This window comes from Melanerpes formicivorus, unplaced genomic scaffold (assembly GCF_026170545.1).
Source record: "Melanerpes formicivorus ecotype bairdi unplaced genomic scaffold, bMelFor1.0.p_v2 SCAF_211, whole genome shotgun sequence".
In the NCBI taxonomy this organism is placed as follows: Eukaryota; Metazoa; Chordata; class Aves; order Piciformes; family Picidae; genus Melanerpes; species Melanerpes formicivorus.
Window position 1 is genome coordinate 314910 of NW_027142563.1, and position 137941 is coordinate 452850.

The 137941-nt window shown below is 59.3% G+C and overlaps 5 protein-coding genes across 7 annotated transcripts in view; 1 reads left to right on the forward strand and 4 right to left on the reverse strand.

The window, feature by feature from the left end:
• Positions 1–16614, reverse strand: part of LOC137457932 (F-box/WD repeat-containing protein 10-like) — a 22893-nt gene extending 6279 nt beyond the window's left edge. Inside the window, 11 exon segments of the mRNA XM_068169683.1 lie at positions 619–731; positions 2226–2384; positions 4842–4984; positions 6877–7025; positions 8475–8596; positions 11205–11408; positions 12087–12199; positions 12928–13059; positions 14864–14991; positions 15076–15285; positions 16548–16614. Coding sequence (XP_068025784.1) covers positions 619–731; positions 2226–2384; positions 4842–4984; positions 6877–7025; positions 8475–8596; positions 11205–11408; positions 12087–12199; positions 12928–13059; positions 14864–14991; positions 15076–15285; positions 16548–16602 — 1528 coding nt within the window. The 5' untranslated portion in view covers positions 16603–16614.
• Positions 16615–24315: 7701 nt separating this feature from the next.
• Positions 24316–37495, reverse strand: LOC137457928 (cytochrome P450 2C5-like). The gene is given in 13 exon segments (XM_068169677.1): positions 24316–24479; positions 24481–24560; positions 24753–24894; positions 26406–26593; positions 29097–29238; positions 30043–30219; positions 32154–32158; positions 33826–33869; positions 33871–33981; positions 35234–35381; positions 35869–36031; positions 37312–37338; positions 37340–37495. Coding segments are annotated over 13 exon segments (1494 nt in total). The 5' UTR covers positions 37493–37495; the 3' UTR covers positions 24316–24365.
• A 13991-nt stretch (positions 37496–51486) lies between these two features.
• ARHGAP44 (Rho GTPase activating protein 44) lies at positions 51487–97411 on the forward strand. 2 transcript variants are annotated; one of them, XM_068169681.1, is made up of 21 exons: positions 51487–51667; positions 68330–68369; positions 71836–71940; positions 72034–72110; positions 74204–74315; positions 76388–76464; positions 78398–78515; positions 80019–80087; positions 80171–80252; positions 81936–82063; positions 82145–82256; positions 83022–83103; positions 84932–85012; positions 85329–85442; positions 86600–86691; positions 88741–88921; positions 90299–90316; positions 91658–91879; positions 94374–94447; positions 94545–94838; positions 96499–97411. In XM_068169681.1, the coding sequence occupies exons 1-21, from the start codon at positions 51615–51617 to the stop codon at positions 96645–96647; spliced, it is 2280 nt and encodes a 759-aa protein (XP_068025782.1). In that variant the 5' UTR covers positions 51487–51614; the 3' UTR covers positions 96648–97411. The 2 variants fall into 2 exon arrangements, with proteins under 2 accessions (XP_068025782.1, XP_068025783.1); XM_068169682.1 differs by lacking the exon at positions 90299–90316.
• Positions 97412–99522: 2111 nt separating this feature from the next.
• Positions 99523–121033, reverse strand: USP43 (ubiquitin specific peptidase 43). 2 transcript variants are annotated; one of them, XM_068169678.1, is made up of 15 exons: positions 120355–121033; positions 116442–116582; positions 111950–112050; positions 111074–111166; positions 109665–109800; positions 109452–109587; positions 108824–108986; positions 108594–108705; positions 107379–107485; positions 106735–106812; positions 106069–106198; positions 105551–105899; positions 104588–104719; positions 102117–102254; positions 99523–102034 (listed from the first exon to the last, which is right to left on the reverse strand). In XM_068169678.1, the coding sequence occupies exons 1-15, from the start codon at positions 120853–120855 to the stop codon at positions 101370–101372; spliced, it is 2982 nt and encodes a 993-aa protein (XP_068025779.1). In that variant the 5' UTR covers positions 120856–121033; the 3' UTR covers positions 99523–101369. The 2 variants fall into 2 exon arrangements, with proteins under 2 accessions (XP_068025779.1, XP_068025780.1); XM_068169679.1 differs by having other exon boundaries at positions 101802–102034; positions 104643–104719.
• Positions 121034–133171: 12138 nt separating this feature from the next.
• The window catches only part of CFAP52 (cilia and flagella associated protein 52), a gene marked incomplete at its 5' end in the record, with an annotated part of 5415 nt that continues 645 nt past the window's right edge, over positions 133172–137941 (reverse strand). Inside the window, 3 exons of the mRNA XM_068169684.1 lie at positions 133172–133731; positions 135704–135815; positions 136542–136644. Coding sequence (XP_068025785.1) covers positions 133556–133731; positions 135704–135815; positions 136542–136644 — 391 coding nt within the window. The remainder of the gene's footprint in view (positions 133732–135703; positions 135816–136541; positions 136645–137941) is intronic.

Sequence of the window (137941 nt, forward strand, 5' to 3'; positions counted from 1 at the left end):
AGCCCTGGGGCTGAGAGCCTGCAGAAGAGCAGCCCCAGAGGGGAGCTGAGCACTGCTCAGCAAGAGCTAAAGGAGCTGTGGGGGGCAAGAGGCTGGGGCCAGACTCTGCTGAGTGGTGCCCAGGGACAGCACAAGGGGCAGTGGGCACAGACTGGAAGCCAGGAGGTTCCCTCTGAGCAGGAGGAGAAAGTTGTTGTGAGGGTGCTGGAGGCCTGGAGCAGGCTGCCCAGAGAGGTTGTGGAGTCTCCTGGTGTGGAGAGCTTGCAAGCCCAGCTGGGCACTGTGCTGCTGGGCAAGCTGCTGTGGGTGCCCTGCTGGAGCAGGGGGTTGGGCTGGATGATTCCTCACACAAACTGACTTCCCTTGCACCTTTGTCCCTGTGGGTGCCCCTGCTTCAGCAGGATCTCCAGAGGTCCCTCCCAAACCCTATCAGTCAGTGGTTTTAGAACCTGCCAGTGTGTTGCAGAGGCTGTAGGTAACACTTTGGGATGTTCCACAGGTTTTTGGTGACTGGTAGCATGAGCTGGTCAGTACCTTGTGCCTCCCCACCGAGGTGGGGGAGCTGGCTGAGGTCCTCCTGGGTTTGGTGGAGCTGGAGCCATTGGGCTCTGTAGTTACCAAGGCACCTGGTGGTCTTGCCCGCCGCCTCTCGGTCCGTGTCCAAGGTGTAGTCCCACAGCACATCCTCAAACTCGTACAGCAACAGACTGCTGGGAGTATTGATCACCATCCTGGGGAAGGGAAAGTCCTTACCAGCACAGAGATCATCAGCACAGCAGCTCCTACCCGAGGGACTCTCTGTGTCAGTGCAGCACAAACCCCAGGATGCTCAGCATGGAAGCATCAGAGCCAGCCAGGTTGGAAAAGAGCTCAGAGATCAGCAAGTCCAACCTATTACCCAATACCCAACACCTCCTGACAACTAAACCATGGCTCCAAGGGCCACATCCAATCCCCTCTTGAACACCTCCAGGGATGGGGACTCCACCACCTCCCTGGGCAGCACATCCCAATGGCCAATCTCTCTTGCTGGGAAGAACTTTCTCCTCACCTCCAGCCTAAACCTCCCCTGGCACAGCTTGAGACTGTGTCCTCTTGTTCTGGTGCTGGGTGCCTGGGAGAAGAGACCAACCCCCACCTGGCTACAACCTCCCTTCAGGGAGCTGGAGAGAGCAAGAAGGTCTCCCCTGAGCCTCCTCTTCTCCAGGCTAAGCAACCCCAGCTCCCTCAGCCTCTCCTCACAGGACTGTGCTCCAGACCCCTCCCCAGCCTTGTTGCCCTTCTCTGGACACCTTCCAGCAAGTCAACATCTTTCCTAAACTGAGGGGCCCAGAACTGGACACAGGACTCAAGGTGTGGCCTAACCAGTGCTGAGCACAGGGCACAATGACTTCCCTGCTCCTGCTGGCCACACTGTTCCTGATGCAGGCCAGGATGCCATTGGCCTTCTTGGCCACCTGGGCACACTGCTGGCTCATGTTTAGGCAGCTGTCAATCAGCACCCCCAGGTCCCTCTCGATTTGGTAGCTCTCAGCCACTCTGTCCCCAGCCTGTAGCTCTCCATGGGGTTGCTGTGGCCAAAGTGCAGCCCCTGGCACTTGGACTTGTTGGCCTCTGCCCATCTGCCCAGCCTGGCAAGGTCCCTCTGCAGAGCCCTTCTGTCCTCTAACTGACCAACATCTGCTCCCAGCTTGCTGTCATCTGCAAACTTGCTGATGACTGACTCAATCCCCTCATCCAGATCATCAATGAATATGTTAAAGAGGATGGGGCCCAGCACTGATCCCTGGGGGATGCCACCCGGGCAGTGCTGCTTGGGAAGGGCATTGATGCAGGCCAGGATGCCCTTGGCCTTCTTGGCCACCTGGACACACTGCTGGCTCATGTTCAGCTGCTGTCAACCACTACCCCCAGGTCCCTCTCTGCCTGGCTGCTCTCCATCCACTCTGACCCCAGCCTGTAGCACTGCCTGGGGTTGTTGTGGCCAAAGTGCAGCACTTGGCACTTGCATTTGTTGAATGCCATCCTGTTGGCCTCTGCCCATCTCTCCAGCCTGTCGAGGTCCCTCTGCAGAGCTTTCCTACTCTCCACCAGCTCAACTCCTGCCCCCAGCTTGGTGTCATCTGCAAACTTATTGATGATGGACTCAATGCCCTCATCCAGATCATCAATAAAGATGTTAAAGAGGATGGGGCCCAGCACTGGTGGCAGCTGTCATCACCAACCTGTCTTCTGCTACACAGAAAGAAGACACAGGCTCCCCTCTGCTGCTGGCTGTCAGCACCTTGAGGCAGCTTCCAGTCAGGTAGTTGAATATTCGAATCTTTCCATCTGCACAGCCAGTGATCACTCTCAGATAGAGGAACTCCAGGGACAGGACTTGCCTGGGAACACAGCAGGTGAGGGTTGGGATGTTCACTGTGCTTTCCTGATCAGAGGCAATCATCTGCCCCTAGTCTTGCAGGATGCAGTGGTCTGCCACCATGGACAGGCTAGACATGGCTGCTGACCAAGATACAGAACAGTTCAGGTTGGAAAAGACCTTCAAGATCATCAGTTCCAACCATGAGCCCAGCACTGCCAGGCTACCACTAAGCCATGGCCCTCAGCACCACATCTCCACAGCTTTGAAACCTCTGCAGGGATGGAGACTCTACTACTGCCCTGGGCAGCCTGGGCCAGGCCTTGACCACCTTCAAAGATGAAGACATTGTTCTTCGTGTCCAACCTAAACCTTTCCTGGCACAGCTTGAGGCCATTTCCTCTTGTTTCATAGTTTCATAGTTTCATAGTTTCATTTAGGGTTGGAAGGGACCACAAGGATCATCTAGTTCCAACCCCCCTGCCATGGGCAGGGACACCCCACACTAGATCAGCCTGGCCAGAGCCTCATCCAGCCTGCTCTTAAACACCCCCAGGGACGGGGCCTCGACCACCTCCCTGGACAACCCATTCCAGGGTTTCACCACTCTCATGGTGAAGAACCTCCTCCTCAGCTCCAGCCTGAATCTCCCCACCTCCAGCTTCATTCCATTCCCCCTTGTCCTATCACTACCTGAGATCCTGAGCAGTCCCTCCCCAGCCTTCCTGTAGCCCCTTTCAGATCCTGGAAGGCCACAATGAGGTCACCTCGGAGCCTTCTCTTCTGCAGACTGAACAGCCCCAACTCCTTCAGTCTGTCCTCATAGGAGAGGTGCCCCAGCCCTCTGATCATCCTTGTGTTCTGTTGCTTGCTCCTTGGGAGAAGAGACCAAGCCCCACCTGGCTTCAACCTCCTTTCAGGGAGTTGGAGAGAGCAAGAAGGTTTCCCCTGAGCCTTCTTTTCTCCAGGCTGAACAAGCCCAGGTCCCTCAGCAGCTCCTCACAAGGCTTGTGTTCTAGACCCTTCCCCAGCTTTGTTGCTCTTCTCTGGACCTGCTCCAGCACCTCAATGTCCTGCTTGGATGGAGGGGCCCAAAACTGAACCCAGGATTCGAGGTGTGGCCTCACCAGTGCTGAGAGCAGGGGTACAATCATATTTCAAAGGCCTGGTAGTCAGTTCCTTCACAGTCACTCCATGTCCCAACCATCCAACCCATCCAGCACAGCATCACAGAATCAATAAGGCTGGAAAAGACCTCAGAGATCATCAAGTCCAACCTCTCACCCAGCACCTCCTGACTAAATAAACCATGGCTCCAAGTGCCACATCCAATCCCCTCTTGAACACCTCCAGGGACAGGGACTCCACCACCTCCCTGGGCAGCACATCCCAATGGCCAACAACTCCTTCTGGGAAGAACTTTCTCCTCACCTCCAGCCTCACTTCAATCCTCATTAGCAGCCACTATGGTTCTGGCCATCTGCTGCATTTTGCATTTCATTTCTGTGTCTGGGGCAGTAGATGAACACAACCTAATGCTGCAGCTGTCACACTTGTGATGTACAACTGAAGGCTCAGAAGATGCCATAGCACAGCTGGAAGAGGTAACTCAGCCACCTCCAACACACCCACGGTCTGCTCTTACAGAATCATGGAATGCTTTGGGTTGGAAGGGACCTTAAAGATCATCCAGTTCCAATCCCCCTAGCCGTGAGCAAGGACACCTCCCACCAGCCCAGGGTGCTCAAGGCTTCATCCAACCTGGCCTTGAGCACCTGCAGGGAGGGGACAGCCACACCAGTTGCAATCACAGTGTCTGAAGCTGGTTTAAAGGTGAAGAATGTTGAGAGTGAGGACATACCACACCTTGAGTCCTGTGTCCAGTTCTGGGCCCCTCAGGTTAAGAAGGACATTGAGAGACTTGAAGGTGTCCAGAGAAGGGCAACAAGGCTGGGGAGGGGTCTGGAGCACAGCCCTGTGAGGAGAGGCTGAGGGAGCTGGGGTTGCTTAGCCTGGAGAGGAGAAGGCTCAGGGGTGACCTCATTGCCCTCTACCACTACCTGAAAGGTGGTTGTAGCCAGGAAGGGGTTGGTCTCTTCTCCCAGACAAGCAGCACCAGAACAATGGGACACAGTCTCAAGCTGTGCCAGGGGAGGTTTAGGCTGGAGGTGAGGAGAAAGTTCTTCACTGAGAGAGTAATTGGCCATTGGGATGTGTTGCCCAGGGAGGTGGTGGAGTCCCCATCCCTGGAGGTGTTGAAGAGGGGATTGGATGTGGCACTTGGTGCCATGGTCTAGTCATGAGGTCTGCGGTGACAGGTTGGACTCGAGGTCTCTTCCAACCTTGGTGATACTGTGATATTGTGATATTTCAAACCTAGCACTGATAACTAAGGGCTTTCCTGAACCCATAAGGCAGACATCTCCTGGGCAGATCTGGCAGACCATTGAGGACAGCCTGGAACACAACCAATCCTTACTTGGGGTGGCGGAAGGCTGTGAGGCATCTCTTAAGCTTTCCCAACATGCTCCAGCCCAGGACATATCCATCGCTGCTTCCAGTGACCAGGTGCCACTGGTCCAAGCTCATGCACTTCACTGGCCCTTGGTGCCCCTCCAGTGTCTGCAGGGGACAACAAAGAGGTGCAGCACTCTCAGCAGTCTGGCTGACAAAGATATCTAATGGGGAAGGAGCTCTGGCAAGGGCTGGGAGTGCCAGGATGAGGAGCAATGGCCTTGAGCTGGAAGAGGGCAGCCTGAGACTGGAGAGTAGGAAGAAATCCTTTCCAGTGAGGGTGGGGAGACACTGGAACAGGCTGCCCAGGGAGGTTGTAGGTGTCCCCCTCCCTGGAGGTGTTGAGGGCCAGGCTGGATGAGGCCTTGAGCCACCTGGGCTGGTGGGAGGTGTCCCTGCCCATGGCAGGAGGGTTTGAAATAGGTCCCTTCTAGGATCTTTAAGATCTCTTCCAACCTAAACCGTTCTATAATAAACCACTCAAGCTGCACCAGGGGAGGTTCAGGCTGGATGTTAGGAAGAAGTTCTTCACAGAAAGAGAGGTTGGTCATTGGGATGTGCTGCCCAGGGAGGTGGTAGACTCACCATCCCTGGAGGTGTTTAAGAGGAGACTGGATGAGGCACTTGGTGCCATGGTTTAGTTGATCAGATGGTGTTGGGTGATAGGTTGGATTTGATGATCTCAAAGGTCTCTTCCAACCTGGTTAATTCTATTCTATTCTATTCTATTCTATTCTATTCTATTCTATTCTATTCTATTCTATTCTATTCTATTCTATTCTATTCTATTCTATTCTATTCCATTCCATTCCATTCCATTCCATTCCATTCCATTCCATCCCATTCCATTCCATTCTCTATTCTATTCTACCCAATACCAGCCTCAGAGTTTATGTTTTATCTCTCTTGGGTGTTACTCTCACCCACCAACACACCCTGAGGATAACTTGCTGCTTTTGTAGCCACTCATAAGAAATACTCTGAGCCTGTTGCTGACAATGAGCTCCTGGCATGGAATTAACATCCATTTGCCACCTTTATGTCATCCTAAATAGCAGTCACTGCAACAAGACCTCTTCTTTAGCTTTATGAAGTGATTCTGAGAGCATGTGTCATGCTTTGGGCTATCCCATGAGACCTTCAACCCCCAGAGCTGTCAGTCAAGGCCTTCCACCCTCTTTCCAGGTTCTGAAGGTTTCCAGAGAAGCACAACTCAATGTCTCTGCAGACAGCAAGTAGTGAGGAGGGTTAACACTGACAATCAGTTGCAAATCATAGAATCAATAAGGTTGGAAAAGACCTCAGAGATCATCAAGTCCAACCTGTCACCCAGCACCTCCTGACTACTAAACCATGGCTCCAAGTGCCACATCCAATCCCCTCTTGAACACCTCCAGGGATGGGGACTCCACCACCTCCCTGGGCAGCACATCCCAATGGCCAATCTCTCTCGCTGGGAAGAACTTTCTCCTCAGCTCCAGCCTAAACTTAAATCAGCTCTTGTATTGTTTGCTGACAAAGGGTTTCTTACTTCAGTTTATCACAGGATCATAGAATTGTTTTGGTTGGCAAGGGCCTCCGAGATCACTGAGACCTAAGACCCCTGTGGCCATCAAGCCATGGCCCCAGGTGCCATGGCCATGCGTTCCTTGAACACCTCCCCAGGGATGGGGACTCCACCAGCCCTCTGGGCAGCCTCTTCCAATCCCTGACCACTCTTGCAGCAAAGAAATGTTCCTAATCACCAGCCTACCTCTCTCCTGGCACAATTGCAGGCCATTTCCTCCTGTTCATTCACCTGACATGAGGGAGGAGAGACCAACCCCCACCTCACTGCAAACCTCCTTGTGGGGAGTCGTGGAGAGCAATGAGGTCTCCCCTCAGCCTCCTCTTTCTGGTTGTGTTTGGGGGATTATTGGTCTTGTAAAGCCTGTGATAAACCAGCACCAAGAGCCTGGTGAGCACTTAGCACAGAATGAGCCACCTAAGAAGGAACTTACTTTGATAAGGGCACCGGTGTCAGCGCTCCAGACCTTCACCCTGCCTCTCTCGCAGCCGCTGATGAGGCGGTGCCTGTCCATCTTGACTGCCCAGACAGGGCTGCCGTGCTTCAGGGTCCTCAGGCACCTCCCAAGCTGCAGGTGCCACACTGTCAGGGAACAGCAAACATACACATCCCAAGGGTGGGGGTTGCTGAGCACAACAGAAATGAAAAGCCTTGCTGGAATTGGTCAAGATCCTCAGCAGTGACCAGGAGGGAGGGACGGAGGGGACCCTCGGGCCCTTTGCTGATGGTACCCGGCTGGGAGGAGTGGAGACACCCCCCAGGCTGTGCTGCCAATCAGTGAGACCTGGACAGGCTGAGAGCTGGGCAGAGGAGACCTCATGAGGTTCACCAAGGGCAAGGGTAGGGTCTTGCACCTGGGCAGGAACAACCTCCTGCAGCAGCACAGCTGAGGGGGAACCTGCTGGGGAGCAGCTCTGCAGAGCAGCTGGGAGCGTTGGGGGACAGCAAGTTCCCCATGAGCCAGCAGTGTGCCCTTGTGGCCACGAAGGTGTCCTGGCATGCATTAAGGAGAGTGTGGCCAGCAGGTCAAGGGAGGTTCTCCTCCCTCTCTACTCTGCCCTAGGGAGGCCACATCATGTGGTTCCTGGGACCAGTTCTGGACTTCCCAGTTCAAGTGAGACAGAGAAATACTGGGGAAAGTCCAGCAGAGGCTACAGAGCTGCTGAGGGACCTGGAACAGCTCTGTGAGGAGCAAAGGCTGAGAGCCCTGGGGCTGAGAGCCTGCAGAAGAGCAGCCCCAGAGGGCAGCTGAGCAATGCTGAGCAAGAGCTAAAGGAGCTGTGGGGGGCAAGAGGCTGGGGTCAGACTCTGCTGAGTGGTGCCCAGGGACAGCACAAGGGGCAGTGGGCACAGACTGGAGCCCGGGAGGTTCCCTTTGAGCAGGAGGAGAAAGTTGTTTGTTGTGAGGGTGCTGGAGGCCTGGAGCAGGCTGCCCAGAGAGGTTGTGGAGTCTCCTGGTGTGGAGAGCTTCCAAGCCCAGCTGGGCACTGTGCTGCTGGGCAAGCTGCTGTGGGTGCCCTCCTCGAGCAGGGGCTTGGTCTGGATGATCTGCAGAGGTCCCTTCCAAGCCCATCACGCTGGGGTTCTGGTTACACCTGGTACCTGCAGCTCTGCACAGGTCCAAGGCTTGCTTTAAGAAGTTTAATTGCATGGCAAAAAGTTTAAATTCAAGGCCAGCTCATTTTCTTTGTCCTTATCCTCTTAGCTAATGGCAAGGAAAGCTGTGGCAAGGCTGGCAGATGACACCACTGTCTCAAGAGTTGGTCTGGCCCTCAAGCCACAAAGCCATTCAAGCTGAATCAGAGCAGGAGTGGTGATAATTGATCCAGTGATACAGAGACCTTGCATGTGGATGTGTCCACAGCTTGGGTTGGTCTGGAAGCAGCAACATGAGACACTAAGATTCCCTCTCTGATGACACTAAGACTCCCCCTCAGATGACACTGCCTGTGTCACCCTCCTCCCAGCCCCCACCTGCCCTGCCTGTTGCTCACTGCCTGTGGCTGGGCAGCTCCTAGCCTTGGCTCTTACCTTTCAATGTCCCATCTCTGGCTCCTGACACGAAGTGCTCTCCATGATAATCCAAGCAGGTGACTGTCCCAGAGTGGCCATGAAAGATCTTCAGGCAGGCACCATTGTGTATATTCCAATATCTACACAGGACCAACCAAACATGGAGTCCAGTGATTAACTTAGCTGTTGGCTTCCTCATCTTCATCATTACTTCCTACTTAACAGGCCCAGCTCCTCTCCCATGCACACCAGGTTCAAGTCAAGAGTCATTCCACTGGGGTGTTGAAGGATCTGGAGTGCTCAAGCCAGGCTTAGCATGGAGTTTGAAGGATCTGGAGTGCTCAAGCCAGGCTTAGCATGGAGTTTGAAGGATCTGGAGTGCTCAAGCCAGGCTTAGCATGGAGTTTGAAGGATCTGGAGTGCTCAAGCCAGGCTTAGCATGGAGTTTTTACCCATAGGCTTTCACTCTTTTGCTTCCAGACTGCCTGCAAATGCAACCAGAAAGCATCTTTGGCCTGGTTACCTTCAGTCAACCTCAAACTGTAGAGTGAGATGTTTTCTCTACTGGCTGGTGCCAAGGTAAGAACATAGAATCAGAGAGTTGCATTGGTTGGAAAAGACCTAGAGTCCAACCATCAGCTCAGCCCCACCATGGCCACTAAACCATCTCCCCAGGTGCCATGGCCACACCTTGCTTGAACACCTCCAGGGATGGGGACTCCACCGCCTCCCTGGGCAGCCTCTGCCAATCCCTGACCACTCTGGCAGCCTAAACATGGCTTAGTGGTGGACCTGACACTGTTGGGGCTGTTCAGCCTGGAGAAGAGAAGGCACCAGGGAGATCTTAGAGCAGCCTTCCCGTGCCTGAAGGTACAGGAGGGCTGGGGAGGGACTCTTTACAAGGGCTGGTAGCACTGGGGCAAGGGGCAATGGTTTGAAACTAGAGTAGGGTAGATTTAGAGTAGGCATTAGAAAGAAGTTCTTCAACTGTGAGGGTAGATGAGCACTGAAACACATTGGCCAGGGAGGTGATCAAGGTGGAGAGCCTATCCCTGAAGGCTTTCAAGGTGAGGCTTGATGTGGCTCTGAGCAGCCTGGCCTCATTGGGGATGTCCCTGCACTGCAGGAGGGGTTGCACTAGATGACCTCTAGAGATCCCTTCCAACCCAGTGCATTGATTCTATGGGGATTCTCTGCTGCAGCAGGCACCAGGGTGTGCAGCCTGCTCAGCACTCCAGGCCTTCTAAAAGGTTCTGGAGGCACCCAGCACCCTTGAGCTTGAAGCTGATGCAGTGAGGTTCTGCCCTTGCTGACAAAGGCTTGATTGAAACACATCTGGTGGTTTGAGGTGCTTCAGGAAAACCTCTGTATCAGTGAGAGAATCGAGTAGAATTAACCAGGTTGGAAAAGACCTCTGAGATCATTGAGTCCAACCTATCACCCAACACCATCTAATCAACTAAACCATGGCACCAAGCACCCCAGTCAGTCTCTTCCTAAACACCTCCAGGGATGGTGACTCCACCACCTCCCTGGGCAGCACATCCCAAGGGCCAATCACTCTTGCTGGGAAGAATTCTCTCTAACATCCAGCCTAAACCTCCCCTGGTGCAGCTTGAGACTGTGTCCTCTTGTTCTGGTGATGCTTGCCTGGGAGAAGAGACCAACCCCCACCTGGCTACAACCTCCCTTCAGGGAGTTGGAGAGAGCAAGAAGGTCTCCCCTGAGCCTCCTCTTCTCCAGGCTAAGCAACCCCAGCTCCCTCAGCCTCTCCTCACAAGGCTGTGCTCCAGACCCCTCCCCAGCTTTGTTGCCCTTCTCTGGACACCTTCCAGCAGCTCAACATCTTTCCTAAACTGAGGGGCCCAGAACTGGCCACAGGACTCAAGATGTGGCCTAACCTGATCTTCCTAGAGAAGAGAAGGCTCTGGGGGGAGCTTAGAGCTGCCTTCCAATACCTGAAGGGATCCTGCAGGAAGGCTGCAGGGACTTTTGAGTATCTAGCAATAGGACAAAGAGGAAGGGTTTGAAGCTGAGGGAGAGCAGGATTGGACTGGAGCCTAGGAAGAAGTTCTTCAGCATGAAGGTGGTGAGACACTGGCACAGGCTGCCCAGGGAGACTGGGGATGCCTCCTCCCTGAAGGTGCTCCAAGCCAGGCTGTATGAGGCCTTGAGCAGCTGAGTCTAACTGAGAGGTGTCCCTGCCCATGGCAGGGAGGTTGGAGCAGATGCTCTCTGAGGTCCTTTCCAACCTTTCCTAGTCTATGATTCCTATTTTGCCATCCAGTACTGGTTGCAGCTGGGAATCAATTTGTCCTTCTTGAGCAGGAGATGCATTCCCTTCTGGGCTGGCTGTGGCTCTGCCCAGGCTGGATGTGGCTGTGAGCAACCTGCTGTAGTGTGAGGTGTCCCTGCCCATGGCAGGGGGGTTGGGACTGGCTGAGCCTTGAGGTCCCTTCCAACCCTGACAATTATGACTTGGGCTTTGCTGAGTCATTTTTACTGGAGCAGGGGAACCCCCACCATTTCCAGGCAAAAATTCCCCCTCCCCCAAAGCTGCTCTGTCTCTCCAGGTTGCTACAAAGGATCCTTGAGGTCCCTTCCATCCCTAACTGTCCTTTCTTCATTACTCTAACAGAAGGGATGGGAGGAGGAGTGCTAAAGGTTGGAGTGGGGGGCATCTAAGTTCCTCTCCTCCCAGGTTAGCCAAGGGGCTGATATCTGGGGGACAGCCCCAGCTCTGCTCACCTGATGCTGAGATCAAAGCCTGTGCTGAGGACAAAGCCATTCTTCTCGTTGAGGAGGAGTGCCTTGATGCTGCCAGCATGGCCAGAGAAGGCAGGAAGCTCTCCTCTCACTTCTGAGACGTCTAGAAGCCTCACCTGCCGGTCTGCAGAGCCGATGGCCACCAGGTCCCCACCATCATAATGGATCACTCTGCTTTGGTCTGTTCTGGAGGAGGAACAGTGTCTGAGATGAGCTGCAGCCAGCTGCCAAGGTAGAGTGGGCCTGAGACTGTGACAGGAGCTTCTCTGAGGCTTGGGGGGACAGGAGGGGATGGCCTCAGCTTGTGCCATATGAGGTTTAGATTGGAAGGGGCTCCCAACCACTGGAGCAGGCTGCCCTGGGGAGGAGGTTGAGTTCTCATCACTGGAGGCATTTAAAAGATGTGGTGCTGAGGGCCATGGTTTAGCAGCAGCCTTGGGAGAGTTAGGGAATGGTTGGGCTCCATGGCCTGAAAGGGCTTTTCCAACCAAAACCTTTCTGTGGTTCTCCTTACTGGGCAGCCTGATGGTCAATACACTTAAGCAGATGAATCCTTTGCAGGGCACCACAGCCAAGGTCCCTAGTTTTGCATCCTCAAGCATCTGAAGGGTGACTCAGAAGAGGGGAGAAGGTTCCTCCCAGCCCTGTGCCCCTTTGTCACTGTGGATTTATCACTCTTATGTCTTTAGACCCAGCTTCTCTTGGTGTAACCATGAGAAAAACCTGGCTGTGACACTCAGGGTTTCCTAACACTGCCTCTGGGAGAGCCTTCTGGAGAAGGGTGCTTCCCATGGAAGGATCTCAGGGAATGGGCTGAGCTTTCAGAAGCTGCCCTTGGGCCCTGCAGCTGGGCAGCCTACTCACTGCTCCAGGAGGACACGAATGTTGTAGCAGCCACAGAAGATATTTCTCTCTTCCAGCCGGACTGTGTCAGTTTTGATATCGTGATAGGCTGCCTGCAAGTTGTCTTCCTCCTCCTGAGGGGAAGGGAAGTAGGGGGGAAAGTAGCTCAGGGAGGGAAGAATGCCACATTATTCCATGGTGTCAAGCATCCCAGCCTGGCCCTCGCTCTTGTGCTGAGACCAGAGACACAAAGTGTTGGCGAGGAACGCTCAGGAAGAAATTCTCTGCAGTGAGGGTGGGGAGAGACTGGCACAGGATGCCCAGGGGGCTGTGGATGTCCCCTCCCTGGAGGTGTTGAAGGCCAGGCTGGATGAGGCCTTGAGCAAGCTGGGCTGGTGGGAGGTGTCCCTGGGTTGGAACTGGATGATCTTGAAGGTCCCTTCCAACCCAACCCCTTCTGTGAGTTTATGAACACCCAGAGCGCAGCAGCCCCTGGGGAGTGTGGGAACAAAGGTTGCTCCTGTGGCACCAATGAAGACCTGGCAGTCTCAGCCTTGATTCTTTGAAGGAAAGGCTATGTCCTTGGGATGCTTCCCAGCCTTGCCAACACCCCAGCCTCCAGGCTCTGCATGTGGCCAGGGGACACGTTAGGACAAGGCAGCAGCTCAGGGGTGCAGGTTCCCTCCCCTGCATGCAAGAAGGTGCTCAGCAAGCACTGATCCTTATGAATTGCTCACGATGCTGCCAGCCAGGGTGGGGAGTGGGAGAAGAGCAAAGCAAAGCTCACTGTCCTGTCTCCCAAGACCACCACATCCCCTCCCTCCCCAACTCCTGAAGTGCAGGATCCATGGAGGGCAAACACCTTCCCACCTACCTTCACTTGACTTTCTGAATCATCTTTCACTCTGGTGACCTCACCTTCTTTGTTTAGGTGGGGAATTGTCACATCAACTATCTTAGCATAGTTTATAACTGCTCCTCTAGGGCACAGCCCCTGGAATGAAACAGCAGAGGCACCATGGTCAGTGCAGAGCCCACAGGAAGGGTGCTGAGGTGCTTCAGCATCTCCATGGGGTGCTGAAGGTACCTCCAGAGCTGAGCTGCACACCCTGGCTTCTTGTCATTAAGAGGCCTGGCTCACCCTCCCTGCTTTGGCAGCAGAAAGCTTCAACTTCTTGGGGTTTAAAAAGGGAATCACTTTGTATTCTCTTCCAACCTCTGCAGGTCTCAGATTCTGACAAGCTGCAAAAATTTCAAGGTCCTCCTCTTTTTTGGTGAGCACTCAGCTGGTTCAGAATCCAAACCCCCTGAGATGAGAAGCTCTCAGAACATCTCCATCAATATTTAAGATTCATTTTAAATGTGTGAACACTTCCAGTTATGTCTTCTTTGCATGCTAGCACAGAGCTCAGCTATCTGGGCTCTCTTCACAGAGCCAAGCATGCAGAGGCCTCTAACTTTGTGTCTCTTGGCCAGGCTGGAGAGTTGGGCAGAGGCAACCTCATGAAGTTCACCAAGGGCAAGGGTAGGGTCCTGCACCTGGGGAGGAACAACCTCCTGCACCTGTAGAGGTGATGGGAAGCAGCCCTGCAGAGAAAGAACAACCTCCTGCACCTGTAGAGGTGATGGGAAGCAGCCCTGCAGAGAAGGAACAACCTCCTGCACCTGTAGAGGTGATGGGAAGCAGCCCTGCAGAGAAGGAACAACCTCCTGCACCTGTAGAGCTGATGGGAAGCAGCCCTGCAGAGAAGGAACAACCTCCTGCACCTGTAGAGCTGATGGGAAGCAGCCCTGCAGAGAAGGAACAACCTCCTGCACCTGTAGAGGTGAAAGGTGACCTGATGGGAAGCAGCCCTGCAGAGAAGGATCTGGGAGTGCTGGCTCCTCGTGATCCAGCAATGTGCCAAGAAGACCAATTGTGTCCTGAGGTGCATGAAGAGTGTGGCTGGCAGGGCCTCTCTGCTCTGCCCTAGTGAGGCCACATCATGGGGGTCCTGGGTCCAGTTCTGGGTTCCCCAGTTCAGGAGAGACAGGGAACTGCTGGAGAGAGTCCAGGGGAGGCTGCAAAGCTGCTGAGGGCCCTGGAGCAGCTCTGGGAGGAGCAAAGGCTGAGAGCCCTGGGGCTGAGAGCCTGCAGAAGAGCAGCCCCAGAGGGGAGCTGAGCAATGCTGGCAAGAGCTAAAGGAGCTGTGGGGGGCAAGAGGCTGGGGCCAGACTCTGCTCAGTGGAGCCTTAGAGGTAGGACAAGTGGCTTCTGAAGAGATTCTGACTGGACCCAAGGGGACAATTCTTCACAAGGACAATCAGCCATTGGAATCATCTCCCCAGGAAGTGCTGGAGCCCCAGCAAGGGACATCTTCAAGATTCAGCTGGAGAGGAGCTGGGCCAGCTTCTCTAGGCCAGGGTTTTGCCAAGAAGGGTTGGGCCAGCTGATCCTGGTAATGGTAGGACTGGGGGGAATGGAGCAAAACCAGAAGTGGGTAGATTGAGATTGGATATGAGGAAGAAGTTGTTCCCCAGGAGGGTGGTGAGAGACTGGCACAGGCTGCCCAGGGAGGTGGTGGAAGCCTCCTGCCTGGAGGTGTTTGCAGCCAGGCTGGATGTGGCTGTGAGCAACCTGCTGTAGTGTGAGGTGTCCCTGCCCATGGCAGGGGGTTGGAGCTGGCTGAGCCTTGAGGTCCCTTCCAACCCTGACAATTCTGTGATCCTTGAGGTCCCTTTCAAGCTGGTGTTCTATGGCTGTGATCTAACAGTTTAGGCAGCAGCAGAAAATAATGGTAGGAGCCCAGGCAACACACCTGCAGATACAGGATCTTCTCCTGCACCATGCTTTGACAAGCACGCTCCTTCTCCACTGCATTGGCCAGGTAAGCCCAGAACCTGTTCACAGCAGTGCAGGCCTCGAGGGACTTCTGGTCCAAAAGACCTGAGGAATGAAAGGGACAGGTTGTCTAACCCCTGCCCACACCACAGACCATGCAATACCCTTGGAAAAGCAGAGCAGCTTTACCCAGGATGGACATGGAGAGGTGGGGTGGCAGGCAGCGAATGAAGTCCTTGGGCTGGTTGGTATTCGAGGGTGACTGGAGAGGCGCAGGAGCCAGGCTGGCATCTCGGCTCTTTAGGGACACAAGAGCTGAGCTCTCCTCTGCACCAGGGGGCTCCAGGGCATGGCACTTGGTGTTTGGGGACCGGTAGCACATTCCTTGTGGTTGACATCCTGGAAGACAGGGACACTGACAGCCCTGGAAGTGCTTTGGTGGCTGCCAGCAGCACTGTCTCCAACCCACGCTCCACCTGTGTCCTACCTGCAGCTGCCTGTCCTGCCACCCCAATACAGCATCCTGCCCGCTCCAGTGTCCCAGTCCAGCACTCTGCCTGCATCCTGCCACCCCAATACAGCATCCTGCCCACTGCAGTGTCCCAGTCCAGTGCTCTGCCTGCATCCTGCCCGCTCCAGTGTCCCAGTCCAGTGCTCTGCCTGCATCCTGCCCGCTCCAGTGTCCCAGTCCAGCACTCTGCCTGCATCCTGCCCGCTCCAGTGTCCCAGTCCAGCACTCTGCCTGCATCCTGCCCGCTCCAGTGTCCCAGTCCAGCACTCTGCCTGCATCCTTCCTGCTCCAGTGTCCCAGTCCAGCACTCTGCCTGCATCCTGCCCGCTCCAGTGTCCCAGTCCAGCACTCTGCCTGCATCCTGCCCGCTCCAGTGTCCCAGTCCAGCACTCTGCCTGCATCCTGCCCGCTCCAGTGTCCCAGTCCAGTGTTCTGCCTGCATCCTGCCTGCTCCAGTGTCCCAGTCCAGCATTCTGCCTGCATCCTGCCCACTGCAGTGTCCCAGTCCAGTGTTCTGCCTGCATCCTGCCTGCTCCAGTGTCCCAGTCCAGCACTCTGCCTGCATCCTGCCCGCTCCAGTGTCCCAGTCCAGCGCTCTGCCTGCATCCTGCCTGCTGCAGTGTCCCAGTCCAGCACTCTGCCTGCATCCTGCCTGCTCCAGTGTCCCAGTCCAGCACTCTGCCTGCCTCCTGCTCGCTCCAGTGTCCCAGTCCAGCGCTCTGCCTGCATCCTGCCTGCTCCAGTGTCCCAGTCCAGCGCTCTGCCTACATCCTGCCTGCTCCAGTGTCCCAGTCCAGCGCTCTGCCTGCATCCTGCCTGCTCCAGTGTCCCAGTCCAGCGCTCTGCCTGCATTAACCAGGTTGGAAATACACCCCAGGAGACCCTTGGCCTGCTCGTCCATGAGGGCACACTGCTGGCTCATGGGGAACTTGCTGTCCCCCAGCACTGCCAGGTCCCTCTCTGTGGAGCTGTTTCCCAGCAGGTTCCCCCTCACCTGTCCTGGTGCAGGAGGTCATTCCAGCATCCTGCTTGCTCCGTGCCTGTCCCACTGCCCCCAGCCCATCCCCACCCCACCCGCATGTGCAGGGGCTGCAGAAGCAGCTCACAGCCGGGCTGGCTGCTGCCCGACATGCAGGAACCGAGGCATCACCTGCGCGTCTTTGCCGGGTCCCCGCAGCGCCAGGCTTGGTCGCAGACGGCACCATTTGTCCCTGGGTGCCAGGCACAGCCGCCGGTACCTTCCCCGGCCCGGGGGATGCTGCCACGGACGGCGGAGCGCCGGCCCCACCCGCCGGCCGGTGCCGCTCCGGGCTCCTCCGGCCCCTGCGCCGCGTCCCGGCTGCTAGGAGACAGCAGCGGCCGTAACCCTGCCCCGGCCCCGCTGCTGCACAGACACCTCCCCTCACCCGCTGCTCTGGGGGGGAAGGGAGCTTCCAAGCTCATCCAGCCCAACCCCTGCAGCCAGCAGGGACATCCCCAACCACAGCAGGCTGCTCACAGCCCCAACCAACCTGACCTGCAATGCTTCCAGCCATGGGGCAGCTCACACCTCTCTGGGCAGCCTGGGACAGGCTCTCACCACCCTCAGGGGCAAACATTTCTCCCTCCTGCAGTCTGAATCTCTCTCTTTGAGTTCCAAACCATCCCTCCTTGTGCTGTCGCCATAGGCCCTCCTCAAAACTCTGTCCCCAGCTTTCTGCTCAGCCCTTGAAGCACTGCAAGGCCACCAGAAGGTCTCCCTGGAGCCTTCTCCTCTCCAAGCTGACTAAGCCCAACTCTCTCAGCCTGGCCTCACAGCAGAGGTCTTCCAGCCCTGCCAGCATTGCTGTGGCCTCCTCTGGCCCTGTCTGTGCTGTGCTGAGGGCTCCAGAGCTGCCCCAGCACTGCAGGGGAGGTCTGAGCAGAGCACAGCAGAGGGGCAGAATACCCTCCCTGCCCCTGCTGCCACAAATCAGCCCAGGACAGGTTTGGGTTCTCGATGCCACCTCACATCCAGCTTTTCACCCCCAGCATCCCCAGCTCCTTCTCCACAATGCTGCACTCCAGCCCTTCATTCCCAGCCTGGACTGATACCAGGGTTTGCCACCACCCAGGTGTTGAACCTCAGGATGTTCATTTCTCCAGTCTATCCAGGTCCCCCTGGATGCATTCTGCCCCTCAGAGATGCCTCAGCTTGGTCCCACTGAACAGCAGCCGCTGGGTTTTGAGGTGACTGCTGCCTTTTCCTTGCCCCTCTCCAGGCAGCACAGGTGGAGAGCCCTCAGGCAGAGCTTGGACATGGCCATCACAGAACTCTTGGAGCACAAGGCAGCTGGAAAACAAAGCCAGCAGGTGTTTGCTCCCAGGGGAGTGGGAATTCAGCTGGCCTTTGGACAGCAGTGTTTGGTTTTCAGGCACAGCAGCCCAGAGGCCAGAAATGTCACAGTATCACAGGGTCACAGTGTCACAGTGTCACCAAGGTTGGAAGAGACCTCAAAGGTCATCGAGTCCAACCTGTCACCACAGACCTCATGGCTAAACCATGGCACCAAGTGCCACATCCAATCCCCTCTGGAACACCTCCAGGGATGGGGACTCCACCACCTCCCTGGGCAGCACATCCCAAGGGCCAATTACTCTCTCAGTGAAGAACTTCCTCCTCACCTCCAGACTAAACTTCCCCTGGCACAGCTTGAGACTGTGGCCTCTTGTTCTGGTGCTGGGTGCCTGGCAGAAGAGACCAACCCCCTCCTGGCTACACCCTCCCTTCAGGTAGTTGTAGAGAGCAATAAGGTCTCCCCTGAGCCTCCTCTTCTCCAGGCTAAGCAACCCCAGCTCCCTCAGCCTCTCCTCACAGGGCTGTGCTCCAGACCCCTCCCCAGCTTTGTTGCCCTTCTCTGGACACCTTCCAGCAACTCAACATCTTTCCTAAACTGAGGGGCCCAGAACTGGACACAGGACTCAAGGTGTGGCCTAACCAATGCTGAGCACAGGGCACAAGGACTTCCCTGCTCCTGCTGGCCACACTGTTCCTGATGCAGGCCAGGATGCCATTGGCCCTCTTGGCCACCTGGGCACACTGCTGGCTCGTGTTCAGGTAGCTGTCAATCAGCACCCCCAGGTCCCTCTCTGTTTGGCAGCTCTCAGCCACTCTGCCCCCAGCCTGTAGCTCTGCCTGGGGTTGTTGTGACCAAAGTGCAGCCCCTGGCACTTGGACTTGTTGAATGCCATCCTGTTGGCCTCTGCCCATCTGTCCAGCCTGGCAAGGTCCCTCTGCAGAGCCCTTCTGCCCTCTAACTGACCAACATCTGCTCTCAACTTGGTGTTGTCTGCAAATTTGCTGCTGACTGACTCAATGCCCTCATCCAGATCATCAATGAATATGTTAAAGAGGATGGGGCCCAGCACTGATCCCTGGGGGACGCCACCCGGGCAGTGCTGCTTGGGAAGGGGGTTTTGAGTGGAGATGCCTCACAGTCAGCTTGCTTTTGTCACACACCCATTTTGTGTTGGTCACCCTGAGTGCCAGGCTTCCCCAGGTTGGGAACAAAAAAAGAAAAGCCCCTCATTTAGTCATTTAATGAGTCAAAAATGCACACAGAGTACGAGGAAAGGCTGGTTCATCCATCAGCTGGGAGCAGGTAGGAGGACAACCAGGACACCAAACAAAACCCCCTCTTGACAAGAGGACAGAGCACTGAGGTGCAGCCCAGGTGGGAAAGCAGCAGAAGGGGCAAAGTAGCACTAAACTCATCTTCCCCTGCCATCCCCTGCAGAGAGTGCAGAGCACAGCCCTGTGAGGAGAGGCTGAGGGAGCTGGGGGTGTTCAGCCTGGAGAAGAGGAGGCTCAGGGGAGACCTTCTTGCTCTCTCCAACTCCCTGAAGGGAGGCTGTAGCCAGGAGGGGGTTGGTCTCTTCTCCCAGACAAGCAGCACCAGAACAAGAGGACACAGTCTCAAGCTGTGCCAAGAGAAGTTTAGGCTGGAGGTGAGGAGAAAGTTCTTCCCAGAAAGAGAGATTGGCCATTGGGATGTGCTGCCCAGGGAGGTGGTGGAGTCCCCATCCCTGGAGGTGCTCAAGAGGGGATTGGATGTGGCACTTGGAGCCATGGTTTAGTCGGGAGGTGTTGGGTGATAGGTTGGACTTGATGATCTCTGAGGTCTTTTCCAACGTTATTGATTCTGTGATTCTCTGATGGGCACAGACACCAGGCCAGCAAGGCCACCTACCTGGCTGTCACCTCCTGGCTGTCACCTACCCCTGTGCACAGCAGGTTTGGGGCTCTCACCTTGCCCATTGGACTCTCCTAGGCAGGAGTGGGCAGGACAATCACAGATCACAGGATGTTAGGGGTTGGAAGGGACCTTTGAACCTCATCAATTCCACCCCCCCCCCGCCAGAGCAGGGCCATAGAATCCAGCACAGGTCCCACAGGAGCACATCCAGACAAGGCTGGAAAGGCTCCAGAGAAGGAGACTCCACAACCTCTCTGGGCAGCCTGCTCCAGGGCTCTGGGACCCTCACAGGGAAGAAGTTTCTCCTCCTGTTGAGGTGGAGCCTCCTGTGCTGGAGTTTCTATCCATTGCCCCTTGTCCAACCACAGGGTGCAGTGCTGGTGGGGAACAAACTGTTCTGCCCTGCAGAGGCTCCAGTGCTGCTGCTGTGCTTTCAGGGCTGGTGTGTGCAGAGCAAACACCCTGTGGGAAGCTGGCACCTCTGAGGGCTTGGCCACCCTGGCCACCATGCCAGACACAGTCCCACTTGGCATCTTAACACAAGTCTGGCAGAGCAGGCAGAGGAAAGCAGGGCCCCAGCCACAGCCATCCTTCCCCAGTGCAGGGCTGTTTTCCTGCTACAAAGAGCTGCTTAGAGCAAATCCTTCCCCATGTCACCACTTCCCAGCCCAGTTTCAGGCTGTCTGCTTGGCTGCCTGGTAACAGCACGGCGTGGAGCTCCCCTCTGCAGGGATCTCAGCCTCTCCCAGGGGTGCAATTCACTCCCCTTGCACAGAAATGCTCCTCTCCTGGTGGTGTCTAAGGAACAATCTTGGCCTGCAAAAAGGTCCACGTGGGATGGCAGCACCAACCACCACCCCCCTGCTGTCCCAGGGAGAAAGAAGCCTGCAACATCCTCTGTCTCCCCCACCCCCAGGATGACATCCCCACCTCTCCCCTGGGCAGGCTCCTTGCCATCTGCCCCTCCAAGCCTGCAGGGAGGTGCAAGCACCTCAGCAAGGCAGCACCCACCAGAACCAGCCCTGGCAGGCCCTAGCACCCCAGCTGCCACCCTGACCTCCAGTCCCAGGCTTCATAAAGCCCTCAAGCCCCACTGCTGAGACACACTGCTGGATGTGGCTGTGAGCAACCTGCTGTAGTGTGAGGTGTCCCTGCCCATGGCAGGGGGGTTGGAACTGAAGGATCCTGGAGGTCCCTTCCAACCCTGACAATTCTGTGCTTCTAATATCCTCTGCATTAAGCCTGACCTGCTGGCCAGGAGTATCCTGGGAGCATGTCCCCCACTGCCAGCTCTTCTCTAACATCCCTCAGGGCTCCTTTCCCAGCTGCACACAGGTACCCAGAGCTGAACTGGCCCCCACCAAGAACCTGCTGTCCCAGGCTGAGAGAAGCTCCCACCAGCCTCCATCTCCCCCACCTCCAGGAGGACACAGCCCACTCTCCTCCAGGCAGGCTCCTTGCCACCCCCCTCTCCATGCTTGCAGGGAGGTGCAAGCACCCCAGCAAGGCAACACCCACCAAATCTAGCCCCACAGAACCCCAACTGCCTCCCTGGCTTCATAGAGCCCCCAGGCCCCACTGCTGAGACAAGGAACAAACCTGACCTGCTGGCCAGGGGGATCAGGAGGGCTGGGAGCATGTCCCACACTGCCACCTCCTCTCTGAGAGCCTCCAGAGCGCCTTTCCCAGCTGCACATAAGTAGCCAAGGCTGAAGCAGCACTTGGGGGCATTTGCTAGAGGTAAATGCTGATGTACAGGACCTGAGAGGAGCTCAGCCCAGCAGCAGAGAGAGCAAGCTGAGTGTTTTCTTTCTCTCTTCTGCCCTTCCCCGTGGTCCTCCTGAGCTTTAGCTCTCCTGTGCTTCAGCTCAGCCCTTTTACTGTGCTCCTTCCTAGCTGAAACCCTTTGGCTGCTGCTAGAGAGCTGAGGTGGCTCTGCCTGTCCCTGCCTGCCTGGGGAGCCCTTTCCATGGCCACAGCTCCTGGGAGTAGTGGTTTGAAGCCAGCAATAAATTCCTGAGATGAGTAAGATTCATTTGAAGATTAAATCCTGGGAGGCAAATCAGCCAAACCAAAGGGAATGTTTTCCTGGCTCAATCCATCCTGGGACACACAAAAACCTGGGGACCCCACCAGCAGCAGACATGGAGCTGAAATCCTGCATCTAGGAGGTTTGCACTGGGAAGAATTGGATCCAGTAGGAAACCTGCTGGTTTTCCAAGGCCTGGAGACACATTCAGCTGCCTGCTGGTGGAAGGAGGAGCCCAGGTCATCACTCAGGCTGGACAGGGTGGGCAAGGATCTGGGCCATTTTTCCCTTCAGGAATGAAAACACCTTGAGTCCTGTGTCCAGTTCTGGGTTCCTCAGGTTAAGAAGGACATTGAGAGACTTGAAGGTGTCCAGAGAAGGGCAACAAGGCTGGGGAGAGGCCTTGAGCACAGCCCTGTGAGGAGAGGCTGAGGGAGCTGGGGTTGCTTAGCCTGGAGAAGAGGACACAGTCTCAAGCTGTGCCAGGGGAAGTTTAGGCTGGAGGTGAGGAGAAGGTTCTTCACTGAGAGAGTCATTCATCATTGGAATGGGCTGCCTGGGGAGGTGGTGGAATCCCCATCCCTGGAGGTGTTCAAGAGAGGATTGGATGTGGCACTTGGTGCCATGGTCTGGTCATGAGGTCTGTGGTGCCAGGTTGGACTCGATGATCTTTGAGGTCTCTTCCAATCTCGGTGATTCTGTGATACTGTGTCCTCTTGTTCTGGTGCTGGGTGCCTGGGAGAAGAGACCAACCCCCACCTGGCTACAACCTCCCTGCAGGGAGTTGGAGAGGGCAATAAGGTCTCCCCTGAGCCTCCTCTTCTCCAGGCTAAGCAACCCCAGCTCCCTCAGCCTCTCCTCACAGGGCTGTGCTCCAGACCCCTCCCCAGCCTCATTGCCCTTCTCTGGACACCTTCCAGCATCTCAATGTCCTTCTTAAACTGAGGAGCCCAGAACTGGACACAGGACTCCAGGTGTGGCCTACCCAAAGCATAGCACAGGGCACAATGACCTCCCTGCTCCTGCTGGCCACAGTGTTCCTGATGCAGGCCAGGATGCCATTGGCCTTCTTGGCCACCTGGGCACACTGCTGGCTCCTGTTCAGCTGCTGTCCACCAGCACCCCCAGGTCCCTCTCTGCCTGGCTGCTCTCAGCCACTCCGACCCCAGCCTGTAGCTGTGCAGTCTAGAGAAGAGGAGACAGAGGGGAGGCCTCATTGCTCTCCACAGCTCCATGAAAGAAGGCTGGAGCCTAGTGGGGGTTGGTCTCCCCAGCTGAGGAACAAGCAATAGGACAAGAGGAATGGCCTCAAGCTGCATCAGGGGAGGTTTAGGTTGGGCATGAGGAACAATTCCTTCCCCTTGAGGGTTGTCAAGGCCTGGCCCAGGCTGCCCAGGGTGGAGTCCCCATCCCTGGAGGGGTTTCAAAGCTGTGTAGCTGTGGTGCTGAGGGCCATGGTTTGGTGGTGCCCTGGCAGTCCCACTTCTTTAAAGCCCCACCATTGGGAACACAGGCTGGAGCATGCTTGGGGGTTGGCCACTCTCACCCCTGGTTAAAGCAGCTCAAGCACAGAGTGGCTGTCAAGCACCCTATGAAGGACACAGTGACTGGTGACAAAACCCTTCTTGCTTGCCACACACAGCCCCCCTCTCCTGTAGCACATTGCCCACCAGGTATCATTTATGTGACCTCTTGGTGGCCACAAGGCTTTCAGTGAGGTGTGGGGGTAGTGTGTCTGGCAGTGTCACAGATGCTGTGTAGCACTGGAGGGTACAGAGAGAATCATGGAATCATAGAGTGGGTTGGGTGGGGTTTGCAAGGGACCTCCAAAGGTCATCCAGTCCACCCCCCCTGCAGTCAGCAGGACATCCACAACTAGATCAGGCTGCCCAGGGCCCTGTGGAGCCTCACCTTGAATGTCTCCAGGCATGGAGCCACAACCACCTCCCTGGGCAGCCTTTTCCAGTGTCCCACCAAACAGGTGGAAGGAAGGGGGACAAAGCAGGGAAGCAGAAGGGTGAGGTGCAGGTCACCCTGGTGTGGCTGGCCCAGGGCAGCTGAGCATCTCCATTCTTCATTCTCCTCAACATGAGGAGAAACTTCTTTACAGTGAAGGTGACAGAGCCCTGGAGCAGGCTGCCCAGGGAGGTTGTGCAGCCTCCTTCTCTGGACACATCCCAAACCCACCTGGATGCATTGCTGTGTGGGCTACCCTAGGTGATGCTGCTTTGGCAGGGCTGTTGGACCTGATGATCTCTGGAGGTGCCTTCTGACCTCTGATGCTCCGTGATTCTGCAACCCTTCCACCCCGAGGCCCCAGGAGTGTCCATGGAAACACCAGCACCCAGGCAGAGCGGCTGTTTTTATTGCAGAGGCAGCCTGGATGGCACCCAAATGCCCAGCTCAGCCCCGGGAGCTGCTGCGGGGAGCGAGGGGCTCACTCACGGCCCCTCAGTACGGGAGGAGCAAGCCCTGCGCTGCCTTCCTCCCGCCGCTGGCAGGCGGAGGGGAGGGCTGGGAGCAGGTCGCCCACGCCGCTGGTGGCAGAGGCGCTTGGCGCTTCCTGCAGGAGAAGCTCAAAGCTCAGAGCCCCCCTGGCTGCTCGGTGCCAGCTGCTGGAGCGTTGCTGGCCGTGTGGCTTGCTCCCATCAATCTCGGAAGCGAGGCGCTTCGGAAGGAGTGGAGGCGGCTGGAAGGTTTCACCCTTCCCCTCGCTGCTCATTGCTCAGGGGGCGGTGGGGCGCCGGAGAGCGAAGAACCTGCCCGGAGCCGCCCTGCACTCGAGCTGCAGCCGGAGGGAGAACAAATCTGTCTCCTGGTAGTCGTCAGCCAGCTGGAAGGGTGAAGCTCTGCAGCAGCGTGGTGAGGAAGAGGAAGAGCTCCATGCGGGCCAGCTCTTCTCCGGGGCACATCCGCTTCCCTGGGGCACAGCAAGGGGAGCCTGAGCACCCTAACGGCTTCACCCGCTGCGTGGACGGGGGAGAAAAGGGCACGGAAGGATGGAGGGGAAGCTCATGCTGTGGGTGGGACCCTGGTGACAAGCAGTATCTGCGGTGGGAGTGGACCCTGGGAGCAGAGCCGCGGAGGGCAAGGTGCAGGGCTGAGCACTGACCTGCTGAGAAAGCCATGAAGGCTTCACGCTTCCTGAACTCTCCCTTCTCGTCCAAGAAGTGGCCTGGGTCAACTGTTTTGGGGTTCTCCCACTGGGTCGGATCCGAATGCACGGAAGAGAAGACCGGGATCACAGCTGTGCCCTGCAGGAGAGGAGCGGGACAGGGCTGGGAGGAGGGACAGCAGCACCCAGACCTCACCACACACCTTGTAAACCTCACTGCTGAGATGGGGTAGCATCTGAGGGACGAGGCAGGCAGGCTGGGTGCCCCCCTTGGTGCCTACCCGGGTGGCTGTGGCTCTGTGCCAGGCAGGGACAGCTAACGTGGGGCTCCACTGTCCCCATGGTCCTGCAGTCTCTGTACAGCTCCTGAGACTGAAGTCCACAGGTTGCACAGGGTTGGAAGGGACCTTCAAAGGTCATCTTGCCCAACACCCCTGCAGTCAGCAGGGGCACCTCCAACTAGAGCAGGCTGCCCAGGGCTGCATCACTGGGACACTGAGACAGCAGGAAACAAGGGAAGAGAACAGAGGACACCCTGTAAGGACAGCACAGAGCTCTTCCCTTTGCTCACTTCTCTCATCTTCCTTCATCTTCCTTCTCACTTTCTCCTCCTCTCAGTCCTCTGCACTTCTCCACACAGCACAGTGTGAGTGGACAGCTGGGACAGGTCACATCTCTAACTTTAGCTATGCCACCTCTGGCTGCTTGAATCATTTATTCCTTGAGCACCCAGCTCAGGCCGGGGTTGCTGAGTTACTCCCACTGATTGATGCTCAAACCCCTCTGCTGCACAGAGTCCAAAGTTTGGAGGTGTCCTGGCAAGGTGCCTGCTGAACACAGCCAAACCCAGGGTGCTGAATGTCCCCAGATCTGCTGAAGAGGTTGGGGCTGGCTTGGACCCACACCAGGGCGAGCTCAGACTCCCTCCACATCTCCATGGTGAGGGGTCTGGAGCATTGAAGGACATTGAGAGACTTGAAGGTGTCCAGAAAAGGGCAACAAGGCTGGGGAGGGGTCTGGAGCACAGCCCTGTGAGGAGAGGCTGAGGGAGCTGGGGTTGCTTAGGCTGGAGAAGAGGAGGCTCAGGGGAGACCTTCTTGCTGCCTACAACTCCCTGAAGGGAGGTTGTAGCCAGGTGGGGGTTGGTCTCTTCTTCCAGGCAAGCAGCACCAGAACAAGAGGACACAGCTTCAATCTGTGCAGGGGGAAGTTTAGGCATGATCTCAGAGAGAAGTTCCCCACAGACAGAGAGATTGGCCATTGGGATGTGCCGCCCAGGGAGGTGGTGGGCTTGGAAGTGTTTAAGCAAAGCCTGGATGAGGCAATCAGTGCCATGGTCTGGTTGATTGGATAGGGTTGGGTGGTAGGTTGGACTTGGTGATCTTGTTGATCTCCTCTAACCTGGCTGATTGTGTGATTCTGTGAGAGAGGTGTCCCAGGACAGCCCAAAGGCCAGAGGTGTGTGGGCAGAGCTGGCAGCAGCGTTCGCCTCCCTCCACGCCTCCGCTCAGCTCTCCCCGACCGGGGTTGGGAAAGAGCTGAGACCTTCACACGTGAGCAAACAGTCTGAGGACAAAACCAAACCACACTGCAAACTGCCCTGGCCCTGGGGGAGGTCAGAGGGGAGCTCAAGGGGCACAAAACAGCTACCTTGGGGATGGTGTAGCCCTTGAAGAGCACGTCCTGCATGGTCATGCGGGGGAAGTTCTCGATGCGGCTCCGGTGGAAGCGCTGCAGCTCGTGGATCACTGCGTTGGTGTAGGGCATCCTCACCTTGTCCTCTGTGCTGGGAGCACGGCTGCTGCCCACCACTGCATCGACCTCCTCCTGCACCTTGGCTGGGGGGGGGAGGGGAGCACACAAGGCAGGCCCACATGGAGCTGTGGTGCTTGCTGTCCAAGCCACCCCCGAACCTCTTGCACCTATCCTAGAGCCAAAGGGTGAGCTGGCAGAGGGAGCAACCCAACACAGCCCCTTGTGGAGGCCAGAAGTGGGGATCTGCCCACATGCCTGCCCAGGCCAGGCAGCTTCAAAGCCCCTCTCGTGGTTTTAGGCTGCACCTAGGAAAGTTTGCCACACATCTTGAGCAAAATGGGGTGGAATGTAAATAGTCTGAGACACCTGAACGTGTCCAGAGAAGGACAACAATGCTGGAGAGGGGTCTCACAGCCCTGTGAGGAGAGGCTGAGGGAGCTGGGGTTGCTTAGCCTGGAGAAGAGGAGGCTCAGGGGAGACCTCATTGCTCTCTCCAACTCCCTGAAAGGAGGTTGTAGCCAGGTGGGGGTTGGTCTCTTCTCCCAGGCACCCAGCACCTGAACAAGAGGACACAGTCTCAAGCTGTGCCAGGGGAGGTTTAGGCTGGAGGTGAGGAGAAAGTTCTTCCCAGCAAGAGAGATTGGCCATTGGGATGTGCTACCCAGGGAGGTGGTGGAGATACCATCCCTGGGGGATGTTCACAAAAGGCTTGGCTGTGGCACTTGGAGCCATGGTTTAGTTGTCAGGAGATATTAGGTATTAGGTAATAGGTTGGCCTTGATCTGTGAGGTCTTTTCCAACCTGGTTGATTCTATGATTCTATTCTATGACTCTAAAATCTGCCTGGTCAGGAGGTGTTAGGCATTAGGTCACAGGTTGGGCTTGATGATCTCCGAGCTCTTTTCCAGCCTGGTTGGTTCTGTGACTCTCTATGATTCCAAATTAGCACTGGGTGTGAAAAAGGACAATGCTGCTGAGGTCTAAATAATCCCATTGGGCTGGTTGCTGACATAAAGGTAGCTGTGCCAGATAACTCTTTCTCTTTCCAGTTTCTTTCACTCCTAACAGATTCCAGCTGCTGGCTTCTGCTCAGCTGTTGCTGACCTTGGCTGCATTCTTGTTGGGGCTAAGTGCTACCAAACAACTCTCTGCTTCCCTCCTCTGTCTTTTCCCCTTGTATAGGCTGGGGGAAAGGAGCAGGCAGGAGGTAGCTGTTGCTAACCCCCTGCATTTCATACTGTAGGTTGTAAGTTTTGCTTGTAAGCACAGCTTCCTTTGCCTTCCAACTGAGCTGCTCTGGCAGTTTGAGGTGGGGGGAGGGAGGGGGAATAATATCAACCCAGCACACTCATAGATGAATCCATCCACACAGGCAGGGATCATAGAACCAACCAGGTTGGGAAAGACCTCAGAGATCATCAAGTCACCATCACTGGAGGTGTTTAGGAAGAGATTGGATGGGGTGCTCAGTGCCATGGTTTAGTTGATTAGATGGTGTTGGGTGAGAGGTTGGACTCAATGATCTCAAAGGTCTCTTCCAACCTGGTTAATTCTCCCCTCTCCTCTCCTCTCCTCTCCTCTCCTCTCCTCTCCTCTCCTCTCCTCTCCGAACCTCTCCTCTCCTCTCCTCTTCTCTCCTCTCCTCTCCTCTCCTCTCCTCTCCTCTCCTCTCCTCTCCTCTCCTCTCCTCTCCTCTCCTCTCCTCTCCTCTCCTCTCCTCTCCTCTCCTCTCCTCTCCTCTCCTCTCTCTCTCCTCTCCTCTCCTCTCCTCTCCTCTCCTCTCCTCTCCTCTCCTCTCCTCTCCTCTCCTCTCCTCTCTCTCCTCTCCTCTCCTCTCCTCTCCTCTCCTCTCCTCTCCTCTCCTCTCCTCTCCTCTCCTCTCCTCTCCTCTCCTCTCCTCTCCTCTCCTCTCCTCTCCTCTCCTCTCCTCTCCCCTCCCCTCCCCTCCCCTCCCCTCCCCTCCTCTCCCCCTTCCCCTCCCCTCCCCTCCCCTCCCCTCCTCTCCAAACCTCTCCTCTCCAAACCTCTCCTCTCCAAACCTCTCCTCTCCTCTCCAAACCTCTCCTCTCCTCCCTTCCCCTCCCCTTCCCTCCCTATTACCTAATGCCTAACACCTCCTGACAACAAAACCATGGCTCCAAGTGCCACATCCAGTCCCCTCTTCAACACCTCCAGTGATGGTGACTCCACCACCTCCCTGGCCAGCACATCCCAATGGCCAATCTCTCTTGCTGGGAAGAACTTTCTCCTTACCTCCAGCCTAAACCTCCCCTGGCACAGCTTGAGACTGTGTCCTCTTGTTCTGGTGCTGGGTGCCAACCCCCACCTGCCTACAACCTCCCTTCAGGGAGTTGGAGAGAGCAAGAAGGTCTCCCCTGAGCCTCCTCTTCTCCCTGATTTCCAGGATGGGCTCCCAGATCCCTTTGGGCTGTGTGAATCTGTTACTAATGGCTCTCACCCTTGGGTGACACAGCCAGGATGGGTTTGGTGTGCACACACAGAGGACCTTCCAGGGCTGGGTCTCCCTGTGCCTGTGCTGCAGCTGGACCTTGATCAGAGGGCTCAGTCCCCTTCTGCTGCCCTTACCTTGAATGTGTGGCTGTTTGGCCAGCATCATGAGGAAGAAGACCAGGGTGTTGCTTGTAGTCACAGTCCCAGCACCAAAGAGGCTGAACACTGACATGATCAAGTCCTCATTGCTGTACATGCTCTCTGGGCTGCTCTTCTCCTGCAAGGATGTAGGGGTATGGAATCATGGAACCATGGAATAGTTTGGGTTGGAAGGGCCCTTTCAAGCTCACCCAGCCCACCCCCCTGCAGCCAGCAGGGACATCCCCAACCACAGCAGGTCACTCACAGCCCCAAACAACCTGACCTGCAATGCTGCCAGCCATGGGGCAGCTCACACCTCTCTGGGCAGCCTGGGACAGGCTCTCACCACCCTCAGGGGCAAACATTTCTTCCTTCTCTCCGCTCTGAATCTCCCTCTTTGAGTTTCAAACCATGCCCCCTTGTCCTGTCACCACAGGCACTGCTCAAGAGTCTGTCCCCAGCTTTCTGCTCAGCCCTTGAAGTGCTGAAAGGCCACAGTAGGTTCTGCTCCAACCTCCCCAAGTGGGATTTGGTTCAGAAACCCTTCAGGGACAGGACTGGGATGGGAGCAGGGGGAGGACATCACCTCTGGGGGTGAGGAAGCCTGGGCCAGGCTCTCCCCACCCTCAGGGTCAAACATTTCTTCCTTCTCTCCAGTCTGAATCTCCCTCTTTTAGAATCATTTCAACAGGAAGAGACATTTAAGGTCAGCAAGTCCAGCTGCTGGCCCAGCACTGCCAGATCACCACTAAACCACATCCCCCAGCACCACAGCTCCAGGGCTCTGAAACCCCTCCAGGGATGGGGACCCTGCCCCTGCCCTGGGCAGCCTGGGCCAGGCCTTGGTAACCCTCAAGGAGAAGGTTATCTAAGTGATCTCCCAGGCTGCAGCCAGGCCAGGGGGGTGTCCAGCCCTCAGGCCCCTTCACACTGCTTCTACCTTCTCTGCTTTGATAAGGAAGCAGTCGATGTAGTCCCGGGGGCAGCTGGGATCCAAGGTCTCCCTGTGAGCCTCAACCCTTCCTCTGATGTACTCCTTCAGCTTCTCACACTCAGCCAGGACTCTCTGATGGGGCCCTGGCAGGTGCTGCATGGTGCTGGGGAAGGTGTTGTAGACCTGGGGGTGGAGGAGGCAGACACAGGGGGGGCTCAGGTGCCCGGGTGGAGCCTCTTGCTCCTTCCCCCAAAGCCACACTGTGTCCCCCAAAGCCACACTGTCCTCCCCAAAGCCACACTGTCCCCCCCTAAAGCCACACTGTCCCCCAAAGCCACACTGTCCATCCCCCCCCAAAGCTACACTGTCCTCCCCACAGCCACACTGTCCCCCCCCAAAGCCACACTGTGTCCCCCCAAAGCCACACTGTCCATACCCCCCCAAAGCCACACTGTCCATCCCCCCCCACAGCCACACTGCCCCCCCCACAGCCACACTGTCCCCCCCTCAGCCACACTGTCCCCCCCCAAGCCAAGGAGCATCCCTCAGCCAGGGGAGAGCGTTGGGTAGGAGGTTGCCTAAGCCCCGCAGGGACCCTGGGGGAGTTTCAGGCTCAAACGTTTCCCACAGCCCTTGAGCAGGGCAGTGGTGAAATGTGACTCAGCCCCTCCTGGGTGTGAGCAGGAGAGTGAAGGCCATCCTAAAGAACCCCACTGGAGAGACACAGACCACAAGGCCCTGTTCCCAAAACGATTTCCCTCTTCTCTCCTTGGCTCTGGGGAGAGATCCTGACTGGCTCCTGCTTGCCCTTGGCTGCATTGCTGTGCTCTTAACTCCTCTGCTTCTGTCTCTTCTCCCTTTGGAAGGGGGCCCAGGGAGGGAGAAGCCAGCAGCTTCCCCTGGGCTTTGACCAGGAGGGGATCCTGTGCTGTTTGTTAGCTGTAAAGGTTGTAAATCATAGCAGCTAGGCCAAAGCTCTCCTTCCTCAGCTGGCTTCAGCTCAAGCGGTGCTCAGCAGCTAGAAACTTAGTTGACCCCTTCTGCCTCTCCCCTGCTTTCCCCCTGCACTCCTGCAAGTGATCCTACACAGACACCACAGCTGGGGCTCCCTAGCTTTCATTTCTTCTATAGATTATGAAGTACAAACTTCAAGCCTGTGCCCATAGGGCAGGTCCTTCAGCCCTCTGATCAGCTTTGTGGCCCCCTCTGGACCCTCTCCAATAGTCAGTTCCATGCCTTGCTGAGTGCCAAGTGCTGCACTTTGGCCACAGCAACCCCATGCAGAGCTACAGGCTGGGGTCAGAGTGGCTGAGAGCTCCCAAACAGAGAGGGACCTGGGGGTGCTGATTGACAGCTGCCTGAATATGAGCCAGCAGTGTGCCCAGGTGGCCAGGAGGGCCAATGGCATCCTGGCCTGCATCAGGAACAGTGTGGCCAGCAGGAGCAGGGAGGTCATAGTGCCCCTGTACTCTGCTTTGGTTAGGCCACACCTTGAGTCCTGTGTCCAGTTCTGGGCCCCTCAGTTTAAGAAGGACATCGAAACACTTGAAGGTGTCCAAAGAAGGGCAACAAGGCTGGGGAGGGGTCTGGAGCACAGCCCTGTGAGGAGAGGCTGAGGGAGCTGGGGTTTGTTTAGCCTGGAGAAGAGGAGGCTCAGGGGTGACCTCATTGCCCTCTACAACTCCCTGAAGGGAGGTTGTAGCCACGTGGGGGTTGGCCTCTTCTCCCAGGCAACCAGCACCAGAACAAGAGGACACAGTCTCAAGCTGCACCAGGGGAGGTTTAGACTCGAGGTGAGGAGGAAGTTCTTCACTGAGCGAGTCATTCGTCATTGGAATGTGCTGCCCAGGGAGGTGGTTGAGTCCCCATCCCTGGAGGTGCTCAAGAGGGGATTGGATGTGGCACTTGGTGCCATGGTCTAGTCATGGGGTCTGTGTTGACAGGTTGGACTCGATGATCCTCGAGGTCCTTTCCAACCTAAGTGATACTGTGAGACTGTGATACTATTGGGGCCTCCAGGGCTGGACCACAGGTGGGGTCTGTCCCTTTCCTGCTATTTCAGGTTTGGAGGCAGAAAGGTCTCACCACCAGCTCCTGGAGGGATCCCAAAGTCTCACCTTAGCTGGCTTCTCTACAGCCCCCTGCTCTCCAAAAGCCCTGCTGAGAAAACCAGCAGAAAGGTGGACAAAACCCCAATGGGTTTGGGGTCTACCTGAAGTGATTTGGGCTCAGTTTGGATCCCAAACCTGCAAAGTGTCATAGCAGCTAGGCCAAAGCTCTCCCTTCCTCAGCTGGCCCCAGCTCAAGTGGTGCTCAGCAGCTAGAAACTTACTTGACCCCTTCTGCCTCTCCCCTGCTTTCCCCCTGCACTCTTGCAAGTGATCCTGCACAGACACCACAGCTGGGGCTCCCTGGGTTTCATTTATCCTATGGATTATGATGAACAGACTTCCAGCCAAGGTCCATTGAATCACAGAACTGGCAGGGCTGGAAGGGACCATTCAGGAGCAGTGGTTCCCACCCCATGATGTTCTGAGGCACTGCTGGAGGGTTTACCACTCTCCCCTGCAGCAGGAAGGATGAAACTCACAGACACAGGCCTGGGAGAAACGCCGCTGGAGGACACACTCATGGTGCCTGCCTTCTTCTGGCCCAAAGGCAGCCCCACACCACCATGCCAGGGGGCATTATTCTTGTCCTCACCAGCACAGTGGTGACAACAAGGTCAACCTGTCCACCTCACCTTGCTCCTGGCTTTAAGCCTCTTGTCCCAGAGGCATGGTGGCTGAGATCATAGAGAACTGTCAGGGTTGGAAGGGACCTCAAGGCTCAGCCAGTTCCAACCCCCCTGCCATGGGCAGGGACACCTCACACTGCAGCAGGTTGCTCACAGCCACATCCAGCCTGGCTGCAAACACCTCCAGGCAGGAGGCTTCCACCACCTCCCTGGGCAACCTGTGCCAGGCTCTCACCACCCTCCTGGGGAACAACTTCTTCCTCACATCCAATCTCAATCTCCCCATTTCTAGTTCTGCTCCATTTCCCCCAGTCCTATCCCTCCCTGACACCCTCAAAAGTCCCTCCCCAGGTTACTTGTAGCCCCCTTCAGATCCTGGAAGGCCACAATGAGGTCTCCTTGGAGCCTTCTCTTCTCCAGACTGAACAACCCCAACTCTCTCAGGCTGTCTCCATAGCAGAGGTGATGAAGGGACAAAGCACCTTGCACAGACACAGCTGCACCAAGCTCTGTTCTGCTCTGCTGCCCCAAGTGTAGGATGGAGTGGCAGACAGGCACATGACTGCCTTGGAACCCCCCCAGCTTTCTTGGAGTCCCCTGCAGATCCTGGAAGGCCACAAGAAGGTCTCCTGGGAGCCTTCTCCTCTCCAGACTGCACAGCCCCAACTCCCTCAGTCTGTCCTCACAGCAGAGCAGCTCCAGCCCTCTGCTCATCCTCATGGCCCTTCTCTGGACACCTTTCCAGCAGCTCCAGATCCTTCCTAGAACAGAGGCTCCAGAAACTGGGCAAAGTGCTCCAGCTGTGGTCTCAGCAGAGTGGAGCAGAGGGGGAGAATCCCCTCCCTTGACATCAACCCAAGCTCTTGCAGACCTGGGGTTAACTCTTTGCTGGGTTTCTGTGGCCTCTCCATTGCACCCCGTTGGGGGTTGTAGTCCTGCCTGTCAATACAGCTTCCACTGGCTCCCAGCTGAGCTGCTCTGGCAAAGCTGATGTTGGGGGGGGGGGGGGGGGTTTTATGAAATTTCAACCCCCCACAGACACCTACCTTGGCCACAGTGGGAGAGGAAGAAGCTGATGTAGTTGCTGATGGCGTTGCAGGGCCAGGAAGGCTTTGTCGGTGTAGCTGTACCGGCTCCCGAAGACCACGGAGCAGATCACGTTGGACACCGCGTGGCTGAACAGGACCATGGGCTCAAAGGGCTCCCCTGCAGCCCCACAGGAGGCAAGACAGGCAAATCAACCTGGCAATGGTTCCTTATCTCCTCCAGCACAAACCCCCACCCTGCCTCGCCCTCTGAGCCCCTTGCCTCGGCGCTCCAAGCTGTGGTGGGGGCTGATGGCTCCGACCAGCTGCTGGAGCTCCCTACAGCCTCCAGAAGGGAGGTTGTAGCCAGGTGGGGGCTGGTCTCTACTCCCAGGCACTCAGCACCAGAACAAGAGGACACAGTCTCAAGCTGTGCCAGGGGAGGTTGAGGCTGGAGGTGAGGAGAAAGTTCTTCCCAGCAAGAGAGATTGGCCATTGGGATGTGCTGGCCAGGGAGGTGGTGGAGTCCCCATCCCTGGAGGTGCTCAAGAGGGGATTGGATGTGGCACTTGGAGCATGGTTTAGTTGTCAGGTGGTGTTAGGTATTGGGTAATAGGTTGGACTTGATGATCTGTGAGGTCTTTTCCAGCCTGGTTGATTCTGTGAAGTCTGTCACAGCCAAGCCAAGAGCTGTGGGCTCCTGCATCACTTGGAGCCAGGGGTTAGTTAGTCAGGAGGTGCTGGGTGACAGGTTGGACTTGGTGACCCTTGAGGTCTTTTCCAACCTCAGTGATTCTATGATTCTAGGATTTCTATGCTCTACCTCCCTGCTCCTTAACTCCTCCCCAGTTGGGGAGTTGAGTCTGAGGAAAGCAGAGGCATCTCCAGGTGCTTTAAGCTCCTACTGTCATGCCCTGGGCATCTGAGGCACTGCAGAGCATCTCCCTACTTCAACCAAGCCCTCTCCACCACCACCACCCATCAGAGGCAGAGGAGCCAGCATCTCACTGAGCTTCCATCTCCTGCTGTGCTCAGGAAGCCCCAGGAGAGGTGGTGGTACTGGCAACAGCTCAGTTTTCCTGGAGAGGAGGACATCCCCCTGATACCTCCTGGCTGCCAGGGCAGGATCTTCTTGGTGTGTTCTCAGTGCCATGTTTCTGGGCATGAGATGCTCCTCAGTGATTGCCAGCCCCTGCCCCAGGTCAGGAGCAGACCTCTGCAGCTCTCTCTGGGTGGGATGGGGCTGGATCTAAGCCCTTTCTCTCCAGGGATCCTCCACAGAATCACCAAGGTTGGAAGAGACCTCAAAGATCATCAAGTCCAACCTGTACAGCAGCCACTGCAGACAGCTCTGAGGACCACACGTGTCCCAGGAGGCTGCTGTGTGTCCTCCAGCTGCTGCAGGGGCCAGGGTGGGCAGGGCCCACGTCACCTTTTGAGTTCTGACAGGAGTTCCACCAGGTGCTGTGCCTCCTCCTGCACCCTCTGGGTCATGGAGCTCTTCCCCATGCCAAAGTCCCGCAGGGTGCTGAGCGTGAACCTCCGCAGCTCCTTCCACTTCTTCTCATTGTAGGAGACAAAACCTGCAGGGAGGCAGTGGAGACCTCTCACCTGGCCACCCCCTACTCCTCCACAGGAACAGAGAGCCTTGCTCCCAGCCTGCCTGAGGAGAAGTGGGGCAGGAAGCCAGGGGATGTGCGCAGAGCATCCTCGAAAGGCTGAGGATCTCCACAGAGAAGAGCTGGCAGCTGGGGCTGGCTACTGCAGTGCACACTGTCCTTGGGCAAGAGGCTTGAGAGCTGCAGGGATTTGCAGGGTGGGAAATGGGGGGGTTGAGGCCTTGGGTCCCTCAGCAGGCTCTGGATTTCTTCACTGGATTTGGATGTGGTCCCTGAGCAGCCTGCTGGGGGTGCCCCTGCCTTATCAGGGCATGGACGGACCGGGTGGTCTCCAGGGGTCCCTTCCAACCCACACCACGCCAGGATGATTCTGTGAGCATGGCCAGCTGCAGCCGGGGGCTTTCTGCTCCCCTAGAGGGCCATAAGGTCTGGGAGGAATGCAGCCACCTACCATAGTCTTTGAAGAGCTTCAACAGAAGGGGTATCTGAGGTCTGCCTCCAAACTCCTCAGAGCGTCCCACCAGAGCATCCTTCACCGCCTCGTACCCGCACAGCACCACCGCCGGCCTCAGCCCCAGCCACACAGTGAAGATGGAGCCATAGGTGCTGCTGAGCTGGGGGAGGACACAGCTGTGGTGAGCCAGGGGCCCCCAGCCCAGCCTCTCATCTGGGTTTGAATTAGATCTTGCAGCCAGGGTGCTGCTGGACCCTTGGGAAGGGATGGGAAGCACCTCCCTCAAAGCTGATGTCCTCACCCTGCTCCCATCCCAGTTCTGTCCCTGAGGGGGTTCTGATCCAAATCCCACTTTGGGGGGGTTGAAGCAGAGACTACTGTGACCTTTCAGGACTTCCAAGAGGCTGAGTAGAAAGCTGGGGACTGACTTTGTGAGCTGGGCCTGTGGTGACAGGACAAGGAGGGATGGTTTGGAACTCAAAGAGGGAGATTCAGAGTGGAGAGAAGGAAGAAATGTTTGCCCCTGAGGGTGGTGAGAGCCTGTCCCAGGCTGCCCAGAGAGGTGTGAGCTGCCCCATGGCTGGAAGCATTGCAGGTCAGGTTGTTTGGGGCTGTGAGCAACCTGCTGTGGTTGGGGATGTCCCTGCTGGCTGCAGGGGGTTGGACTGGATGAGCTTTAGAGATCCCCTCCCACCCAAACCAGTCTGTGGTTTGGTGACCTCCAGAAAGAAGCTCTATCTGAAGAGGGGTTAGTGTCACCACCACATGTCCTTTAAAGGAGGAGGAGGACTTCAATGACTGCATTGATTGTGCTCCCAGTAGGGATTTAGGCAATTCTGGCACAGCAAGAGTAGAGAGAGGGGAAAAGAGGAAAGAAAGATTGGGCAAGAGTCACCTTCACAATTCCCCTTTCACTCTGGCACAGGACATTCTCCCTCTCCTCTCCTCTCCTCTCCTCTCCTCTCCTCTCCTCTCCTCTCCTCTCCTCTCCTCTCCTCTCCTCTCTCTCCTCTCCTCTCCTCTCCTCTCCTCTCCTCTCCTCTCCTCTCCTCTCCTCTCCTCTCCTCTCCTCTCCTCTCCTCTCCTCTCCCTCTCCTCTCCTCTCCTCTCCAAACCTCTCCTCTCCAAACCTCTCCTCTCCAAACCTCTCCTCTCCTCTCCTCTCCAAACCTCTCCTCTCCTCTCCTCTCCAAACCTCTCCTCTCCTCTCCAAACCTCTCCTCTCCAAACCTCTCCTCTCCTCTCCAAAACCTCTCCTCTCCAAACCTCTCCTCTCCAAACCTCTCCTCTCCTCTCCTCTCCTCTCCAAACCTCTCCTCTCCAAACCTCTCCTCTCCTCTCCAAACCTCTCCTCTCCAAACCTCTCCTCTCCTCTCCTCTCCTCTCCAAACCTCTCCTCTCCAAACCTCTCCTCTCCAAACCTCTCCTCTCCTCTCTTACCTTCTCATAGGTCTTGTAGAGGGGCAGGGACATCCTTTTGCTGTAGGTTGCCCAGGATGGGCCATGGGGCTGGTCCAGGGGGCAGCTGGCTCCTCATGGTGTTGCTTCTCCACAGCAGCAACCACAGGATGGGCAGGAGGAGGAGGAGGGAAAGCAGCAGCCCTGCTGCCCCAGCATCCATCCTCTCCTGTGCTGCAGAGCAGGGAGAAAGGGCAGAAATTCCCTCTGCAGGGAGTCAAAGCCAGGGGATCTGCGAGCAGAGGGGAGCCAGAGCCTGGTGCCTCTGCATACCCTGTGCTCTATATAGCCTCAGCCCTTCCCACAGCCCAGGGGCTCCTCCTGCCCCTGCCCTCTCGCTGCCCAGGCAGGCAGGGACACAGACACGTTTTTTTTTCCAGGTCAGGCAGGTGCCAGGGTCTGCAGTGTTGTAACACAGGCTTGGAGCTGACTCAGGCTGCTGGAAGGGTTGCAAAACCCCCCTGGATGTTGTGGGGGGAAATGACAGCTCTGCCTGAGAAGTTGTCATTGCCCTGGCAAAACAGCAAGCAGCAAAGTGAGGTCACTGTGTTGTTGACTTGTGTCCTGCTCTGAGCTGCAGCACCACTGAAAGAGCTTCTCCACAGGAGAGGCACAGAGGTGATAAAGTGGGTTCAGAGAAGGGCAACAGAGCTGGGGAAGGGGCTGGAGAACAGGGCTGGGGAGGAGCAGCTGAGGGAGCTGGGGGTCATTCTCCCCCTGTACACTGCACTGGTTAGGCCACACCTTGAGTCCTGTGTCCAGTTCTGGGCTCCTCAGGTAGGAAGGAGGGTGAGATGCTGGAAGGTGTCCAGAGAAGGGGCAACAAAGCTGGGGAGGGGTCTGGAGCACAGCCCTGTGAGGAGAGGCTGAGGGAGCTGGGGTTGCTTAGCCTGGAGAAGAGGAGGCTGAGGGAGACCTCATTGCTCTCTACAGCTCCCTGCAGTGAATGGGGCTTGGGCTCTGCTCCCTAGTCTCAGGTGATAGAAGGAGAGGAAGTGGCCTGAAATCGTGCCAGGGGAGGCTGAGGTTGGAGATCAGGAACAATTTCCTTGCTGCAGGAGTGGTCAGGGATTGGCAAAGGCTGCCCAGCGGAGGTGGTGGAGTCCCCAGCCCTGGAGGTGCTCAAAACACATGCAGACATGGCACCTGAGGACATGGGTTCAGACCCATGGGGGTGTTGAGTTGAACCTTGGCCTTCATGATCTTAAAAGTTTCACTTCCAGCCAAAGCAGCTCTACGATTCCACACTTCTGCTCAGGCTGTCCCTGCCCAGCTCAGGCTCTGCTCCCTGAGCACTTTGTGCAGCTCAGGGCAGCTCTGCACAGCCAGGGGGCTGCTGCTGGCAGGGAGCAGCTGCTGGGGACAGCTCCTGCCAAGGGCTCTGCCTGGGACTCGCTCCTGGGCACACCAAGGGCACTGCCACAGCTTGTGCCACACACCCTGGGGGGCAGGGAGGCAGAGGTGGCACTGTGGGGAGGAGTGGACAGGACAGGGGACCCTCAGCTGCCCCCCAAGGGATTGCAGCCCATGGATGGTGTCTTCAGGAGCAAGCTGAGGGATCCCCAGGGTCAAGCTGCTTCTTCACTGGCCAGTGTCCCAGGAGCACTCTGTCCCTTCTGCCTTCCATCCCCATCCCTGTGTTCCTCATTCCAGTTCCAGAATCCAGCTCCTGAATCTAGCTCCCATCTGGGCCTTGCCCAGTGCCTGCCCCAGCAGCAGTGGTGCCAGCATTGCCATCAGGGGTTGGGTTCCAGGTTGGTTTGTGTCTCTGTGTCTCTATTCCATGGCATTGTTCTTCTCTCCATCCCAGCTGGGTGAGTTCCTTTCCCACCCCATCAGTCTCTCTCCCTTCTTCACTTTCTCTTCCCTTTGGGGAGCAGAGAGGTTCATGGAGAGCCTCTGGCACTCTGCTGGTGCCCAGCCCTGACCTGAGTCCCCTTCCTTAGCAGTGCAGGTGTCCAGGAGTGAAATGCTTGTAAACAGAAGGAGAGGGAGCCCAGGAGTGAAGCATGCATGGCTGCTCAGGTAGGTGGCAATTTGCCATCAAACCTCTTTCTGATGGGTCAGAAAGTAGGGAAAACACAGGGTGTTGGGGGGTTCCTGCAGTATTTTAGGGTGCTTTGGGGTTTGGAGGAACAGAGAATGACAGAACTGTCAGGCTTGGAAGGGGACCTCAAGGCTCAGCCAGTCCCAACCCCCTGCCATGGGCCAGGGACAACCTCACACTGCAGCAGGTTGCTCACAGCCACATCCAGCCTGGCTGCAAACACCTCCAGGCAGGAGGCTTCCACCACCTCCCTGAGTAACCTGTGCCAGGCTCTCACCACCCTCCTGGGGAACAACTTCTTCCTCACATCCAATCTCAATCTCCCCATTTCTAGTCTTGCTCCATCCCCCCCAGTCCTATCCCTCCCTGACACCCTCAGAAGTCCCTCCCCAGCTTTCTTGGAGTCCCCTGCAGATCCTGGAAGGCCACAATTAGGTCTCCCTCAGAGCCTTCTCTTCTCCAGACTGAACAGCCCCAGCTCTCTCAGGCTTTCTCCATAGCAGAGCAGCTCCAGCCCTCTTGCTCATCCTCCTGGCCCTTCTCTGGACACTTTCCAGCACCTCCAGATCCTTCCTGGCACAGAGGCTCCAGAACTGGACCCAGAGCTCCAGCTGTGGCCTCAGCAGAGTGGAGCAGAGGGGCAGAATCCCCTCCCTTGACATCAACCCAAGCCCTTGCAGACCTGGGGTTAACTCTTCCTGGGTTTCTGTGGCCTCTTCAGGGCTCCACAGATGTTTTTCAGCATCTTGCCTCAAGCACCAGCACATCTGGCTGTGCACAACAGCCTCTGGCCACTGGCTCAGCCCCCACACCTCTGGTCCAGAGCACTCAACAGCCCAGTGCTCCAGGTGGGGGTCTCAGCAGAGCAGAGAGGACTAGAGGGGGAGAAGGTCCATCAAGAGAGGTCCATCAAGCAGGTCAGGAAGACAAATGCAAAGGTTCAGCATGCCTGGGAGCTATTTTGTGTTAAACCTCTGGCCTGGCAACCTGGACTCACTGATTCCAGGGTGATCTGATTGCTTTCTCTGTTTCAGTACAAATATGGGATAGAATCATGCTGCTTGTCGCTGCTGCTGCTGCCTTAGGGATGTTTGCCCCTTCACAGAACCTGCTGCAGCCAGGCTCCTTGCACTGCCCTGCTGCAGAGTCCAAGCAGTGGCCCCAGGCCACGGAATTTCCCATGGGATTTCACCTTTGCAGCTCAGATTAATCCCCAAGGCTCCTTCTGATCCTGTTGTGTGAGGGATTCCTTTGCATTGCCTGGCTGCCATGGAAGGAGTGGTGTTGGTCACCCAGAGCCTGTTTATCTCCACCCTCCCCACCCCCCTGCCAAAACCCCAGGCACTCCATCACCTCCCCAAGAGAGGTTGCCTGCTTGCAGGCAGCCAAGCCAAGAATGTTGGGAGACCCATGGGAAGAGAAGGGACAGGATGGGGTGGGATGGGGTAAACAAGAGAGTCGTGGTGACCTCCTGGCCTCAGCCCCAGTGGGTCTCAGGGGCTCCTGGCACTGCCATGGGACTGCTACAGCCAGCTCCTATGACCTTCTCCCCCCAACCCCCTTTTTGGTGAGTGTGCAGCAGAGGGCTTCCAGCCCCCAGATCCTCTCCATGGCCTCCTCTGGCCCTGCTCCAGCAGGTCCCTGGCTGTGCTGTGCTGAGGGCTCCAGAGCTGCCCCAGCACTGCAGGGGAGGTCTGAGCAGAGCACAGCAGAGGGGCAGAATCCCCTCCCTGCCCCTGCTGCCCACAACTGCTGGGGATCAGCCCAGCAACAGGCTGGGGCTGGGCTGGCAGCACTCAGTGCCAGCTCACCTCCAGCAGTTCGCCCTCCAGCACTCCCAAGTCCTTCTCCACAGGGCTGCTCTCCAGCCCTTCATCCCCAGCCTGGATTGATACCAGGGCTGCCCTGACCCATGTGCAGGACCTTGCCCGTGGCTTGCTGAACCTCATGAGGTTCACAGGAAGCCACAGTCCTGGCTCCCAGCCATTCCTCCTGTGGCTGGGCAGCAGGAGATGCCAGCTCTGGGTGTTACAATGCAGGCTCCTCTCAGCAATTGCCATTTCCTCTCCTCTGCTGAGGATCTCCTTCCACTGCAGGGACCATCATGAAACCAAACCTCCTCCCTGCTCTTCTCTAGCACTCTCCTCCAGGAGAAATCTCATCCTTGCTGGGAGGAGATTGCTGGGAAGTGGCTTGTGAGCAGCTTGCTCACACAGCACCTACAGGATGGCCAAGGGATCAGGCCATCAGGATCAGGAAGGGCAGGTCCTGCCTCACCAACCTGATCTCATTCTATGCCCAGGTGACTGCCTGGTGGATGTGGGGCAGGCTGTGGATGTGGTCTGCCTGGACTTCAGCAAGGCCTTTGACACCATCCCCCACAGCAAACTCCTGGCCAAGCTGTCAGCCCCTGGCTTGGACAGCAGCACTCTGAGCTGGGTTAGGAAACTGGCTGGAGGCTGAGCCCAGAGAGTGGTGGTGAATGGTGCCACAGCCAGCTGGCAGCCAGGCACCAGTGGTGTGCCCCAGGGATCAGTGCTGGGCCCTGTGCTCTTCAACATCTTCATTGATGATCTGGATGAGGGCATTGAGTCCATCAGCAGCAAATTGCAGATGACACCAAGCTGGGGGCAGGAGTGGATCTGCTGGAGGGTAGGAGAGCTCTGCAGAGCCATTCTGCAATTCTATTAACAGCCCACCTGGAAGGACCAACGTGACTGCACAAAAAGCCTGATGCCCAGATCCCACCAGGGCTACACATCAAAGTCCTCCTTTCAGCTTCTCCTGATCTCTGTGGCTCAGCCTCTGCTGTCCCTCTGGCCCTGAGACCATTAGCATTGCCCTCATGCAATTTCCCCCCCACCAGCAGCCAAAGAGGCTCTGGAGGTGCCCTGCTCACCCCAGTACCTCGGCTGTGCAGAGGGGAGAGTGTGTAAAAATACTTCCTGACCATTTGGGTCCTTTTTTTCCCTTCCCCCTTCTGCAGGGGGTGAGAGCCCTGGCCGCTGCCTGCTGCACACACAGCCCAGGCCAGCAGATGACTAAGCTGGGAGTATTTTTGGTTGCTCTCAATAATGCAGCAGCACTCTCTGCCTCCCAGTCTGGCCCTAATTATAGGGCAGTGTCGTTTGTCATGGCTGCCATCTCCTCTCCCTGCCATGTGGCTGCACAGCAGCATGATGCCAGAGGCCCTTTCATGCTCCCAGGCAGTGGTTTCTGGGGCTGGCTACAGGATCACAGCTTAAGAGAATTGTTTGGGCTGCAAAAGGCCTCCAAGAGCCTCCAGTCCAGCCATCAGCACCCCCATGGCCACTGCACCGTGGCCCCAAGTGCCATGGCCACACATTGCTGGAACCCCTCCAGGGCTGGGGACTCCACCACCTCCCTGGGCAGCCTCTGCCAGTCCCTGACCACTCCTGCAGCTAAGACATCTTTCCCAATATCCAACCTAAGCCTAAGCTGTGGCAGTGCCCCTGGTGTGCCCCTGATGGCAATGCTGGCACCACTGCTGCTGGGGCAGGCACTGGGCAAGGCCCAGATGGGAGCTAGATTCAGGAGCTGGATTCTGGAACTGGAATGAGGAACACAGGGATGGGGATGGAAGGCAGAAGGGACAGAGTGCTCCTGGGACACTGGCCAGTGAAGAAGCAGCTTGACCCTGGGGATCCCTCAGCTTGCTCCTGAAGACACCATCCATGGGCTGCAATCCCTTGGGGGGCAGCTGAGGGTCCCCTGTCCTGTCCACTCCTCCCCACAGTGCCACCTCTGCCTCCCTGCCCCCCAGGGTGTGGCACAAGCTGTGGCAGTGCCCTTGGTGTGCCCAGGAGCGAGTCCCAGGCAGAGCCCTTGGCAGGAGCTGTCCCCAGCAGCTGCTCCCTGCCAGCAGCAGCCCCTGGCTGTGCAGAGCTGCCCTGAGCTGCACAAAGTGCCTCAGGGAGCAGAGCCTGAGCTGGGCAGGGCCAGCCCTGAGCAGAAGTGTGGAATCCTAGAGCTGCTTTGGCTGGAAGTGAACTTTAAGATCATGGAGGCCAAGGTTCAACTCAACACCCCCATGGGTCTGAACCCATGTCCCCAGGTGCCATGTCTGCATGTGTTTTGAGCACCTCCAGGGCTGGGGACTCCACCACCTCCCTGGGCAGCCTCTGCCAATCCCTGACCACTCCTGCAGCAAGGAAATTGTTCCTGATCTCCAACCTCAGCCTCCCCTGGCACGATTTCAGGCCACTTCCTCTCCTTCTATCACCTGAGACTAGGGAGCAGAGCCCAAGCCCCATTCACTGCAGGGAGCTGCAGAGAGCAATGAGGTCTCCCTCAGCCTCCTCTTCTCCAGACTAAACACCCCCAGCTCCCTCTGCTGCTCCCCAGCCCTGTTCTCCAGCCCATTCCCCAGCTTTGCTGCCCTTCTCTGGGCTCACCCCAGCCTCTCAGTGTCCTTTCTGCAGTGGTGTCTGAAGTACAAGCCCTGAGCAAGGCATTGGGCTTTCAGATGCCCGTGGGGCAAACAGCCTCTGAGGGCTCAGCACTGGAGGAGCATCAAGTCCTTCCTTCAATCTACATGGCACAGGGGGCTTGGTCTGGTTTTCCAGGAGCCCAAGGCCCATCCAGGAATGTCTGGAGAGAAGGAACCTTGTGCCATGGCCCTGGGCAGTCAGCTGAGCCCCACCAGGCTCCCATTTTCCTCTCATGGAATCGTTTGGGCTGGAAGAGCCCTTTCAGCTCACCCAGTCCAGCCAGTCTCTAACTCTACCAAGTCTGCTGCTGAACCATGGCCCTCAGCACCACAGTGGGGTGCTGAGCTGTCAGCAAGGGGAGCTTCCCAGTGGGAATGTCAGTGAGCTGTTGTGAAACTCGTTTAAAGGACTTCTTGGGACAGCTGCTCTGCCCTGAAACCTCAACCTCCTCGTCCTGCTGTCCCCTGCTCTTGCGCTCATCATGGAGAGGGGGGAAAAGTCCACACCCCCCTTCCCTCTGCCACCTTGCAGACACAACCACATCCTTACCTGGGTGGTTGTGTGTTCACCACACCTATAAACTTCATTAAAATATGGTGAGCCCAGGAAAGGGGAAGGAATAGCTCTGAGTGTGATGCTCACCCCTTTCCCAGCACACCTGGGGGAGCTGCAGCCCAGGGGCAGGCTGCTGAGCTGGCACCGTGTCCCTGGGGATGGGCTGGCATCCTGCAGGGGATGGGCAGCACCTCCATGAGGGCTTTCTGCTTGGAAACACAATAAAAACCTCCCTCTGTGATCTGTTGTGGGTAACAGGTCACAGAATCCCAGAGTGCCAGGTTGGAAGGGACCCCAAGGATCATCTGCTCCAAGCTTTCTAGGTGATGGTGGAGTTGGACTGAGCTGGCCCAGCACCCTGGCAAGCTGAGCTAACCCTGCCCAGTGCAGGGGACTCCACCACTTCCCTTGGGAGATGATTCCAGTGTCCAACTGCTCTCCTGGAGAAACATTTCCTCCTGGAGTCCAAAGGGAATCTCCCCAGCAGCACCTTGTCCCCGTCACCTCTTGTCTTTCCCATGGGACTCCTTGTCAAAAGGGAGTCTCCATCCTCTTGGTAGCCACCCTCAGTGTGCTGGTCCATGGCATAAGGTCACTCCTAAGCCTTCTCCTCTCCAGGCTGCACAAACCCAGCTCTCAGCCTGTCCTCATACTGCAGGGCTTCAGTCCCCTGACCATTCTCGTGGCCCTGTGCTCCTGGGGTTTGGGCTTGAGGGTCCCTGCCCCTTCCCTCTGGCCAGGGAGAGCTCAGTGTGGTCTGTGCACCCCTAGGGCTTTTGTCTGGGGACAAGGGGCTCAGGCCACGCCTGCACCTCCCGTGCCACAACATCCAGGTCCCCTCTGTGGCAGGGGATTTAACTCCTGGCATCTGTGTGCCACCAGGCACAGGAGAGGCAGGGAGGGATCCCCGCGGAGGTGACCAGTGGGGGAGCCAGGAGCCTGGCCCGGAGCAGCAGCATCGCTCACTCCCCGCCCACAGAGGGGCAGCTCCGGTGCCATACGGGATGCAGCAGGGGAGCGGCGCCGAGCCAGCTGAGCAGATGGCAGGGGGAGCAGAGCTGCCCCTCCCCGGGCCGGCAGCCTCGGGGGCATGGCAGTGTGCCGGGAGGAGGGGATGGGGCACGGCTGCCCGGGCACAGCGTTGCAGCACAGCCCTGCTGCTGGGCAAGGTGCTCCTGGGCTGCTTCCCGGCGCCTGGGACGCTGCTTGCACAGGCACAGGAGTAAAGCAGGGGGGGGCTGGTGCCTCCTGCTTTCAACGGGGAACCCCAGGCTGGATTGGCTTGCAAGAGACCTCTGAGGCTCACCCAGCCCAAGCCCCCTGCAGTCAGAGCTGCTTCCTGTGGTCAAGCGCTGGACTTCTGCTCCAGCTGAATGTTTCCCATAGGAGTCCCATCCTGAAATCATAGAATGGTTTGGGGTGGAAGGGACCTTCCAAGCTCACCCAGTCCAACCCCTGCAGCCAGCAGGTACATCCCCAACCACAGCAGGCTGCTCACAGCCCCAAACAACCTGACCTGCAATGCTTCCAGCCATGGGGCAGCTCACACCTCTCTGGGCAGCCTGGGACAGGCTCTCACCACCCTCAGGGGCAAACATTTCTTCCTTCTCTCCACTCTGAATCTCCCTCTTTGAGTTCCAAACCATCCCCCCTTGTGCTGTCACCACAGGCCCTGCTCCAAACTCTGTCCCCAGCTTTCTGCTCAGCCCTTGAAGCACTGCAAGGCCACCAGAAGGTCTCCCTGGAGCCTTCTCCTCTCCAGGCTGCCCAAGGCCAACTCTCTCAGCCTGGCCTCACAGCAGAGGGCTTCCAGCCCTGCCAGCATTGCTGTGGCCTCCTCTGGCCCTGTCTGTGCTGAGCACTCCAGAGCTTTTGGGGAACAGTGTCCTGTGGAGGATGAATCTTGTGCTCCAGCAGCAGCTTGGTCAGGACAGAGCAGGGGTTTGGTGGTGGCTGCAGGACAGTTGGTACCTGCAAACCAAATGAGCAGGGGTGGATGGGACCTCACTGGGAGTTCTTCACTCACCTCCTCTGCTCTTCCCTCCCTCTCCTCCTGTTTCCCTGCTGCAGGGCTTGCACAGGCACTGTTCCCAGCACGCCCCTTGTTATCTCTGCCTCCTGGAACAGCAAGCAGGGAAATGTGATTAAAGCCCTTTTGGAGGAGAACTTATCAGCCTGGGAAAGGACATTAGCTGGGAGCAAACACCCATGGTGCTCACAGGGCTCTTGTCAACACAGCAGGAGCTATTGCTCCTGGTGCCTTCCCACCAGGAAGCCCCAGCATGGCAAGCACCAAAGCCTGGGGAGAGGCATGGTGGGATGTGGCACTTGCTTGTGGCGTGTTTTGGGAGCAGCTGGGTGGTGCTGGATGGGGAGGGTTGGAACTAGATGATCCTTGAGGTCCCTTCCAACCCTAGCAATGATTCTGTGTGGGTCAGGAGGAGGCTGAGGACAGGGGCAAGGTGGCAGTGCCCTGTTCACATCAGGGCTCTTGACTGTCTTGTGGGTTTCCACTAAAATTAGCTCCTTTGCTGCTCATCTGATTTGATCCATCTGGGTGAATGGTCTCTGAGCTTAGAGGTTCAAAGGAACCAAGATGGAGGGGAGTGGACAGAAGGGACATCTCCCTCTCTGCTCCACTCCTCTGAGACCCCACCTGGAGCTCTGGGGCCAGTTCTGGAGCCTCTGTGCCAGGAAGGATCTGGAGGTGCTGGAAGGTGTCCAGAGAAGGGCCATGAGGAGGAGCAGAGGGCTGGAGCTGCTCTGCTATGGAGAAAGCCTGAGAGAGCTGGGGCTGTTCAGTCTGGAGAAGAGAAGGCTCTGAGGAGACCTAATTGGGGCCTTCCAGGATCTGCAAGGGGACTCCAAGAAAGCTGGGGAGGGACTTCTGAGGGTGTCAGGGAGGGATAGGACTGGGGGGGATGGAGCAAGACTAGAAATGGATAGATTGAGATTGGATGTGAGGAAGAAGTTGTTCCCCAGGAGGGTGGTGAGAGCCTGGCACAGGTTGCCCAGGGAGGTGGTGGAAGCCTCCTGCCTGGAGGTGTTTGCAGCCAGGCTGGATGTGGCTGTGAGCAACCTGCTGCAGTGTGAGGTGTCCCTGCCCATGGCAGGGGGGTTGGAACTGGCTGAGCCTTGAGGTCCCTTCCAACCCTGACAGTTCTCTATGATCTCAGCCACCATGCCTCTGGGACAAGAGGCTTAAAGCTAGGAGCAAGGTGAGGTGGACAGGTTGACCTTGTTGTCACCACTGTGCTGGTGAGGACAAGAATAATGCCCCCTGGCATGGTGGTGTGGGGCTGCCTTTGGGCCAGAAGAAGGCAGGCACCATGAGTGTGTCCTCCAGCGGCGTTTCTCCCAGGCCTGTGTCTGTGAGTTTCATCCTTCCTGCTGCAGGGGAGAGTGGTAAACCCTCCAGCAGTGCCTCAGAACATCATGGGGTGGGAACCACTGCTGCTGAATGTGCAGCTCTCCAGACTCCCGTCAAGGAGCTAAAATTCCCTCCACCCATCCCCAGGGACCTCACCAATGTTCCCTGTTGCCACCCTGCAGTGACAGTGCAATGGAGAGTGGGAAAACAGAGAGTGGAGCTGCTGTATCTGCGGCAGCCAGTGCCAGGGGAGGTGCCAGCAGCTCCCTGGCTGCAAAGCTTTCCTGGCTCCTCAGGCAGGTTGTGCCCTGTGACATTCCAAAAGCATCACAGCAGCACAGGGAGGAAGAGCTCTCCTGGGTGCAGCCTCCCAGCCTGCTCCTGTGGGCACAGTCCCAGCAGAAGGCTCCTTGCTGGGACATCAGCAGAGCCTTTGGGTTGCTGCAGTAGGAGTCCAGGTGCCTCAGCCCCGTCCTGCTGGGCAGAGGAGCTCAGGAGGGGCTGAGAGGAGATGGAGCTGCTGCTGGGATTGCTCTGGATGTGTCCCAGCCAAGGAGCTTGGTCACCTTCACCTGCCACAGGCCTGATGTGACAATGGCTAAATCCAGTGGCAGATGTGTGCAGGAGCTCTGCTGCCAGCCCCAGGGCTCCCCAGCACAAGCACTCCCCACCAGAAACCCAGTCCCCACTGCCAGCCACCCAGGAGCCCCAGAGCTGGGATGTTCCCTGACTGCTCCTTGCCCTCCTGCTCTGGGGGAATCCCTGCTTGACCTGCCCAGGCACAGGGCTTGACAGACCCCAAACCTCACCCCCGGAGGGCTGCAAACTGCCCTAGACTGGGAGGCACTGGGCTGGGGCCTCAGCTGCTGGGGCAGCCAGGAGGAGCCTCGTAGTGGATGGAGTTGGGGGGAAGGAGCTGTGCTGTAGGGGACAAAATCAGGCTGGGCTTGAGCTCCAGCCTGGGGCTACCAGAAGCAATGTTGTTCCCACCCACAGACCTCTTGCTTTGTCACCTCCAGGCAGTCTCAGGGGGGTTGCAGTCACTTTGGATGCCTGTCATCACTCCTGGGTGAGTAAGATCAACCCAGAGCATCCCCAGACAGCTCCAGGGGGGTTGTTAAGGGTTTGCCCAGGAACAGCTTGATTTTGTAAGCCTTGATGCACCAGCTCTGCAGTCAAACAGCCCCAGGAGCTGCCTGGGCTGAGGAGGCTGGGGAGGGGTGCTGCTGCCTGTGGGCATGGGTTTGGCAAGAAACTGGGAACAGGGAGGAAGGAAAAACCTGAAAAGCCTGGGAATGGCCTTGGATGGCAGCAGGCACAGGTAGAGGAGACCCTGCCTGCACCTAGCATTGCACCCTGCCTGTGCTGGGCATCACACCCTGCCTGCACCCAGCATCTCACCTGCCTGTGCTGGGAACCACACCCTGCCTGCACCCAGCACTGTGCCCTGCCTGTGCTGGGCATCATACCCTGCCTGCAGCCAGCACTGTGCCCTGCCTGTGCTGGGAACCACACCCTGTCTGCACCCAGCACTGTGCCCTGCCTGTGCTGGGCATCACACCCTGCCTGCACCCAGCACTGTGCCCTGCCTGTGCTGGGCATCACACCCTGCCTGCACCCAGCACTGTGCCCTGCCTGTGCTGGGCATCGCACCCAGCATCTCACCTGCCTGTGCTGGGCATCACACCCTGCCTGCACCCAGCACTGTGCCCTGCCTGTGCTGGGAATCACACCCTGCCTGCACCTGGCATCTCACCCTGCCTGCACCCAGCATCTCACCCTGCCTGCACCCAGCACTGTGCCCTGCCTGTGCTGGGAATCACACCCTGCCTGCACCTGGCATCTCACCCTGCCTGCACCCAGCATCTCACCCTGCCTGCACCCAGCACTGTGCCCTGCCTGTGCTGAGCATCACACCCTGCCTGCACCCAGCATCTCACCTGCCTGTACTGGGCAGCATCCCCTGCCTGCACCCAGCACTGTGCCCTGCCTGTACAGGGAATCATCCCCTGCCTGCACCCAGCACTGTGCCCTGCCTGTGCTGGGCAGCATCCCCTGCCTGCACCCAGCACTGTGCCCTGCCTGTGCTGGGAATCATCCCCTGCCTGCACCCAGCACTGTGCCCTGCCTGTACAGGGAATCATCCCCTGCCTGCACCGTGCACCATGCTCTGCCTGCACTGAGCCCTGCTGGCTCGCAGCATCGTGCCCTGGGGCTGCTGAGGAAACGCCGCTTGGGGCTTTGTTTGGACCGGCTGAGAGAGCAGCTGCGATATCCCTTATCTCCAGTGACCCAGAAGCTCAAGGCAGCTGCTGGCTCCCGGGAAATCCCATCTGGGCTGCAGAGGTCCCGGGGAACTTTGCCGTCCCTGTTGTGCCGGCTGGAAGAGCGGGGCCGAGGGCTCCAGCAGTCGGAGCAGAGGCTTTGCAGGGGCCGGCAGCGAGGAGGAGCTTCCCGAGCCTGTTTTGGCAGAGGGAAGCATGGATGCAGGAAAAAGGTCCGGCGGCAGGGGGGTTCCAACGCGACGGGGCAGTGCTGACAGCGCAGAGCCGTGCCTGTGGCAGTGCTGCCCTCCAAGAGCGTCCCCAAGGGCTGGATCCAGCTGCAGGGCAGGGAGGAGGATGCGGGGAGTCCGCAGGTGCCTTCGGAGAGCATCGCCAGGGCTCCTCCTCAGCAGATTTCACATTGTCACAGGGATCAGCACCTTAGGCTTTGTTTATTCCTCATCAAGGAGCCACAGAGAAGTCATCCAAGCGTCCTTCCAAGGAGAGATGCCAGCATGGGCACCGCAGCCCTTCTGGGGGTCAGCAGGCCCTGGGCAGGCAGCTGGGGTGGTGGTGCTGGGGTGGTGGTGCTGGGGTGAACACCACCCCACCCTCTGCCCCGAGGTCTGCAGAGCCTGGGGGGGGACACAGCAGCCAGGCAGTGAGGTCCCCTGGCCAGCCCAGCCCTGACCCCAGGCTGGGACCTGGTCCTGCTGCCCTGCTCTGGCTCATCTGCTGTTGCCCAGGGGTGCCCAGATGCTGCTAAGCCTGCCACAGCCCCGAGCACCACAGAGCCCTGGGGGTCTGGAGGGTGGAGATGGGGGATGCTGGGGGGATGCTGGGGGGCTGTTGAGAAATGCCAGGGGGATGCTGAGGAATGACAGGGGGTGCTGGAGGTCTGCTGGAAAAATGCCAAGGGATGCTGGGCATGATGTCAGGGGGATGCTGCAGGAATGCTGGGGGTATGCCAACGGATGCCAGGGGATCCAAGGGGGATGCCGAGGCCATGTCAGGGGATACTGAGGGAGGCCAAGGGATGCTGGGGGATGGATGCCAAACGATTCAGAGGGATGCCTGGGGGGATGCCAGGTAATGCTGAGGCCATTTCAGGCGATGCTGAGGGATGCTGGGGCTATGCCAGGTGATGCTGAGGCCGTGTCAAGGGATGCTGAGGGCTGCCGGGGATGGGGGAAATGCGGGAGCGATGCTGGGGCCGTGCCAAGGGATGCCAGGTGACACCGAGGGGATGTCAGGTGGCGCCGGGGGGACGCCCAGGGCCAGGCCCGTTCCAAAGCCCCCCCCCCCCCACTACTCCCCGCTTTGCACGGCAGATCCCGGCGGAGCGGGCAGCCCCGGACTACATTTCCCATGGCCGCCGCGGCTGGGGGCGGTGCGGGGCGGTGCGGCGGGGAGCGGAGCGGCGCGGGGGCGCGGCGGGGCCCGGCTCGGCCCGGCTCGGCTCGGCTCGGCCCGGCTCGGCTCGGCTCGGCTCGGCCCGGCCTGGCTGCGCAGGGGGCGAGGATGCGGGAGGGGCGGCCCGGGGCTCGCCGCTGCCCCCCCGCCCTGCCCGCCTAAGGGGCGTCCGCGCCGCCGCCACCATGAAGAAGCAATTCAACCGCATGCGCCAGCTCGCCAACCAGACCGTGGGCAGGTAGGGATGGGCACGGGCCCTGCCCGAGTCCTGCCTGCGCCCTGCCCGCGCCCTGCCTGCGCCCTGCCCGCGCTGCCCGACCCACAGCCCCGCAGCTCACACTCTACCTGCGTCCTGTCTGCGCTCTGCCTGCCCCACAGCCCCCAGCCAGCATCCTACCTGCACCCTGCCTGCATCCTGCCTGCCCCCCAGCCCCCAGCCAGCATCCTACCTGCACCCTTCCTGCCCCACAGCCCCAACCAGCATCCTGCCTGCACTCTGCCTGCATCCTGCCTGCCCCACAGCCCCCAGCCAGCATCCTACCTGCACCCTGCCTGCACCCTGCCTGCCCCCCAGCCCCCAGCCAGCATCCTACCTGCACCCTGCCTGCCCCCCAGCCCCCAGCCAGCATCCTACCTGCACCCTGCCTGCACCCTGCCTGCCCCCCAGCCCCCAGCCAGCACCCTGCCTGCACCCTTCCTGCCCCCCAGCCCCCAGCCAGCATCCTACCTGCACCCTGCCTGCCCCCCAGCCCCCAGCCAGCATCCTACCTGCACACTTCCTGCCCCACAGCCCCCAGCCAGCATCCTTCCTTGTGCCCTGGATGTTCCCTACCTGCCCCATAGCCCTCAACCAGCATCCTCCCTGCTCCCTGTCTGCCCCCAGCCTGCCCCACTGCCCTCATCCTGCACCTCACTCATGTCCTGCCTGCCACACTGCCTCCATCCCACACTCTGCCTGCATCCTACCTATTTCTTGCCTTCCTCCCTGCCCCGGATCCCTGCCTACATCCTGCCAGTTCCTGCCTGCCTCACTGCCCCTGCTCCCTCTACTCCCTGCCAGCCTCACTGCCCCGACGCCACACTCTGCCTGCATCCCTGTTTGCCTCACTGCCCTCATCCTGCACCCTACTTGTCTGCCCCACTGCCCCTGCTCTGCCTATCCCCTTGCCCGAGCCTAGCTTGCCCCCACTGCCCCTAATCCCAAACCTTGCCTGCTTCCCTGCCTGCTCCCTGCCACCCTCCTGCTCCTGACTGCTTTGCTCCCCTGCCTGCCCCTCTGCCTCTGATTCTGCACCTTGCCTGCATCCTGCCTGCCCCACTGCCTGCCTCCCTGTCCCTAGCCCCTGCCCAGCCCCTGCCCCCTCACTCAGCTGTTTCCTGCCTGCCCCCCTGATCCCTGCCTGTGCCCTGCCTGTGCTCTGCCTGCTCTTCCTATTGCCCCTGTTCCTGCCCTCACCCTGCCCACCCTACTGCCCCTTCTGCCCGGCTTGCCCTCTGCCTGCCCCACTGCCAGTGCTCCCAGCCCTCAACCTTCCTGCCCTCTGTATGCTCCTAGCTCTGCTGCCTGCACCTGCCTGCTCCCTGCACCTGCCCCCCTGCCTACACTGTGCCCCAGAGCCCACCTGCCCTAGCAGCTGCTCCACAAGTGCCCCACTGCCCACACCTTTCCCCTTGTCTGCCCCCTGCCTGCATCTGCCCTCCCCTACTCACACTGTATCCCCCTGCCTGCACCCTGCCTGTACCCTGCCTGCATCTGCCCCCCTGCTCACACCTTCCCCCCTGCCTGCATCTGCCCTCCCCTGCTCACACCTTCCCCCCGCCTGCATCCTGCCTGCATCTGCCCCCCTGCTCACACTGTGCCCCACTGCCTGCATCTGCCCTCCCCTGCTCATGCTGTGCCCCACTGCCTGCACCCTGCATCTGCCCTGCCTGCATCTGCCCTCCCTTGCTCACACTGTGCCCCACTGCCCACACCTTTCCCCTTGTCTGCCCCCTGCCTGCATCTGCCCTCCCCTGCTCACACTGTGCCCCCTGCCTGCACCCTGCCTGCATCTGCCCTCCCCTGCTCACACTGTGCCCCCTGCCTGCACCCTGCCTGCACCCTGCCTGCATCTGCCCTCCCCTGCTCACACTGTGCCCCCTGCCTGCACCCTGCCTGCATCTGCCCTCCCCTGCTCACACTGTGCCCCCTGCCTGCACCCTGCCTGCACCCTGCCTGCATCTGCCCTCCCCTGCTCATGCTGTGCCCCACTGCCTGCACCCTGCCTGCACCCTGCCTGCACCCTGCCTGCATCTGCCCTCCCCTGCTCACACTGTGCCCCCTGCCTGCACCCTGCCTGCACCCTGCCTGCACCCTGCCTGCATCTGCCCTCCCCTGCTCACACTGTGCCCCCTGCCTGCACCCTGCCTGCACCCTGCCTGCATCTGCCCTCCCCTGCTCATGCTGTGCCCCACTGCCTGCACCCTGCCTGCATCTGCCCTCCCCTGCTCATGCTGTGCCCCACTGCCTGCACCCTGCCTGCACCTGCCCTCCCCTGCTCACACTGTGCCCCCTGCCTGCACCCTGCCTGCATCTGCCCTCCCCTGCTCATGCTGTGCCCCACTGCCTGCACCCTGCCTGCACCTGCCCTCCCCTGCTCACACTGTGCCCCCTGCCTGCACCCTGCCTGCATCTGCCCTCCCCTGCTCATGCTGTGCCCCACTGCCTGCACCCTGCCTGCACCTGCCCTCCCCTGCTCACACTGTGCCCCCTGCCTGCACCCTGCCTGCACCCTGCCTGCCCCACTGCCCACACCTCCTCCTGGCCCATTCCCTGCCCGTCCCTTGCCTCCTCCCCTGCCTACCCCCTGCCTGCCTGTTAACCCTTGCCTGTCCCCCCGCACACACCCTGCCCCCCTGCCCCCTGCCCCACACCCTCCCCACTCCATCCGCTGCTTCCCTGCCCCGCCCCTGCCAGCCCCGGTGCCCGCTGCCAGTGCTGCCCCCACGCAGACACCTTCTGCCCTCCTGCTGTGGGGTGCCCCACGGAGCTGCCCCTCCCGGCGCCCAGGGCTGGCCCCAGCGGGTGGGGTGGGGCCGTGGGGTGCAGGGGGCACCTGTGGGTGCAGGCAGAGGGGCTGTGCCCGCGGGGATGCCAGTCGCGGGGCCAGGCGGGGCTGTGGCAGTGGCTGTTGTGTAATTCCTGCAGCTTTTGCAGCCGGGAGGAGGATTTATTTCCTCTTTCCCAGCGCGGTGCCGGGCACCGGCCCCGGCACGGCCCCGGCACGGCCCCGGCACGGCCCCGGCATCCCCGAGGGCTTGGCGCTGCGCTGGCATCCCCTGCGTGCCCCTCACCCTCTGCCCCGCCGGGGTGGGGGGGGCTCTGCTGGCTCGGGACGTGGTGGGTGGCAGCCGGTCCTGTCCCGGGCCCTGCTCCTGGGCACAGCGCTGGGCTGGCAGCAGGGCACCCGCGGGGGGCTCCAGGGAGCACGCTGAGGGCATGGGCTGGGGGGTGCTGCTGGGGGCATGGGCTGGGGGTGCTGCTGGGGGAATGGGCTAGGGGGCGCTGCTGGGGGCATGGGCTGGGGGGTGCTGCTGGGGGCATGGGCTGGGGGTGCTGCTGGGGGAATGGGCTAGGGGGCGCTGCTGGGGGCATGGGGTGTGGGGTCCTGGTGTGGGAATGGGGAGTGGGGTCCTGCTGGGGGCATGGGGAGTGGGGTCCTGGTGTGGGAATGGGCTGGGGGGTCCTGGTGTGGGAATGGGGAGTGGGGTCCTGCTGGGGGAATGGGGTGTGGGGTCCTGCTGGGGGAATGGGGAGTGGGGTCCTGGTGTGGGAATGGGCTGGGGGGTCCTGGTGTGGGAATGGGGAGTGGGGTCCTGCTGGGGGAATGGGGAGTGGGATCCTGGTGTGGGAATGGGGAGTGGGATCCTGGTGTGGGAATGGGGAGTGGGATCCTGGTGTGGGGCATGGGCTGTGGGGTCCTGGTGTGGGGATGGGGAGTGGGATCCTGGTGTGGGGCATGGGCTGTGGGGTCCTGGTGTGGGAATGGGGAGTGGGATCCTGCTGGAGGCATGGGGAGTGGGATCCTGCTGGGGGGAATGGGCTGTGGGGTCTTGGTGTGGGAATGGGCTGTGGGATCCTACTTGGGGCATGGGGTGTGGGGTCCTGGTGTGGGAATGGGGAGTGGGATCCTGCTGGGGGCATGGGGTGTGGGGTCCTGGTGTGGGAATGGGCTGTGGGGTCCTGGTGTGGGAATGTGGTACAGGATCCTGGTGTGGGAATGGGGAGTGGGATGCTGGTGTGGGAATGGGCTGTGGGAGTGTTGTACAGGATCCTGGTGTGGGAGTGTGGCAGGGGATCCTGGTGTTGGGAATGGGGAGTGGGAAGGCAGTGTGGGATGCTGGTGCTGGGAATGTGCTGTGGGGAGGCAGTGTGGGATGCTGGTGTGGGGCTGGGTTGCGGGAATGCGGTGCAGGAGCACGGTGCAGGATCCCAATATGGGAGCATGGAGGAGGAATGGGATGTGGGAGCACAGTGTGGGATCCTGGGGTGGGAGCAGGGTGCAAGAATGAGGTGCAGGAGCACAGTGTGGGGTCATGGTGCAGGAGCATCCCCTGGGATCATACTGTGGGAAGCTGGTGTGGGAGCACTCTGCAAGGACAGCCTTTGGGAAGGTGCTGCAGGAATCCGGTGTGGGAGCACAGTGCAGGAGGGTGATGTGGGAATGTGGAGCAGGAGCATGGCACAGGAACACCATCTGGGAACGTGCTGCATGAGTCCAGCCTGGGAACACAGTGTGGGAATGGTGTGGGAATGGTCTGGGAATGGTCTGGGAATGCAGTGAGGGAATATGGTACAGAAACATGGCACAGGAACACAATCTGGGAACATGCTGCAGGAGTCCAGCCTGGGAACACAGTATGTGGGAATGGTGTGGGAGTGGTCTGGGAATGTGGTGAGGGAATGCAGTGAGGGAATGCAAGGCAGGAACAAGCAGCAGGAATGCAGTGCAGGGAGACAGGCCAGGAATGTGGTGCAGGAATTTGGTGTGGGAGCACGGTGTGGGAATGTGGTGCAGGCACATGGAGTAGGGAATGTGGTTTGGGAGCTTGCTGGAGGAATTGAGTGCAGGAGCAGAGTGTGGGAACACCATGTGGGAGCATGGGGCAGGAGCACGGTGTGGGAACAGGCTCTGGGAGCCTGCTCTGGGAATGTGGTGGAGAAACCTGGTGCAGGAGTGAGTGAGAGCTGGGAATGGGATGCAGGAGGGAGTGAGAGCTGGGAATGGGAAGCAGGAGTGAGTGAGAGCTGGGAATGGGATGCAGGAGTGAGTGAGAGCTGGGAATGGGATACAGGAGTGAGTGAGAGCTGGGAATGGGATGCAGGAGTGAGTGAGAGCTGGGAATGGGAAGCAGGAGTGAGTGAGAGCTGGGAATGGGATGCAGGAAGAGGGTGCAGGAGTGAGTGAGAGCTGGGAATGGGAAGCAGGAGGGAGTGAGAGCTGGGAATGGGATGCAGGAAGAGGGTGCAGGAGTGAGTGAGAGCTGGGAATGGGAAGCAGGAAGAGGGTGCAGGAGTGAGTGAGAGCTGGGAATGGGAAGCAGGAAGAGGGTGCAGGAGTGAGTGAGAGCTGGGAATGGGAAGCAGGAGTGAGTGAGAGCTGGGAATGGGAAGCAGGAGGAGGGTGCAGGAGTGAGTGAGAGCTGGGAATGGGAAGCAGGAGTGAGTGAGAGCTGGGAATGGGATGCAGGAGTGAGTGAGAGCTGGGAATGGGAAGCAGGAGTGAGTGAGAGCTGGGAATGGGATGCAGGAAGAGGGTGCAGGAGTGAGTGAGAGCTGGGAATGGGAAGCAGGAAGAGGGTGCAGGAGTGAGTGAGAGCTGGGAATGGGAAGCAGGAGGAGGGTGCAGGAGTGAGTGAGAGCTGGGAATGGGAAGCAGGAGTGAGTGAGAGCTGGGAATGGGAAGCAGGAAGAGGGTGCAGGAGTGAGTGAGAGCTGGGAATGGGAAGCAGGAGTGAGTGAGAGCTGGGAATAGGAAGCAGGAAGAGGGTGCAGGAGTGAGTGAGAGCTGGGAATGGGAAGCAGGAGTGAGTGAGAGCTGGGAATAGGAAGCAGGAAGAGGGTGCAGGAGTGAGTGAGAGCTGGGAATGGGAAGCAGGAGGAGGGTGCAGGAGTGAGTGAGAGCTGGGAATGGGAAGCAGGAGGAGGGTGCAGCATGGTGTGGGAGCAGGACATAGTGGCAGGAACATGGAGCAAGGTTGTGGTGCTGGAAGAGGGTTTGGGAGCTGCTGGAATCCAGTGTGGGGCACAATGCTGGGTGGGAACAGGGTGGGAATGGGCTGGGAATGGGGTTCAGGACTGTGGTGCAGGCACACAGTGAGGGAAGGTGGTGCAGGAGCATGGTGTGGGAATGGGATGTGGGAATGGGATGTGGGAATGCAGGGTGGGAATGTGGGGCCGGGAGATGCTGTGGGAGCCTGGTACAAGAGCATGGTGTGGGAATGGGATGTAGGAATGGAATGTGGGAATGTGGGGCCAGAAGATGCTGTGGGAGCCTGGTGCAGGAGCATGGTGTGGGAATGGGATGTGGGAATGCAGGGTGGGAATGTGGGGCCAGAAGATGCTGTGGGAGCCTGGTGCAGGAGCATGGTGTAGGAATGGGATGTGGGAATGCAGGGTGGGAATGTGGGGCCAGAAGATGCTGTGGGAGCCTGGTGCAGGAGCATGGTGTGGTGTAGGAATGTGGTGCAAGGATGTGGTGTGGGAATGTAGTGCAGGAGGGTGGCAGAGGAAATGTGGTCCTGGGAATGTGGTGCAGGAACCCAGTGTGGGAACAGTGGGAGCCTGGCACTTCCCTCCCTTGGCAGGGAGTGGCTGGAGGAGGCTGTTTTGAGGACAGAGTGTGGGATTTTTCTCTCCTCTGCCCTGAGCCTGGTTTGCTCTCCACATCTCCCACAGCTTTGACACCTCTCCCACCCACACTGGGGAGGCTGCAGCTGGGGGTGACCTCTGGTCCCACCACCACCACCTCCTGGGGGACATGAGCTGGGCACACACACCCTCCCCCCCCCTCCAAAACGCTGCTGCCCCCCTCATTGCTGCATCCCCAGGGAGCAGGGACGATGCCAGGGCCGTGCCAGGCTCCCCACAGCACCCAACCAGCAGTGGCCATGGGGCTTGGAGCCTCTAAACCCCTCCCTGGGAGGCTGGCTCCGTGCTGCCATGGGGTGGCTGGAGCAGGGCTCCATCCTCTTCCTCAGCCTCACTCCACTGGATCCCATCTGGAGCACAGGAGGATGCTTGGCCCTCCTCCCCAGCTCCCCTCCTCCTCTCCAGCTGCATGCAAATAGGAAAGAATAGATGGAAAGAGGGAGCAACAGGAATGAGGAGTAAGAGATGGGAATGGGGAATCATGGCTGGAAACAGGGAGTAAGAGATGGGAATGAGGAGGAAGAGATGGGAACAAGGATTCATGTATGGAAACAGGGAATGATAGATGGAAATGAGGAGGAAGAGATGGGAATAAGGAATCATGTATGGATACAGGGAATGATAGATGGGAATGAGGAGGAAGAGATGGGAATAAGGAATCATGTATGGATACAGGGAGTGATAGATGGAAATGAGGAGTAAGAGATGGGAATGAGGAGGAAGAGATGGGAATAAGGAATCAGGGCTGGAAACAGGGAATAACAGATGGGAATGAGGAATAATTGAGGAGAAAGAGATGGGAATAAGGAATCATGTATGGAAACAGGGAATGATAGATGGAAATGAGGAGTAAGAGATGGGAATGAGGAGTAAGAGATGGGAATGAGGAGGAAGAGATGGGAATAAGGAATCATGTATAGATACAGGGAGTGATAGATGGAAATGAGGAATAAGAGATGGGAATGAGGAGTAAGAGATGGGAATAAGGAATCATGTATAGATACAGGGAATGATAGATGGAAATGAGTAGTAAGAGATGGGAAGGAGGAGGAAGAGATGGGAAAAAGGAATCAGGGCAGGATACAGGGAATGATAGATGGAAATGAGGAATAAGAGATGGGAATGAGGAGTAAGAGATGGGAATAAGGATTCATGTATGGAAACAGGGAATAATAGATGGGAATGAGGAGTAAGAGATGGGAATAAGGAATCATGTATGGAAACAGGGAATAATAGATGGAAATGAGGAGTAAGAGATGGGAATGAGGAATAAGAGATGGGAATGGGGAATCATGGCTGGAAACAGGGAATGATAGATGCAAATGAGGAGTAAGAGATGGGAATAAGGAATCATGTATGGAAACAGGGAATGATAGATAGAAACAGGGAAAAATAAAAGGCAGTAGAGAGTAATATATGGAAATTAAGGATAATATGTGGAGATGAAGGATAATATGTGGAAGTGGAGGATCATATGTGGAAATGAGGGATACCACATAGAAATGAGGAATGAGTAAAGGAAATGAATAATTAATGGGAATGAGAAATGGTAATAAGGAATCATAGGTGGGAAGAGGGAACAAGAGATGAAAACAAGGGATGGTAAGTGGGAGTCATAAAAGGAACTAGGGAAGAATGAATGGAAATGGGGAATAATGGGAGGAAATGAGGACTGATTAATGGGAAGGAGGGCTGATAAATGGAAATAAGGAATAAGACATGAGAAGAAGGACTGATAGATGGCAAGAGAGAACAGGAAATGGAAATAAGGAATAAGTAGCTGGAAATAAGGAATAATAATGGGAACAAGAATGGAATGGTGATGTGTCTCCCTGGGAGAGGGTCTGGGGGATGTCCCCTGATGCTTGTCACTAGACCCCAATGGACCACCTCTGATGGCAGCACCCCAAGGTGCATCCCCATCCCAAGGTGTATCCTCTATACCAAGGTGCATCCACATCCCAAGGTACATCCCCATCTCTAGGTACATCCCCATCTCTAGGTGCATCCCCATCCCAAGGTATATCCTCTATCCCAAGGTGTATCCTCTATCCCAAGGTGCATTCTTCCATCCCAAGGTACATCCCCATCCCAAGGTGCATCCCCATCCCAAGGTGTATCCCCATCCCAAGGTGCATCCCCATCCCAAGGTTCATTCCTTCATCCCCTAGGTGCATCCTCCATCCCAAGCTGCATCCCCATCCCAAGGTGTATCCCCATCCCAAGGTGTATCCCCATCCCAAGGTTCATTCCTTCATCCCCTAGGTGCATCCTCCATCCCAAGCTGCATCCTCCGTCCCAAGCTGCATTCCTCCATCCCAAGGTACATCCCCATCCCAAGCTGCATTCCTCCATCCCAAGCTGCATTCCCATCCCTAGGTACATCCTCCATCCCAAGGTACATCCCCATCCCAAGCTTCATCCCCATCCCAAGGGTCATTCCTTCATCCCCTAGGTGCATCCTCCATCCCAAACTTCATCCCCATCCCAAGGTACATCCCCATCCCAAGGTACATCCCCATCCCAAGCTGCATTCCCCCATCCCAAGCTGCATTCCCCCATCCAAGATGCATTCCTCCATCCCAAGGTGCATCCCCATGCCAAGGTGCATCCCCATGCCAAGGTGCATCCCCATGCCAAGGCGCATGCCCATGCCAAGGTACATCCCACATCCCAAGGTGTATCCTCTATCCCAAGCTGCATCCCCATCCCTAGGTACATCCTCCATCCCAAGCTGCATCCCCATCCCTAGGTACATCCCCATCCCAAGCTGCATCCCCATCCCTAGGTACATCCTCCATCCCAAGCTGCATTCCTCCATCCCAAGCTGCATCCCCATCCCAGGGTACATCCCCATCCCAAGCTGCATCCCCATCCCAAGGTACATCCCCATCCCAAGCTGCATTCCTCCATCCAAGCTGCATCCTCTAGCCCAGGGGGATTTGGGGCTGGATGTGGCTTTGGTGGCCCTTGGGGCTGATGGTTGCTCAGGCTCCCCCAGGCCGCTCTGCTGTCGCTCCAGAGCCCTGCAGCACCGAGGCTGTGTGCTCGGCAGCGGAGCCCTTCGGCAGGCAGCAGGAAGGCTTCCTTCTGCACACACCAAATAAGGACAGAGGGAATAACAGCACCACCTGGGATTTTTTCCAATGGGAGTTTTCAGGAGGGAACAACACACTTTAAATAGCTGCCTTCCACCCCTGCACTTGGGGGTGCTGGGGGCTCGGCACCAGCATCCCCCCACAGAGGCTTTCTGGCATTGCTGAGGGACACTGTGCCCTGGCTGGTGCCAGCAGCAGCCCTGGGGGATATTTTTATCCTCCTTGCAAGGCAGCAGCAGAGCTGACAAACTGCAGCATTCATGGAACAGGAGGAAGGCTTTGTCATAGAGTCATAGAATCAGCCAGGTTGGAAAAGGCCTCAGAGATCATCAAGTCCAACCTACTCCCTCACACCCAACACCTCCTGACAGCTGAAGCATGGCTCCAAGTGCCACATCCCAGCCTTTTGTGAGCACCTCCAGGGATGGTGTCCCTGCAGCCGGCAGCCTTGAAACCCTGAGCTTTGCAGGAGCTTCTCACCCCACAGAGTGGGGAGGGTTCCTCTGCTAGGGATGTGCAGGAAGCCAGGAGCAAAGGGCCCTGTGCACCCCAGTGCCCAAGGGATGCCAGCACAGAGCTCACAGCTGGGAAAGGGGCAGGAGATCAGAAGAGGCTTTTCTGCCCTGAAAATGTCCCCTGGTTTTCCCAGCAGCGGGCAGGAGGGTGGCAGAAAGCTGGAGCAGCATCTCCCCTCCCCACCCCCACCCCCATTTGATCCCATTTGCCCAGCCTGGCTCAGCTGAAGGCAGCTGAGCTGCTGGGGCCTGAACCATGGCACTGTGCCCACTGAGTGGGCATCACTGTGGGTGTAGGGCACAGGGGTGGGCACTGCATGGCACCTGGTGCTGAGGACAAGCTGAGGGTGAGCTGGGGGGAGGGGAAGGGGGGTATCTGGCTGAATGCTGCAGCTTGGAGTGGCCTCCCCTGGGGGTTCTAGCAGCCATCTGAGGATGAAAATCGTTGGATGCTTTTCTCCTTGCCTGTGAGGAAGGCACCAGGAGAAAGCCTCAGCCTCGCTTGGCCTCCTCCAGCTCCTGGTGCTGAGCTGTCAGGCCGTGTGTCCCTGGGGATGTGGTGATGAGGAGAGCTCAGCCAGTGGCAGAGCTGGGCCAGTGTGCTCCTTGCACCATGCATCGTGGTCCAGGCTGGCTGCTGGGTGCTGGCAGCACAAAGCACTGATGCTCAGCACCTTTTCTGGGCTGCCTGCTTGAACCTCACCCTTCCCCCACCGCATCTGACCCTGGGGGCTTGAGGACATTGACTTTTCCCACCGGTACCACTCCCCAGGGATGAGCAGCAGCACCACAGGGAGGTGTGGGCAGGGCCAGGATGGTGCCAGGCACCATCACTGAAGTGTTGGAGGCCAGGCTGGATGAGGCCTTCAGCAGCCTGGGCTGGTGGGAGGTGTCCCTGCCCGTGGCAGGGGGTTGGAACTGGCTGAGCTTGAAGGTCCTTTGCCACTCAGTCCACTCTGTGCTTCTGTGATCTCCAGGTGGGATGAAGGGGCAGAGCCATGCATGGGAGCTGATGCTTGGGATGGCTTTGGCCCGATCCTGGTGCCTCCCTCTGGCCATGAGGCTATTCTTAGGCTGGAGCAAAGAGAAATCAGGGAAGGGCCTGGCCTTGGTGATTGAACAGGGATGGGGCAGGTGTGGGAATGCTGTAGCAAGGGAGTGGCCTTGGATGGGGGAGAAAAAGGGTATTTGGGGCAGGGGGTGTGGGCAAGAGGGTCCTTGAGGAGATGCTCAACCCCCAGAGACACTTCCTTGTGCCTGCCCATCCCCACACTGCATTCAGGCTCACAGAGTGCATTGGGTTGGGAGGGATCCTCCAAGGTGATCTTGTCCAACCCCCCTGCAGGCAGCAGGGACACCTCCAGCTCCATCAAGCTGCCCAGGGCCACATCCAGTCTGATCTTGAGTGTCTCCAGAGACAGTGTCCCTGGGGACATTCAAGCTGAGACCTGTGCTGCCCAGCAGCAGGGTGGGAGGGTTGCCCCATTCTGAGGGAATCCTGCCAGGAAATCCCACGTGTGCTGGAGTTTTGCTGGCTCAGGGTCAAAACCAAGGCTGGAGGCTCCTCCTCTTGGTGTTTGAGCATCAGAGAGGGGCAGTGCTGGGGACACAGAGCAGTCACTGGGGATGGATGGTCCAGCTACAGGGTGATGCCTTCCATCAGGGAAGGAGGAACTCAGGTTGCTGTCACTCCCCAGGTTGAATCATGGAATTGTCAGGCTTGGAAGGGACCCCAAGGCTCAGCCAGTTCCCACCCCCTGCCATGGGCAGGGACACTTCACACTGCAGCAGGTTGCTCACAGCCACATCCAGCCTGGCTGCAAACACCTCCAGGCAGGAGGCTTCCACCACCTCCCTGGGCAACCTGTGCCAGGCTCTCACCACCCTCCTGGGGAACAACTTCTTCCTCACATCCAATCTCAACATCCCCATTTCTAGTTCTGCTTCATTTCCCCCACTCCTATCACTCCCTGACACCCTCACAAGTCCCTCCCCAGCTTTCTTGGAGCCCCTTGCAGATCCTGCAAGGCCACAATTAGATCTCCAGAGTGAACAACCCCAACTCCCTCAGTCTGTCCTCACAGCAGAGCAGCTCCAGCCCTCTGCTCCTCCTCATGGCCCTTCTCTGGACACCTTCCAGCACCTCCAGATCCTTCCTGGCACAGCGGCTCCAGCACTGGACCCAGAGCTCCAGGTGGGGTCTCAGCAGAGCAGAGCAGAGGGGCAGCACTTGAAAGGAGCTCCTGAGGTTATCTGCTTGGAACTCAACAACATCTTGCAGGATGCTGACTTCTGCTGGCAGTGATCACTGCCTGCAGAAACCACCCAAGCTGCAGCTCCATCTCCCTCCCTTTTGCTTTTGACTCTCCATAGAAACTGTCCTTGCAGTGGCTGGTGCTGGATGGGGCTGAGGGCTGCCTGGCTCTGTGCTGGAATAAACAACCCCAAGGTGGGAATCTGGAGGGGGAGGGCCAGGACAGGCTTTCCTTTGCCCAAAGGCAAGGTGAAGGAAGGCATTGGAAGTGGATACCCTTGGCTGCCTCTCCATGGGATGCTCCCATGGGATATAATACATGAAGCATGAAAGTCTAGGGGGGGATTAGGGAGCAGCCAGGGAAATTGGGGTCCCTGCACCCTTCCTTTGGGTGCTGTTCTTGGGTGAGGCCACTTTGCATGAGCAAAACTCCCCACCCCCAGCTCCCTGGGAGAGTTAGGCTTAGGCTTAGGCTTAGGGTTAGGGTTAGGTCCCTGGGGGAGGTCCTCTCCAGTCTGAGAGTTCTGGCTGCATTCTCCTTGGGAGCCCAGGGCATGCAAATACTCCTGGGAACAGGAGCTGCCCAGAGCTGATCCTGGCTTACACTGGTGCACAGAGGAGATCCTCTGATGGTTGGGCCATGGGGTGTTCCAGCCACCAGACAGTATCACAGTGTCACAGTATGACTTAGGTTGGAAAGGACCTCGAGGATCATCGAGTCCAACCTATCAACACAGACCCCATGACTACACCATGGCACCAAGTGCCACATCCAATCCCCTCTTGAACACCTCCAGGGATGGGGACTCCACCACCTCCCTGGGCAGCACATTCCAATGACAAATGACTCTCTCAGTGAAGAACTTCCTCCTCACCTCGAGTCTAAACCTCCCCTGGCAAAGCTTGAGACTCTGTCCCCTTGTTCTGGTGCTGGTTGCCTGGGAGAAGAGACCAACCCCCTCCTGGCTACAACCTCCCTTCAGGTAGTTGTAGAGGGCATTAAGGTCTTCCCTGAGCCTCCTCTTCTCCAGGCTAAGCAACCCCAGCTCCCTCAGCCTCTCCTCACAGGGCTGTGCTCAAGGCCTCTCCCCAGCCTCATTGCCCTTCTCTGGACACCTTCAAGTCTCTCAATGTCCTTCTTAAACTGAGGGGCCCAGAACTGGACACAGGACTCAAGGTGTGGCCTAAGCAGTGCTGAGCACAGGGCACAATGACCTCCCTGCTCCTGCTGGCCACACTGTTCCTGATGCAGGCCAGGATGCCATTGGCCTTCTTGGCCACCTGGGCACACTGCTGGCTCCTGTTCAGGCAGCTGTCAATCAGCACCCCAAGGACCCTCTCTGTTTGGGAGCTCTCAGCCACTCTGACCCCAGCCTGTAGCTCTGCCTGGGGTTGTTGTGGCCAAAGTGCAGCCCCTGGCACTTGGACTTGTTGAATGCCATCCTGTTGGCCTCTGCCCATCTGTCCAGTCAGTCGAGGTCCCTCTGCAGAGCCCTTCTGCCCTCTAACTGACCAACATCTGCTCCCAGCTTGGTGTCACCTGCAAACTTGCTGATGACTGACTCAATCCCCTCATCCAGATCATCAATGAAGATGTTAAAGAGCACAGGGCCCAGCACTGATCCCTGGGGCACACCACTGGTGCCTGGCTGCCAGCTGGCTGTGGCACCATTCACCACCACTCTCTGGGCTCAGCCTCCAGCCAGTTCCTAACCCAGCTCAGAGTGTTGTGGTCCAAGCCACGAGCTGACAGCTTAGCCCCTGCCCAGGGCTCTGCTGCCTGTGTCAGACCTTTGAGCATCACTTGTGGGGCCAGGATTATGGGAGCAGCACCAGCAGTGGGGCAAGGAGGGTGACTGGGGGTGCCAGGAGGGGCTGGGGCGGGTTGAGGGTGCTGGAGAGGACCTGGGAAGTGCTGCTGTTGGCCTGGAGGAGTGATGAGGATAGAGAGGGGCATGCCAGGAAGGGCTGGGGAGTGCTGTGGGTGGGCTGCAGGGTGCTGGGTAGGCTCTGAGGGATGCTGGGGACGGACTGGAGGTGAGCTGGGGATGGACTGGGAGATGTTGAGGACAAGCTTCAAAAAGGGATTGGATGTGGCACTTGGAGCCATGGTTTAGTTGTCAGGAAGTGTTGGGTGACAGGTTGGACTTGATGATCTCTGAGGTCTTTTCCAACCTTATTGATTCTATGATTCTAAGCTAGAGAAGTGCCTGGAGGGGTTGGAGGATGCCAGGAGGAGCTGCAGGAAACAGGGAGAGCATCTCTGCTAGAGCCAGACACATTCCCAGCATGGATCACACCCAAACTGGTTCCTCTTGGGGGTCACAATGTTGGAAGCACCTTTGTGGCCTGAACTAAGTGCTGGAGAGGAAAGCAGGAGCTGGGGCTCCTGAAACCCAGGAGATTTGGTTCTCCCTGGGGATGGGAGGCGAAGAGGAGAGAGCTGGGAGGAGGCACAGGGACCCACACCTATCCTCCAGTGGGAGCTGGTCAGAGCACAGTACTGAGAGGGAGGGGAAAGCACCAACCAAAGAGCTTTGGTGAGAGTCAGGGCTGAGTGGGCAAGCTCAAAGCTGAGCCCCCTGAAGGTGCTTTGCCAAGATCCTGGGACAGACATTTCCATCCCTGCCCCAGAGCAGTGCTCCACCTCTGCTGGGTGCCCCAGGGAAGTCCCTGGGTACCAGGGAGATGACACTGAGGTCTCCTTGAGCATCTCTGAGTGCCAACAAGATGCCAGCACCCAAAAAGTATCCCCCCCCCCCCGGCAGGACAGAGCCATGGGGACAGCAGGGTAGCTCCTAAAGCCACACCTGGAAAATCCCAGCAATTTTAGGCTGAGCCTTTGGAAGGAGGATGGATGGGGTGGGATTTGTTTCCTGGTGGCTTTAGCAGTGCAGAGCTGTGGTGGGGAGGTGTTGGGTAGGATGGAGCAGGTCCAGAGAAGGGCAACAAAGCTGGGGAAGGGTCTGGAGAGCAGGGCTGGGGAGGAGCAGCCGAGGGAGCTGGGGGTGTTGAGCCTGGAGAAGAGGAGGCTGAGGAGAGACCTCATTGCTCTGTGAGAGGAGGTTGCAGTGAGGTGGGAGTTGGTTTCAGGTGAAAGAAGGAGAGGAAATGACCTGAAATTAGGTTGGAGAGGAGGAAAAATGTCTCTGCTGCAGGAGTGGTCAGGGATTGGCAGAGGCTGCCCAGGGAGGTGGTGGAGTCCCCACCCCTGGAGGTGTTCCTGAACCCTGTGGCCATGGCACCTGGGGCCATGGTGGTGGTGGGCTGAAGGCTGGGCTGGATGATCTCAGAGGGCTTTGCCAACCAAAAGGGTTCTGAGATGCTGTGGTGATGTTGGGGTTTAGGGTTTCCATGGCAATAGCCATGGGGAACAGCTTGGGCAGGGCCCTGGGTGGGCTTGGAGATGCCATTTGGTTCTCACACTGCTGCATGCAATTGTCCAGGCCTGGAGTGCTGCTGGTGGCACCAAGTGCAAAGCCAAGAGGAATTAGCTGTGGGGTTTGAGTCCATGGTGGCAAACTGCTCAGGGCCTTTAGGAGGGGTGGCAGGAGGGCAGCAGAAGCAGAGTGGTGAGCAGGGATGCTGCAGGTCCATGTGATGGGTCTGTGTCTCCTCCCAGCAGCCCTGGCTGGCAGAGGCAGCAGCTGAGACAGGCTCTGGCATGATAAATGCAGCTCTGAGGAGCAGCAGGAGCTGAGAAGCTCCCAGGCAGCAGCTGCCAGTGCAGATTCCATTGGCCTGGGGAGGCTCAGTGTTGCAGATGGGTTGTGTCCTTGGAGTCTGGGCACACACTGAGGGGGTGCCAGAGCCCAGCACTGCCAGGGAGCTGCTTCCCTGCATCCTCCTGGGAATGCAGCATCCCTGTTCTGCTGGGGGCAGTGGATAAATAATGGGGAGATGAGAGGAGGGCCCCAGATTGGCATGGGAGGTGGCATGTGAGCTGTGAAGGTGCTCCATCCTTGGTGAGGAGATGGCTGGTGGGAGCAGAGAGCCTTCAATCACCAGCTGCATCCCAAGGGAGGAGCACATCCAGCCCTGCCTGGCACCACAGTGTGACACCTGGCACTGCCATGTGTGCCAGAGCCTTTCTCCACTCCTTGTGTTCTTTCTTGTCTTGCAGGGCTGAGAAGACAGAGGTTCTCAGTGAAGATCTGCTGCAGGTGAGGTCCTCTGCAGCTTCTCCAAGCCACACTCAGGGTGCCCAGGGTGCCTGGGCTCCCAGCCTTGGGTGCTTGAGGCAGCAGCAGCTCCGTGCCACGGTGAACCCTGGCAAAGAGATGAGCTGGGAAGAGGAGAAGGAGATCAGGAGCGTGGGAAGTGTCTTTGCCTCCCTCCCACTTGCTCTGCCAGCCCTTTCCCAGCCTGGTTTTCAGGTCAGCTGGAATCAGATCCAGCCTGGATCTGTGCCAGGAGAGCAACCTGAGACAGCCAGCAGGATTGCGGGCACCAGCAGCTGCCCTCTGCTGCAAGCCCTGCCTTGGGCACAGGCCAGGAGGCAGCAGGGGACAGCCCCCAAGGCTGATGGCTTGCACTGGCCCCAAGGCTGATGGGTTGGGTGACTTCAGCAAAGTTACCCCGAGCCAAAAAGCTCCTGTGGTGCCATAGAGCATTGCTGTGATGCCCAGGAACATCTCAGACTCTTGGGCACATCTTGGGCACATGAGGACATCTGGGCCTCCTGGGCACATCTCGGTCTCCTGGGCACATCTTGGTCTCTTGGGCACATTTTGGTCTCTTGGGCACATCTCGGTCTCTTGGGCACACCTTGGCCTCTTGAGCACATCTTGGTCTCTTGGGCACATCTTGGTCTCTTGGGCACATGTTGGTCTCTTGAGCACATCTCGGTCTCTTGGGCACATCTCGGTCTCTTGGGCACATGTTGGTCTCTTGGGCACATCTCGGTCCCTTGGCTACATCTTGGTCTCTTGGGCACATGTTGGTCTCTTGGGCACATTTTGGTCTCTTGGGCACATCTCGGTCCCTTGGGTACATCTTGGTCACTTGGGCACATCTTGGTCACTTGGTCACATCTCGGTCTCTTGGGCACACCTTGGCCTCTTGAGCACATCTCGGTCTCTTGGGCACATCTTGGGTACATCTCGGTCTCTTGGGCACATCTCAGTCTCTTGGGCACATCTCGGTCCCTTGGGTACATCTCAGTCTCTTGGGCACATCTCGGTCCCTTGGGTACATCTCGGTCTCTTGGGCACATCTCGGTCACTTGGTCACATCTCAGTCTCTTGGGCACATCTCGGTCCCTTGGGCACATCTCAGTCTCTTGGGCACATCTCGGTCCCTTGGGTACATCTCGGTCTCTTGGGCACATCTCGGTCACTTGGTCACATCTCAGTCTCTTGGGCACATCTTGGTCTTTTGGGCACATCTTGGTCCCTTGGGTACATCTTGGCCTCTTGGTCACATCTTGGTCTCTTGGGCACATCTTGGCCTCTTGGGCACATCTCGGTCTCTTGGTCACATCTTGGTCTCTTGGGCACATCTTGGCCTCTTGGGCATATCTCAGTCTCTTGGTCACATCTCGGTCTCTTGGGCACATCTCGGTCCCTTGGGTACATCTTGGTCACTTGGGCACATCTTGGTCACTTGGTCACATCTCGGTCTCTTGGGCACACCTTGGCCTCTTGAGCACATCTCGGTCTCTTGGGCACATCTTGGTCTCTTGGGCACATCTTGGCCTCTTGGGCACATCTCGGTCTCTTGGTCACATCTCGGTCTCTTGGGCACATCTTGGTCTCTTGGGCACATCTCGGTCTCTTGGGCACATCTCGGTCTCTTGAGCACATCTTGGTCTCTTGGGCACATCTCGGTCTCTTGGGCACATCTCGGTCTCTTGAGCACATCTCGGTCTCTTGGGCACATCTCGGTCTCTTGGGCACATCTCGGTCCCTTGGGTACATCTTGGTCACTTGGGCACATCTCGGTCTCTTGGGCACACCTTGGCCTCTTGAGCACATGTCGGTCTCTTGGTCACATCTTGGTCTCTTGGGCACATCTTGGCCTCTTGGGCACATCTCGGTCTCTTGGTCACATCTCGGTCTCTTGGGCACATCTTGGTCTCTTGGGCACATCTCGGTCTCTTGGGCACATCTTGGTCTCTTGGGCACATCTCGGTCTCTTGGGCACATCTTGGTCTCTTGGGCACATCTCGGTCTCTTGGGCACATCTCGGTCTCTTGAGCACATCTCGGTCTCTTGGGCACATCTCGGTCTCTTGGGCACATCTTGGCCTCTTGGGCACATCTTGGTCTCTTGGGCACATCTTGGTCACTTGGTCACATCTCGGTCTCTTGGGTACATCTTGGTCACTTGGGCACATCTTGGTCACTTGGGCACATCTCGGTCTCTTGGGCACATCTTGGGCACATCTTGGCCTCTTGGGCACATCTCGGTCTCTTGGGCACATCTTGGGCACATCTTGGCCTCTTGGGCACATCTCGGTCTCTTGGGCACATCTTGGGCACATCTTGGCCTCTTGGGCACATCTCGGTCTCTTGGGCACATCTTGGGCACATCTTGGTCTCTTGGGTACATCTCGGTCTCTTGGGCACATCTCGGTCTCTTGAGCACATCTCGGTCTCTTGGGCACATCTCGGTCTCTTGGGCACATCTTGGCCTCTTGGGCACATCTTGGTCTCTTGGGCACATCTTGGTCACTTGGTCACATCTCGGTCTCTTGGGTACATCTTGGTCACTTGGGCACATCTTGGTCACTTGGGCACATCTCGGTCTCTTGGGCACATCTTGGGCACATCTTGGCCTCTTGGGCACATCTCGGTCTCTTGGGCACATCTTGGGCACATCTTGGCCTCTTGGGCACATCTCGGTCTCTTGGGCACATCTTGGGCACATCTTGGCCTCTTGGGCACATCTCGGCCTCTTGGGCACATCTTGGCCTCTTGTTGCCATCCCTTGGACCTCATCGTGCTGCTTCCCTGCACATATCAGCCTATAGTAAGAGCCAAAAACATGAGCAGGGTTTGAGTTATCACCAAATGGATATGGAATGATGGAGTCATGCAGTCAGGGATCCATGGAACCATAGAATCATGGAACCATGGAATGGATTTGGTTGGAAGAGGCCTTAAAGGTCATCCAGGCCAACCATTATCCTATCACTGCCAGGTCACCCCCAAACCATGGCCCTCCGCACCACCCCTCCATGGCTTTGTCAGGGAACTGCTGGAGAGAGTCCAGGGGAGGCTGCAAAGCTGCTGAGGGGCCTGGAGCAGCTCTGGGAGGAGCAAAGGCTGAGAGCCCTGGGGCTGAGAGCCTGCAGAAGAGCAGCCCCAGAGGGGAGCTGAGCAATGCTCAGCAAGAGCTAAAGGAGCTGTGGGGGGCAAGAGGCTGGGGCCAGACTCTGCTGAGTGGTGCCCAGGGACAGCACAAGGGGCAGTGGGCACAGACTGGAAGCCAGGAGGTTCCACCTGAGCAGGAGGAGAAAATTCTGTGCTGTGAAGGTGCTGGAGGCCTGGAGCAGGCTGCCCAGAGAGGTTGTGGAGTCTCCTGGTGTGGAGAGCTTCCAAGCCCATCTGGATGTGTTCCTGGGTGCCCTGCCCCGGGTGCCCCTGCTCTGGCGATCTGTGACCCTGTGCTGTGCCCCTGCCCCCAGGTGGAGAAGCGCCTGGAGCTGGTGAAGCAGGTCACCCACAGCACCCACAAGAAGCTGACAGCATGTCTGCAGGGCCAGCAGGGCCTGGACGCCGACAAGCGCTCGGTGAGGCACGGGCAGGGCCCCAGGGGGGCCGGGGGAGGGGGTGGCAGGGGCTGGAGGGGTGGCAGGGTGGGACACGCTACCCTCTCTTTGCAGAAGAAGCTGCCCCTGACCACGCTGGCACAGTGCCTGATGGAGGGATCGGCCGTGCTGGGCGAGGACTCCCTGCTGGGGTAAGCCACAGCTGGGCTGGGCTGCTGCTGGGATGCCAGGATGCTGCCAGCATGCAGGGATGCTGCTGGGATGCCAGGATGCAGGGATGCTGCTGGGATGCTTCTGGGATGCCAGGATGCAGGGATGCTGCTGGGATGCCAGCATGCAGGGATGCTGCTGGGATGCCAGGATGCAGGGATGCTGCTGGGATGCTGCTGGGATGCCAGGATGCTGTCAGGATGCAGGGATGCTGCTGGGATGCCAGGATACTGCCAGCATGCAGGGATGCTGCTGGGATGCCAGGATGCTGCCAGCATGCAGGGATGCTGCTGGGATGCTGCTGGGATGCCAGGATGCTGTCAGGATGCAGGGATGCTGCTGGGATGCCAGGATGCTGCCAGCATGCAGGGATGCTGCTGGGATGCTGCTGGGATGCCAGGATGCTGCCAGCATGCAGGGATGCTGCTGGGATGCTGCTGGGATGCCAAGATGCTGCTGGGATGCAGGGATGCTGCTGGGCTGCTGCTGGGATTCCAGGATGCTTCCAGGATGCAGGAATGTTGCTGGGATGCAGTGTTTATGCTGAGATGCTGCTGGGATACCAGGATTCTGAAAGGATGCAGGGATGCTGCCAGGATTCTGGTGTGTTGCTGGGATGCAGTGTTGCTGCTGGGATGCCAGGATGTTTTCAGGATGCAGGGATGCTGCCAGGATTCAGGGATGCTGCTGGGATGCCAGGATAGAGCTGGGATGCCAGGATGTTGTCAAGATGCAGGGATGCTGCCAGGATTCAGGGATGCTGCTGGGATGCCAGGATACAGCTGGGATGCCAGGATGCTGTCAAGATGCAGGGATGCTTCCAGGATTCAGGGATGCTGCTGGGATGCAGTGTTGATGCCAGGATGATGCTGGGATGTAGGCAGGGTACTGCTGGGAATAGGGATGCTGCTGGGATGCAGTGTTGATCCAGGATGCTGCTGGGATGTAGCCAGGGTGCTGCTGGGAATAGGGATGCTGCTGGGATGCAGTGTTGATCCAGGATGCTGCTGGGATGCTGCTGGGACTCTGGGATGCTGTCAGGATGCTGTCAGGATGCTGTCAGGATGCTGTTAGGACGCTGGGATGTGGCCAGGTTGGAAAGATGCTACTGGGATGCCAGGATGTGGCTGGGATGCAGGGATGCTGCCAGCATGCTGCTAGGATGCTGAGCTGCTACTGGGGTGCCAGGATAGAGCCAGCATGCAGGGATGCTGCCAGGATGCTGGGATGTGGCCTGGATTACAGGATTGCTGCTGGGATGCTGAGGTGCTGCTAGGATGCTGCTGGGTTGCTAGGATGCTGCTGGGATGCCAGGGTGTGGCTGGGATGCAGGGATGCTGCCAGGATGCTGGGATGTGGCCTGGATTACAGGATTGCTGCTGGGATGCTGAGCTGCTGCTGGGATGCTGAGGTGCTGCTAGGATGCTGCAGGGTTGCTAGGATGCTGCTGGGATGCCAGGGTGTGGCCAGGATGCTGGGATGCAGATGGGATGCTGGGAGGCAGTCAGGGCATGGGGATGCTCCTGGGATGCAACTGTTGAGAGTTGCTGCAGCTTCTTGTCCATGATGCTGGAGAGCAGGGGAGGGGCACAGCACTTTTGGAGGGGTTGGGTGCTCCTGTGGAGTTTCCTTGATTCTTCTCCTTGACTCCTTTATTCCTTCTTCCCTTGATTCCTTTATTCCTCCTTCCCTTTATCCCTCCTTTCCTTTATTCTTCTTTATTCCTTTATTCCTTCTTCCCTTTATTCTTCTCCTCCTTGTGATGAGCTGAAGTCCTCCAGCCCTGCAGTATCCAATGTCAACTAGAAGGCTGTAGATGAAAACAGATCTCCCTTAAGGCAGTCCACACAACTCCAGACTCCAGTTAGCACAGGAGTTAGGGAAGGAGATTTTCCCAACACCTGGGGTGCTCCCAGCCCCCTCCTTCCACCACCCCTCTGCCATGCAAGGGCTGCTCTGCACCACCACCAAGGCCTGCTCAAGGATTCTGGGTGCTCATCACCCAACCTCATGGGTGCAGGATGGTTCCTCAGTGCTGCCCCACGGTGCCCAGCCCTGCCTGGTGTCCTTGCAGGAAGATGCTGAGGCTGTGTGGGGAGGCAGAGGACAAACTGGCTCAGGAGCTGATCCACTTCGAGCTGCAGGTGGAGAGGGATGTGATCGAACCTCTCTTTGTGCTGGCTGAGGTGGGCACGGGACAGGGGCACAGCTGGCTTGGGTGGCACTGGGGTGGGGTCTCAGCAGGCTGGGGGGCACTGGGTTGGGGACCACTGGGTTGGGGATCACTGGGTTGGGGGTCACTGGGATGGGGGTTACTGGGATGGGGGTTACTGGGTTGGGTGTCAGTGGGATGGGGGTCACTGGGTTGGGGACCACTGGGTTGGGGATCACTGGGTTGGATGTCACTGGGATGAGTGTCACTGGGATGGAGATCACTGAGTTGGGGATTACTGGGTTGGGGGTCATTGGGTTGGGGGTCACCAGGTTGGGTGTCACCGGGTTGGGGATCACTGGGTTGGGGGTAATTGGGTTGGGGGTCACCAGGTTGGGTGTCATTGGGATGGGGGTCACTGAGTTGGGGATCACTGGGTTGGGGATCACTGGGTTGGGGGTCACTGGGATGGGGGTTACTGGGTTGGGGGTCACTGGGTTGGGGGTTACTGGGTTGGGGATCACTGGGTTGGGTGTCGTTGGGATGGGGGTCACTGAGTTGGGGATCACTGGGTTGGGGATCACTGGGTTGGGGGTCACTGGGTTGGGGATCACTGGGTTGGGGGTCACTGGGATGGGGGTTACTGGGTTGGGGGTCACTGGGATGGGGGTTACTGGGTTGGGGATCACTGGGTTGGATGTCACTGGGATGAGTGTCACTGGGATGGAGATCACTGAGTTGGGGATCACTGGGTTGGGGGTCATTGGGTTGGGGGTCACCAGGTTGGGTGTCACTGGGTTGGGGGTCACCAGGTTGGGTGTCATTGGGATGGGGGTCACTGAGTTGGGGATCACTGTGGGATGGTGGTCACTGAGTTGGGGATCACTGGGTTGGGGACCACTGGGTTGGGGGTTACTGGGTTGGGGATCACTGGGTTGGACGTCACTGGGATGAGTGTCACTGGGACGGAGATCACTGAGTTGGGGGTCATTGGGTTGGGGGTCACCAGGTTGGGGGTCACTGGGCTGGGTGTCATCATTCCAGGGACTCACATCCAAAACAAGCCTGAGGGAAAATTCTTTACCCTGAGGGTGGTGAGAGCCTACCCCAGGCTGCCCAGGGGGGTGGGAGCTGCCCCCTGGCTGGCACCATTGCAGCTCAGGTTGTCTGGGGCTGTGAGCATCCTGCTGTAGCTGCAGCTGTCCCTGCTGGCTGCAGGGGTTGGCCTGGATGGACTTGAGAGCTCCCTTCCCACCCAGAACATGCAGATTTCTTTCCTCTATTTCCCCTCTGATGCAAATTTTACCCACTGGTTCCCTGCCCCTCCAACCCCCCTCCCTTTTCCATCCTGCACAGTGAGCTTGGTTCTGGTTTTACCTTCCCCAGCAGAATCATCAGGAGCTTTATGGCACTGCTGGTGTTGCTGGGGGGGTGAGTGGAGCCTCACCAGAGATTCACCTTGGTGAGCAGCTGCCCATGTGTGGGAGGCTTTGCACTGCCCTCCCCCACAGCCCTTCTCCTGCCTCCATCCAGCTCCCCAGTGCAGGGAGCTTGGATCCCCTAAGGATGCTCCTCTCCAGGATGTGCTGTCTGTCATGGGGGCTTGCAAGGAGGTGGCACAGCCCAGATGGGGACACAGAGGAGGGATGAGCTGTGCCATGTCCCTGCTGATGTTTCAACAAGGAGCTGCATCACAGAGTCACAGAGTGGTTAGGCTTGGAATGGACCTTAAAGCTCATCCAGTTCCAACCCCCTGCCATGGGCAGGGACACCTCCACCAGCCCAGGCTGCTCAAGGCCTCATCCAGCCTGGCCTTGAACACCTCCAGGGAGGGGACATCCACAGCCTCCCTGGGCAGCCTGTGCCAGTGTCTCCCCACCCTCACTGGAAAGAATTTCTTCCTCATCTCCAGTCTCAGTCTGCCCCCTCCCAGCTTCTCTCCATTGCCTCTCATCCTGGCACTCCCAGCCTTTCTTGAAGTTCCTTCCCAGCATCCTTACCTAGCCCCAAACCCCAGCCTTGCAGTCAGGTGTGAGCCACCCCACCCAGCTCCCTGGGGATGTTCATCTCCTGCCCTTCCTGGGTGGAATTTCCCCTTTCCTGCAGGTGGAGATCCCAAATATCCAGAAGCAGAGGAAACACTTGGCGAAGCTGGTGCTGGACATGGACTCCTCCAGGACAAGGTAGGAAGCAGCTGCAAAGCTGCTCTGTGCAGAAGAAAGGTGCCCAAGCCATGGGGAGCACCAAGGAGGGCACATCCTGCAGCTCTGGTACCCTTTGGAGCTCCCCCTGCACAATTTGGCTGTGTCCCCATGGTGCCATGGAGTCAAACTCTGCAATGAGCCAAAGATTCCTGCTCCTCTGCAGAACCCATGGATCCCTCTTCCCTGCCCTGGGAGTTCCTACATGATGGCAAAGACCTCAGTGCCAGGTTCTCCTGCTGCTGGAGAGTAGTGCTGGGATGTCCTTTGGGATCACACAGCACTTACAGGATGGCCAAGGGCTCAGGCCCAGCCAGCATGGGTTCAGGAAGGGCAGGTCCTGCCTGACCAACCTGATCTCCTGTGCCCAGGTGACTGCCTGGTGGATGTGGGGCAGGCTGTGGATGTGGTCTGCCTGGGCTTCAGCAAGGCCTTTGCCACCATCCCCCACAGCAAACTGCTGGGCAAGCTGTCAGCCCCTGGCTTGGACAGCAGCTCTCTGAGCTGGGTTAGGAACTGGCTGGAGGCTGAGCCCAGAGAGTGGTGGTGAATGGTGCCACAGCCAGCTGGCAGCCAGGCACCAGTGGTGTGCCCCAGGGATCAGTGCTGGGCCCCAGCCTGTTCAATATCTTTATTGATGATCTGGATGAGGGCATTGAGTCCATCATCAGCCAATGTGCAGGTGACAGCAAGCTGGGGGCAGGAGTTGATCTGCTGGAGGGTAGAGAGGCTCTGCAGAGGGACCTTGCCAGGCTGGACACATGGGCAGAGTCCAAGGGCAGGAGATTGAACACATCCAAGTGCCAGGTGCTGCACATTGGCCACAGCAACCCCAGGCAGTGCTACAGGCTGGGGTCAGAGTGGCTGAGAGCAGCCAGGCAGAGAGGGACCTGGGGGTGCTGGTCGATGACAGGCTGAACATGAGCCTGCAGTGTGCCCAGGTGGCCAAGAAGGCCAATGGCATCCTGGCCTGCATCTGGAACAGTGTGGCCAGCAGGAGCACAGCCCTGTGAGGAGAGGCTGAGGGAGCTGGGGTTGCTTAGCCTGGAGAAGAGGAGGCTCAGGGGAGACCTTCTTGCTCTCTCCAACTCCCTGAAGGGAGGTTGTAGCCAGGTGGGGGTTGGTCTCTTCTCCCAAGCAACCAGCACCAGAACAAGAGGACACAGTCTCAAGCTGTGCCAGGGGAGGTTGAGGCTGGATGTTAGGAAGAAGTTCTTCCCAGCAAGAGAGATTGGCCATTGGGATGTGCTGCCCAGGGAGGTGGTGGAGTCCCCATCCCTGGAGGTGTTTAGAAAGAGCCTGGATGAGGCACTTGGTGCCATGGTTTAGTTGATCAGATGGTGTTGGGTGATAGGTTGGACTTGATGATCTCTGAGGTCTTTTCCAACCTGGTCTATTCTATTCTATTCTATTCTATTCTATTCTATTCTATTCTATTCTATTCTATTCTGTTCTGTTCCGTTCCGTTCCGTTCCGTTCCATTCCATTCCATTCCATTCCATCCCATTCTATTTTCCCATCTCCCTAACTCTATTATGTGACCCCCCCCAGGCTGTGCTTTGGGTTTGTCTGGGGCTGTTGTGTTGGCCGAGCCCCACACATCTTGGTATCCCCTGGGGGAAGTCTGGGAGGTCTCCATAGTCCCCAGCATCATATCTGGGCTCTCCCATCACCTTCCTCACTCCTCCCAGCTGGGTGAGACTCATTCTCTCCTGAAAATAATCCCTTAAGTGGAGCCTGCTTAGGGACACTGAAGATCTTTGGGGTTGGGAATAGATCCTCCATCCCAGCCTGGCTTGGGGCTATTTCCATGGTGCCTTGGGACCACGATAGACTTGGCCAAGGCTGCCCTCCAAGTGTGTTGGGAGCCACTGGTGCCCATTCCTGCCATGACATCTCTGTCCTCTCTGCTCAGGTGGCAGCAGTCTGCAAAGTCCTCGAGCCTGGCCAGCAACCTGCAGCCCTCGGGGGCCAAAGCCGACGCGCTCAGGGAGGAGATGGAGGAGGCAGCCAACAGAGTGGAGATCTGCAGGGTACCTGCAGGGGCCTGGGGGACTGCTTCCTGCCTGGGCTGGGAGGACTGCACCTTCAATCCTGGCTTCAGCTTTGGGGCCCTTCACTCCAAGATGCACACTGAGGAGCTGGAGTGTGTCCAGAGAAGGGCAGCAAAGCTGGGGAAGGGTCTGGAGAACAGGGCTGGGGAGGAGCAGCTGAGGGAGCTGGGGGGGTTTGGTGTGGATAAGAGGAAGCTGAAGGGAGACCTCATTGCTCTCTACAGCTCCCTGAGGGACACAGCTGGGGCTTGGTCTCTTCTCCCTAGTCACAGGTGATAGAAGGAGAGGAAATGGCCCTGAAATTGTGATGAGGTCACACATCAAATCCTGGGTTCAGTTCTGGGCTCCTCACTTCAAGAAGGACATTGAGGAGCTGGAGTGTGTCCAGAGAAGGGCAGCAAAGCTGGGGAAGGGTCTGGAGAACAGGGCTGGGGAGAAGCAACTCAGGGAACTGGGGAGTGTTTAGTGTGGAGGAGGCCAGGGGGAGATCTTCTGGCTCTCTACAACTCCCTGAAAGGAGGTTGCAGTGAGGTGGGGGTTGGGCTCTGCTCCCTAGTCTCAGGTGATAAGAGAGGAAATGGTCTGGAATTATGCCAGGGGAGGGTTAGGTTGGAGAGGAGGAAAAATGTCTTTGCTGCAGGAGTGGTCAGGGATTGGCAGAGGCTGCCCAGGGAGGTGGTGGAGTCCCCACCCCTGGAGGTGTTCCAGAAAGGTGTGGCCATGGCACTCAGGGCCATGGTTTAGTGGCCATGGTGGTGCTGATGATTGTACTGGATGATCTGAGAGGTCTTCTCCAACCCAAACAATTCCATGACCTTACCCCATTCTTCATCCTCTTATTAACTCACTGCCCATGACCAATCCTCCTCTGACCCTCTCACCATCACCACTGGCCACTGCTGGGGCTTGACAGGGGCTGAAGGTGTCCCCCTCAAGCGAGAAACACTGCACCAGGGCTACCAAGTGTGGATGATGCTCCCCAGCCAAGCAGGACAGCCCTGGTTCCTGTCCCCATCCTCCACGTCCCACTGGAGCCAGAGACCATCCTGTTCCCATGGGACCCAGCCTGGGGCTGAGAGCCTGGAGCAGCCCCAGAAGGGATCTAAGCAATGCTCAGCAAGGGTTAAAGGGTGGGGAGCAAGAGGCTGGGGCCAGGCTCTGCTCAGTGGTGCCCAGGGACAGCACAAGGGGCAGTGGGCACAGACTGGAAGCCAGGAGGTTCCGTCTGAGCAGGAGGAGAAAGTTGTTTGTTGTGAGGGTGCTGGAGGCCTGGAGCAGGCTGCCCAGAGAGGTTGTGGAGTCTCCTGGTGTGGAGAGCTTCCAAGCCCAGCTGGGCACTGTGCTGCTGGGCAAGCTGCTGTGGGTGTCCTGCTTGAGCAGGGGTTTGGACTGGGTGATCTCCAGAGCTCCCTTCCAGCCCTACCCCGCTGGGCCTGTGGGATTCCAGGAGTGGGACAGTGACTAATCCTCTGCTCTCTGCAGGATCAGCTCTCTGCTGACATGTACAATTTCGTGGCCAAAGAAGTAGACTATGCAAACTATTTCCAAACTGTAAGTGCCACTGGTCCCCCAGGGCTCCTCCAGCCCTGTGCCTGGCAGGCAGGGGGTGGCAGTGGTGCTCTCTGTCCCCACAGCTGATCGAGGTGCAGGCAGAGTACCATCGGAAGTCCTTAGCCCTCCTGCAGAACGTCCTGCCCCAAATCAAAGCCCAGCAGGGTAAGTGTCCCAGGGGACTCTCCCACTCCTGCCTGTGACACTGAGAGCCCCTCTGCCACACCAGAGCCATCTGGGGCTTTGCCACAGCAACGAGCCAGCCCCGCTGTGACCCAGTGATGTGGTGCTGGGTGTGTGGCTGAGCAGCCTCCCCGTGCCCATCCCACTGCATCCCACTGCATCCCACTGCCCTGGCGCTGGGAAGAGCATCCCATCCCCATCCCCTTCCCATCCTCATCCCCATCCCCTTCCCAACCTCATACCCATCCCATCCCCATCCTCATCCCCATCCCCTTCCCATCCTCATACCCATCCCCTTCCCATCCTCATCCCCATCCCCTTCCCAACCTCATACCCATCCCATCTCCATCCTCATCCCCATCCCCTTCCCATCCTCATCCCCGTCCCCTTCCCATCCTCATACCCATCCCATCCCCATCCTCATCCCCATCCCATCCTCATCCCCATCCCATCCTCATCCCCATCCCATCTCCATCCTATCTCCATCCCATCCCCATCCTCATCCCCATCCCATCCCCATCCCATCTCCATCCTATCTCCATCCCATCCCCATCCTCATCCCCATCCCATCCCCATCCTCATCCCCATCCCCTTCCCATCCTCATCCCCATCCCCTTCCCAACCTCATACCCATCCCATCCCCATCCTCATCCCCATCCCATCCCCATCCCATCTCCATCCCATCCCCATCCTCATCCCCATCCCATCCCCATCCTCATTCCCATCCCACCCCCATCCTCATTCCCATCCCCATCCCATCCTCATACCCATCCCATCTCCATTCCATCCCCTGTCCCATTCCCATCCTCATCCCTGTCCCATCCAATCCTCATCCTCATCCCATCCCCATCTTCATCACCATCCCATCCCCATCTTTATCACCATCCCATCCCCATTCTCATCACTATCCCATCACTATCCCATCCCCATACCATCTCCATCCCATACCCATCTCATCCCATCCCATCCCCATCCTCATCACCATCCCATCCCCATCCTTATCACTATCCCATCCCCATCCCATCTCCATCTCATTCCCATCCTGATCCCCATCCCAGCAGGAGCAGGGAAGTCATTGTGCCCCTGTACTCAGCACTGGTTAGGCCACACCTTGAGTCCTGTGTCCAGTTCTGGGCTCCTCAGTTTAAGAAGGACATTGAGAGACTTGAAGGTGTCCAGAGAAGGGCAATGAGGCTGGGGAGGGGTCTGGAGCACAGCCCTGTGAGGAGAGGCTGAGGGAGCTGGGGTTGCTTAGCCTGGAGAAGAGGAGGCTCAGGGGAGACCTTCTTGCTCTCTACAACTCCCTGAAGGGAGGTTGTAGCCAGGTGGGGGTTGGTCTCTTCTCCCAGGCACCCAGCACCAGAACAAGAGGACACAGTCTCAAGCCGTGCCAGGGGGAAGTTTAGGCTGGATGTTAGAAAGAAGTTCTTCCCAGAAAGACTAATTGCCCATTGGGATGTGCTGCCCAGGGGGGTGGTGGGGCTGGCATCCCTGGAGGTGTTTAAGCAAAGCCTGGATGAGGCACTCAGTGCCAGGGTCTGGCTGATCGGATGGGGTTGGGTGGTCGGTTGGACTTGATGACCTTGGAGGCTCTCTTCCAGCCTGGTTGATGCTGTGATTCTGTGAGTGTGCTCCCCCTCCTCTCACCCTCTCTGCCCACCCCAGAGGCGTGGGTGGAGAAGCCCTCCTTTGGGAAGCCCCTGGAGGAGCACCTGGCGGTCAGCGGGCGGGAGATCGCCTTCCCCGTGGAGGCCTGCGTCACCATGCTGCTGGAGTGCGGCATGCAGGAGGAGGTGGGTCCTGCCCCTGCAGAGGCTCTGGGCACCTCCCCAGCCCCAGAGGTTGCCTGACAGCCTCCTGTGGCCTCTGTGAAGGGTCTGTTCCGCGTGGCTCCCTCCGCCTCCAAGCTGAAGAAGCTGAAGGCTGCCCTGGACTGCTGCGTGGTGGACGTGCAGGAGTACTCTGCTGACCCTCATGCCATAGCAGGTAGAGGCACCTGGGGCTGGGGGGCTTGGGGCTCTGGGGGGTGGTCCATCCCACTGTGGGCACCCTGAGGGTGGCAAGGAGGAGGTGGACCTGGTGGAGTGGGTCCAGAGGAAGGCTATGAAAATGATCAGGGGGGTGGAGCAGCTCTGCTACAAGGACAGGCTGAGGGAGCTGGGGGTGTTCAGCCTGGAGAGGAGAAGGCTCCAGGGAGACCTAATAGCAGCATTCCAGTACCTGAAGGGGGCTACAGGAAGCATGATTAGAGACAGTTTGCAAAGGCCTGCAGGGACAGGACCAGGGGCAATGGCTTCAAACTAGAGCAGAGCAGATTTAGATTGGATGTTAGGACCAAGTTCTGCACCATGAGGGTGGTGGAACACTGGCACAGGTTGCCCAGGGAGGTGGTTGAGGTCCCTTCCCTGGAGATACTCAAGGTGAGGCTGCAGAGGACTCTGGGCAACCTGATCCAGTTGGGGATGTCCCTGCTGACTGTGGGGAAGTTGGACTGGATGACCTTTGGAGGTGCCTTCCAGGCTGGACCATTCTGTGACTGTCTGGTGGTCAGGGGATGCTATGGGGTGCACCAAGCGAGAGGGACTAACAGTTGCTGTGGTGGGTTGAAATTCCCCCCCCCAGCACAGCCTACGACTGCCACAGGTGCTGTGGGAAAGGTTGGCAGTCTAAAGGTCAAGGAGGGAAACCAGTTGGTGCCCATGGGCTGGTGCCACCTGCAGTGCCAAGCCCCATGTCCCCTGTGTGCCACAGGAGCCCTCAAGTCCTACCTGCGAGAGCTGCCGGAGCCCCTGATGACGTTCGAGCTGTACGAGGAGTGGATCCAGGCCTCCAAGTGAGTCTGGGGCTCTGCCCTCCCTCCACCACCACACAGGTGGTGCTATCTCGGGTCCCCAGGAATGGTTTGGGGGCCACAAGTTATTTCTGAGGTGGCATTTGAGGTGTTTCCTCTGGGCTCTCAGAGCTGGGTTCCTGTGATGCTCCCTGAGCAGTGAGAGTTTATTTAGAATAGAATAGAATAAACCAGACCAGGTTGGAAGAGACCTTCAAGATCATCGTGTCCAACCCATCAACCAATCCAACCCACCCAAACAGCTAACCCATGGCACCAAGCACCCCATCAAGTCTCCTCTTGAACACCTCCAGTGATGGTGACTCCACCACCTCCCCAGGCAGCACATTCCAATGGGCAATCACTGTCTCTGTGTAGAACTTCTTCCTAACATCCAACCTGAACCTCCCCTGGCACAGCCTGAGACTGTGTCCTCTTGTTCTGGTGCTGGCTGCCTGGGAGAAGAGACCATCATCTGCCTGTCTACAACCTCCCTTCAGGGAGTTGTAGAGAGTGATAAGGTCACCCCTGAGCCTCCTCTTCTCCAGGCTGAGCAACCCCAGCTCCCTCAGCCTCTCCTCACAGGGCTGTGTTCCAAACCCCTCACCAACTTCGTTACTCTTCTCTGGACTTGTTCCAGCAAGTCAACCTCCTTCCTAAACTGAGGAGCCCAGAACTGGACACAGGACTCAAGGTGTGGCCTAACCAGTGCAGTGTACAGGGGCAGAATGACCTCCCTGCTCCTGCTGGCCACACTGTTCCTGATGCAGGCCAGGATGTCATTGGCCTTCTTGGCCACCTGGGCACACTGCAGGCTCATGTTCAGCCTACCATCAACCAGCACCCCCAGGTCCCTCTCTGCCTGGCTGCTCTCAGCCACTCTGACCCCAGCCTGTAGCACTGCATGGGGTTGCTGTGGCCAATGTGCAGAACCTGGCACTTGGATGTGTTCAGTCTCCTGCCCTTGGACTCTGCCCATCTGCCCAGCCTGTCCAGGTCCCTCTGCAGAGCCTCTCTACCCTCCAGCAGATCAACTCCTGCCCCCAGCTTGGTGTCATCTGCAAACTGACTGATGATGGACTCAGTGCCCTCATCCAGACCTCATTGTCTCTTAACCCTGATGGGATTATCCTTCAGCCCTGGGATCACCCTGGTCCAGAGCACCCTGGTCGAGGTGGCTGAGCTCTCCCAGCATCTTTTGGCATGCCCTTGGGTGCTGGTGCCATTTCTGGCCAGCTGGCTGAGAGAGCTCCTGCCTATGTTCCCGGGGTGCTCTGCACCATGGAACCCCAAACCCAGTGGGGTTGGGCCAGCTGAGGTAGAGCTCCAGGGGCTCTGGTCCACCATGGGGGATGTTTGAGGTGGAGAGATGTTGGGGAGAGTGAGGTAGGAGAAGGAGCATCTCCTTTTGGGGTGAGAACCACCTTGGTGGTGCCTGAAGGTAGGTCTGAACCATGTTCCCTACCCGCTCGGAGAGTACCGGAGCCTGGCAGGGATGTGGTGGTGGCTCACTAGAGGGGACAGTCCCCAGGGGTGGCAGGTCAGGGAGTGGGCTGTTGTTCTGGGGGGGGGCTGTTGACAGTAATTTCCCTCTCCAGAGAGAGCACATCCCCAAAACACAGACCTTGGGTTGGCTGCACAGGGGTGAGGAGAGGACCAGCACCCAGCCTGCCACCGAGAGCTTTCCTTCTCAGTTGGACAACGTTTGGGAGTTTATTTACTTGCATAGTGCTGAGGGTCTCACAGGGACCCTAAGGGCAGGGCTGGTGGGGTGGAAAGCCCTGGGGTGGCATGGGGATGGGGTTTGACCCTCTTGCCCACCTCCTCACAGCATCCCAGAGCAGGAGAAGCGGCTGCAGGCTCTGTGGAACGCCTGCGAGAAGCTGCCCAAAGCCAACTACAACAACATCAGGTGAGCCTGGGGCTGGTGGCACCTTGGGGAGGGGATGGGTCCAGATACCCCAGCACAGCTCTGGGTACCCCCAGCACAGCTCTGGATACCCCAGCATGGCTCTGGGCACCCCAGCATAGCTCTGTATCGAGCCATACATATCGGTACCCTGGCACGGCTCTGGATACCCCAACATAGAGTCTTTAAGGTTGGAGAAGACCTCTTAAGATATCAAGCCCAACCTTCTACCCAACACCACCAGGACCACCAGACCAATGTCCCCAAGTGCCACATCTGCACATGGCTCTGGGGACCTCAGCACAGCTCCACTCTCCAGGTACCTGATCAAATTCCTGGCCAAGCTGACCGAGTACCAGGACATGAACAAAATGACTCCAAGCAACGTGGCCATCGTGCTGGGACCCAACCTCCTCTGGCCACAGGCTGATGGGTAAGGGGTCCAGGTGGGAAGTGGGGAAGAGGGTGAAGAGGGATCTGAGGCCAAAATCCCACTGGGAATCACAGTAAGGGTTGGAAGGAACCTCTGGAGATCATCCAGTCCAAAAAAAATCCCTGCCAAAGAAGGGTCACCCAGAGCAGGTCACACAGCAACACATCCAGATGGGCCTTGAAAGTCTCCACAGGAGGAGACTCCAAAACCTCTCCTATTCCATTCCATTCCATTCCATTCCATTCCATTCCATTCCATTCCATTCCACTCTACTCTGTTCTATTCTAGTCCTATTCTACTCTACTATACTCTACTCTATTCTATTCTAGTCTAGTCTAGTCTATTCTATTCTATTCCATTCCATTCCATTCCACTCTACTCTACTCTACTCTACTCTGCTCTACTCTGTTCTATTCTACTCCTATTCTACTCTACTCTACTCTACTCTATTCTATTCTATTCTATTCTATTCTATTCTATTCTATTCTATTCCATTCCATTGCACTCTACTCTACTCTACTCTACTCTGTTCTATTCTACTCCTACTCTATTCTACTCTACTCTCTATTCTATTCTATTCTATTCTATTCTATTCTATTCTATTCTATTCTATTCTATTCTATTCTATTCTATTCTATTCTATTCTATTCTATTCTATTCTATTCTATTCTATTCCCTCTAGGCAGCCTGCTCCAGGCCTTCAGCACCCTCACAACAAACAACTTTCTCCTCCTGCTCACATGGAACCTCCTGGCTTCCAGTCTGTGCCCACTGCCCCTTGTGCTGTCCCTGGGCACCACTCAGCAGAGTCTGGCCCCAGCCTCTTGCCCCCCACAGCTCCTTTAGCTCTTGCTGAGCATTGCTCAGCTGCCCTCTGGGGCTGCTCTTCTGCAGGCTCTCAGCCCCAGGGCTCTCAACCTTTGCTCCTCCCAGAGCTGCTCCAGGCCCCTCAGCAGCTTTGCAGCCTCCCCTGGACTCTCTCCAGCAGTTCTCTGTCTCTCTGGAACTGGGAATCCCAGAACTGGACCCTCTTGCTGAGCCAAGGCAAGGTCACTTAGAGAAGGTCACCCAGGAGCACATGGAGGTGGGGGCTGGAGTGTCTGCAGGGTAGGGCCAGGCTGTGGTGGGGCTGCTGACTGCTGCCCACTGCCCTGCAGGAACATGACGGAGATGATGACGACGGTGTCGCTGCAGATCGTGGGCATCATCGAGCCGCTCATCCAGCACGCAGACTGGTTCTTCCCTGGAGGTAGGCTGGGCTGGGCTGGGCTGGGCTTTGTGGGACCTCCCAGACCTCCCTGGGGAAGGAGTGCTGGGCTCCCATATCGATTTTTGCCAGCCCCCTCTGCTCCCTTTGACTTCAGAAGGCCTCACGCAGAGGCCTGGCAAGAGTCATCCCAGCAGTGAGCACAGCCCAGCCCCTGCATGGAGTCACAGGATTGTCCCAGCTGGAAAAGCCCTCTGAGGTCACCCAGTCCAGCCATCAACACCACCATGGCCCCTAAACCATGTACCCCAGTGCCATGGCCACACCTTTCTGGAACACCTCCAGGGCTGGGGACTCCACCACCTCCCTGGGCAGCCTCTGCCAATCCCTGACCACTCCTGCAGCAAAGACATTTTTCCTCCTCTCCAACCTAACCCCCCCAGCACAATTCCTGCCATTTCCTCTTCTATCACCTGAGACTAGGGAGAAGAGCCCAACCCCCACCTCACTGTAACCTCCTTTCAGGGAGTTGTAGAGAGCCAGAAGATCTCCCCCAGGCCTCCTCTTCTCCACACTAACCACCCCCAGCTCCCTCAGCTGCTCCTCCCCAGCTCTGTTCTCCAGACCCTTTCCCAGCTCTGTTGCCCTTCTCTGGACACACTCCAGCTCCTCAATGTCCTTCTTGGAGTGAGGAGCCCAGAACTGAACCCAGGATTTGATGTGTGACCTCATCAGTGCCCAATGCAGGGGGACAATCACTTCTCCAGTCCTGCTGGCCACTCCACTGCTGATCCAGGCCAGGATGCTGGTGGCCTTCTTGACCACCTGGGCACTGCTGGCTCATCTTCAGCTGGCTCTTGACCAGCACCCCCAGGTCCTTTTCCACTGGGCAGTTTCCAGCCACTGTGCCTCAAGCCTGGAGCCTTCATGGGGTTCTTGTGTCCCAAGAGCAGGATCCAGTACTTGGCTTTCTTGAACCTCATCCCATTGTCCTCAGCCCATGGATCCAGCCTGGCCAGACCTCTCTGCAGAGCCTTCCTACCCTCCAGCAGATCACCACAGCCACCCAACGTAGTGTCATCTGCAAGCTGACTGAGGGTGCCCTCAGCTCATTGATGATGTTAAGCAGAACTGGCACCAGCCCCAGCACTGAGCCCTGGGCAACACCACTTATGATCAGCCACCAGCTGCACTTAGCTCCACTCCCCACCACTCCTTGGGCCTGCCCAGCAGCCAGGTTTTAACCCAGCCCAGCCTCTGCCTGTCCAACCTGTGACCAATCAGTTCCTCCAGGAGGATTCCATGCTCCAGGACCCCCCTGAGCATTCCTGCAGTGCCAATGGAATCACAGCATTGTCAGGGCTGGAAGGGACCTCAAGGCTCAGCTAGCTCCAACCCCCCTGCCATGGGCAGGGACACCTCACACTGCAGCAGGTTGCTCACAGCCACATCCAGCCTGGCTGCAAACACCTCCAGGCTTCCACCACCTCCCTGGGCAACCTGTGCCAGGCTCTCACCACCCTCCTGGGGAACAACTTCTTCCTTACATCCAATCTGAATCTCCCCATTTCTAGTTTTGCTCCATCCCCCCCTGACACCCTCAAAAGTCCCTCCCCAGCTTCCTTGGAGCCTCCTTCAGATACTGGAAGGCCACAATGAGGTCACCTCAGAGCCTTCTCTTCTCCAGACTGAACAACCCCAGCTCCCTCAGTCTGACCCCATAGCAGAGCAGCTCCAGCCCTCTGCTCATCCTTGTGGCCCTTCTCTGGACGCCTTCACAGTATCACCAAGGTTGGAAGAGACCTCAAAGATCATCAAGTCCAACCTTCCAGCCCCTCCAGATCCTTCCTGGCACAGAGGCTCCAGAGCTGGCCCCAGAGCTCCAGCTGTGGTCTCAGCAGAGTGGAGCAGAGGGGCAGAATCCCCTCCCTGGCCCTGCTGGCCACAGTTCTGCTGCAGCCCAGGCTCTGCTTGGCTCTCTGGGCTGCAAGTGCTCACTGCCGGCTCCCGTTGAGCGATACCCCCAGCCCAGCCCTGAGTGAGGACACCCAAACCAAGGTGTGCCCCCTCCCTCTCCTTCCTTGCCCTCAGACATCGAGTTCAACGTGACAGGCAACTATGGCAGCCCCATGCACGTCAACCACAACGCCAACTACAGCTCCATGCCCTCCCCGGACATGGACCACGCGGAGCGCCGGCAGCACGACCAGGGCCGGAGGCCGCTCAGCGTGGCCACCGACAACATGATGCTGGAGTTCTACAAGAAGGATGGGTAGGGCCTGTGAGGTGCCAGGGGTCAGGGAAAGGGCAGTGGTGGCGTTGCTCCACCCTTCTGGGGGAGCTGACTCTCAGCTGGTGGGGCTTGGGTGGGCTGGGGGTCGGGGGGAGCTTTCCATGCTGGCAGCCCGAGAGCGATAAACATCTGCTGCCAGCCGGCTGGAGATGGGAGTGGGGTGGCCTGTGGGGCGGCACTGGGGCTGTGCTGTGCCAAGATGAGGGGCTCAGGGGTCTTCAAGGGCTGTGGGCTCTGCTCCAGAGCAAAGCTCCCCACCCCCAGCCTCTGCGTGCCCCTCACCGCAGGGACCACAGCCACAGGTCAGCTCCAGGAAACAGCCCCTGGCCTCCCCCCAGCCCCAAAGGTGTGTCCTCAGGCCTCCCCCCAGCCCCAAAGATGTGTCCTCAGGCCTCCCCCCAGCCCCAAAGGTGTGTCCTCAGGCCTCCCCCCAACCCCAAAGGTGTGTCCTCAGGCCTCCCCCCAGCCCCAAAGGTGTGTCCTCAGGCCTCCCCCCAACCCCAAAGGTGTGTCCTCAGGCCTCCCCCCAACTCTAAAATGTATCCCCAAAGCTCTCCTCATCTCCAAAGGACATCCACAGAGCTCTCATAAATACGTACTCAGGGCTCTCCTCATCTTGGAAGAACGTCCCCAGGGCTCTCCCCATCACCAGAAAAATGCCCCCAGGGCATTCCCCATCTCCAAAATCCAACCCCAGGGCTCTCCCAATTGCCAGAAAAATGCCCCCAGGGCATTCCCCATCTCCAAAATCCAACCACAGGGCTCTCCCCATCGCCAGAAAAGTGCCCCCAGGGCTCCCTCCATCTCCAAAATCCAACCCCAGTGCTCTCCCCATTGCCAGAAAAATGCCCCCAGGGCTCTCCCCATCTCCAAAATCCAACCCCAGGGCTCCCTCCATCTCCAAAATCCAACCCCAGGGCTCTCCCCATCTCCAAAACTATGGCCCCAGAGCTCCTCATCCTGAAAGAACCTCCCCAGGGCTCCCCCAGTCTCCAGAACATGTCCTTAAGACTCTCCTCGTCTCCAGCACTCATCACTGAATTCCTCCCCCGCTCCAGAACCTTCCCCCCAAGGGCTTTCCTCAACTCCCCAGACACATGCAGGGCTCTACAGCCTCATCTGGGAGTAACCTCCTTGGTGCTCTCCCCATCTCCACCAGCACCCCCCCAGAGCTCTCCTCCTCTTGGAAGAACATCTCCAGCTTTCTGCCCAACTCCAAAACCATCTTGAGCTCTCCTTGTCACTGGCTTAGCCTGGTCCCCTCCTGTCCCCTCCCTCAGAGTCCTTTGTCCTTGCAACTCCTGTGCCAAGGTTGGGGTGCTCCACACTAACCTCCCTGTGTTTCTGCCCACGCAGCCTTAGGAAAATCCAAAGGTACTGTATCTGCTGGAGGGGCTGGGAAGCTGCTGGGAAGCTCCTGGGAAGGTGCTGGGATCCCAGAATCCGTCCCCTAGGTTGGAAAAGCCCTTCAGGATCACCAAGGCCAGCCATTAACAACCCTCTGCCAAGCCCCCCGCTAAACCATCTCCCTCAGCACCCCAGAATTGTTTGGGCTGGGAAACACCTCGAAGGTCATCGAGTCCAACCAAACACCCAGCACCACCATGGCCACTGAACCATGGCCCCAGGTGCCATGGCCACACATTCCTTGAGCACCTCCAGGGCAGGGTCTCCACCACCTCTCCTATGAGGACAGACTGAAGGAGTTGGGGCTGTTCAGTCTGCAGAAGAGAAGGCTCCCAGGTGACCTCATTGTGGCCTTCCAGTATCTGAAGGGGGCTACAGGAAGGCTGGGGAGGGACTGCTCAGGATCTCAGGGAGTGATAGGACTAGGGGGAATGGAATGAAGCTGGAGGTGGGGAGATTCAGGCTGGAAGGGAGGAGGAAGTTCTTCCCCATGAGAGTGGTGAAGCCCTGGAATGGGTTGTCCAGGGAGGTGGTTGAGGCCCTGTCCCTGGAGGTGTTTAAGCCCAGGCTTGATGAGGCTCTGGGCAGCCTGATCTAGTGTGGGGTGTCCCTGCCCATGGCAGGGGGGCTGGAACTGGATGATCCTTGTGGTCCCTTCCCACCCTGACTGATGCTGTGAGACTATGACCCCCCTGGGCAGCCTGTTCCAATGCCTGACCATTACCCCAGCACTGCCAGGGCACCACTAAACCCTGGCACTCAGCACCACATCTACACAGCTCTGAAACCCCTCCAGGGATGGGGATTGACTGCACCACCTCCTGGGCAGCCTGACCATTACCCCAGCAGTGCCAGGGCACCACTAAACCCTGGCACTCAGCACCACATCTACACAGCTCTGAAACCCCTCCAGGGGTGGGTACTGACTGCACCACCTCCCTGGGCAGCCTGACCATTACCCCAGCACTGCCAGGGCACCACTAAACCCTGCCCCCCAGCACCACATCTACACAGCTCTGAAACCCCTCCAGGGATGGGGGCTGCAGGGCTCGCCCTGGGGTTTGACAACCCTTTGGGGGAGGAAATTGTTCCTGACGCCCAGGATGGTGCTGGGAGGGTGCCTGCTCGTCCCTGAGGACAGAAGAGGTGGGTGGGTGGCACAAAGTGTACCCCAGCCACCCCCCACTTCGGCCTTGGGGGTTGGTTCCCAGCAGCTTCCCGGTGGGAGAGGCGCTCTGGGGGAGCAGTTTCCCCCCGCGCCGAGGGGCCGGGCGGCGGTGCTGAGCTCCTGTCTCTGTGTCCCCCCAGCATGGGCGTCAGGGTGATGGACACCTCGTGGGTGGCTCGTCGGGGCCCCGCGGCCGTGCGCAAGGCCTCCTCCACCCCCCCGGCCCTGCACCCCCCCCCGCCCCCCGCCGACCTCCCCGCAGCCCCCCACTCGCCCATCCCCGAGCACTCTCCGGACGTCTCGGCCGCCCCTTCCCCTCCGCCCACCGGCCTCGGCTTCCCCCCAGCAGCCGAGCGGACAAGGTAAGGCACCGGCACCACCGGCACCAGCGAGGGGGGATCGCCCCGGGGAGGGGGTCCTGCGGCTGGGGGTACAGGGAACCTGGGGAGGGACTTGTGAGGGTGTCAGGCAGTGACAGGACTGGGGGGGATGGATCCGAGCTAGAAATGGGGAGATTCAGATTGGCTGTGAGGAAGAAGTTGTTCCCCTTGAGGGTGGAAGAAGTTGTTCCCCAGGAGGGTGGTGAGAGCCTGGCACAGGCTGCCCAGGGAGGTGGTGGAAGCCTCCTGCCTGGAGGTGTTTGCAGCCAGGCTGGATGTGGCTGTGAGCAACCTGCTGTAGTGTGAGGTGTCCCTGGCCATGGCAGGGGGGTTGGGAATGGCTGAGCCTTCAGGTCCCTTCCAACCCTAACAATTCCATGATTCACCCTGGGAAGCAGAGAGTGCTCAGCATCCCTGCAGAGGAGCAGGAGCCTGGGATAATGGGAGCAGAGAGTGCTCAGCATCCCTGCAGAGGAGCAGGATCCTGGGACAATGGGAGCAGAGGGAGCTCAGCATCCCTGCAGAGGAGCAGGATCCTGGGACAATGGGAGCAGAGGGAGCTCAGCATCCCTGCAGAGGAGCAGGAGCCTGGGATAATGGGAGCAGAGAGTGCTCAGCATCCCTGCAGAGGAGCAGGAGCCTGGGATAATGGGAGCAGAGAGTGCTCAGCATCCCTGCAGAGGAGCAGGAGCCTGGGATAATGGGAGCAGAGAGTGCTCAGCATCCCTGCAGAGGGGCAGGATCCTGGGATAATGGGAGCAGAGGGAGCTCAGCATCCCTGCAGAGGAGCCTGGGACAATGGGAGCAGAGGGAGCTCAGCATCCCTGCAGAGGAGCAGGATCCTGGGATAATGGGAGCAGAGGGAGCTCAGCATCCCTGCAGAGGAGCAGGAGCCTGGGATAATGGGAGCAGAGGGAGCTCAGCATCCCTGCAGAGGAGCCTGGGACAATGGGAGCAGAGGGAGCTCAGCATCCCTGCAGAGGAGCAGGATCCTGGGATAATGGGAGCAGAGGGAGCTCAGCATCCCTGCAGAGGAGCAGGATCCTGGGACAATGGGAGCAGAGGGAGCTCAGCATCCCTGCAGAGGAGCAGGATCCTGGGATAATGGGAGCAGAGGGAGCTCAGCATCCCTGCAGAGGAGCCTGGGATAATGGGAGCAGAGAGTGCTCAGCATCCCTGAGAGGAGCAGGAGCCTGGGATAATGGGAGCAGAGGGAGCTCAGCATCCCTGCAGAGGAGCCTGGGATAATGGGAGCAGAGGGAGCTCAGCATCCCTGCAGAGGAGCCTGGGATAATGGGAGCAGAGAGTACTCAGCATCCCTGCAGAGGAGCCTGGGATAATGGGAGCAGAGGGAGCTCAGCATCCCTGCAGAGGAGCAGGAGCCTGGGATAATGGGAGCAGAGAGTGCTCAGCATCCCTGCAGAGGAGCCTGGGATAATGGGAGCAGAGAGTGCTCAGCATCCCTGCAGAGGAGCCTGGGATAATGGGAGCAGAGAGTGCTCAGCATCCCTGCAGAGGAGCAGGAGCCTGGGATAATGGGAGCAGAGAGTGCTCAGCATCCCTGCAGAGGAGCCTGGGATAATGGGAGCAGAGGGAGCTCAGCATCCCTGCAGAGGAGCCTGGGATAATGGGAGCAGAGAGTGCTCAGCATCCCTGCAGAGGAGCAGGATCCTGGGATAATGGGAGCAGAGGGAGCTCAGCATCCCTGCAGAGGAGCAGGAGCCTGGGATAATGGGAGCAGAGGTAGCTCAGCATCCCTGAGAGGAGCAGGATCCTGGGATAATGGGAGCAGAGAGTGCTCAGCATCCCTGCAGAGGATCCTGGGATAATGGGAGCAGAGAGTGCTCAGCATCCCTGCAGAGGAGCCTGGGATAATGGGAGCAGAGAGTGCTCAGCATCCCTGCAGAGGAGCAGGATCCTGGGATAATGGGAGCAGAGAGTGCTCAGCATCCCTGCAGAGGAGCAGGAGCCTGGGATAATGGTTGCAGAGGGTGCTGGGGGTGGGAGGCACTCTGGCCTCCAGCCTTCTGCTGCTGCTGCTTGTTGGGTTTAATTTTCCCTTTGCTTCTATTATTGTTATATTTATTTAGTGTTTGATTTTGCTTCAATTGATTTTTATCATTATTTTTAATTTCATTGGCCTCATTTTATCTCTCTTTCTTTATGATTCGATTTTAATTCATTCCCCACTATTTTTTCCCTTTGTTACCTTTTTTCTCCCTTTATTTTCTCCCTCTATTTTTCCTTCACCCCATTCTTTCCCCTTTCCCTTCTCCCCCTCTTTATCCTTTCCCCTTTCCCTTCTCCCCCTCTTTATCCTTTCCCTTTTTTTCCTCTTTTTTGCCTTTTTTTTTTCCCCATCCCCCTTTTTCCCTTTCCCTTTTCCCTTTTCCCTTCGCTTTTTTCCTTCTTCTTTCCCTGTATTTCCCGGTGTCGTGTGTTCCCCTCCCCGCCGCCCCTTTCTCTCCGCCGCCAGCACTTTACGGCCCAAGGACCCCTCCCCCGGTCCTCCCCCGACGGCCGAGCAGAGCCCGCACGCCCCCCGCAAAGGTAGGAGCGGGGCCGGGGGGAGGGGTGCCGAGAGGGTCCCCTCTCTGTGGCCCCCTCCCCCTGACCCCCCCTCCCCTTTCCCACTTGTTTCTCGCAGTGGCCAAGAAGCTGGCGCCCATTCTGCCGGGGGGAACGCAGCCCTCGCCCTCCAGCCTGTCCCCGACCCCTCCCAGCACCCCCTCCCCGTACGGCCCTGCCGCAGCCTCCCCGGGGCCCTGCCCGCCCCCTCCGCCCCCTCCCCCGCCCCCCCTCGCAGCTGTGCCCCCCTCCAAATCTCGCCCCGCGGCCAAGGCGCGACCCCGCCCGACGCTGCCCCCTCCTCCCCAGCCCCCCCCGGCCACCCCCGGGACCTCCCCGGCCCCGGAGCCGCCCCGGGACGGAGCCTTGGCAGGTAATGGGGCACGGGAGGGCGCCGGGGAGGGGGGGTGTCGGTGGTCCCAGAGGGGTCACAATGGCCACGGGAAGGTGACAGCAGCCGTGAGGAGGTGACAGTGTCCCCCAGGGGAGGTGGCAGTGCTCTTGACGAGGTGGAACTGTCCCCAGGGAGGTGACGATGTCCCCAGGAAGGTGGCAGCAGCCGGGAGGAAGTGACAGTGGACCCCAGGGAGCGTGGCAGTGCCCCCGGACAAGCTGGAATTGTCTCTCCAGGAAGGTGGATGATGTCCCCAGGAAGGTGACATCCTAAATGAAAAGGTTCCATCTGTCCTCAGGGGAGTGGTGACGTCCCTGGCAGGGTGGCCATGCACTCAGGAAGGTGGCAGTGTCCCTGGCAAGCAGGGCTGTACCGAGGAAGGTGGTGATGCACTTAGGAGGGTGGCAGTGTCCCCAGGAAGGTGGCAGTGTCCCTGGCAAGGTGGAACCGTCCCCAGGAAGGTGGTGATGTCCCCAGGGCCCTCTCCTGCTGTTCTGAGCTCCCTGTCGGGGTTGTGGCCCCTCCCCAGTGTCCATACAGCAGTGTTGGAGGGGCACAGTCAGGGTGGTGCTTTGGAAGTGCCAGGTGGCACTGGGGACACTTGGGGACATACCGGGTGGGCATAGTAGGGAGCTCTCAGGCTGTGGGGTCTCACAGGGCTGTGCCCTTTCTTCTGCCTGTCCTGCCTGGGAGGGGGGACAGCACAGGGGAGCAATGAGCCCTGGGCACCCTGCAGAGCCAGGGCCAGGCCTTCCCCGGGCAGGCACCTTGCTTTGGGATGGCACTGGCATCAGCATGGCTCTGGCATCACACCCTGGCACTGCACCTGGCACCAGCATACCCCAGCACTGCACGTTGGCACCTGTGCAGCCCCAGTAGTGCTGCACTCTGGCACCAGCAAAGCCCCAGTACTGCACCCTGGCACTGCACCCTGCCATGGGTGCAGCCCTGCCGTGGGTGTACCCACCTGGCACCTGTGTGGCCCTGACATCACACCCAGGCACTGTACCCCGGTGTGGATACAGGCCTGGCACCAGTGTTGCACCCCAGCATTGCCACGGCCCTGGCAGTGCACCCTGGCATCGGTACAGCCCTGATATCACACCTTGGCATCACACCCTGGCATTGTACCCTGGCACCAGAACAGCTCTGACATGACATCACACCCTGGCACCAGTGCAGCCCTGACATCACAACCCAGCACAGGCACAGCCCTGGCATCGCACCCTGGCATGGATGCAGCCCTGACATCACACCACAGTGCTGCCCTGATGTCACACCCTGGCATGGGTGCCAGCCTACCACCGTGTGCCCCCAGGAGCTGCTGCCCACCACAGGCTCCCCAAGCTGCTTTTTTGGGGGTGGCTTCCTGCCCTCTCAGCAAGGGACATTGGTGACACCAGCTGCCCCCTCTGCCACCTCACCCACACCGGGGAAAGGGCACAGCGTTGGCATCTGCAGCGGGTGAGGGGGGCAGGGCAGCGTGAGGGCAGCAGGGCTGGTGGTGCAGTCTGGGATGGGGCCGCCCGGAGCAGGGCCCGCTGGTGCCAGCCCCGCTGGTGGCACGGACACGGTGCCAGCCCCGCTGAGGTGACCTGATGCCCCGGGGCGGTATCCCCATGGCGCTGCCCTCCCGCAGGTCTGCTCCGCTTCGAGGTCCCTTCCCTCCACGTCCCCCCGGACGTCTCCCTGTGCCGGGACCCTCCGGAAGCGCCGCAGAGACTCTCGGGGCCGGGCGCGGCCCCCCGGCAGGAGGAAGAGGAGGAATCGGAGAGCACAGCCCTATGACAGTGTCCCTGTCCCCAAGCTCACCCCAGTGACACCCCGGGCCCAGCCCCGGCCGCCGCTGGCCACCGGCAGGGCCCCTTTTGGGTGACAAAGCGCCCGCTTTGGGGGCAGTCGCTCTTCTTTCTGTCATTTTTTTGTTCGCCTTATCCAGACTTTGCCTTTTCGGCCGGGGGTGCCTGCGCCCCTCCACCCCCACACCCCACCCCCCCGCGTCCCCTCAGCACCCTGACGGGGCCATGCCACCTCCGTGCCACTCAGCTGGCTGTCACCAAGCAGGTGACCGGGACCTCGTCGGCGCTTGGCAGAGGGAGCTCCATCCTCCCTTCGGCTTCTTACCTTCCCCCCACCCCCACCCCCTGCCGCTTGTTTGTCGGAGCAGGACACGGGGACCTGAGCAGCAATAACCTCGGGGGTGGGGGGGGAATGGAGGGTGGTGCAGGAGGGTGTCCCTTGTCACCCGCTGTCCCCACGGGGTGGTGGCTTTGGTCGTGCATGCGATGACAACCTTTTATCCTGTCCCCAGAGAGGAAGCTCTATGTCTATGGCAGATACAGATTGGTTTATATTTGTATGGAGAGAAAGTATCCGAGGTTTGTTTTATCCCCCGCCCCCGACCTCCCCCACCTCCCTCTGGTGTGCAGCGGGAGGATGGGAACGGCCATGCTTTGCCCCTCCTCCTCCCCCGCCCCTTGCCCCAGGTGGGCACCCCCAGGGGTGGGGGCAGCACCACCTCAAAGCGATCAATAAATCCCTGTGCCACCTGCTGTCACCTGCCCGGCCCCGCTGGCATCGGGGAGGGGGCGGGGGGGGGGGAGGGGAGGGAAGGTGTGGGGGGTGGGATGTGTGGTCCTGTGGGATGGGGCAGTGACAGCAGTGGGGTGGTCCCCTCGTGGATTTGGGGCACCCCAGCCCAGATTTGGGGTGGTCACCGCCTGGGTTTGGGATGATCTAAGCCCAGATTTGAGATGGTTCCAGCCAGGGTCTGAGGTGGTTCCAGGCTGGATTTGGGGGGATGCCATCGTGGATTTGATCCCAGCTTGGACTGGAGGTGGTCCTCACCTGGATTTGTGACCAAATGTTTCCAGTCAGGATTTGAGGTGATTCCAGGCTGGATCGGGGATGCTTCCATGCTCGACTTGAGGTAGTCTGAGCTTGTGCTTTGGGAGGTCCCATGTTGGATTTGGGATGGTACAAGCCTGGATTTCAGGTGATCCTAGGCTGGGGTAAGGTGGTTTCAGGATGCATTTGGGGTGGTCACACCCAACATTTGAGGATTTAGGGTCACCCCAGTCTGGATTAGGGGTCATCCTGAGGGAGCATGAAGCCCATGGAAGGGACCTCTGGCGATCATCCAGTCCAAGCCCCTGCTCAAGCAGGGCACCCACAGCAGCTTGCCCAGCAGCACAGTGCCCAGCTGGGCTTGGAAGCTCTCCACACCAGGAGACTCCACAACCTCTCTGGGCAGCCTGCTCCAGGCCTCCAGCACCCTCACAACAAACAACTTTCTCCTCCTGCTCACATGGAACCTCCTGGCTTCCAGTCTGTGCCCACTGCCCCTTGTGCTGTCCCTGGGCACCACTGAGCAGAGTCTGGCCCCAGCCTCTTGCCCCCCACAGCTCCTTTAGCTCTTGCTGAGCATTGCTCAGCTCCCCTCTGGGGCTGCTCTTCTGCAGGCTCTCAGCCCCAGGGCTCTCAGCCTTTGCTCCTCCCAGGGCTGCTCCAGGCCCCTCAGCAGCTTTGTAGCCTTCCTTGGACTCTCTCCAGCAGTTCTCTGTCTCTCCTGAACTGGGGAGCCCAGAACTGGTCCCAGGACTCCAGATGTGCCCTCACTAGGGCAGAGTAGAGGGGCAGGAGAACATCTGTTGCCCTGCTGGCCACACTCTCCTTAATGCACCCCAGGACACCACTGGCTTTCTTGGCCCCGAGGGCACACTGCTGGCTCATGGGGAACTTGCTGTCCCCCAGCACTCCCAGCCTCTTCTCTGCAGAGCTGCTTCCCAGCAGGTCCCCCCTCAGCTGTGCTGCTGCAGGAGGTTGTTCCTCCTCAGGTGCAGGACTCTACCCTTGCCTTTGGTGACCTTCACGAGGTTCCCTCTGCCCAGCTCTCAGCCTGGCCAGGACTCACTCAATGCCAGCAAAGCCTGCGGGGTGCCAGCCACTCCTCCTAGTTTGGTACCATCTGAGGGTCCACTCCATCCCTTCACCCAAGTCATTGAATCATAGAATCATAGAATCAATAAGGTTGGAAGAGACCTCAAAGATCATCAAGTCCAACCTGTCACCCAACACCTCCTGACTACTAATCCATGGCTCCCAGTGCCACATCCAATCCCCTCTTGAATACATCCAGGGATGGGGACTCCACCACCTCCCTGGGCAGCACATCCCAATGGCCAATTACTCTTTCTGGGAAGAACTTTCTCCTCACCTCCAGCCTAAACCTCCCCTGACACAGCTTGAGACTGTGTCCTCTTGTTCTGGTGCTGGCTGCCTGGGAGAAGAGACCAACCCCCACCTGGCTACAACCTCCTTTCAGGGAGTTGGAGAGAGCAATGAGGTCTCCCCTGAGCCTCCTCTTCTCCAGGCTAAGCAACCCCAGCTCCCTCAGCCTCTCCTCACAGGGCTGTGCTCAAGGCCTCTCCCCAGCCTCATTGCCCTTCTCTGGACAGGTACAAGTGTCTCAGCATCTTTCTTAACCTGAGGAGCCCAGAACTGGACACAGGACTCAAGGTGTGGCCTAAGCAGTGCTGAGCACAGGGCACAATGACCTCCCTGCTCCTGCTGGCCACACTGTTCCTGATGCAGGCCAGGATGCCATTGGCCTTCTTGGCCCCCTGGGCACACTGCTGGCTCCTATTCAGCTGCTGTCAACCGGCACCCCCAGGTCCCTTTCTGCCTGGCTGCTCTCAGCCACTCTGCCCCCAGCCTGTAGCTCTGCCTGGGGCTGCTGTGGCCAAAGTGCAGCCCCTGGCACTTGGGCTTGTTGAATGCCATCCTGTTGGCCTCTGCCCATCTGCCCAGCCTGGCAAGGTCCCTCTGCAGAGCTCTCCTAACCCTCCACCAGCTCAACTCCTGCCCCCAGCTTGGTGTCATCTGCAGCTTTGCTGGTGGTGCACTCAGCCCCCTCCTCCAGCCCGTGGATACGACGGAGATGCTGACCACAGGGCTCCTTTCGGGTGTCTTTAATAGAAACCGCCGGCGGCGGGGCCGCAGCCCCCACGTACAAAAGCTGGCTGGAGAATGGCCTCTTGCATAGAGCTGGTGTGGGGGCCCTGCCCACCCGGGGCCCTGCCCACCCCCAGACAGTCGCCTTTTAGAAAACAAAAAGCGGCTGAGGAATTAAAACTCTCCTGGAATCAATAAATACTCTGCTGCCTCGGGGCTGGGGGAAGCCCCCTGCCCACCCACCCACCCCTCGGGAAGGGCCGTGAGGGGGGAGTGAGTGATGCCCCCCCCCCCCCCCGCTCCAGGAACTCCCTGGGCTGGGATGGCTCTGGTTGTAGAGCCACCAGTTCAGGATGACCCTGGGCTGGGATGGCTCTGGTTGTAGAGCCACCAGTTCAGGATGATCCTGGGCTGGGATGGCTCTGGTTATAGAACCATCAGTTCAGGATGAGCCTGGGCTGGGATGGCTCTGGTTATAGAGCCACCAGTTCAGGATGACCTTGGGCTGGGATGGCTCTGGTTATAGAGCCACCAGTTCAGGATGACCCTGGGCTGGGATGGCCTTGGTTATAGAGCCACCAGTTCAGGATGAGCCTGGGCTAGGATGGCCTTGGTTATAGAACCACCAGTTCAGGATGAGCCTGGGCTAGGATGGCCTTGGTTATAGAACCACCAGTTCAGGATGACCCTGGGCTGGGATGGCTCTGGTTTTAGGTGTCTCTGGTTAGGAGTGCTCCCAATTTGGGACATCCCCAGTTTGGGAGCCCCTGGTTTGGGAGCCTCCAAGTTTGGATGTCCCAGCTTTGGGATACCTAAAGGCCCCATGTTTGGGGATGATCTGTTTTGGGAGCCCATGGGTCCAGATGCCCCATTTGGAATGTCCCCAGGTTGGGATGGTCCTGGTTCAGGATGACCCTGCTTTGGGATGCCCTTAGTTAGGATCCCATGGTTCAGGAGCCCTTGGGTTGAGACATCCCTAGTTTGGGATAAGCCTGAGTTTGAGAGCACCCAGTTCAGGATGGCTCCATTTCAGGAGCCTCTGGTTAGAGATGATCCCACTTTGGGAGCCCACAGTTCAGGAGCCACCAATTTGGGAGCCCCCAGTCCAGCATGGCTCCATCTCTGGAGCCTCTGGTTAGGGATGGTCCTACTTCAGGAACTCCTGGTTTGGGACAGCTCCAGTTTGGGAGCCCCTGGTTCTGGAGCTGCCAATTCAGGATGGTGCCAGTTCAGGAGATTCTGGTTAGGGATGGTCCCGGTTCAATAACCCCTGGTTTAAAAATCTCTAGCTTGGGATAGCTCCACTTTGGGAACCCCTAGTTCAGGAGGCCCCAGTTTGGGAGGCACCAATTCAGGAGCACCCAGTTCAGGATGGTCCCAGTTTAGGAGCCCCCCATTTTGGGAACACCTGGTTCGGGTTGGCTCCAGTTTGGAAGCCCCCAAATCAGAAGCCCCCAGTTTGGAAGCCTCCAATTCAGGATGGTCCCAGTTTGGGAGCCCCCCGTCTGGGCTCCCCCAGTTTGGGCTGTCACAGGTGCTGATGTCCCCAGCCATGCCTCAGAAACTGGACTCAGGCACAGCCAGGGGGCACAGCGAGCCCAGGGGCTGCCGTCCCCTCTGCAGTGTGGCCCCGGGGGGTACCCGGGTGGGCAGCAAGGGGGTGCCCCCCGCACCCCTGCCCAGCGATGCTGATCGCCGCAGACCCCCCTTGGGGCGCGGGGGCAAACTGGCCGAGCTCTGTGACCTCGCCATTGCCACCGGCCCGGGGGAGAGCTGGACTGGGGGGACGCTCATGGGGACAGCGCCGTCCCCCTCTGCCCGCAGCACCCGAGGACTGCTCTGGCTTTTGGGGGGCAGCCGCAGGGATCCCTCGGCCCCGGCGCTGGCAGCTCTGCGCAGCGTGGGCACACGCAGGGGCTGGCGGGGGGCTCGGGCGGTGCCCTGGCCCTGCTTTGCCGGGTCGTTTGGCACAGGGCTGGAGGTCGGGGGGGTGTCGGGGTCACCGTCCCCCGCGGAGGCGAGCGGCAGCAGGGCACGGCGGGTGCAGCGGGGTCTGCGCCCCGACTCCAGGTAGGTGATCAGCTCCCCCGGCCGTGCCCGCTCCCTGCCCGAGAAGGACCAGCGCGGGGGCCCGGCCCGGGGCGGGCTGCGGGACGGTGACAGCTTGACGCTGAGGCTGCGACCCTGCACACCCCGCACCAGCGGCCTGGCCTCGAAGCCACCTGCAATGAAAAGCGATAACGAGAGGAAGGCCACGGGCCGGCTGCCAGCCGCAGGTGCGCGGCAGGGGCGGCGCAGCATCACCTTTCTCCAGGGTGGCAGCGGTGGCATCGGGCGTGCCAGGCGGGGAGCGCTGGGTGGCTGAGGGAGACGAGGCCGCGGCGTGTGTGCTGGTGCCCAGGCGAGCCAGCCAGTGGCGAGACAGCGAGGAGGTGGCCGAGCCTGCGGGGGGGGACCGGGAAGTCGGGCTGGCAGCAGGGCCAAGGGTCCCGCTGTGCCCACGGCCTGCGGCGGGCAGCGCTTGTGAGCACAGGGCAGCAAGCAGCTGTGTGGGCACGGCCACGTGTGGGAAACACGTGTGTGTGTGTGTGTACATGTGCATGCTGCGTGGGGGCAGCTGGAAATATGTCTCTGTGTGTGTGCTCTCTGTGCCACATGGTATGGGCATGGCTGGCACCTGGGGACATGGGCTAGTGGCCATGGTGGCCTCAGCTTGGTGGCTGCACCCAACAGCCCTGGAGAGCTTTGCCAACCCAAACCCTCTGACTCTGTGTCCCAGATGTGCTACATGGCGGCACACGCCTGGCACACATGTACATGCATGATTGTGCCCTCAGCTGGGCTGAGCCAGGCATGTGTGGAGCTCTGTGTGTGCAGGCAGGGGTGTGTTCAGTGTGCCCAACTGCATGGCACATGTGTGCATGTGGGCTTGGCCATGCTCTGTGTGTGTGTGTCTGCAAACTGCCCTTACACACATGTGCACACATCTGTGTGCATGCCTGTGTGCGTGGGTGTGCATGGAGCTGTGCTCTCTGTGCATGCATGGCCACGTGCATGTGTGCTCTCTGTGTGTGCATGGAGCTGTGCTCTCTGTGCATGCATGGCCACGTGCATGTGTGCATGGAGCTGTGCTCTCTGTGCATGCATGGCCACGTGCACATGTGCTCTGTGTGTGTGTGCATGGAGCTGTGCTCTCTGTGCATGCATGGCCACGTGCATGTGTGCTCTCTGTGTGTGCATGGCCACGTGCACGTGTGCTCTCTGTGTGTGCATGGAGCTGTGCTCTCTGTGCATGCATGGCCACGTGCACGTGTGCTCTGTGTGTGTGTGCATGGAGCTGTGCTCTCTGTGCATGCATGGCCACGTGCACGTGTGCTCTGTGTGTGTGTGCATGGAGCTGTGCTCTCTGTGCATGCATGGCCACGTGCACGTGTGCTCTCTGTGCATGCATGGCCATGTCCATGTGTGCTCTGTGTGTGTGTGTGCATGGAGCTGTGCTCTCTGTGCATGCATGTCCATGTGCATGTGTGTGCATGCATGCTCTGTGCAGGTACATTCCTGCTGAGCTGTGCATGCACAGGTGTGCACATGTCTCCATGTGTGCTGTCTGCAGGTGTTCACAGCTGCCTGCTGTACTGCCCATACACGTGTGTGCATGCATGTCCATGTTCATGTGTGTGTGCCTGCTTGCAGAGCTGCCCCAGCATGGAAGCACACATGCCCACGTGCCTCTGTGTGTGCACACCTGCTGCAAGGGTGTGCCATGTGTGTGTGTTCTGCATGCATGCACATCCCTGCCTGCCACACTATCCACACACAAGCATGCACAGGTGTCCACATGCATGTCTGTGCTGTGTGCCTGCTGAACTGCCCACACGTGTGTGCACGTGTCCATGTGTGCTGTCTGCACGTGTGCCTGCCTGCCACACTGTCCATGCACACATGTGCATGAGTGCCCATACATGTGTGCATGTGTGTGCTCTGGGTACATCTACATGTGTATGCCTGCCTGGTTTGCTGCCCATGCATGTGTGTGCATATGAGAGCTGTGTATACTTCCCTGCCTGCCACACTGCCCATACATGTGTGCATGCATGTCCATGTGCATGTGTGAGCTGTGTGTACATCCCTGCCTGCCACACTGCCCATACATGTGTGCATGCATGTCCATGTGTGAGCTGTGTGTACATCCCTGCCTGCCACACTGCCCATACATGTGTGCATGCATGTCCATGTGCATGTGTGAGCTGTGTGTACATCCCTGCCTGCCACACTGCCCATACATGTGTGCATGCATGTCCATGTGTGAGCTGTGTGTACATCCCTGCCTGCCACACTGCCCATACATGTGTGCATGCATATGCATGATCATCCCTGCCTGCCATGCTGTCCCTAGGTGTGCATGCATGTCCATGTGCATGTGTCCATGTGTTCAACATGTGCCCATGTGTCCCTGCCTGCCCTGCCACCCAAACACATGTCCATGTGTGCAACATGTGCCCATGTTCCCCTGCCTGCCTGGCCACCCAAACACGTGTCCATGTGTCCAACATGTGTCCAACACATGTCCAACACGTGGCCAAACATGTGCCCACGTGTCCCTGTGTGCACTGTGCACGCCCCCTCACCTGCCCTCCCCCCCAGCGTCACCCTGCCTGCCCTCAGGCAGCTGCCCCCCCTGTGCTCGCAGCGGTGCCCTGCGTGCCCACCCCCCGTGCGCGCAGGGCCGTGCCAGGCGCGGTGCCCGCGGGGAGCAGGGAGGGTCGGGGGCTCACCCCTGCCGGCGTTGCGGCGCTGGTAGAAGAGGATGTAGGCGCTGCGGGTGCTCACCTCCGCCTCCCGCAGCCCCTCCACGCGGCTGTCGTCGTAGCTGTACCAGCGCCCGTCCAGGGCGTTGCAGCAGTAGGCTGGGGGCAGGGAGGGGGGGACACACACAGAGGAGGGGGCGAGGGGGCACACGCATGAGCCCCCCGGCACACCGACAGCCTGGGGGTGCAGGATGTTGCTGCGGGGGGTATGCCACCCAGCCGTGCCTGTGCCCCGCTGCAGATATGGCCTGAAGCGCCCCGCAGCTCCGGGCTGCCCCCTCCCCCAAGCAGACCCTAGAGGTGCCCCACCAAGGCCCACACTGTGCCCCACAGCACAGCCCCTTCAGGTGCTGCCCCTAACCTCATCCTGCACCCCAAAGCACAACCACTGCAGTGACCCCCAAATGCCACCACACCGCGTTGCTGCAGTGCCCCCCGGCCTGCTGCCATGTTCCATGGCAAACCCCCTGCAGTGCCCACCCCTAAACCCCACACCATGCCCCATGGCACATCCCCTGTAGTGCCCCCCAAACCCATACTGTGCCCCACCACACACCCCGACGTGCCCCCCAGTCCCAAACAATGCCCCACGGCACACTCTTTGCAGTGCCCCCCCCAAACCCCACACCATGCCCCACAGCACACCCCTGAGCTGCACCCCCTCAAACTGCCCCCAGCCTCACTCTCAGCCCCCAGCCTGTCATGCCCCATAGCACACCCCCACCCCCAGCCCCTCATCTTGCCCCATGGCATAGCCCTGCAGTAACCCCCCCAGCCCTGCCCCACAACTTGCCCCATGGCACAACCCTGCAGCGACCTCATGAAACCCCCACACCTTGACCCCCCCCGCCACACCATGCCCCATGGCACACCCTGTGCCGTGCCCCCCCCGGCCCCACACGGCGCCCCCAAGCCTCTCTCCCCCCTCACCCGTGTAGTGCCCGCCCTGCATGCTGCCGTGGTGGTTGCAGACGGCGTACAGGTCGTAGAGGTAGTCTCGGGGGCAGCTCGGGGGCAGGCGGAGCGGGGGCTGCCAGGATGCCCAGCGCCCCACGAGCTGCCCCCCGGCCTGGCCCCGCTGTGCCACGTGGGGGGCCATGTCGAGCCCCCGCAGGGGGAACCTCACCAGCGTGGTGAGCTTGTGCCGGTGCTCAGCCACCTGCCGGAAGCGCTTCAGGTGGATGATGAGGATGTCGGGCAGCGTCCAGAGGCTCAGCTTCACCGTGCCCTGCTGGGGCACCTTGCAGTGCGGGCAGCGCCAGGCGTCGTCCGGGGCCAGCTGGGGACACCACATGCCACGGCCGCCTCCCTTCCCCACGCCTCCCCCCGGGCCCTCCCGAAGCCACCCCTGGCACGGCAGAGCCGAGCCGCGGGCAGGGCTCGCCCCAGCTGGTGGTGGCTCTCTGCGGGGTGCGGGCAGGGTGCCCGCTGCCCCGGGTGCCCCATACCTGCTCCTCCTTGGTGTAGAGCTGGAAGCAGTCGTCCAGCGTGCAGCTGGGCTGCTGCCTGTGCGCTTCCTGCTGCCGCCGCACGCTCTCCGCCTCCTCCACCACCTCCTCCTGGATGTCGCCGAAAAGGCTACGGCAGGGGGCGGGGGGGGGGACGGCAGAATCATAGAGCTGCTGAGGCTCGAAGAGACCTCTGAGACCATCAAGCCCAACCGCTGGGCCAGAGCTCACAGTCCCACCCCTGCTGCCGAGCCAGCATCACCAAAGCACCTCCCTCAGCACCGCGGCTTTGAGAGCCCTCGGGGGATGGGGACACCGCCAGCGCCCTGGGCAGCCCAGGCCAGCGCCTGGGAACGCTCGCTGGGAAGAAATTTTTCCTGACATCCAACCTGAAGCTCCCTTGGTGCTACTTGAGGCCATCCCCTCTTGTCCTGCCACTTGCTGCAGGTGAGAAGAGACCAACCCCCCCGGCTCCAGTCTCCTTTGAGGTACTTGTAGAGGGCTATGAGGTCTCCCCTCAGCCTTACTTTCTCCAGGCTGAACAACCTCGGTCCCCTCAGCTGTTCCCCATAGGGCTTGTGTCCAAACGGCATCGGGGAGGGTCAAGGAGGGTGACCTGAGCGTGACCTGAGCGTCCCCAGCCACCCCCGGGGGCACGGCACTCACCGCTCTTTGGTGCTCAGGTCCCACTCTGCCGTCAGCCTCACATGGGGAGGGCCTCCTGCCCCGCTCAGCTGCAGGGCTCTGGGAGGTGAGGACAAGGTGAGACGTGCCCCAAAGCTCCCTGTCCCTGTGGGGCCACCTCCTTGCCTGCCCACGGTGGCAGGCAGGGACAGACACCACCTCCCTGCATGGCATCCGGAGTGGGGACATGGGGCTGGGCACCCAGGGGGTGGGAATGGTGAGCACCCACGGTTACAGGGGCCATGGGCCACCTTGTGGCCACCCATGGCACCCCACAGCCACCCACAGGGCACTGTCACCATCCATGGTGCCACCAGTGGCCGCCACAGGGACACCTTGTGGCCACCCATGGCACCCCACAACCACCCACAGGGCACTGTCACCATCCATGGTGACACCAGTGGCCACCACAGGGACACCTTGTGGCCACCCATCCTACCCACACAACCAGACCCAGCATGGCCACTGAGGGACACTGTGGCTAGCCACGGTGACACCGCTGACCGCTCGTGGCAAGACCACAGCGACTGAGAGGGCCACTGTGCCTGTCCGTGGTGACACCACCAGCCACCTCCAAGGAAGCAGGGGACATGCTGGGGACAATTCTGCCACTGCAGTGCCCTTACCTGTCGATGGCAGGGTGGCAGAGGGGGTGGGGGTCCTGTGGGGACAGGTAGGTGCAGGGCTCCGTGCCCCCAGCCAGGCGGATGCGGAAGAGGGGGACCCCTGTGCCCTGCGAGGGGACAGGGGCTGTGGGGCTGGCTGTGGGGCAGAGCCCTCCCTGCCCTCCAGCCTCACCCACACTGTGGGACAACAGAGAGCGTCCACATCAGACCTCCTTAGCCCCTGTGGCCAGGCTGGCAGCGGAGAGCCCAGGGGGCAGGGACACGGGGCTGGGGGGGTGGCATTTCACTGGCTGTGCTGTGGCAAAGGAGTGGCTCAGGGACATCAGTGGCCATAGGGTGGTGGCCCCTGGGTGCTGGGGAGGGTGGTTGGGCTGGGGTGTCTCTGTGTGGGAGCTGGGTGGCACTGTGGCCACCCATGGTGATGCTAGGGCCACCCATGGGGACAGCACGAGCCACCCATGGGGACAGCATGACCAGCCCCAGGGACACCACAGCCACTCAAGGGCACACTGTGGCCACACACTCTGACACCACGGGTGGCAGTGTGACTGTGACCAACCCCAGGGGCAGATGCCCACCCACAGTGCTCATCAGCCACCAGGATCAACAACATAACCACCCCCAGGCCACCACAGCGCCCCCCGGTGACTCTGCTGCCAAGCACAGCTCCACCATGGTCACCCACGGTGCCAGCATAACCACTGCTGGTGCCATCCAGCACAGCCACCCACGGGGACACCAGGGTCATACCACACACACAGGTGACAAGTCTTCCCACAGCTCCACCACAGCCCCCCATGAACACCATGGTGGCACACAGCTGGACAATGGCCACCCTTAGACCCCATGGTGGCACACAGCTCCACCACGGCACTCATGGAGACACCACGGCCACCCACTGAGACACCACAAGATGTGATGGTGCCACCTGGGCTACTCACAGCTCCACCATGGCCATCCATAGAGGCATCATTGGCACCCAGAACTCCTCCACAGCCACCCATGAAGCCACCAGGGCCACTCATGGAGACACCAGACAGTGATGGTGCCACCAGGGCCACTCATGGAGGCACCACAGCCAGTGATGGTGCCACCAGGGCTACTCATGCAGCCAAGACTGGCCCTGGTGACTCCACTGCCCCCCAGCTGCGGTGCCAGCAGCCCTGCCCAAGGCTGTCCCTGGGGAGGCGGCGCCGGTGTCCCTCCCCAGCTCACCTGTGCCCGCGGCTCTGCCCGCAGCAGGGCCCGCAGCTGGCCCAGGATGCTGTGCTGCAGCTGCTCCCAGGAGATGCCCCTCTCCTCCCGCAGCACCAGGGGTGGCCCAAACCTGGGGACAGAGGGGGACAGCGGGCTGAGGGGGGACAGCCTGAGCCATGTCCCAGCAGGGGCAGGGCCAGCGAGGCGGGCACGGCTCGGGCATGGCTCGGGCAGGGCTGGGGCGGTACCTGGCGAGGTGGTGCCCATCCCCTGCCACATTGCAGAGCAGCAGCAGCAGGTGGCCGGCGGCCCCGCGGTGCAGGCAGTCGGAGGAGTGGGCAGCGGAGGGCAGTGGGCGCTGGGGCTCGGGCTGGGCTGCCCCAGGGGAGGCAGGCAGGCTGCGGGGGCACCCTGGGCAGGGCAGGGCAGGGCAGGGTGAGCCTTGGGCCCTGCCCTGCTCACAGGGTCGTTAAGGGGGTGTCGTTAATTAGTGTGAGGGCTCCAATGGGGGGATTTTCCTCCCCCCCCCACCCCCAGTCTGCTGCTGCGGACTGCCCGCGCCCCCCTGCCCGCAGCCACCAATCGCAGCCCAGAGGAGAGGGCCTCTGCCAATCAGAGCGGAGCGTACATGGCTCCAACCAATCACAGCAGAGCACACCGGATGCCAACCAATCACAGCAGAGCACACCTGCCTCATGCCAATCACAGCAGAGCACACCTGCCTCTCTCCAATCCCAGCACACCTCTCACCCACCAATCCCAGCGAGGGCAAGCACCACCTCCCACCCAATCCCAGCGTCACCCCCCGCCCCCCGGGCTCTCCCAGCCAATGCAGGCGCCGCGGGCCCCGGCCGCCGGGGAGGGGGTGAGCGGTACCTGGGCGGCGGGCGGGGGGCGGCTGGAAGGCGTAGAGGGGAGCCCCCTCCCCAGGAGCACCCAGGGAGTCCCCCAGCTCCTCCGAGTCCCCCAGGGAGCGCAGGACGCCCTGCGGGGACACCTGGGCCAGGATCACCTGCGGGACAGCACTCGGCGCCTCAGCACCCGCAGGGGGTCCCGACCCCTCCCCGCCGCCCCCACGCCCCCCGCTACCTGCTCGGCTGGGAGCTGTCCCTCCCGCGCCACCAGCGCCCGCAGCTCGGCCACCGTGCCCAGCAGGGGCACCGCCAGCCCCACGCGCAGCGGCCGCCGGCGCTCCCGCTGCAGCACCAGCGTGACGCTGAGAGCCCTGCGGACGGCAGCGAGGGGAGGGGGCGGCGGGGAGGGGAGGGGCGGCGGGGAGGGGAGGGGAGGGGGCGGCGGGGAGGGGAGGGGCGGCGGGGAGGGGAGGGGCGGCGGGGAGGGGAGGGGAGAGGAGGGGCGGCGGGGAGGGGAGGGGAGAGGAGGGGCGGCGGGGGTGGGGGCGGCGGGGGAGGGGAGGGACGGCGGGGAGGGGAGGGACGGCGGGGAGGGGAGGGGGCGGCAGGGAGGGGAGGGGGCGGCAGGTGGGGAGGGGGAGGGCAGGGGATGGCAGGGAGGGGAGGGGGCGGCAGGGAGGGGACACAGGCAATGCTCAGTGCCACGCCGAGAGCCACCGTGCCCCTGGCCACAGGCCATCACTATCCCAATGTGGCCACCGCCCATCCCAACATGGCCACCACCCATCCCAGCATGGCCATCACCATCCCAGCATGGCCATCACTATCCCAATGTGGCCACCGCCCATCCCAACATGGCCACCACCCATCCCAGCATGGCCATCACCATCCCAGCATGGCCATCACCATCCCAATGTGGCCATCACCCATCCCAACATGGCCACCACCCATCCCAGCATGGCCATCACCCATCCCAGCATGGCCACCACCCATCCCAGCATGGCCATCACCATCCCAATGTGGCCACCACCCATCCCAGCATGGCCACCACCCATCCCAGCATGGCCATCACCCATCCCAGCATGGCCACCACCCATCCCAGCATGGCCATCACCCATCCCAGCATGGCCACCACCCATCCCAGCATGGCCATCACCATCCCAATGTGGCCACCACCCATCCCAGCATGGCCACCACCCATCCCAGCATGGCCATCACCCATCCCAGCATGGCCACCACCCATCGCAGCATGGCCATCACCATCCCAACGTAGCCACCACCCATCCCAGCATGGCCATCACCATCCCAACGTGGCCACCACCCATCCCAGCGTGGCCATCACCATCCCAACGTAGCCACCACCCATCCCAGCATGGCCATCACCATCCCAACGTGGCCACCACCCATCCCAGCGTGGCCATCACCATCCCAACGTGGCCACCATCCATCCCAAGGAGGTCACCACCCATCCCAAGGTGGCCACCACCCATTCCAACATGACCACCACCCATCCCAATGTGACTGTCACCCATCCCAACGAGGCCACCACCACCACCTCCCATGTTAATTATTCACCCCCAAATGTGCAAACCACTCTCACCCGAGCCCAGGCCCCTTGGCCGTGTGCCCCGGGGCTGGGCTCACCTGGTCTGGCGCAGGGGGATGGGCAGGGAGATGCACAGGAAGGGGTCGAAGGTGTTGCTCTGCTTCAGGCAGTGAGGGCAGGTCAGGGAGGACCTGTGAAACATTGCCAGGCTGTGTGTCACCAGCATGGGGGTGGCACCTCCAGGGTACCCCCACCCGGGACTGCAGTGCCCTGCCACCACTACTGCACCCTGGGTACCACCGAGGTGATCAGAGGGCTGCAGAACCTCTGCTGTGGGGCCAGGCTGAGAGTTGGGGGTGGTCAGCATAGAGAGGAAAAGGCTCCAGGGAGACCTCAGAGCAGCCTTCCAGTACCTGAAGGGGCTGCAGGAGAGCTGGGGAGGGACTGTTCAGAAGGGGCTGTGGTGACACCACCAGGGGCAAGGGTTTGAAACAGGATCAGGGCAAAGTTAGGTTGGACATCAGGAGGGAGCTCTTCACAATGAGGGTGGGGAGACACTGGAAGGGTTTGCCCAGGGAGGTGTTTGAGGCACCACCCCTGGAGACATTCAGGATCAGCCTTGCTGTGGCCCTGGGCAGCCTGCTCTAGCTGGAGGTGTCCCTGCTGCCTGCAGGGGGGGTGGACAAGAGGCCCTTGGAGGATCCCTTCCAACCCAGTGCAAGCTGTGATTCCATCCCACAGGGATGCTCCCAGCAGCACACAGGGTTTGCCTGACCTCAGGCCAGGACAAGGCACCACAGCTTGTACCCAGTGGTCTGTTCACTCTGGACACCTGCAGCGGATGAGTGGGTGGATGGGTGAAAGATGGCAGACTCCCTGCAGGGCTGAGCACACCTGGCTCATCTGTTTCCCAGGCTCCAGCCAGCCACCAGTGAAGCCCCCCAGGCAGGCAGGATCTGTCCCTCCCCACTCACCTGTACTGAGCCTGGAAGTGGCTCTGCACAAAGCTCTGCCCACGAGGATGCTGGGTGGCAGGAGATGAGCTGCTGGCACCACTGCTCCCATCCTCAGCAGCCTGTGAGGACAAGACACAAGGAGCTCAGTGAGGTGCTGGAGTGACCCCTCCACACCTGGAAGGGTTGGGGACAGGTCCCAGGGAACCACACCCAGCCTCAGCTGTCCCTGCAGCACATGGATTATCAAATCCAGACTGGTTTGGCTGGGAAGAGACCTTCAGAGCTCATCCAGGCCAACCCCTGCAGCCGGCAGGGACATCCCCAACCAGAGCAGGTTGCTCACAGCCCCAAACAACCTGAGCTGCACTGCTGCCAGCCATGGGGCAGCTCACACCTCTCTGGGCAGCCTGGGGCATCCCCCCCTTGTCCTGCTCAAGAGTCTGTCCCCAGCTTTCTGCTCAGCCCTTGAAGCACTGCAAGGCCACCAGAAGGTCTCCCTGGAGCCTTCTCCTCTCCAGGCTGCCCAAGGCCAACTCTCTCAGCCTGGCCTCACAGCAGAGGGCTTCCAGCCCTGCCAGCATTGCTGTGGCCTCCTCTGGCCCTGCTCCAACAGGTCCCTGTCTGTGCTGTGCTGAGGGCTCCAGAGCTGCCCCAGCACTGCAGAGGGGTCTGAGCAGAGCACAGCAGAGGGGCAGAATCCCCTCCCTGCCCCTGCTGCCCTCACTGCTGGGCATCATCCCAGGGCATGGCTAGAGCTGGGCTGGCAGCACTCAGTGCTGGCTCACCTCCCAGCACCCCCAAGTCCTTCTCCCCATGGCTGCTCTCAGTGGATGGTTGGATGGGGATGCTGAGGTCACCCCTGCCAAGAACTCCCCAGCCTGGCACTGCTATGCCCTCCAGGCTCCCTGTGTGCCCTCCCCTGGGGAAACTTTGGGGTATGTCCATCTGCCAGCTAGGGCTGGGGAACTAAGGGTAAACCCTCTGCCCACATCCCTGCCTCAGCATCATCCCCTGGGCTGAGCAGCTGCAGCTGCAGGCTCCCAGTACAGCCCTGGCACCCAGAGCTCCTGGGCACAAGGAGATGGAGTTGGGAATGTGTTCAAGTGTGGCTGAAGTGCTCCAGAAAGGACATCCTGGGTGACTCAACTGGGTGCCCACAGCATGGGCACCCCCAGCAGGAGAAAACAATTGAATCATAGAATCAATAAGGTTGGAAAAGACCTCAAAGATCATCAAGTCCAACCTCTCACCCAACACCTCATGACTACTAATCCATGGCTCCAAGTGCCACATCCAATCCCCTCTTGAACCCCTCCAGGGATGGGGACTCCACCACCTCCCTGGGCAGCACATCCCAATGGCTAACAACTCTTTCTGGGAAGAACTTTCTCCTCACCTCTAGCCTGAACCTCCCCTGGCACAGCTTGAGACTGTGTCCTCTTGTTCTGGTGCTGGATGCCTGGGAGAAGAGACCAACCCCCACCTGGCTACAACCTCCCTTCAGGTAGTGAAACTGGGGGGGTGGGATAGGGGGGTAGGGGGTGGGGGAGATGGGAATCCAATTCCACCTCCAAAGAGCCCCAGGCCCCAGGGCACACTCTGCAGCATGGGCAGCCCTGCCAGGAGGTGCCCACAGCACCCACAGTGCTGGCAAAGGCACCCTTGGGTGCTGGGAGCAGCAGTGCTGTGGGACCTGGAGTGGGTGAGATGCTGGGATGCTGTCCATGCATCCATGTCCAGGAGTCTGAGCCAGAACCAGAGAGCTAAACCCAGCCCCAGCTGGCACCATGCCCTCCCAGGCTGCCAAGCCACCCAAACAGCCCCACTGCTGCAGGGGGTTTCCCCAGTGCCTTTACCAGCAGCAAGCCCAGGCACAGCACCTGGCACAGCACCCAACACCCTGACCCAGGCCCCCAGTGCTGCTCTGTCAGGGGCTGTGTCCATCACAGGCACAGGCACAGTGCCATTCCCCAGCACCCTCCAAGCTGGCAGCCCTTGCTCTGCTGCAAGCCTCATCCCCATCTCACCCTGGGCAGTGAGGTGAGCAGGGCCTGATCCAGCAGCTCCCAGCACCCTCCAAGCTGGCAGCCCTTGCTCTGCTGCAAGCCTCATCCCCACCTCATCCTGGGCAGTGAGGTGAGCAGGGCCTGATCCAGCAGCTCCCAGCACCCTCCAAGCTGGCAGCCCTTGCTCTGCTGCAAGCCTCATCCCCACCTCACCCTGGGCAGTGAGGTGAGCAGGGCCTGATCCAGCAGCTCCCAGCACCCTGAGCCCCTGCAGCCAGCAGGGCTCCCCGGCTGGGTGCCCACACCTGTGCCCCCTCTGCCAGGTTTTAGGGGTGTTGGCACTGGCTGCAGGAGAGGAGAGATGCTCTGTGCCCAGAGGACCCCAAGAAGAGCTGAGTCCTGCTCTGCCCCACAGGGGACAGGGACAGAGAGGTGCAACCTCCCCACACAGCCAAAGCTGCCTGCTCAGGAGACACCTCCCTGCCTGCACCCTGCCAGCTGCCCTGGGAAGCCCAGGGACCCCTCACCCCCACAGGCAGGGGCCAGGAGCCACTGAGGTCACCCCTACTGCAGACACAGGGAGCTTGAAGGTGCTGCAGAAAGGAGCCTCGGTAGCCTGGGAAAGGACTGGGCTGTTTTGGGGTGAGATGAGCAGGGTTTGGTGTCTTGCTGAGCAAGACTGCAAATCGATGAGCTCTGTGGCCAGGAGGAGGATTTTCCTGGTGCCATCTGCTGGTACCAGGTCCTGCTGAGCCTGACGTGCCCTTGCTGTCTGCCCAGGGCTGGAGTCCATCTGGCATGGCACAGGGGGACCTGGACTGTGTCTATACCCCCCACAGTCCCCCCAAACCCTCCTCCTCCTGGCAGCCAAACCCTGGTTCTCAGCTGGGTGGCTCCAGAGCCCTCTGGGTGCCATGGCAGACCCCTCATGGCCACTCTTAAGCAGCCAAGAGGGTATTTCCCCCTCCCAACCTGCCCAGCTGGGCCATGCCCTGGACCTCTGCATCCTCACCTCCTGCTTTCCACCAGGTGAGCTCCCCTGGCCCCTGAGCTTCAGCACAGGCTTGCCCAAGAGCAAATCATGCCCCCCACCCCCACCCACTGGTACCTGCACAGACCCTCCTCCCTCAGCCCATGCTACCCAACATGAGGATGGGCACAGGAGTGCCCAGCCCCATGCCCAGCTCCATCCAGACACTCTGAGGCCATTTGTTCAGCTTCAGGACCCTCGTGGGACACCTCCTGCCCAGGGACATGGGCACATGGAGGCCACTTGGGTGGCACCACCCAAAGGGGCTGAGAGCAGGATGAGGAGCTGGGAGAGGTGAGGCCCAAGCAAGGATGCTGGGCCAGGGGTTGGCAGCTCACATCTCACAAGCAGGGGGAGCTGCCCACTGCCAGGGTCTCTCAGACAGCCTGGGGGATCTACAGACCCCCCAGGGAAGAGTGGCCAGGGCTGAGGACAGCTCAGCTCAGGGCAGGGGTGGCTGCACAGGGGTGATGCACTCAAGCAGGACTGGAAGCCACAGAACTGTCCCAGCCAGGGCCTTTGGAGATGGGCATCATGACCAAGCCCTCCCACGAGGGATGGAGCTGTGCCCATGCCAGGCTGGAGGCTGCCTGCAGGGTCTCCAGCCTGCACCTCTTGGCCACAGCCACAATGCCCCAAGCTCACAGAATCACAGGGACTGGAAGGGACCTCTGCAGAGCAAAGCCCAGGCCCCCTGCCAGAGCAGGATCACCCAGGGCAGGTCACACAGCAACACAGCCAGGTGGGTCTTGAAAGCCTCCACAGCCTCTCTGGGCAGCCTGCTCCAGGCCTCCAGCACCCTCACAACAAACAACTTTCTCCTCCTGCTCAGGTGGAACCTCCTGGGCTCCAGTCTGTGCCTACTGCCCCTTGTGCTGTCCCTGGGCACCACTCAGCAGAGCCTGGCCCCAGCCTCTTGCCCCCCACAGCTCCTTTAGCTCTTGCTGAGCATTGCTCAGCTCCCCTCTGGGGCTGCTCTTCTGCAGGCTCTCAGCCCCAGGGCTCTCAACCTCTGCTCACAAGCTGGGGACAAGCTGCTCCTGGGACCCCTGTGCCCAAGGGCATCACCCCCAAAGCAGGGGCAGCAGGAGGCTGCACAACCCCAGCCGCTGCAACAGGCAGCGCCCCGCGGGCAGCAGCAGGCAGGGGCAGTGCCAGGGCGATGCCATGGGCACAGATGGGTGGAGAATTAACGAGCCCTTAGCAGAGCCCCAGCACTGTGATTACAGCAGGCTTAGCTCAGCTGGAGGCAGGGGGGGGTGGATCTCCTCCTGAGTAAGCAACCCCAAGAACCAGGATGCCCACCAGAACCAGCCGGGCTCCTGCTGGCACCCCAACCACCCTGCCCAGCCCCTGCCAGGGGGCGGGGGGGCGGCACCAGCCCAGCCCAGCCTCTGCCAGCACATCCCCAGCTCCCGGCTGCCACAGCCCACCCCAGCCAGGCTGTGCGGCCACCCCGCCGAGGGGCACCCACCTGGTCGGGCCCGCGGGGGTGCTGGGCAGGGGAGGCAGTGCCCAGGTCCTCGTGCATGCGGTCCAGCAGCCAGAGCAGGAACTCCAGGGCATCGTGCTGGGCATTGCCCCGGAACTGCGCGCTGTGCTTGGAGACAATGTTCTGCAAGAGACGGGGGCAGGGTGCTGAGCCTCGGGCCAGGGTGCTGAGCCTGGGGGCAGGGCGCTGAGCCTGGGGGCAGGGCGCTGAGCCTCGGGGCAGGGCGCTGAGCCTGGGGGCAGGGCGCTGAGCCTCGGGGCAGGGCGCTGAGTCTGGGGACAGGGTGCTGAGCCTGGGGACAGGGCGCTGAGCCTCGGGACAGGGTGCTGAGCCTGGGGGCAGGGTGCTGAGCCTGGGGACAGGGTGCTGAGCCTGGGGACAGGGCGCTGAGCCTCGGGACAGGGTGCTGAGCCTGGGGGCAGGGTGCTGAGCCTCGGGGCAGGGCGCTGAGCCTCGGGGCAGGGTGCTGAGCCTGGGGGCAGGGCGCTGAGCCTCGGGGCAGGGCGCTGAGCCTCGGGCCAGGGCGCTGAGCCTCGGGGCAGGGTGCTGAGCCTCGGGGCAGGGTGCTGAGCCTCGGGGCAGGGCGCTGAGCCTGGGGGCAGGGTGCTGAGCCTGGGGGCAGGGCGCTGAGCCTCGGGACAGGGCGCTGAGCCTCGGGAAGGGTGCTGAGCCTGGGGGCAGGGTGCTGAGCCTGGGGGCAGGGCGCTGAGCCTCGGGACAGGGCGCTGAGCCTCGGGAAGGGCGCTGAGCCTGGGGGCAGGGTGCTGAGCCTCGGGGCAGGGGGCTGAGCCTGGGGACAGGGTGCTGAGCCTGGGGCAGGGCGCTGAGCCTGGGGACAGGGTGCTGAGCCTGGGGCAGGGCGCTGAGCCTCGGGGCAGGGTGCTGAGCCTGGGGGCAGGGTGCTGAGCCTGGGGGCAGGGCGCTGAGCCTCGGGACAGGGCGCTGAGCCTCGGGAAGGGTGCTGAGCCTGGGGGCAGGGTGCTGAGCCTGGGGGCAGGGCGCTGAGCCTCGGGACAGGGCGCTGAGCCTCGGGACAGGGCGCTGAGCCTGGGGGCAGGGCGCTGAGCTTCGGGAAGGGCGCTGAGCCTGGGGGCAGGGTGCTGAGCCTCGGGGCAGGGTGCTGAGCCTGGGGGCAGGGCGCTGAGCCTCGGGAAGGGTGCTGAGCCTGGGGGCAGGGCGCTGAGCCTGGGGGCAGGGCGCTGAGCCTCGGGGCAGGGCGCTGAGCCTCGGGACACGGTGCCCACCCACCTCACCCCCCAACCATGCTCCTGCAGCCGCCCCGGGGGCACAGGTAGCCAAGGCCGTCGTGGGCCTGCCCCAGCTTCAGGGCACCAGGATGGTGCCAGGGGAGGAGGGTTTGCTGTGGCTGAGGGGACAAGGCACATCCCAACAAACCCACAGGTGACACCCAGCGGTGCCACCTGCCCCGTGGACTCTGATGGCATCAGCTCAGTGTGACAGCCACTGGGCTCTGCCCCAGGCCCTGCCTGCCTGTGCCACCCCAGCCCCAGCAGCAGCCAGCACAGTGCCTCCCGTGCCACAGCCAGACGACGCTGGGCACGGCCAGGGGGAAAGCCCTGAGCAAATCTCCTGCAACCCACAGCTGGGCATACTCAGCATACCAAAGCCTGGCACTCAGCACCCTCTGACTGAAGTGAGGCCAGGGAGGAGGACCAGAGCTGTCTCTGATGGAGCCTGGCAGCCCCTGCCTCCCGAGGGCAGAGTTGAGAAGGGGGTGCTGCCAGTCCTGCCAAGTTCTGCCTCTCCACCCAAAGCCCTGCCAGCTCCTCTCCACTTGCCCTCTCTCCTCCTTCCCTTTGGCCCCACGGAGAGACCCCAGGAGGTGCTGATGGGGATTCCCAGCGCATTCCCCATCGCCCTCCCCTTTCCCCCCAGGATGCACAGCTCCATGGACAGAGCAGGAATCAAGCTGGAGAGGGCATGGGAGCGATGAGATGGAAGCACTCTGATGGTCCCTGGGGCACCCTGCCCCAACAGCAGTATCCCCCTGCCCTGTAACTGCACCCTAGTGCTGTGCACCCCCTCTGCTTCCCCCCACCTGACCATCTTGGCTAATCAGAATTGATGTCACTGTTAGGTGAGTGGCACCATGCCCTTGGGGGGGGGGGTTGCTCCCTCCCCAGAGGCTACCGTGGGAGGAACAGGGCTGGGAATGCCATGGGGCCAAGGAGGATGAGGCCACTGAAGTGCCTTCAGGCACCAAAGTCCTAGTACTGGCCCCAGGGGGGTCAGCCAGGGGTATGTACCACCAGCAGGTGATGCCAGGGTGCCACCAGCCCCAGAGAGCTGTGTAAGCAGCACCCAAGTTAGCAGTGTGAGCCAGGACTCATCTCTGACCCCCAGAAAGCAGTGGTGTGGATCTGGGAACACTGCTCCCTGAAGGGAGCCCCAGGAAGCACCCAAAAGGCAGAGCTGGGGGTCCCCAGGTTCTGATGGCAGAGCCTGGACTGGCAGAGGCTGCTCAGAGTCAGGGAAGGACAACGTGAGGAGCTCAGTCCCAAACCAGCACCGAGAGAGAGGAGAACCCCCGGGGGTCCGCGGGGATGTCCCAGCATGCCAGGACTCGCAGGGACAGGGATCAGACCTCCAGCCTCACCGGGAGACATCGGGAGGCAGGAGCCCTCTGACCACCCACCCCGCCGGCCCCGTCGCTTCCAGCCGCACTGGCAGCAGCGGCAGCCTCCCAGCACCAGCAGCCTCCCAGCACCAGCAGCCCAGCACAGGCAGAGGGAGCAAGGCCCCCGTGGATGGGCACCAAGCAAAAGGAGGCGCACGCTCGGCTCACGTTTAGGAGTCTGTCTTAGGCAGAGTTCAAAAGCCCAGAGCAGGTGGAAGCCCCTGGCAGAGGCCGATGCCCACCCAAGCTCCGGGGTTAGTTTTTGCCCTGTGCCCGAGCACTGAGTGCGTCTGGGAGCAGCGGGCACGGAAGTGTGCCCAGCACGGCAGGAGCTGGTGATGCTGCCACGAGGAAATTCAAGGCACTGAGCTCCCACAGCGGCACTCAGCACCCCCCCGGCAGTGCCCCTGGGGTGTGGCACCCTCCGGGCAGGGAAGGGAGGCAAGGAGGTCCCCTGGGGAACAGAGAGGGGGTGCAGAGCAGGGAGTGCCCCTGCTCATGCCAGCCCCTGAGCCAGGACAGGGCTTGGCAGCTCCCCCCTGAACTTTGCAAAGTTCAACTGCAGCAGGTCCCTGCTGGGATGTCACTCACGGGCACACGTCCCTGAGAGTGGGGAGCTGCAATGCCAGGCTGAAAGCATTGCCCTGTGCCCAACACCCTGTCCCATGCTGACACATGCCTGGCAGGGATTTGGCACACACAGCGGGGCATCAAGTCACCAACCTGGGTTCCCAGGACACCATTCTGCCCTTCCCCCCCACCATGGCCAGCTCAGCCACGCAGCTCCGTGGGGTGGGGTGGGCTGGGAGCTCAGAGCTTGGGTGCCAGCAGCCCAGGCAAAGGTGGGGGACAGCAGCGGGGCCGGGGGGACAGCAGCGGGGCCGGGGGGACAGCAGGGCATGGCGAAGTGCATAGGGACGACGAGGCAAGGGAGAGGGCAATGTGGGCAGGGGGTGCTGGGGGGTGAGTGTGCTGGTGGGTGCTGGGGATGGGAGATGCTGGTGGGTCCTGTGAGCTGGGGAAGCCAGCGAGTGCTGGGAGATGAGAGGGGTGCGGGATGCCGGGAGGGCTGCCGGTGGGTGCCGTAAGCAGAAGGCGGCGGTGGGCGCCCCGAGAGGGGGATGCCAGCGGGCGCTGGGGGGCAGAGGTTGTCGGTGGGGGGCAGAGGTTGTCGGCGGGGGGCAGAGGTTGTCGGCGGGCGCCGCGGGGATGCGCGGGGAGGGCAGGGCGGGGGCCGGCGGTGCCCAGGGTCCGTACCTTGAACTCGGCGGAGAGCTGCGGGGTGTAGTCGCGGGTCCAGAGCGCCCGGACCAGGGCCGCCAGCCGGTGGGTGACCTCGGCGCGGCCCGCCGGGGCCCGGTAGCGGCCCAGCGCCAGCACCTCCGCCAGCGGGGCCGTGTTGCTCAGGCACTGCACCACGGCGTTCATGAAGCAGGTGTTGCCGTGGTTCCGCAGCCCCTGCGCGCCCGGCGGCCGCTCCCCCCGCACCCCGCTCCCGTCCCCCGCCACCGCCGCTCCCGCTCCGGGCTGCTGCTGCCGCTGCCGCCGCCGCCTCTCCCCGCCGGGGCCGTTCTCCCCTCGGAACCCTCCTTCGTCGTCCTCCGGGGGGGCTCGGTGCCTGCCGCGGCCCCCGGCCAGGCGCGCCCAGGTGCGGAGCAGCCTCCCGGCCAGGGTGCCCAGGGAGCGCAGGGGCCCCCGCCGCCGCCTCCCGCTCCGCCGCCGCCCCGGGCCCCCTCCCGTTGCCGCCGCCGTGCTCATGGCCCCGGGCGGCCGCCGCCCTGCCCCGGCCCCACCGGCCCCGCCGCGCCGCGCATGGCCCCGGGGCGGGCGCTGGCCGGGCCGCTCCCCCCCCCCACCCCCCGCCGCCGGTGCCGGTGCCGGTGCGGGGGCCGGAGGGGCCGGGCAGGAGGTTTTGTGCGCGGCCGGCTCCGGCTCCTCCCCCGGCCGGGCTGGCTCCAGGAGAAGGGAGCGGGAAGGAGGAGGAGCGGAGGCAGCGGAGAGCTGCCGGCACCGCGCCCCGGCTGCCCCCGGCGTCATCCCAGGGCTTTCCCGGGAGTCCCAACCGTGCCCCCCACCGCCGCCAGCATCACCTCGTTGCCCCCAGCATCACTCTGGGGTATCCCAGCCTGCTGCCCCCAGATTCACCCCAGGGTTTCCTGGGAGTCCGAACCATGCCCCCCTGCCCAGCATCACCCCAGTGCCCCCGGAATTACCCCGGAGTACTCCAGCATCACCCCCGGGTTTTCCTGGCAGTCCCAGCCGTGTCCTTCCAGTGCTGCCCTGCTGCCCCAGCATCACCCTGGGGTGTCACAGTGCTGTGAGCTGCCCCAGTCCTGCCACCTTCAGATGCTCTTAGCTGGGCATTGAGACAGTGGTCACCCCCATGCCCACCACACTGAGTCCTGGAGACCGAATGAGGCTCCCTCCACACAGAATCATACAATGAGTGTCACTAACCCAGAGCCTGGACAGAGCCTTTGGCCACCTCCTGCCCACCCCACACAGCTGGCACCACATGTGGGTGTTCATCTGGGGTCCAGCAGAGCCTGGCCTTCCTCCAGCTGCAGAGATCAGCACTGACCACTGTGTGTTCGAGGGGGATGCAGGATGGCCAAGGGCATCAGCTCAGCTGCCAGCTCCCCATCTGCAGGGGAATCCCACTTGTCACAGGTGGTGTTCAGCTGGGTCACTCTCCTGCTCTGGATGGATCTGTGCCATGGCACCACGCTGGCACAAGGATGGGGACTGCAGCAGGACAAACTCCTACAGCAACTCACATTCCACCCCGTCACACGCTGTGGACAGGGTGTTGCTCCTAAAACAGCTGTGGAAGACTCAAACTTCACGATGCAGCCTGACCACAAGAGGCTGGAACCTGTTTGCCTCTGCCACCAACTCCATGTGCCCACAAGCTTGAGCTCATCTCAGGCAGCTGCTGTCCTCAACAAGGGTCAAGGTGTCTGGGGAGTGACAGAGCAGGAAGGAGGTCTCTCTGCCAGGCAGGGGTGCCACTAACTGACAGTGGCCTCATCATGGACACACATGGCTCTGCCCTCCCTGAGTTGCTGCTGCAGGATCTCTTCCATCCCTGCAGGTCTTGGCAACATCTCCTTGCGTCCCAGGGAAGGGGTTGTTGTGCCAAGTACCTTCCCGCTGCCTTCCCTGCTCCCCACAAGCACCCTGGGCCTGGGAATGTGCCCCAGGCCCTGTGCTGGACACAGCTGGTGGTGACGTGGGTGGCAAAGTGATGGAGGAAGGGCCAGGAGGTCTGTGGCTGTGGGTGTGAGTTCAGGTAAGGTGGTGGCAGGGAGACAGTGACCTCCCCAGGGGATGCCAGGCTGTCAGCTGTCAGCTGATGGGCACAGAGGAAGGCAGAGGGCTGTGAGCAGAGGAAGGCAGAGGGCCAGACGTGATCTCAGACAAGATCCATCACATCCTGGTGATGCCAAGCAGATGGAGGGGGATCAGCAGCCTGCCCATGGATCCTCTGGGGACAAATGGCTGTACCACAAATGACCTTAGGTTCAGGAGCTGCTTCTCCAGAGAGGAGAAAGGACTGAGCCCAGATGAAGTTTTCCTTCCTACCTTGGCCAGCCCTGGTGGGTATGGGATGCCCCCTGAGAGCCTGGAGTTGGTGGGGGGTACTCCCTGTCCCCCTGACAGGCATCCTGGGAAAGCAGCCTCCTTCTCAGAGGCCCAGATCTCCATCCCTGGGGCCAGCCTGAGCACTTCTCTCACCTCCCAGTGAGATGGGAACGAAGGGGGAAGCAGCCCTGCCTGGCGGGACAGAGAGACTCTCTTGTGACCCGGGGGACTGGTTCCTGGGCTCAGCAGCGCTCCGACTGGGCGGGTTGGTGGGATGTGATGTGGTGGCTTCGTGCAGGATGTAGCCCTGCAGAAATCCACTGTCAGGGTGCTGCTGGCTGCTTCCAGCCTGGCCAAGGAAAGCTGTGGGCACTGCGGGAGGGGCCGGTCTCGCCGTCTCCCGCAGTCAGGGAATGGCATCGGGGCTGAGCCAAGTCTCCATCTACAGACACCTCCAGCTCAGAGGGCTGCCCCTCAGGCTGGCTCTGCAGCCGCAGCTCCAGCTCATTTCTCTGCATCCTCCTGGCCAGAGCTCTGTGAAATCCATCTTTATAAAGCCAATGTAGAAAACGCTCCTTTTTGGAACGGCATCCTTGAAACTCATTCTCCTTCTCCTACACAAAGGTCACAAAGCAGATCCATAGAGCAGAGTCCTGAGCAGCCCCTGGCAGCTCCCCCAGCCCTGTCCCGCTGTGACCCCTGGTGAGGTGGGGGGCTGGAATCCACCAGAGCATTTGTGTGAGGAGCTTTTCTCTCTGAATTATTGAACAAGGGCAGGTTGTGCCCTCCGTGCAGCGTGGGAAGGATGGAGTTTATCAAATCTCTCTGGCTCGTTGGAAATGAAAAGTTCTCCTTGTTTCTCTCTGCCTGCTTTTGGCTGGACACTCCAGCCCGGCAGCATCTCACCCCAGCCAAACCAGCAGCGAGAGGGGGAACCGGAGCAGGGCTTTGTGCCCATGGAAGTGGAAGCAGAAATCCAAAGCCACTTAGTCGTGAAAACAAGGGAAAAGCCTAAAGGAAAAGCCTAGAGGAGAAGCGAAGGGAGCTGGGAAGTCAGAGGCAGGAGCCAGGCAGAGAGATTCCGATCAGCAATGGGTGTTTGTTAGAAGGGGGTGGCTAGAAAGGGAGACCTGATGAACACACACGAGGGAAATAGTCTACAATGTGAGAGTGGAACGGCACCAAGCCCCTCAGAAAACAAAACGCCCCCCAAACCTGCCAGAATTAGCAAACATTAGGCAATGAAAGTGGCTTTCCTGGGGTCCCTGGCAACCCGTGTGGCAGAGGGCAGCAGCTGAACAGCCCCGAGAGCAGTGAAACAACCCCGAGAGTCTCCCTGGCTGCCCCCTGCCGTGCTGGCACAGGGAAGAAGAGCAGCACGCCTTGGCACAGGGACCTCAGGCTCCGCCGGGATTTTTACCGAGCAGCATCACCGCAAGCCCCGGGGCGCGGGCAGAGCCTGCGCGGCTCCCGGAGCAGCCGGCAGCGATCCCTTCCCGACGGGTAGCGCCGGTTTGAGTCCGCCGCGGAGCTGCTGGCACGCCGCAGCGAGCTCCAGGAACGCTGGGCTGTGCCGCTCTGCTTCATCACAACCCCCTGCTTGCCATCTTCCCTTCCCCTCCAGCTGCTCCCCAGCACGGCGCTTTCCCCCTTCAGCCGAAATCAAATATTTATCGGCGCTGCAGCAGGGCAGCAAACGCTGGGGTGCGGCAGAGCTGGGGTGCGGCAGCACTTGCGCTCTGAAAACGTCTTTTTTTTGGGGGGGGGGGATGGGGGAGGGAGCTTCTGCCTGGCTTCAGCTTCTCCCTCTCAAGCTTCTGGGGACCAGGCTTAGACTTGGGGGGAAATTTGGGATGAGGGAAAATGGGTTTTGCAGCCCAGAAGGCAACCGTATCCCGCGCTGCATCACAGGCGGTGCGATCAGCACAACGAGGGAGGTGATTCTGCTCCTCTGCTTTGCTCTGCTCTGGTGGGACTCCAGCCGGAGCACTGTGTCCAGGTCTGGTGCCTCCAACACAAGGAGGACATGGGACTGTTGGAGAGGGTCCAGAGGATGCCACGAAGATGATCAGAGGACTGGAGAATCTCCCCTGTGGGGCCAGGCTGGGAGAGTTGGGGCCGTTCAGCCTGGAGAAGAGAAGGCTCCAGGGAAACCTTAGAGCAGCCTGAAGGGGCTCCAGGAGAGCTGGGGAGGGACTATTGACAAGGGCTGGGAGTGACAGGATGAGGGGCAAGGGCTTTGAGCTGGAAGAGGGGAGACTGGAGATGAGGAAGAAGTTGTTGAGAGTGAGGGTGGGGAGACACTGGAACAGGTTGCCCAGGGAGGCTGTGGATGTCCCCTCCCTGGAGGTGTTCAAGCCAGGCTGGATGAGGTCTTGAGTGACCTGGTCTAGGGGGAGGTATCCCTGCCCATGGCAGGGGGTTGGAACTGGATGACCTTTGAAGTCTCTTCCAACTCAAACCATTCTATGTGACTCTACAGACTGTCAAACTGAATCACACAGAATCCCAGAAGGGACCCCAAGGATCATCTGATTCAACCTTTCTAGGTGATGGTGGAGTCGAAACTGAGCCTGGCCCAGCACCCTGGCAAGCTGAGTCTTAAACCTGTGCAGTGTAGGGGAATCCACCACTTCCCCTGGGAGAGGAATCCAGTGTCGGAGTGAGCTGAAAGCGAGGTGGGGAAAGGCTTGCTCACTCCCATGGAAAATTCCTTGCTCTGGTATGAGCTGCCCTGGTGCCCCAGACAGCTGAGGGGCTATACAAACAGGGCCAGCTGCTGTCTGATCAGGGTGACAGGGTGACAGGCCAGCATCAGGAACATCTCTGGCCGGGCAGCAGCCTCCGTGCCAGGGAGACACTTGGATATTAGGATGAGCAGATGAAAAGACTCCTGAATAGAGCAGAGCTGAGCTGATTCAGGCCCTGCAGAAAACCACTTTCCTGCTGCCAAATCACAATGAGAACGACAAAAAAGAGAACTCTTCCTACATGCTCACTGGGCTTGGCCACAGAACAATGTTGTCTTTATCTAAGCCTCTCCTGCTCTCTTGGCACGGGCTGGGAACATCTGTGCAGCAGAGTGGAAACCTGCTTTCAGCAGCCCCTGCCCGCTGCTGGGGCTCACACCCTCTGGGCAGGTGGGGGCAAGGTGGGTCTGGGAGAACCAGTGGGGTCAAGCTGCTGCCTGTACCACTGCCTGTACCCCATCCTATCTCCCTGCCTGCACCCCTGACCCTCTCTCTCTCTGTATCCTTGCTCCTCTCCCTGCCTTTACCACTGTCCATGTGCCTGCCTGTATCACTGCCCCTCTCTCTGCCTGTACCACCCCCCATCTCCCTGCCTCCATCCCTACCTGTACCACCCCCCATCTCCCTGCCTGTACCACCACCCTTCTCCCTGCCTCCATCTCTGCCCCCATCCCTACCTGTAGCACCCCCCATCTCCCTGCCTGTACCACCACCCTTCTCCCTGCCTCCAACCCTGCCCCCATCCCTACCTGTACCATCCCCCATCTCCCTATCTGTACCACTACCCATCTCCCTGCCTGTATCCCTGCCCCCATCCCTACCTGTACCATCCCCCATCTCCCTGCCTGTACCACCACCCTTCTCTCTGCCTCCATCTCTACCTGTACCACCCCCCATCTCCCTGCTTGTATCCCTGCCCCCATCCCTACCTGTACCACCCCCCATCTCCCTGCCTGTACCCCAGCCCCTCTCCCTGCCTGTACCACCACCCACCTCCCTGCCTGGGCCCCTGCCCAAGCACTGGCAGATCACAGTGGCACTGTTCCCAGGGGGACAGTTAGAGACTCACCAGCACACACAGCCCCCCCAGGGTGACACTCAATTTGCTGGCTGAAGGCAGGAGGAAGCTGCTCCTTCAGCTCTCCCAGCACAGCTGAATTACAGGGGGCCACCTGCACTCAGTGCCCCAAACAGAGCTGCAGAGGGGCTGCCTGTGTCTGGAGCATCCTTGAGGAGGGCCAGCAGCGAGGCAGGTGAGTGCTGCTCTTCCAGGGACCTCACAGCCTGCACAGGAGAGGCCATCAGGCTGCCCCTGAGCTGCAGGCCCCTCTGCACTCTGTGTACAGCAGTTGTGCTCTGCTGTTAACACCCAGGCATGGCCCTGGCTGCCTTGCTGCGCCCCTGGCTCCGGGCAGGTTTCACTCTCCGAGCACAGCTGATGTGATCTCTGCAGCAGGTACTGAAACTGGGGGTGGGGAGAGAGAGCCGAGCCCCAAACCCCCAGTGGTGAGCAGGGCTCTCCCAGCCCTGCACGGGCTTGTGCTGTGGAAACCACCCACGGCTCTCACAGCCAGGCTGAGGCAGCTCTGAGGGCTCAGGTGGGAAGCAGCCTTGCCCCTTGGGTATCACCAGGATCAGCAAAGCAGCTGGCAGAGCTGCAGGCATCAAACTCCAAGTTTGCTCACCCAGGAGACTCACCTTCTCCTGGGGGACTGGGAAAGGACTGGTCTGGTGCTGGGAGGCAGGATCCCTCTGCTCATCTCACAGAGCCCCAGAATCCCACCATGGGGCTTGGAAGGGACCTCTGGGGATCATCTACTCCTACCCTGCTGGTAAAGCAGGGGCACCCCAGAGCAGGCTGCACAAGACCACCTCCAGGCCTCTCACTTCTCTAGCAGGCTCATGGCTCTGAGGGACAGGAGAGACCAGGGACCACCAGGAGAATCATGGAATCACAGCATGGTTTGGGTTGGAAGGGAGCTTCCAAGCTCATCCAGTCCAACCCCTGCAGCCAGCAGGGACATCCCCAACCAGAGCAGCTTGCTCACAGCCCCAGATGACATGACCTGCAATGCTTCCAGCCATGGGGCAGCTCACACCTCTCTGGGCAGCCTGGGACAGGCTCTCACCACCCTCAGGGTCAAACATTTCTTCCTTCTCTCCACTCTGAATCTCCCTCTTTGAGTTTCAAACCACCCCCCGTTGTCCTGCCACAACAGGCCCTGTTCCAGAGTCACAGAATCATAGAATCATATAGGCTGGAAAATACCTTTGGAATCAAGTCCAACCATTGAAACAGCTCTGCCAAGTCAGCTGCTAAACCATGTCCTTCAGCACCATGTCTACCCATCTTTCAAATACACCCAGGGATGATGATTCAACCACTTCCCTGGGCAGCCTGTTCCAGGCTTTGACAACCCAACTTCCAGTGATCCAGTCTGTGTCCATTACCCCTTGTCCTGTCCCTGGGCACCACTGCCAAGAATCTGGCCCCAGCCTCTTGCTCCCTGCCCTTTAGCTCTTGCTGAGCATTGCTCAGCTCCCCTCTGGGGTTGCTCTTCTGCAGGCTCTCAGCCCCAGGGCTCTCAGCCTTTGCTCCTCCCAGAGCTGCTCCAGGCTCCTCAGCAGCTTTGCAGCCTCCCCTGACTCTCTGCAGCAGTTCCCTGTCTCTCCTAAACTGGGGAGCCCAGCACTGGACCCAGCACTCCAGATGTGGCCTCCCTAGGGCAGAGTAGAAGAGAAAGTGAACCTCTCTTGACCTCCTGGTCCACTCCTGGTCACACCCCAGGACACCATTGGCCACCTCGTCCATGAGGGCACACTGCTGGCTCATGGGGAATTTGCTGTCCCCCAGCACTCCCAGCTCCTTCTCTGTGGAGCTGCTCCCCAGCAGGGCCCCCCTCAGCTGTGCTGCTTCAGGGGGTTGTTGCTCCTCAGGTGCAGACCCTAGGCTAGCCCTGGCTGATCCCCACAAGGTTCACTGACGCTCCCCAATGCTTTAAGGTGCTAACACCTTCGCTGTGGCCGATCCTGCCTGCGAGTGCTCCGGCTCCGCACCCTGCCCCGGGCCGCTCCTCGCCGCCGACGGCAGCGTCATGAATACATTCATGCTGCAGCCCACGGGGCGCCTGCCGCCGGGCAGCTGCGAGCCTGCCGCTCCTGTCTGCCAAACGGGAGCTGACTGCCGGCGGGGGAGCTGCGCAGGTTGCTGCTCCTGGCTGCTGCTGGGCGCTGCTCATGTAGGTCACATCCATTTGTAGAGCTGCAGGGGCTCCCCGGGGAGCGCGGCCGCGCAGCTCTTCGCGCCCGGCAGCGATGCGCAGGGAGGGGCAGGGCTGCGCTGAGGGGGGACCAGGGATGCCAAGCTGCCACGGAGCTGGGCACTGCTTGGGAAGGTGATGAGACTGAGAGAGCCTGGCCCAGCCACGGGACTGAGCCTTTCGTGGAATCATGGGATTGGCCTGGTTGGACAAGGGCTTAGAGATCACCGAGTCCAACCACTCTCTAGCTCTACCGAGGCTGAACCTCAGCACCACAGCTCTGCCTCTTTGAAACACCTCCAGGGATGGGCATTCAACCACCTCCCTGGGCAGCCTGTGCCAGTTTTAGAGAGCCCTTTCAGGCAAGAAGTTTCTTCTAATGTCCAACCTAAACCTTCCCTGGTGCAACCTGAGGCCACTTCCTCTTGTCCTGTTGCTTGTTCCTTGAGAGAAGAGTCCAATCCCCACCTGGCTCCAGCCTCCTTTTAGAGAGTTGTAGGGAGCAAGGATGTCTCCCCTCAGCCTGCTCCATACCAAACAGCCCCATTTTTTTTCAGCTGCCCCTCACCAGACCAGTTCTGTTCACCAGGCTTCCTTCACCAGCTTCTTTGCTCTTCTCTGGCCACACTCCAACACCTCAATGTCCTTCTGGAAAGTGAGGGCCCCAAAACTAAACACAGCACTCAAGGTATGCCCACACCAGAGCTGATTACAGAGGGACAATCACTTTCTTGCTCCTGCTTTTCACCCTATGCTGATGCTGGAGGCCTTCTCAGGCTCCTCTTCAGGTGGTTGTCAACCAACCCCCCCAGGGCTTTCTCCCCTGGGCAGCTTTTCAGCCATTCTTCCCCAAGACTGGAACATGGCCTGGGGCTCCATGTGCACCAGCAGCCTGAAAGGTCACACAGCTACCTGCACTCACAGCCTGCATGGCTGCCACCTCTGCTTCCTACACAGCATGTGGGATCACAGGATGTTAGGGGTGGGATGGGACCTCTGGAGATCATAGAGTCCACCCCCCCTGCCAGAGCAGGACCACAGAATCCAGCTCAGGTCACACAGCAACACATCCAGACAGGGCTGGAAAGGCTCCAGAGAAGCTCCACAACCTCTCTGGGCAGCCTGTTCCAGGGCTCTGGGACCCTCACAGGGAAGAAGTTCCTCCTCCTGTTGAGGTGGAACCTCCTGTGCTGCAGTTTCCATCCACTGCCCCTTGTCCTCTCCCAGGGTGCAGCTGAGCAGAGCCTGGCCCCTGCCTCCTGACCCCCAGCCCTCAGCTATTGATAGACATTGATTAAATCCCCTCTCAGTCTTCTATTCTCCAGACTAAACAGCCTCAGGGCTCTCAGCCTCTCACCTGCCCTAGAGCAGCCTGGATGTGGTGGCAGAGCAAGGTGCATGGGCACTGGGGTGGGCATTGAGGCTGTGCTGCTGCAGTATACCAACCACCAGCCTGGGCAGCAACCTGCATCAGCTGGATGTGCTGGAGCAAGCCAGGTCAGCCAGTGTCTGTGCTTAAAATATGGGCTGGACTCCATCAAGTGATGCTGCTTCACACTGAAAGCTGCCTGGAGAAGAGAAGGCTCCAGGGAGACCTCCCACCAGCCCTCCAGTACTTAATGAGGGCCTACAGGAAAGATGGAGAGGGACTCCATATCAAGGAGTGCAGTGATAGAAGGAGGGGTAATGGTTTTAAACTGAAGGAGGGGAAGTTTAGATGAGATATTAGGAGAAAAGTCCTCACTGTGAGGGTGGTGAGACATTGGCACAAGTTGCCAGTGGTGGTGGATGGCTTACTCCTGGAAGTATTCAAGGTTAGGTTGAATGGGGCTCTGAGCAACCTGATCTAACTGAAGAGGTCTCTGCACAGTGCAGGAGGAATTAGATGATCTTGAAGGTTCCTTCCAGCCCAACCCATTCTATGGTTCCATGATCTGTGCCCTCAAGTGTCAGACCTGTAAGGTGGCAAAGGCCTGAGCCCCGTGGCTGGCTGTCAGAGTGTGCCTCACCAGCCTTCACCCTTGGTGTGCCAAATCCTGGCCCCTGTCTCACTCTGCTGCCTCTGAGCTGTGAAGAACCAGCTGGTGCAGGAGGGCTGTGGAGGGCTTTGGTCCTTACACCCCAGCAACAGCTACATCACAGCAGGGCTTGGCTTCTCCTCCCACCTCTAATGAGAGGCTTGGTGTGGCCTGATGGATCTGAATCTCTTGGCTGAGGTGGAGCTCACTGGACAGTTATCTGCACCTGCAGTGACATAGCTCTTCAGGACAGCCTGGTTAGCCCTCACAGGCTCTGTTTTCACTCCCCTGGCTCAAGCACTCAAGTTTTGCCTGCCTGTCCCACATTCCAGTGGTTTGATCCTGCCTTCCAAACCACATGGAGCAGTGCTGCAGAGCTTGTAAAACCTGCTGGAGTGTTTACTGCCACTCAGCACTGAGTGCAGACTCCAAAGCACCAGAGGAGGGAATGATTTCATCCCTTTGCTCAAGACTCCAGCAACAAAAGCAGAGATATTTCACCCACAGAATCACAGAATGCTCTGGGTTGGAAGGGACCTTTAAAGGTCACCTTGTCCAAGCCCCAAGCAGAAGGGATATGACCTGCAGAGTGTTTGATGGCCACAGATGCCCAGATATCCTCAAGCTAGTCCAAAAGGGTCCACCCTTCTTGCTGCAGGCAGTAAACACTTTTAGTGGCATGCAAAGAGTACTAATCAATCATTTCTGACACATTCCCCCACACCATCCTTCTCTCCAAATTGGAGAGAGATGGATTGGATGGGAGACTGTTTAGTGGGTACTGAATTTGTTGGATGGTCAAATCCAGAGGGTGGTGGTGAACAGCTCTGTGTCCAGATGGAGGTCAGTGATAAGTGATATCCCTCAGGGGTCCATATCTGGACCAGTCCTGTTTAACATCTTCATCAGTGACACAGATGTGGGGATTGAGTACATCCTAAGTGAGGACACCAAGCTGAATGGTGCAGCTGACATGCCTGAGGGGACAGGGTGCATCCAGAGGGACCTGGACAAGCTGGAGGAGTAGGGCTGTGTCACCCTCAGGAGGGGCAACAAGGCCAAGGGCAAGGTCTAGCACATGAGTCAAGACAACCCCTGTTATCAGTCCAGGATGGGGAATGAAGGGCTGGAGAGCAGCCCAGTGGAGAAGGACTTGGGGTGCCAAGCTGGGGATGAGCTGGCACTGAGTGCTGCCAGCCCAGCCCCAGCCTGTCCTGAGCTGATCCCCAGCAATGTGAGCAGCAGGGCCAGGGAGGGGATTCTGCCCCTCTGCTGTGCTCTGCTCAGACCCCCCCTGCAGTGTTTGGGCAGCTCTGGAGCCCTCAGCACAGACAGGGAGCTGTTGGAGCAGGGCCAGAGGAAGCCACAGCAATGCTGGCAGGGCTGGAAGCCCTCTGCTGTGAGGCCAAGCTGAGAGAGTTGGCCTTGGGCAGCCTGGAGAGGAGAAGGCTCCAGGGAGACCTTCTGGTGGCCTCTCAGTGCTTTAAGGGCTGAGCAGGAAGCTGGGGACAGACTTGAAGCAGGACCTGTTGGCAGGACAAGGGTCTGAGACTCAAACTCTGAGACCAGGGAGATTCAGAGGGGAGAGAAGTGAAAAATGTTTAACCCTGAGGGTGTTGAGCTCCTGTCCCAGGCTGCCCAAAGAGGTGTGAGCTGCCCCATGGCTGGAAGCATTGCAGGTCAGGTTGTTTGGGGCTGTGAGCAATCTGCTCTGGTTAGGGATGTCCCTGCTGGCTGCTGCAAGGGGTTGAACTGGATGAGCTTGGAAGGTCCATTCCAAGCCAAACCAGTCTATGATTCCATACCTTTAAACTCTTGCCCCCACTGCCTAGCAGCAGCTCATGCTCTCAACACAGGTGTGACAGCATCCACCTGATCCTGCCTTCAGATCATCCTCTTAGCTAACCAGAATGTCTGCAAGCCTCAGCACCAAGGAATGTGACATTTTCCTACCAGCTTAATTTATGGCAGAGCTCTCCCAGGCCACCACCAGTGCCTGCAGAAGCAATATTTACTTCACTTGCATCACTTCCCTGGCTGGCTGGCTGCCCACCCTGATCTTTAAACAAACAGCATCTTGAGAGCTGTTGGCTTTAACAGGAGGTATGAAAGTGGAGAGTTCCTCTCAGGCTAAATATGGATTTCATGCAAATTTTAGAGCCCAGCTGAAAAACTAGGCCAGTGACCAGGCACTGGAGCAGGTCTGGCTGGAAAGGTGCAGGCTGCACTCTCAACTCTTGACAACCAGAGCTGGAGGAGTTTGAAATTGGACCCTGCAAATGGAGAAGCCCAGGCAACATTGTGTTCCTCTGAGGACACTGATTTGAAAGCCTGGGTGAAAAGAGCTTCCCAGTGAAACGCTGGGAGCTGAGGGCTTTGGCCTTAATCAGCAGCAGCCAAATTAAAATGAACACAGAAGACTGAATTTATACAACAAGTTATTCATTAAAGGAAAGGGCAGAGAGGGGGGTAGGGAAGAGAAAGAGACCACGTGGAAGCAAGAGAGAGCTGGCAAGAAGGAGCAGGCAGAGAGTGAGGCTGTGCTAGGAGATAGCAGGCAAGGTGACAGCAACAACACGGAAGTGTTACACCAACAGCCAAGATGAGCGGCACAAGCCAGGAAGCCTTTCACACCACCCTAAAAGGAACAGCAATTTCCCAGCCCCTCTGGAAGAAGGAGACCTAGAGAGGCCATCTGAAGGTTCTGGTGAATGCAGAGCAGGGAGGACAAAAATAGCAGCTCCTCTGATAGCAGAAATGCTTCAGAGCAACCTCGGCTGGGAGCCGCGAGGCTGGCGAAGAGGGGGCCGAGGAAGCAGCAGCCCAGCAGCTGCAGAGCCAGCCCTCACTGCAGGGCTGGGTACTTCCAGAGCAGGATGGCACCATCTGCACTCACACTCACAATGTACTTGTTGCCAGGGCAGATCTTCAGCCGGGTGATGTTGCCGCTGTGGCCCACCCCGACGTGCGTCGCGGCCCCCTCGCTGTAGCCCCACACCTTCACCAGGTGGTCATCGCCTCCTGCGTGGGGCACAGGGGAAGAGCAAGTGATCACAGAGAGTCCTGCTGCTTGTGCTCCCAGACCAGGGCCAGGAGACTACTGCAGCATCCATCCAAGAAGGCCAAGGGCATCCTGGCCTGCATCAGGAACAGTGTGGCCAGCAGGAGCAGGGAGGTCATTGTGCCCTGTGCTCAGCACTGGTTAGGCCACACCTTGAGTCCTGTGTCCAGTTCTGGGCTCCTCAGGTTAGGAAGGACATTAAGAGACTTGAAGGTGTCCAGAGAAGGGCAACGAGGCTGGGGAGGGGTCTGGAGCACAGCCCTGTGAGGAGAGGCTGAGGGAGCTGGGGTTGCTTAGCCTGGAGAAGAGGAGGCTCAGGGGAGACCTTCTTGCTCTCTCCAACTCCCTGAAAGGAGGTTGTAGCCAGGTGGGGGTTGGTCTCTTCTCCCAGGCACCCAGCACCAGAACAAGAGGACACAGTCTCAAGCTGCACCAGCGGAGGTTCAGGCTGGATATTAGGAAGAAGTTCTTCCCAGCAAGAGAGATTGGCCATTGGGATGTGCTGCCCAGGGAGGTGGTGGAGTCACCATCCCTGGAGGTGTTTAAGAGGAGCCTAGATGAGGCACTTGGTGCCATGGTTTAGTTGATCAGATGGTGTTGGGTGATAGGTTGGACTTGATGATCTCAAAGGTCTTTTCCAACCTGGTTAATTCTGTATTGTGTATTCTGATCTAGGGAAGGTAGGACATGTTGTGGGCATCATGGCAAAACCAGCTTCAGCTGAGTCAGAGTTCAGTGGAAAGCTCAGGATCTCCACCAGCAGATCACAGTGAGCTGTGGCCAGCAACTGGTACCAACAGAATCACAGAGTCACAGAATTGTTTTGGTTGGAAGAGACTTTTAATGTCCTCAACTCCAACCCTGAACCCAGCACTGCCAGGGCACCACCAAACCATGGCCCTCAGCACCACAGCTACACAGCTTTGAAACCACTCTGAGGGTGGAGACTCCACCACTGCCCTGGGCAGCCTGGGCCAGGCCTTGACAATCCTTTTGGAGGAGAAATTGTTCCTCATGTCCAACCTAAACCTTCCCTGCTGTAGCTTGAGGCCATTTCCTCTTGTCCTATTGCTTGTTCCATGGCAGAAGAGTCCAACTCCCACCTGGCTCCAACCTCCTTCCAGGGAGCTGTAGAGAGCAATGAGGTCTCCCCTCAGCCTCCACTTCTCCAGGCTAAACACCCCCAGTTCCCTCAGCTGCTCCTCCCCAGCCCTGTTCTCCAGACCCTTCCCCAGCTTTGCTGCCCTTCTCTGGACACACTCCAGCTCCTCAATGTCCTTCTTGGAGTGAGGAGCCCAGAACTGATCCCAGGATTTGAGGTGTGGCCTCACCAGTGCCCAGTGCAGGGGACAGTCACTGCCCTGCTCCTGATCCAAGCTCAATGTTCAGAGGGTCACTTAAAGAGGTTAATCTACAAGAACTGTTGCTGAGACCAAGTCTGGGGGTTGCAATTACAGCCATGACATACAACACCACGGCTCCTCTGTGCTAGTACAAGGCTCCCAGAGGAGATGTCAGGATGGCTGGGGACATGTCAGCCTGAGGCAGGATGGAGCCTGCAGTCACTGCTGCTTGCAAACCAACAGTGACTGCCAGGCTTCTGGAGAGGGAACTTGAACAAAGCATTCAGGTGTACAGTGAACACCGCTGAACTAAATGAGGAGCAAGGCAAGGTGAAAGCTTGTGTTCCTCCCCTGGAGACACCTGAACCTTCTCTTCACCTCTACATTACACCTTGCAAGACTGAACCATAGTTCAGGTCTGAATTCCAGGCTTTTTCTAAGCATTTTTCTTCAATGATTCATTTTATTTTCCCCTTTAGCTGACCCCTCCTTTCAGTGTTTTCCTCCTCTACTGAGATCCTTGGCTCCTTGCCTTCTTCCCCTGCTTTTAACATGAGCTCCTCTTTACCACTCTCATCCACCCACTCACCTGTGACAAAGTGAGCCCCATCAGCTGTGATGTCCAAGCCATTGATGGAACCCGAGGCAGACCCTTCCACCTCTCTGATGGCAGAGCCATCAAACACTTCCCAGTAGCCAATCTAGAGAGCAGAAGAGAGAGAACAACTCAGCTGTGTGTGACCAGCACACAGATTTCAGCACTGCCTTCTGCGGAGCCACCCCACAACCCAGCCCCTGAGGAGCGGCCCCCCGAGGAGCTCCCCCCCGACCCAGCCCCCCGAGGAGCTCCCCCCCAACCCAGACCCCTGAGGAGCAGACCCCTGACCCAGCCCCCCGAGGAGCAGACCCCAACCCAGCCCCCCGAGGAGCAGACCTCAACTCCATCCCCATGAGGAGCTCCCCCCCACCCCAGCCTTCTGAGGAGCTCCCCCCCACCCCAGCCCCCTGAGGAGCTCCCCCCCACCCCAGCCCCCTGAGGAGCAGACCTCAACTCCATCCCCATGAGGAGCTCCCCCCCACCCCAGCTTTCTGAGGAGCTCCCCCCCGACCCAGCCCTCTGAGGAGCAGACCTCAACTCCATCCCCATGAGGAGCTTCCCCCCCCAACCCAGCCCTCTGAGGAGCAGACCTCAACTCCATCCCCATGAGGAGCTTCCCCCCGCCGACCCAGCCCTCTGAGGAGCAGACCTCAACTCCATCCCCATGAGGAGCTTCCCCCCCCAACCCAGCCCTCTGAGGAGCAGACCTCAACTCCATCCCCATGAGGAGCTCCCCCCCCAACCCAGCCCCCTGAGGAGGAGCTTTGGCAGCTTCATCATATAACATGGCCCAGCCTTTGTGTTTTGGTCTTGTTGCAGCTGTGCCTACCTGTCTGTCAGTTCCACCAGTGATTATCTGGTACTCCTCAGGGTGGTAACACACACATTTGAAGCAGGTGTTGGCTAGAATCATTTGTCTCCTCACAAAACGCCTGCAAAACAACCCCCAAACAGGAGGGAAGAGTGTGAGCAGCAAACTTTGACTGGCTGAGCTGTCCCTGCCTCTTCTATATACCAGATCTTGCTTCCTGCTGGGATATTTGCAGGCATTGCTCCGAGTTCAGGGTGTCTTAAGGCTTAGCAGGGTCATCAGTTCACTCCCCTCATCACACCCCTGCTCTGCTCTCAGGTGAAACAAAATGTTTTAACCCACAGAGCTCTCCAGGTGCAGTTTATTCATGGTGCAAAAATAGCCTTAGCCTCACCTGCAGATTTATGAGAGAATTGTCAGGGCTGGAAGGGACCTCAAGGCTCAGCCAGTTCCAACCCCCCTGCCATAGCCAGGGACACCTCACACTACAGCAGGTTGCTCACAGCCACATCCAGCCTGGCTGCAAACACCTCCAGGCAGGAGGCTTCCACCACCTCCCTGGGCAACCTGTGCCAGGCTCTCACCACCCTACTGGGGAATAACTTCTTCCTCACATCCAATCTCAACATCCCCATTTCTAGTTTTGCTCCACCCCGCCTCCCCCAGTCCTATCCCTCCCTGACACCCTCAAAGTCCCTCCCCAGCTTTCTTGGAGCCCCCTGCAGATACTGGAAGGCCACAATTAGGTCTCCTCAGAGCCTTCTCTCCAGATTGAACAGCCACAACTCTTTCAGTCTGTGCTCACAGCAGAGCAGCTCCAGCCCTCTGCTCCTCCTCATGGCCCTTCTCTGGACACCTTCCAGCACCTCCAGATCCTTCCTGGCACAGAGGCTCCAGAACTGGACCCAGAGCTCCAGCTGTGGTCTCAGCAGAGTGGAGCAGATCAACAAGAGTCAACAAGTGCTGGGAAGAGGAGCCTAGTGGGAAACTTGGGAAGTCATTTCCTCCATCCACTTGGCCAAGCAGGATCCAACACAAGAAAAAAAACCTTGAGACAAATGTTTGTCTGAACTTTGCTTGAAAACTTCCAGCATTGGAGGTTCTGCATTGCCTGACTTGATTGGACAACAGAGCCTGTTGTGGCAGGGCAAGGGGTGATGGTTTGAAACAGCAAGAGGGAGATTCAGACTGGAAATCCCGAGCAGCAGGGGCAGGGAGGGGATTCTGCCCCTCTGCTGTGCTCTGCTCACACCCCCCCTGCAGTGCTGGGGCAGCTCTGGAGTGCTCAGCACAGACAGGGAGCTGTTGGAGCAGGGGCAGAGGAGGCCACAGCAATGCTGGCAGAGCTGGGAGCCCTCTGCTGTGAGGCCAGGCTGAGAGAGTTGGGCTTAGGCAGCCTGGAGAGGAGAAGGCTCCAG

Bases quoted from the DNA above. Each gene is read 5' to 3' on its own strand.
- ARHGAP44 (XM_068169681.1), top strand. From the start codon at position 51,615: ATGAAGAAGCAATTCAACCGCATGCGCCAGCTCGCCAACCAGACCGTG. The intron at 72,111-74,203 runs GTAAGCCACAGC...GTGTCCTTGCAG, and splicing joins GGCGAGGACTCCCTGCTGGG to GAAGATGCTGAGGCTGTGTG. The intron at 82,257-83,021 runs GTAGAGGCACCT...TGTGTGCCACAG, and splicing joins TGACCCTCATGCCATAGCAG to GAGCCCTCAAGTCCTACCTG.
- USP43 (XM_068169678.1), bottom strand. From the start codon at position 120,855: ATGAGCACGGCGGCGGCAACGGGAGGGGGCCCGGGGCGGCGGCGGAGC. The intron at 109,801-111,073 runs GTGAGCCCAGCC...TGCCGTCCGCAG, and splicing joins ATCCCCCTGCGCCAGACCAG to GGCTCTCAGCGTCACGCTGG. The intron at 107,486-108,593 runs GTGAGCTGGGGA...GTCCCCTCGCAG, and splicing joins GGGCAGAGCCGCGGGCACAG to GGCACAGGGGTCCCCCTCTT.